The sequence below is a fragment of the Cydia strobilella genome, chromosome Z, assembly GCF_947568885.1.
Source record: "Cydia strobilella chromosome Z, ilCydStro3.1, whole genome shotgun sequence".
In the NCBI taxonomy this organism is placed as follows: domain Eukaryota; kingdom Metazoa; phylum Arthropoda; class Insecta; order Lepidoptera; family Tortricidae; genus Cydia; species Cydia strobilella.
The window spans coordinates 4,534,335-4,643,388 of NC_086068.1; the positions used below are offsets into that span (position 1 = coordinate 4,534,335).

General features: G+C 37.7%; 1 protein-coding gene across 1 annotated transcript; it reads right to left on the bottom strand.

Moving 5' to 3' along the window:
• Positions 1 to 922: 922 nt before the first annotated feature.
• On the bottom strand, positions 923 to 106,288 carry LOC134754461 (titin homolog). Its single transcript, XM_063690795.1, has 37 exons — positions 106,159 to 106,288; positions 88,423 to 88,537; positions 87,352 to 87,519; positions 83,048 to 83,228; positions 82,064 to 82,188; positions 80,736 to 80,905; positions 78,402 to 78,560; positions 77,996 to 78,138; positions 77,133 to 77,300; positions 76,478 to 76,690; positions 69,488 to 75,133; positions 66,440 to 67,315; positions 64,589 to 66,169; positions 63,442 to 64,089; positions 61,858 to 62,724; positions 55,044 to 61,016; positions 52,532 to 52,879; positions 51,981 to 52,316; positions 47,624 to 51,150; positions 42,813 to 45,678; positions 41,841 to 42,089; positions 37,223 to 37,696; positions 36,338 to 36,510; positions 31,324 to 31,417; positions 30,445 to 31,063; positions 29,267 to 29,433; positions 28,516 to 28,725; positions 27,898 to 28,118; positions 24,080 to 24,147; positions 22,467 to 22,599; positions 20,670 to 20,838; positions 19,429 to 19,468; positions 17,740 to 17,872; positions 13,874 to 14,030; positions 5,774 to 5,905; positions 4,379 to 4,804; positions 923 to 1,806 (listed from the first exon to the last, which is right to left on the bottom strand). The coding sequence occupies exons 1-36, from the start codon at positions 106,278 to 106,280 to the stop codon at positions 4,386 to 4,388; spliced, it is 27,690 nt and encodes a 9,229-aa protein (XP_063546865.1). The 5' UTR covers positions 106,281 to 106,288; the 3' UTR covers positions 923 to 1,806; positions 4,379 to 4,385.
• Between the last annotated feature and the right edge of the window lie 2,766 nt (positions 106,289 to 109,054).

The window sequence follows — 109,054 nt, forward strand, 5'->3', positions numbered from 1 at the left end:
TTTTTATACGTTTCTTTGTAAATATTACGCTAATTAATTAATTTACTTAATTTAAATATGATATTAATTAATTTAAAATACGTTAATTACATAATTAAATTTTTTGTTTACAATTACAACAAAATATTATTTAAGTTAGAAAAATTGTATGCACGTAATCGATTATAAAGAAATTGTAATCGATTATCTGCATACTAATTTCATATGTCTTTGTGTCAATATTTCATACTGGCAACAAAATGTCCTTGAACAGAAAAGTGCCACTTTGATCCCTCCTAGCAGGGAAGAAAAGTTCCCTTTTCGAATAGGTGATGTGAAAAAATTAATGGCGCTTACGCACCGTACTACGTAGGCGAACAATCCTTGATATGATACCGATAGAAGTGTCCTACGTGGGCGATCTCGTTGCGAACGCGAACGCCTTGGGACCGTCGCGCCGCTTCGCTTCGCGTTCGCGTTCAGCGTTACGCGTTTAGGTCGCGAGATTCACGCTCCGCTTCTATTGTTTGATGCAAAAACCTTGCCGGTTCTATAGGTATAAGTAGTAACAATAGTTAATTCTACTGGATCTGGATACTGGAGGCAAAAATAAAACAAGCATCAAACTCGTAATAAATTTATTCACAATACCCCGGGTTTCTGGTTCTATTTATCTTAGGCAACACTTTATAACCAACGGCATTGGGACAATTCCGAAAACTATATTTTTATTATACTACCCTTTGAATTCCATGCTTTTAAAGCACATTAATAATGAATTGATTTTAATTTATTTAGCGATAGTCGATATTTTATACTTTTTTGGAACATAATAATATTCAGAAATTGTCCCAAAGCCTCTAAAATGTCTGCCAATCCAAAGCACGAACAACAACACAACACATTGTTTTTGAAAATACTGTTGTTGATTTATACAATAGGTAAGTATAATGTCTAATTGGTATACTTACCCCAAAATAAATTATCTATTTTTTATGTAAATATTTACGTAAACATCGGTGTTTACGTGCGCATCGAACTTTGGATTGGCAAAACATGTATCTATTAAAAATAATAATAATAAGCTATAGTCAGGAACGTCACTTCACACAATACATCTAAGCCATACGTGTAGTCTAATCAAAACGGTACTTCGGTTTGTCAATTTTTCCTCCCGTTAAATTTTAATAATCTAATCTGAACCGATAATGACGAATAAGATTATCTATCATCATTTTATGATTATGTCCGATTGATGAATAATAGAATATACTTATTGAGGTTATCAAATCACCGCAAATTGATGCCTATATACTCTTTAATAAAATTGCTGTTTCAATATGTAGTAACTTTATTTCACAGTAATATTAATAATAGATTATACAAATTTTACGTTAGCTGAAATTATACGATAGGAAATTGACGAAAATGTGTGTAGCGATAAACACAACCTAACAAGTAAAACAAAAACTTAACATTTTTCCACTTCGTATGCGGCCAGTGACCAGAATTCATCAAAACTCAAGCAAAATCAATAAATAATAGTATAATAATAAACAATTCAGCCTATACACGTCCCACTGCTTGGCACAACCCAGCCCTCCCCTCATACACGAGAGGGAAAATAATAGTATAACGTAAATTAAATACAAACCAATAACAAACAAATAAAATAAAATAAACTTATTTTCGCCAGTAAACAGTTCACTGTCAAATAACATGCTTGAACTTCGAGGTCTTGACTGACTGACCGTACGAAAAGTCAATTAAAAGTAAAATGCACAGATAAATAATTGAAAAAAAAAACACTCGCAGCTCCGTTTCAATCTGAAAATAAGAAAAATTGTTGATGGTAAAAAGTAGGAATTCACGTCTTGCCACATTGGAGTATGCACCGCAAGTTGAAAATTTATTTGTATGCGTAAAACTTTTGATTTTCTACCTTGAACTTATGAACATAAAGTCTATTATATAAGCTTTAGCGCGTTTTTACTATCGATTTTATTGTTTGCGCTAAGGTAGTCAAATTTATAAAAAGCCACCCGTCAATTACAAATCTGAGGTTATTTTCGTGTAATGGTACATTCCACAAAAAAGTCTACTTTATCGGGGACGTGGCGCTTATGGTAGCTAACTTAATACATACACCAGCTTCATGCAGCTAAACCTTCAACTAGTAGCTGACCAAAATACTTAACAATACTGCCCCACTTAAACGGTATAAGTACGTACCTATTATTATATGGCACGAACTGCAAGGAAATGTCTTATACATTAAACCTCTCGCGCCGAATAATGGTCCCTTCCCTATCTATGAGAGTTGCTTCAAGTCTCTTTTGGTTTAGCTTAAATTAACAAATAATTGAATAATTACGTAAATGTACAAGTTAATGTACAAAATTTCCAAAAACATGTTTACATGAATTTTACGTGACAGAAAATGAATAATTAATAAATAATTTTATGAACTGTCTAAGGGCGATCATTCGACGCGAGAGGTAATAACAAAAGAGACTAACGCAGCGTACTACCACAGAATAAGTAATAGTATTACAGAACGGCCACGCACCGCCCCGCCCCGACTCGAATGACCTCGCCCCGCGACAGCAGATTGACGGCCGTCTGCCGGCCGCTCAGTACTGTTTTTAAGCAATTTACTCACACTATGACGCATGCCGCGTGTACAGACGTGCCGTTCACACAGAAACGCAAGTGATTTTTGATGTATAGCGTGTCCGCCCTGTGTTACTACGTAGGCGAACAACACGCGAACGCGAAGCGATGCGGCGCGGAGCGGCAGGTTACTATCAAATTTACCATATCGCTAAACGACAATTTCAGCTAGATGACATAAAAGTAAAATACAAAGTCAGCATAGTCAATTCAGCTGGACGACATGAAAGTAGAATACTTAACAAAGAGAATTTAGCTGGATGGCTAAAATTAGAATGAATAAGTAGCCAAACGTCTGGAAATATAAATAGTCCATATGATTAGAATACCTAATAAGCTGAAAGTGAAATTAGTTGATTGACATCAACACAGAACGAGTTAGTAGCAAAACGTCATGAAATTTAATTAGTCTGTATAATTAGAATACCTAATTCGTCGAAAGTAAAATTATTTGATTGACGTGAACAAAGAACTGTCTAATTTGAAGATAAAGAAGTTTTGCTGCTAGATCATTTTAAATTGTAACATTCTAAGATCCAGACGTTTTGCTAAAGATGCATTTAGCATTCATGTCTATGTCGTCACAAAGACATAACACAATCCAGTCATTTCAGCTATACTGCCCTTTAGCGATAAGGTGAATTTGATAGTAACCCCAATCCTTTGATACTTAAGAGGCCGGTGTCGATTTTGGAGCAAAAATGTAAAATTGATAGATTTACACGTTTTGTTACGTAATAACAACAACAATAACAAGTATTGGTTTCTATTAGCACGTCTTCTCATCTTGCCTTTTAATAATGAGGTCGCGAGCGTGCGTCACCGGTAATATATGAAGAGAAGGGGCAGTTTTTAAAAATTCATCAAAATATTATGGTGGTAAATTATACAAATTGATGTACCTATATAAGAATAGTTTCAGCAAATGTTGCAGATTGTTTAAGTACCAAAATTACGTTGAAATTAAGTCGATTTTCGGAGAAATTGTCACTTGTTTTCAAGTAATTTCTGGAGAAAATTGAATTCGTTTAACTTTCATTTCCTCGAACTCATATAACAAAAATGGAATCTGACAAAGGTCAAGTACAGAATATGTGTAACACAAATTTACCCTAGGCCGTGGAGCTGCGACACCCTTAACCTTTTCTACAAATTAAAAAAAAAAACTACTGGAGACCTCGGGTGACCCTAGGGCTGGCTCATTCCTAGGGCAAAGAATAGGCATAGCCATCCCATCCAGCTGGGTAATGTAACCAGCCTCATGGGCACCCTTCCGCAGGGGACAGACTTGGGGGACCTTTCATAGGTGGGTATTTTTATATATTACTTTAATTTTTAAGTAGTTTTATTTTAATGTTAGTTTAGTTTTAATTGGTAACAAATATGTATATGTAGTTTATCAGAAAATCAATTAATTATATGTTTGAAATATATTTTAAAGTAGAAATAAAATAAAGCAGTATACAAATTTACCATTTTAGCAGTCCAAACTTTACGAAATTTACAAATAAGAGCGACAAAGACGTCAACTGACGCGCGGCTACAGTCCAATTTCAACCTTCGTACATTGCGACAAGGTTCACAAACGATAGGAGTGACGTTCATACGGTTAAAAAACAGGCTTGCGTATATTCCAATGTGGCAAAAAAATCGCAGAGCAAATAAATAGCCATCGCACCGCACGACTAAAAATGGGTACCCAAAATTCGCATAGCACGAAACTCACTCCGAGCTCAGTCTTTCGATATAGATGTGCTCCTTTTCCTATATGGCGCCAAGCGTCGCGGCGACGCGCTGTACGCCCTGACGCCAGCGTGGAATTTCCCCTTCTGCGTTATAACTTCAAGCCTCGCTGTGCCTTCCGCTCTTCCGTAGTCATTCTCAATACTGATTCTGTATAAGCCTACGTCTTCAATTGTTACATGTTCGATTTCAAGCTTCCTTATCTCGTCTTTTTCTTTGATCGTGATGCGAGAGGAGGGGGTAACTATAACCCCGTCCTTGTCCCACGTGGCCCAGGGGGAGGGGAGGCCTCTTACGGCGCATTGGAAGACGACCGTTTCACCCTCCTCGACGACCTTGTTGAAGGGATATGTGTAGAAACTGGGCGCCGTTTGGCGCGTCGGGCTGGATAGCCGCTTCATGTCGGGTGCTGGTCAAAAAAAAGTGGTAAGATGGTATGTCTAAGGCTTGATTTCCTCCTACGCTGATATCGGTCGCTGACGTCGGTCGAGCGTACGAATTTTATTAACACAATGATCTATGGGCCCCCGCACAGCGACGCTGACGTCCGCGGCAGATTTTTCTTCCGACGGTACGCTCGACCGACGTCAGCGACCGACTTAACCCCTCGAACGCCCGTGTCAAGAATTTGCTACTGAATTAATAACCTTGAAATTGTGAATTAAAGTTCAAATTTTCTGTGACGTATACGGGTCAAGGCATTCGAAGGGAATTAGGAGGAAATCAGGCCTAAGAATATAGATGCCTACGAAATCCAGTTTCAAGCCAATAATAGTCACTTATATAATAGGTAACTAGCTACTATTTAATAAAGAGATGTTTACCATGTCACACTCGTACAAATTGCGGGTATAATTATGTTGTGATTAGTATACTTAATAGTGCACAAACCAATAGACTTCATAAGGTACAATAGTGTAAAACGCATTTCATTTCATTTACAGTAAGTGTGACATAAAAATGACAAATACCATGTTTTTAATTTGCAGTATTACCATATCGTCTGTGACCAAGCTAAAGATTAAATACCAAAATACAAAAAGTAAGATCATTAGTTTCCAAATCTATTCCAATCAAACGATTCGCGATCGCGACGGTGCGCTATCGACGGATTCTCTAGACCTACGGGCTTAGCACGGTAGCATTTTTATCGCCTGTCACCATACCTGTCACGTTCTAACAAGTATGTAAGTGCGAAAGTGACAGGCATAGTGATAGGTGATAAAAATGCAACCATGCTGACACCGCTAGACAGATTCAGACAAAAGTTTTGTCTTACCCAAAGGCCTGTTATAACTGAAGTTGAATTATAACAAATTAACATCACATTTAGATAGCAAAATGTACGTTTTGTTGGCCTACAAGTCGTTATACTCACCGGGGGTAGTCGTCCTGGAGAGCGACCGTGCGGGTGTGGAGCGGGGTGTGGAGCGGGGTGTGGAGCGGGGGGTGGAGGCGGCGGAGAGCGGCCGGCGCAGGCGCGCTGATAGCGTGTTCGGTTCGCCGGGCGCTGAAATAGTACATTTCGATGCTAGTGCGGAAAGTATGTCATTAAGAATGACATTTCCGCACGTGTATCGAACGACGTTTTTTAATACAGTTGCGAAAAAATAAGAAAAACAAGTAACGAATTCGAAACTTTTATATTATTAATTCTGTGACATCATTGCCATTATGAAGAGGTGTTTTTTTAGCTTTTATTCGACTAGAATGGATTTTGTTATTATTATTGAACCCACTTCAATGAAACAGAAACAATTGTAAATATAAAACATTGTACTATTATTACCTAAATATCGTTATTTACGATTATTTGTGTATCGTATATTTATAAAAATAATATCGAATGTTGCCTTTGGAAACTTAAAACATTCTTGCAGTAAGAAAAAACGCCTCTTCTTTGACAGGCGTTCCGTTCCATTCAGACAACTTATTAAGAACGGTTTTTCAACATTAAAAATAAACGTGTTAATGATGAAGAGGTAAGTAATAAAATATGAAATATGCATATTTTTCGTATTCTTACATTAACAGTAGGTTTTTATGTTGATTACGACGTTTAAAGGAAACTAATATTAACACTCATCAATAAATAGTCATGAATTGGAACAAGTATAAATTTAAAAAAAATTGGAAAAGTAAAAAGCACTAGTTCGCGAAAACCAACTTTCCGCACGCTAAACAGCCACGAAAAGTAGCACTTTTTGAGCAACTGTATTAAAAAATAGTATTTTCACCTCAGCAGCTCGAACAAGCCTACTTTCGTCACTCCCTGGAGTGAGGAAAGTGCGACTTTCCTCACTCCAGGGAGTGAAACAAAATAGCTTTTTAATTTAGTGAAGGCCATGAACTGCCGCTTCATACTTTTATTACAATTTTTTTTTTGTTTCTCTGTATTATTCTGTGTAAGTCGAAATACATTTTAACCTTTAATATGTTCTCACTACTGAGGTGAAAAATTATGTGTGCAACAGTTATTTTACATCTCGTGTTTTTGAGTCCCTCGCTACGCTCAAGACTCTAATTTAAAATTTTTCGCTTTCTCGGGACTCAAAATAAACACTCGCAAGAAAAATCAACTTTCCTCTCTTGTTGCACAATAACTAATTATACTTATTCATATGTGCTCTGAAAGTCAAGTGGCCCATTGTTTTTCTATAAAGCGGACTGAAAGTGATACGTTTTACTTTCAAAGTACGTTTTTTTTTCCTTTTTAGGGTTCCGTACCCAAAGGGTAAAAACGGGACCCTATTACTAAGACTTCGCTGTCTGTCTGTCTGTCTGTAAGTCAGTCTGTCTGTCCGTCTGTCTGTCTGTCTGTCCGTCTGTCACCAGGCTGTATCTCATGAACCGTGATAGCTAGACAGTTGAAATTTTCACAGATGGCACTCTTATACAACAAACGTGATTTTTTTGCCGTTTTTTGCGTAATTGTACGGAAACCTTGGTGCGCGAGTCCGACTCGCACTTAGCTGGTTTTTTTTACGATAAGCAATGTAAACTCTGTTCCAAATGCTATTGTTTGTAACGATCTTTTTACTTAAGGCGGTTCCCTGAGCCAGAAGGCGAAAAATCTCCTTATATGATCATGTTTTTCTAAGAGGCGTTGATATTCGTAGACGTGGAAAAAATATATGTAGTTCTTGACAATATTCTCTTTAACAACATAGCTTCTGATACACGAATTATGACACTTCGCTCGATACAATTAATTCCCAAAGTCACTTCTAACTCGGACTTTTAATCCTACTTTACTCGGTTATTTATTATGTGATACTATAAACAAAAAAAGAAGAAAAAACAATCTTAACATAAATAGTCATTTCATAGCTTTAGAATTTCGATATTGTAAGGTAACGTTTTTAAAATAAATAAAAACCGACAAAATTCGATCAAAATTGACACTTGGCACGTATGTGCTTTCCCGTTCTCTCTTGCGAAATGTGACAAAGACAGCGGCCAACCGATGGAACGGCCTTAAAATGTTAATCGAAAGTACTCTCAAAAATTTATACTGTTTCGTAAAATACACATGTATTTTACTTTCCACGTATTCAAAATGAAAAAGAGTGTTTTTGAAAAGCAGCCATTCCGAAATTCCGATTGCTGCCTGGCCTGCAAGGGAATGCCAATCGGTTCAACCGTAACCGAAATAATAGATTAAATATATGTAACCATACATTAAAGAAAAAGTGACGAAGCCCTCCAGTGGTGAAGGCCGGATTCGAACCGGCGTCTTTAGCTATCGCGGCTAACGCCATGAACCCCTAGGCCACCCCGCCACTTTCATACATTAAAGAAAAAGTGACGAAGCCCTCCAGTGGTGAAGGCCGGATTCGAACCGGCGTCTTTAGCTATCGCGGCTAACGCCCTGAACCCCTAGGCCACCCCGCCACTTTCATACATTAAAGAAAAAGTGACGAAGCCCTCCAGTGGTGAAGGCCGGATTCGAACCGGCGTCTTTAGCTATCGCGGCTAACGCCATGAACCCCTAGGCCACCCCGCGATAGATGTAACCAATTATTTTGACAAAATTTCATAACGATAACCAGTTATTGGAAACTCGAATAACCGGTTACGGTTATTTTCGGTTATTTATTTATGACTTAAATTCTATTATGCATTGATCTTCTAATGACTACGAAATCCTGTATTTTTTGGTTGTAACGCCTGTGACTATAATTTTTGTCATTCGTGTAGGTACAACGAAAATATACCAAATTTACTTCCTTTTTTATTTAATTTTTTATTTATTTAATAGCCATAAATTGTATGTGTACAATCGCCATCAGATATATCGAAGCGGTCAAGGTGCTCACAAATATCTGAGCACGCCTCTAATGTCAAGGCGTTAGAGTGCGTGTTCGGATATTGTGATCACCTTGGCGGCTCCGATATATCTAATGGCGAGTGTACATGTTGATGTTAGACAAGGACAGTGAGAATCAATACAATGTTACCCGGTGGGTGTAGCTACATATTTATATACTTAGTAACTAACAGTTTATATTATAGTATTCACTTAAGCTGTAGGGGCATAACTCAATGACATTTTTTTTAAGTTCAAAAACTTCAAGTCATTGAGTGACTTAATTTGTACGGGCAACGTATTAAACACTTTAGCAGCAACATAGATAGTGCTACGCTGGTAGATTGCTGCAACAGGAGCCCGAATGTCGTGAGAAAACATTGAGTTTAGTCTGTCGCTATTAAAGTTATATTTTGCAGGAAATTTATTTACATGCAGGCGAACTAGTTTGCAGAGTTCTATTATATATAGGTACAGTGCAGAGTGGGCAGACCTCATTTTTTAAAGGAGGCTCTGCACGACTCTCGGTTAGATTTGCTGCCAACTGAAATACGTACACATCTCTTATGTAGTACAAACAGACGATGGACATCGTTACAACTACCCAATACGGCTAATCCATAGAGGACGTGAGATTGGAAAAACGCATGATACGCCTGCAAAGCCGCTTTTTGTGTAGAAATATTTTTCAAGCCTTTCAGAGCAAAAGCGAAGCTATTAAGTTTGTTGCAGAAAAAGTTTTGCTTTTTCCAATTTAAGTTCTCATCCACATAGATACCCAGAAATTTAGTTTCCAGCACTTGCATTTGACTTAATATGACAATCTGTATTTTACTTTATATATATTTTGTATTTGTAATTTGTATACCTGTAACTAGTTTAATTATTCGGTGTATTGGCCTATGCTGTGATGCCGTGTAAATAATTTAAATAAATAATAATAATAAAATTTACAGCCAGAACAGACAAGTTATTTGATTTTGTGTCTAGCCTTATACTTTCATTTATTATGTTTCTAAAGTGCATACATTTAGTTTTTTTAATGTTTGTAGTTTGATTGAGCATACTTAACCAATTTACAACAGTAGACAAGTTATTTGTTATTAAATTGTTAAGGCCCTCAGTTTAATTTTTCTTGAATTTAAATAATATGGAAATGTTATCAGCAAACATAATTATTTTGTCAGATAATAGCGTTGGCAAGTAATTTACGTACATAAGGAACAGGATGGGCCCCAGTATGCTCCCTTGGGGTACACCAGATTCAATACATGAGTTATCAGATTTAATATTCAACATAGTACGAGTTTTATGATTCAAAGTTGATACCGAGACACATTGTTCCCTTTGCTTCAAGTAGGATTCAAACCATTTGTTTGAGATACCTCTAACACCGTAGCGATATAAGATATTTATGCTATATATATGAAATACTTCCTTTATATATGAAATACTTTGATTGAATATTGTATCACGTCCAAGGTAATATTTTCAATTTTACTGTATTTTGTATGTTTTCTTTAAAAAAAACGATTATCGGCTCATAAGTTCTGTCATATACATAGTATCAAATAAAATCAAAAGTTTAAGTTTATTCCGTATAATTTGTACAGCGTTTGAAAGCTTATAAACTAGAGAATCTAAATGTATAACATTTATTCAAAATGACCGCCATAATTATCTACACAGGCTTGAAGTCTTCGTGGCCAGTCGTCAATGGATTCACGCACCACTTTCATGTCGATATTGGCCACTGCCGTAGCAAGAGATTTTTTCAGCGAGTCTAGATTTGCATGAGGTTTGGAGCACACCTTTTCCTCTAAATACTGCCATATTTTATAGTCTAAAGGATTAAGATCTGGGCTAGAGGAGGGCCAATCTTCATGCCGTATAAAGTCGATTTTATTGGAGGCGAGCCAGGCTTGTGTAGAATTTGCCTTATGGGCTGGAGCAGAGTCCTGCTGGAAAACCCAATGCTGGTTTAGAAACATCGTATGGGATAGTGGTTTCACAATATTAGTCAACACCGTGTCTTGGTACACTTTGGCACTAGTTTTTACTCCTTTCTCACAAAAATGCATACTAGTGACGCCCGCATAAGAAACTCCCAGCCAAACCATCACAGATGAAGGGTGATGACCTCTTTGAATACGGGGAATGCTATTAGACGCTTCTTTACTATTGCGAGCGTACACTCTATCATTTTGTTTATTACAGTTTTCTTCTATGTCAAAAATTTTCTCATCCGAAAACAGTATACAACGGTGGTTATTTTTAGCGTACTTCTTCAATAAAGCTTTAGATCTTTTAAGCCTTAAAGCTTTAAGCCGACCATTGAGAAGATGGCCAGTTTTTCGTTTATAAGCACGAAGTCTCAGGTCTTGATTAAGCACTCTTTTCACCGTGTTTTTGCTCAAACCCATCTGGAGGGCCATAACTTTTTGTTTCCTAGCGGGATTTCTGGCAATGCGTGCCCTAATTGCTTGTACAACCGCTGGAGTCCTAGCTGTACGCGGACGACCGCTTCTTTTCTTGTCATTTAAACTAGAGACCTCACTGTATCTTTCTATGGTACGATACACAAATCTTAGAGAGAATTTTAAATTTTCAAGTAGCTTAAAAATTTTAGTCGGCGAGTGACCACAACGATATAGTGCAATTATTGCGGTACGGCTATCTTTAAGCGTCCACTCCATGTTGAAGAAAACAGAAAATTGCAAAATTATACTACTCAAATATTTAATAAAGATTCGAAATTCAAATGCAGAACGGTTTTTGTTTTAGGAGTTCCAAATTTAAATTTTAAAGGCCAGTGACAGAACTTATGAGCCGACTAGGTAGTCACATACCCTAATACTGTACAGTCGCCATCAGATATATCTGAGCGGTCAAGGGGCTCACAAATATCTGAACACGCCTCTATTGTCAAGGCGTTAGAGTGCATGTTCAGATATTGTGAACACTTTGGCCGCTCCGATATATCTGATGGCGACTGTACATATATCTTAGTTTTTTTTTTCAATTACATACATGATTGTAAATTTACCATTTATGGTCGTAAATAACCGGTTATTTTTCGGGCATAACCGTAACCAAAACCGGTTAGGCAGTTTGACCGGTTATTGCATTCCCTGCACCCTCGTCCCTCACTCATTAGTCTACAAAAAATCATCCATTAATTTATTACCAAAACAGCGCAATACAGAGAACGCATTCAGACGTTATGAAAACAGTCTGACGCGATTACACTAGTATTAAGTAAAAGTATCACTTGACCAACACTCGCGTATTTAATCTCTTTATCAATTTGTTTTACCAGCAGGGTTGTAATGTTTTTGTACTAAAATGTAGCAAACAAATAATATTTTAGACAATACATCCTTCTCCAGCTTAGAAATATTTAAACACTGTGTATTTGTATTTATGTATTTGTATATTATATATATCGTTGTCTAAGTACCCACAACACAAGCCTTCTTGAGCTTACTGTGGGACTTAGTCAATCTGTGTAAGAATGTCCTATAATATTTAATATTTATTTATTTATTTATTATTAATATTTACTGTATTCTTTTAATTTAATTATAATATCGCCAGTGTGTCGACAGATATACACAGTGTTTCATGACCCAATGAAAACCTAAAAACATTTTGTTCAGAATCGATAGGAGAATCACGATAGTTTAAGTGCGAACTAATATTTTTTTAAATATTTATCGGATTAAAGAATAAAGATTCAAGATGAGTTCAAAATAAATAAAAATTGTTGGGGTGTCTCGGGTTTTCAGTGGCTCAAGTAACACCGTGTATATAAACGTTTGGTGACAACCAAAATTCACGAACATCACAAGTTCATATAGCCATAGCGAACCATATTAGTACTAAAATAAGGTTCATTTTTCTTTAATATTTTTTTAGTAATTAGTGAGTTTTGGTTGTCAACTGACGATAAATAAAATCGTACCTACGCCTACCGGCAAAACATAGTGATCGCAATATAAAGGCTGTTCCAAAAAGGACGCAAGATTTGAAATTGATGAAAAACATTTTTTTTTCGTTATAATATATTTGTATATAAAATCTTGAAATAAATAAAACAGGGCTATTTGTGGAATACTTCAGGCGAATGTCCTCCTATGCTTTGCTGGCAGATACGCACTCTTTTGTCAAAACTATTTGACGATGCAATTACTGCATGAAACATTTCTAGTCGTGTGATCTCTCGATTCGGTGATCAGAATTGGCCCCCTAGATCTTGCGATTTAACGCCTTTACTTCTTTTTATGGGGTTATTTAGAGTCTAAAGTCAATAAGCCAATAAGCCCATAACCACTTATGGTTTAAAAGAGGAAATTCAACGCTGCATCGGAGAAATTCAGCCGCATCTATGCAAAATGGTCATAGAAAATTTTGACAACAGAGTGCGTATGTGCCAGCAAAGCCTAGGAGGACATTTCCCTGACGTGACGTATTATTCCACAAATTTTATATACAAATACCGAAATAACGAAAAAAAATATGTGTCTTTCATCCCTTTCAAATCTTGCGTCCTTTTTGGGACATCCTTTACTTTGTCGTTAAGACCAATACAATGTACCTAGTTAACTATATTAAACGAATAAATGCATTCTGATTCTGATTCTAGGCCTCACAAGTGTAAGTGCCTTCGTCGTCCGCTGTCTTGCTTGATCTGTCTCTCTTTTCAAACCTCTCTCTCTTTCTGTCTTCGTATAATAGATACTCACGGTACATCACTACGCAAGCGCTATAGTAGACGCCTTTCCAAGGTTATTATAGGATTTATAGGCCTCGCAAGTGTAAGTGCCTTCGTCATCGGCTTTAATTTACTTGATCTGTCTCTCTCTCTCTTTCGTTGTGTAATACATAGATACTCACGGTACACGACTAGGCAAGCGCTAGTAGTGGCCTTGCCAAGGTTGTTGTAGGACTTGAAGGCCTCACAATAAGTGACTTTCATCTGTCTCTCTTGTCTAACCTCTCTCTCTCTTTGTATAATAGATACTCACGGTACACGACTAGGCAAGCGCTAGTAGACGCCTTGCCAAAGTTATTATAGGCCTCGCAAGTGTAAGTGCCTTCGTCATCGGCCGTAACTTGCTTGATCTGTCTATCTATCTATCTTTCGTTGTGTAATACATAGATACTCACGGTACACGACTAGACAAGCGCTAGTAGACGCCTTGCCAAGGTTATTATAGGCCTCGCAAGTGTAAGTGCCTTCGTCATCGGCCGTAACTTGCTTGATCTTCAGCCTGGCGGCGCCGGAATCGAACGTGCACTCCAGGTAGGGGCAGTCGCGGATCAACTGCGCAAACATAGAATTTGATTAAAATTGTAATTCGGGTTAAAGAATTTTAATTTTCTCAAAAATAAATTGGCATTTCACTTATATGAGAAACATCTTTCTATAAAATTTATGTTTTTGGCAAAAAATAAATTTTTGGTACAACCTCTTACAGTTTCAGTTCCAGTCAGTCTGTACTTTTCTACTACAGGCAACTAATTCCCATCGAGTCAATATAGGGATGACAATGTTTTAGAACTGTCTTCATTTTATAGATAGACACGTAATTATTGCAAAAATAAATTTTAAATTTTTATTCATTAATTTTTAACAAGTTCAGTGTTAAAATTTCGCGCAAAAACGCTCCAAACTGTCAGGTCTTGGTGACGTAACGATGTGATTAACAAACTGCTGTCAGTGCCAGAGGACCACCAGGTTTGACAACTTGTCTGTGCGTGTTTCTCACACCGTGTTTCTGAACCGATTTAGATGACATCTACGTCTACATCTTTGATTTAGTTGATAATGATACTAAATTTAACTTAGAACTTAACCCCGCTTAACTTACGCTTAACCCCCCCACCTACATCAAAAATCTGGGTGGCTCGACTTCTTAAATACATCTTAGGAGCCAGTGTTACAATTAACGTTCGGCCAACACTGTTAGGAACACATAGATTAATTCTGCCAAAAGAAATCTTTTGTTCAGAGAACGCCGTATTTGACCTTTTTATGGCCTGAGCACACTCAACTTCTTCATCTAAATATCTTATTCTTCTTAGTCTTGCTTATTTAAATAGAATCTTGTCTGATTTTACTATAACCTCTTCACTTTCACAGGACCTCATAACAATAGTATCGAAGGTAGAGGACGTACTAATAAACAATAGCATTTTCTTTGCAAAATATCATTAGAAAATCCATTAGTCTAAAAGCCACGCCCACGTGTCGTCTAAGTCCCATAGAATAGTCCTAGAAATTCAGAATATAATGTAACGCTGTCACGAAATAAATAACGCAGTGATTTTACAAGTATAAACAATGGACTGGGATATTGACAGGGAGAGGTGAACATACTTAGGTGTTGCACGGTCTTGTGTTAATAATACCTAATGTAACAGGAGACTATAACGTCACGTACTCGTATAGATATTGTTTGCAAAAATATATTTTGTTTCTAATCAGTGTACTTAGTCGTAGGTGCGGGATACCTGGCAAATGTCTATCGCTTTTTGTGTTAAAATCAAAATAAAAGTTATATTTGTCTTTTATTCACATTAGTCATAAAGCTGCGTAAAATTAATTTCTGTTTGTTTTAAAATAAATGGCGCCATGACTCGAGAAAGTTTTATGTTGTACTTTTGATTAAACACGTTAAAAAAAGATGAATAAGGCATTCAACTTTTAACGCGCAAAGCGGTAGTCAAAGGACTGTCTCATTTCAAACATAGACAGAGAGAATCATACTATATTTGTCTTACACTAGTACTAGTAGAAAAGGATGAGTATAGTTTGGTTCTTATTTACTTTTGTACCTCATAGTTTGACCAACTATACTTCAAATTTTCTCTTACGGGTCTCCGGCAAGCTCGGTTCTCCATACAAACGTAGTTCCGCTCTCATTTTAAAACTACTAGCTAGATTTCTCTGAAACTTTGTACTTATAGGATAAGGTATATCTATGTCTGTAATTAGTTTATGTAGCTTCAGATACCGTAGTTAAATAAAATTTGTTTTTACTCTATTTTTATTTTATTATTTTTATTTTATTATTCAAATTAGTTACACAGCATTACAGTATTACTACCAAGGCACTGCGAACTACAAAACAAATAAAAATACAAAGATACAATGCCCTACGAGAAAACACAAAAATTTAAGTATTTAAGATTTGGGCGACGACATAACAGCGTGGCTCCGTTGCGTCGTCTGGCTTGGTGTAGAATTCGGCAAGTTGCCCCGGAACCGCCGAAACACCACACCCTTCGGCCAGAAGTCCGCGCTAGCGATGGTGTCCTGCAGCGGCCGCGGCACGCGCACCACAAATGAACTGAAGTGCACATAGTGACGCGACTGTAGCTGGTGCACCCTCAGCGTATAGCCAGTCTTCCGGCGGATGTACTCCACCACCTCGTCGGCTCCGGCGGAGTAATGCAGTCGAGACACGTAATTCGTTTGTTTTATAAACTGGAGATATTATAAACTATTTTCAGACCTACAGTACCGGCCAATAATATATCACCTCCATGTTTTTACGGTATAACTTTTTTTATTTATTTGTGTGTGACTTCCACCTCACTACTTTAGGTAGTCTAGTAGTACTCCTTTGTACGGGCGATGAGAAAAATTAGTCTCATATAATGGTTTTTAATAGAGGTTTTTTTTTATATATGCTGAGTATCCTATTGTAATTCACAGTATTTCATTGCAACATTCATCATATATTTGTATAAAATGACTAGTAAAATATGCAATCTACAAACTAACCTATATTGTTTACTCTATACAAGCTCATACAAAAACACTCAAAGGTGATATATTATTGGCCGGTACTGTAGATATACCTCATGTCATTGCATGTGCAAAGTTTCATTACAAACCAATACGTAGTTTTAAAATGAGAGCGGAACTACGTTTGTATGGGAAGGTGCAATTCGGCCGAGCTTGTCCCATGACTGGTGCCGTTACTGTAGGCGTTCTCCCCCCACGCAGAAAGAGGGGTGTTATATGTTTGACGCCAATATCTGTCTGTCTGTGGCATCGTAGCTCTCCAAAGGACGGGCCGATTATGATGCGGTTTTTTTACGTAAAAGAGTTTTATTGCGTTGGTTCTTTATTATATTTCATAGTAATCGATCCAGCAGCTTGAAGAGTATCAGCTCTTTTCCAAAATGAAAAAGGCATTTTTGGCATAAAATGAATTTTGTTAGCATAATATAGCGTAGTGGTTTTATTTTTTATTTTTCTATAATAGTTTTTTTAGTAAGGGAGCCCGATTATTTCAGATCCGCACCTACAATTACACTGATTACAAACAATATAAACATTTGCAAACAACAGATTATATCCAATTCGTATGTTAATTAGCTAAAATGAAAGATTAAGAGTCAATTACTGTTAATTGATACGGAGCAGACAAAACAATTGAATCGCAAAAAAAAAGCATGAGTAGAAAATCCTTTGAATGCTGAATACATATTGAAGCGATGCGGCGCGGGGTGAATCAATCCTTTGATACCTATAGAAGTGTCCTACGTGGGCGATCTCGTTGCGAACGCGAACGCCGTGGGCCAGCAGCGCCGCGCCGCGCCGCTTCGCTTCGCGATCGCGAGTTGTTCGCTTACGTAAGACGCTGCGGTAACTGCTATACGGAGCACATAAGACAATAGATGTCACCACACATAAGCGCTATTCAGATTTAAAGTATTTCATTTCCTGAGATTTCTTTTTCTGAGATATACTTATATTCAATATAAAATGTTTGGGTATTGTTTTCTCTCACTCTCTCACTCACCTCAGCGTAGTGGTACTTTCTGATATCAGCCTCTGGATGCCCACTGACTCAACACTCAAACTCAACAGCTATACTATCGTAGCTCGAAATATGTTGAGTATCTCACAATTCTCACCTCAGCGTAGTGGTATTATCAGAGCCTGCTCTGGCCCGCTAACTCGACACTCGAACTCAACAGCGTCACCACCATACCTCAACAGATGTTGAGTAACTCACCTCAGCGTAGTGGTACCACCTGATGTCAGGCTCGGGATGCCCGCTGACTCGACACTCGAACTCAACAGCGTCACCATCGTAGCTCAACAGATCGTTGAGGTTCCGCTCGAAGCGGGGTATGACGTCCACACGGCTGAAAAATAATTGCTATTAAATAAAGTATTAATTTAACCCTTTATGGTACACTTAGATATTACATGGCAAAAACCGGACAAGTGCGAGTCGGACTTGCTTACCGAGGGTTCCGTACAAATTTAACATTTCTTTTTTTTTTTTACAAATTTATAATTCTGAGATTTTTTACTGTACTTATAGTGTATGACGATATTACTTGTAAACTTTCATAGTCCTAGGTTAACGGGAAGTACCCTATAGATTTTGATTCCCTTGAGAGTATCGAAATACAGGGTGAAATCAACCTGTATATGTTTTTTGCAGCATAAACGGCCGTATCTTTTTTTACGTAAACTTACAAGTTCGATTTTTTCACAGCTTCAAGGGTCCGTAGACCTTAGTATAATTTGGTTTAAATTTCAACTCGATACGTCCACGCGTTCCCGAGTTAAAGGGTCTTGACAAACAGATGGACGGACGGACGGACAACAAAGTGATCCTATAAGGGTTCCGGTTTTTCCTATTGAGGTACGGAACCCTAAAAATAACCTCCATATAACATCATCTTTATGTATTTATTTCATATGCAGAATCATAAAGAGGTGATGAGGATTTAATTGTGTATTTTTTTAATCTTGACCCCAATTCGCAAAAATCTACCACGAAATAATATACGTGGTAAAAATATTATTTAAGTTCTGATTCAAGTGTAAAGTGTAAGTAAATATTCTTTAATGCACCAATAATTATATATTTTACATACATGTAAAACTACAAAGAAATTTTAAAGAAAAATAGACCCAGGTAACAACAGGCGGTCTTATCGCTAAAAAGCGATCTCTTCCAGACAACCTTTGGGTAGCAGGAAATATAGAACTCATACAAAAGCCAACAGGTAGTGCAAGGAGCTAAATATGGAGACTATCAAACACAAACACACATACTTACATACTACTTATACGGGGTGGCTAAAAAATAAGTGCATTAGTCCAGGGAGGTTTTGGTTAATAAACTGAGCAACTTTTACTATGGGACCAACCCCGAAATCGCGAAAATTTTTTTGCTCTCATACATTTTGGCTGGTCCTTTTTCTATGGGAGGGTAAAAAAATTTTCGCGATTTCGTGGTTGATCCCATAGTAAAAGTTGCTCAGTATAATCCCAAAACCTCCCTGGCAACGGGAAAGCACTCAATTTTTTTTTTTTTATAAACTGATCGGCGATTGGCCCTACTCACACCTGATAGAAAGTGAAGGCAGGGCCTAAGATGGAGCTCACCGGTTCAGTAACAGCCTATTCACTCTTGTTTTAAAGAGACCGAGGTCATATTGATCAGGGAATACAGATGGCGGGAGCGCATTCCATTGTGTAAGTATTAAAACAAAACCTAACACACAAATAAATAAGTGTTCAACTACTTATATTCTATAAACAGTTTGATTTTTTACACCGCAACGTAAAATAATACGTCTTGAAACATAATAATTATAATCCTCTAATAGGATTTCACACACAAATATACGTACATGGTAAAACATTATTAATTACATTTTATTTTAGTCTATGTTTTACTGACCCGTATGTGACATTGTGAGAATCATCCCCTGACGTGAGATCTGAAAACATAATGGCAATTAAAAACTTCATACTATGTTGTATGGCCAATATTGAATATTCATTTAAATCAAATTTAAGGCGGTTCCCTGAGCCAGAAGGCGAAAAATCTCCTTACATGATCATGTTTTTCTAAGAGGCGTTGATATTAGTAGACGTGGAAAAAATATATGTAGTTCTTGACTATATTATCTTTAACAACATAGCTTCCGATACACGAATTATGACACTTTGCTCGATACAATTAATTCCCAAAGTAACCTCTAACTCGGACTTTTAATCCAACTTTACTCGGTTATTTATTATGTGATACTATAAACAAAAAAAGAAGAAAACACAATCTTAACTTAAACAGTAATTTCATAGCTTTCGAATTTCGATATTGTAAGGTAACGTTTTTAAAATAAATAAAAATCGACAAAATTCGATCAAAATTGACAATTGGCGTGCATAATCTTTCCCGTTCTTTCTTGCGAAATGTAACAGGGACAGCGGCAAACCGATGGAACGGCCTTAAATGGAATATTCTTAAATCGTAGCTACCTGAATTATTTAACAACTACGTGGGTAACACATTATTGTGTTTAGAATCCAAGGTATATTTAGTCATATACCTTTAGTCGGATTTTTTAAGCTTAAGCCAAGAAATTTGGATTCAGATCAACCAGTAGTTTTAAAGCCAGAGAAGTGAGAATTTTGCCCTAGTAATATCATACCTGAACATATATTTTGACTATAAAACTCCCGTGAGACTCAAACATATTAGATTATTTTAAACCGGGTCACTCACGTACAACATATATTTAGTCAAGATTTGCATGTAAATAATACGAGTATCCTTAGCTTCAACCGTGAGCGGTTCTAGCTACGACTGAGTAGGCCCCTTCAGGCCCCTAAGCTTAGCGTGTGGTGTCTCGAATCTGTACTTATAATACATTTATCTGTAAACCAGTGGTAAACCACCCGGTACTAAGCCAGATAGGTGAGGTATTTCGGCCTCGCCAAATGTCCTTCCCTGGCGACACTTTTGCGGCTAAATAAACATACCTTTAGCCAAGATTTGCAGACAAGTGTCAGCCTTAGCTTGGACGTTTCTAGCAACGACAAAGTAGGCCCTCGGTACTACAAGCCAGATAGGTGAGGTATTTCGGCCTCGACGTATGTCCTGCCCTATAGATACCTTTGCGGCTAAATAATACATACCTTTAGCCAAGATTTGCAGAGAAATAATAGCTTTAGCTTCCCCATGGACGTTCCTAGCGACGACAGAATAGGCGCCAGTGTAGTCTAGTTTGGCGTGTGGGATCTCAAATCTGTACTCTGGGCCGGCGCCTACTCGTTTGAAGTGGCTCGCGTCGCGGTAGTAATCGGGCTGGAAAAGGCATGAGATATTAGTGAATGTTTAGTATGAAACAAAAGGTTATTGGAGGGGTAAAGTTGATGATAAAAACCTGCCCCCTAATTTGACAGCCGAACCAGATGGCGCTGTACTGCGCCATATGTTTTATCAACTCAACTTTTGACAACCAGAGATACCGCATAATGTACGAAGCCGTATAACGGCATCTAAATCACCTGTCAAATTGGAGACACGATATCATATACATTCCACATATTACACAATACAATGGATCTTTAGTATAAAATAAGTCTATACTGAGCAAAGATGTAGTTAGCGAAAAATCACCACCTTGGGCCAGATTTTGAGCTTGTGAACTTTCTTTGGACTGGTTTTCCAAAGATTGTGAGTTCGAATGTATGCCCAAGTCAAAGAATATTAAAGATTTTCTCGAGTTAAAAATAAGTTTAAATTCAAGATAAAGAATTAAAAACCCGATAAAATGTACGTATATTATAGGTACATCTAAAGTAAACGTCAAGTACAAATATGTAAACAACTTATTAAAGTTATATAATATCTGAAAAAAAAACATTATTTTATACGGGGACGTGTGATAAATATCATTCCTTAAAATGTGTGAAGAGTTCAATAATAACTAAACAAACAATAACATTTAAGGTCAATACGGTTAAGTGTGGCTATACAAGGTCAGCTGTGGCTTAGTGTTTATTGCGAGTTCGTACTTTTACTACTATAATATTATTTCGCTGTAATATTTTTAACTATAGTATCTGAAGCTACATACACTAATTATTACAGACATAGATATACCTTATCCAATAGGATAATAGTAAGTACAAAGTTTCAGATTAATCTAGCTAGTCGTTTTAAAATGAGAGCGGAACTACGTTTGTATGGAGAACCGAGCTTACCGGGGACCCTTAAGAGTCGGTAGCTTAAATACCATAGTCAAAAAAATACAACGAATGTAAGTTTTTCATACAAAGCTTGATTTTGCTCTATTTCGTTTGTTTTATAAACTGGAGCTATATAAACCAATTACAGACCTAGATATACCTCATGTATGTGCAAAGTTTCATTACAATCCAACACGTAGTTTTAAAATGAGAGCGGAACTACGTTTGTATGGGAAGGTGCAATTCGGCAGAGCTTGCCGTGGACTCTTAATATAATACTCATTAGCGGTGTACAGGTATTTAAATGTTTTCAAATTGTGATTTTAATTGCAGACCCATAAGTCAAAAAAAATAAAGACAGAACCGTTTAATGGTGATTTTAAGAACAATTTTTGCAATTATGTATTTTATATTGAGCCGATTTCGTTCAATAATGTATTGAGTACTGCCACGGTCTTTGAAATATAATGAATTTTTTTTTTACTTTGCAAAAACAAATAATTTTTCTTAAAAAACAGTAACATCAATATTAAGGATATTGGGTGTTGACAGCCCCTTAACCGTATTGACTAACAAAATACTTTGATTTGAATGAATCCCGTTCTGTTTCAACTTTCAAGTTATTATTAAAAGGTAACTAACTATGCTTATGACAAGGTCGAGTGGAGAAAACGATTTGAGGCTTTTGCCCAGCAGTGGGACACCAAAGTAGGCTAATAAAAAAATAAAAATAAACTGTACCTTGAGGAAGTCTCGCAACCAGTAGACATCAGGTTTGGGGTCTCCCGTGACCTCGCACTCTATGATGACGGTGTCGCCCTCGTAGGCCTCGCTAGACCGCGGCTTTCGGATGAACATGGGCTCTTTGGAATACCTGTAAAATGTGGAGGCCTAAGGTTTTGGTTTCTAGTGGCGCACCATATACAAAAAAATACAGTTTTTGAATCAGTGCTATTAGAAAATATAATAGGGTATACTACAATTTTGTATGAATGGTACCAGTCGATCAGGTTTGTATTTTTCATATATCTTTATTGCGATCATGTTCATTACAGAGGATGGTACAAAACATTTTGAAGTAGGTACATGATACCCCGTTAGGGCACTGCAACAATCTTAATACTAGGTACTGAACTATTTACAAATAATACATTATTGAACTAGGAAATTGCTAAATAAATTATGATAATAAACAAAAACTTTGGTTAAATGTCATTCATATTGCATTATTACTCATTTATAATTGTATATTTAATTCATCATAAAAGCCCAACATTATTAAATAATAACTAATAATTAATTAATAAAATTGAGGAGCCATTGTCTTAAATCAATACAAAAGTCACAAATGATGGTCAAAGTCTGGCACCCGCACTTTACTGATCAAACGCTCATACAAAATGACATTACATCGTGACGTTAGCATGTAACGTCGCTGTCGCTTAGAAGAGTTAGAAGCCGTCGAAAACAAGGAAATTGCGATTTTGTCGGTGAAATATTGCGTGTATGTATATTGTTGCCATACAATTTTATTTTTAATAAAATGTAAAGAATCGAATGGTACAATTATTTTTTTTCCTATTTGGAAGTTAAAAAAAAATTGTTTAACTTCGATGTATTTATTTATTAAACCCATATTTTTTTTAATTTTCCAATTTATTGTGATAAATTGCTCATTTTCTATCTATTTAACTAGTTTTAGTCATAAAATTCAACATGTGGAAAATACCCTATTGAATTTGTTTTTTTTTTCAAATCGAACGATAAAACAAAAGCTACTATGTTCCATTTTAAATATTAAAATTCCATTTGTACTAGTATCAGGACCGTGGGACGCTAGAGGTTAGAAATGTTGTTCTTGTTGTTTATTGTTAGTTTAATATTTCTGCTGATATTTCGGTCGTAATAAATCTGTAAAAATAAAAGGCAAAACAGACTAACCATACCTAAGTTATAAAGATGGGGTAAGATAAACATTGTTTATTTTCTCGGGGCAAGAGAAACCGTATGAGAAAAATCCTTCTACGTAAGTATTTTTCAGTTAATTTTATTTGTGCATTGGTTTTATTTTTAATATTATCATTTAATTTAGTTTTTAATATCATGAATTATTTCACATTTCCCTACACATAATCGTAGGTATGGCATATTAAAGACGCAAAATATTACGAATAAGATGCGTTGGGGTAAGATTGAACGGGTTTTTCATGAGAGGTAAAACAAAAAATCGTCCGTATGCCGAAGCATTACGGGCGACTTTTAATCTTATCCCGCATGAAAAACCCTTTCAATCTTACCCCAACGCACTTTACATCTTTTTTTCGCGAAAGTTATAATTAGTAAAATGTACTTACGGAACGTCTGGACCAACCAGTGTCGGCGGTGCCCTTTTCTCAACCACTGGTCCCTCTATAACCTCCACCTTTATGAAAGGAAACATATTTCAAGATATATTGTATAATCCTTTACCATCGTATTTTCACGGAAACGCACGAACGTTATGCTATTTCAGTCAGTCTTAATACAATAAAACCGGCCAAGTGCGAGTCGGACTCGCGCACCGAGGGTTCCGTCCTTTTTAGTAAGTATTTGTTGTTATAGCGGCAACAGAAATACATCATCTGTGAAAATTTCAACTGCCTAGCTATCACGGTTCATGAGATTACAGCCTGGTGACAGACAGACGGACAAATGATTTTTTCGCCTAAGACAGTAATCTGTTAAACAAAAGCATTTGTCTCTATTGTGACGGGCTCTAAGCTTCCAACTTGGGCACGTGGCAAAGCAACAATGCCGTTTAAAAAGCAACTGAATCGCTATAGTACTAAAGTTCAAAATAATACGAGCTCTGTGTATTCTCGCCTATATCGGGGTGGTCGACCGAACCACATTACCAAACCGTGTTATCTTGAATGAGCTGTCAGTATGATTTGAACTTTAGTACTATCACGATCCAGTTGCTTTTTAACCGACTTCAATTTCATAGAAGGAGGAGGTTCTGTATTCGGTTGTGGCTATATATTTTTTTTTTTTTTTTTATGTATGTTCACCGATTATTCCGAGACCCGTGGTCCGATTTGAGTAATTCTTTTTTTGTTCGAAAGGAGCTACTTCCAAGTTGGTCCCATATTAATCTGGTGCTGTTCTGATGATGGGATCCATGAGGAATTGAGGGAACTCCTCAATTTTTAAAGGCACATGTATGGTGATTTGGTCGTTTTCTTAAGCAACTTGATCATTTTTTCTAGAAAACCACCAATTTGATGAAGTGGAGCTGATGATGATGATTGTTTTGATGATAATGATTTTAGCGATTACTCCGGCACCCATGATCCGATTTGAGTTATACTTTTTCTGTTTGAAAGAAGTTACCTCTCCAAGGTGTTTTCGTAATATTTTTGATTTTGATCTGATGATGGAATCCGTGAGGAATTGAGGGAACTCCTCAATTTTTAAAGGCACGTGTATGGTAATTTCGGTGTTTTCTAAAGTAACTCAAGCATTTCCTCACCAATACCACCAATTTGATGTAGTGCAACTGTAGCCTAACCACGAGTTTGGCACTAAATATTCTTCGTAACTTACTTTGTACACTAATACGCCAGTACAAGCGACATGCATAAACAGTAAGTTACGCACACGATAGCGAATATATCAATGTCAAACTCGTGGTAAGGCTACTGATAACTTCCCTCGTATGTGTATTATGATTTTTGATGTAGGTAGTGTTGGAAACAACCAAAGAGACTGAGAGGTGAAGGTAGAGGGTAATAGTGTTTGGGGGGTTTGAGGTTGGGGGTTGAGGGGAGGTGAGTTGATGGGTCGGAGACAGGGGTTGGGAGTTAAGGGATTGGGAGTTAGGGTTAGGAGTTAAGGGGTCTGGGGTTAGGGGTCGGGGAATGGCGGTTGAAGGGTTGGTGGTTTAGGGTCGAGGGGTTCAGTGATCAGGGGTTGATGTGCTGTGAGGTTGAGTGATCGGGGGGTTTGAGGGATTGGGTCAGTGGCGGGGCGGAGAATGGATTTACTGACAGGAATGATTTCCCAGACGGACTCGACGAAAATTCTGATTATTTAATAAAGTTTACGAATTTACAGATAAACATGATTATGTTTTTCATTCATGCGTCACGCTCTTAACAATGTCTTAAAACTAAAAATGGAAAAATAAAAACTTTTATAAAAAAAAGATAAACCGACTTCAAAAAGGATGAAATAAAATATTATCCTTTTTAGGGTTCCGTGTTTAAGTATATGCGTTACCAACTGATATGTTTGAAGTCGGTGCCAAGCCAAGTACTCCAAGTAGTAACAATACCAGTCAAAAATAATCAACTTTATGTCTATAAATCCCATTACAACTGTACAAATGTTATAAACGTGAAAGCTTTTATGTCTGCCTCTTTGCTACCTTTTCATGGCTAAACAACTGAACCGCTTTAGCTGAAATTTTGCATGAAGGTTCCTTGAATTGTTTTATATTTTGAAATGTAGTCCTCTCCTTCCATCCCACACTTGCGTGCTATGACTGTTTAAGAATTAGTAAGAAATGCTCTTTAAAAAAATACGACGACAAAACGTATTAGATTTACACTAACGTGCCGACAAGCATGGTACGAACTGCGCCAAGAAGGTTCAACCGTGTGTTCTGTTCTGAGGTGTACAGGAAGTTCGTTTATTGTCGTCGTGTAACGCCGCGTCTTACATAGGCGAACACTCGCGAACACGAAGCGAAGCGACGCGGCACGGCGCGGCCGGCCCAATTCGTTCGCGTTCGCAACGAGATCGCCCACGTAGGACACTTCTATATAGGTATCAAAGGATTAATTAAGGCGCCGTGCCGCGCCGCTTCGCATTCGCGTGTTGTTCGCCTACGTAGTACGCTGCATTAGGTAATCCAACGTACATACTTATATAGCCGCATCTTTATCGAATTGCACCAAAATCCCTATGAATATATGGTTTAAAATTTGGCTTGGCACCGACTTCAAACATATCAGTTGGTAACGCATATACTTAAACACGGAACCCTAAAAAGGATAATATTTTATTTCATCCTTTTTGAAGTCGGTTTATCTTTTTTTTATAAAAGTTTTTATTAACCCTTAAATGCATGATTTTTTGTATAACTTTTTAATAAATTGAAATAGATGTGTCATGCTGTATAAAAGTAATAAATGTGATTTTGGATAGCTGCATATTGAGCCACGGACCATCAAATATACGATGCATATATACATCATTATGCATTTAAGGGTTAAACGGCATTGTTGATTTGCCACGTGCCAAAGTTGGAAGCTTAGAGCCCGTCACAATAGAGACAATGGCTTATGTTTAACAAATTACTGCCTTAAGCGAAAAAATCATTTGAGAAGATGAAGACTATACTGAGGTTAACTGAAGTAGGATGATAAATACGAACGTTTCCTAGAAAATACGATGGCTAAATTGTTTACTACATATGTAAGTTTTATACGTATATATACAGAGTGGTTTTGTTGTCTGACCATACTCTGAGGGCAGAATATGTAAGTTATACTGAACAACTTTTACTATGGGGCCAACCACGAAATCGCCCGGTCCGCCTTATACACTTACACGGTGGCTAAAAAATAAGTGCATTCCCGTTGCCAGGGGCCAGGAAGGTTTTCGGACTATACTGAGCAACTTTTACTATGGGACCAACCACGAAATCGCGAAAAAAAAATTACCTTCCCATAGAAAATGGACCAGCCGAAATGTATGAAACAGCCAAATTTTTTTTCTCAATATCGGGGTTGGTCCCATGGTAAAAGTTGCCCAGTATAATCCCAAAACCTCCCGTAGTGATTATATTCTCTTTGAACCTTCCTGGCAATGGGAATGCACTTATTTTTTAGCCACCCTGTATTTTTTTTACGAATATAAACACCTTGTTGTAGATGTAGGCGTCAAGACCGCTAAGTTTAAGTGGGACTGGGCTGGGCATGTCTGTCGCATGCACCCGGAAAGGTGGGCCAAAATGGTTACTGAGTGGGACCCACGGAACACCATAGACGGTGCAGGCCGGGGTTCAAGCAGACCGAAAAGATGCCGGGACGACTTGGACGCATTCTACCCCAAATGGTGGGAAAATGCCGATGACAGGGTCGAGTGGAAATAAACAGGGAGACCAAAGAAGGCTAAAAAAAAACACCTTTCCCGATGTAGACGCACTCCCAACTTCATTGGCCGCTGTGCACGTATAAACCCCCGCGTCCCGCGCCGTCACCGACGCCAGAGCCAGCTCTATCTGTCCGTCTCTGTCTAGTGTCATGACCGCCCGGCGGGAGGGACGGAGACGGATGCCGTCGCGGTACCAGGTCACACCGACTGATGGGTACGCTTCTACTACGGCTGTTATTCTGAGTTCATCACCTGAGAAGATAAAGAATTAAGTTGCAGTGAGTTCAGGTCCTTTTCCGAACTCAGCTTACTGAGCACTGAGCGGACGGCCGTGCGTGACCGGGTCGCGGATATTGAAATTGTTATAGAATTGTTATTTTTAGTTAGTTTTAACAAAAGAAAAGTTATTAAGTTTTTTTCTGCGCTATATACCCTCCTAATACCCTGCGTACATTTATACATATTCCACATTCTATTTTGAACTTTGTTGTGTACACAACTGAGGGTTTTAAATTCAAAAACAAAACAGTTTCTTCTTGGTCTCAGGAAATACAGCAGCAGCAGCAGTGGTTAGAATCCACGATTTTTGACAACCATACAGGTGTATGAGCGCGCCTTTATTAATCTTTTCTTTTTCTTTTTCATTTACCTTCCCGGAGCCTATAAAGCGGCTCCAAGCCGCAGCAAAGCTCGGGCGCCACGTACGCGCGGATCCCCTTATCGACCACGAGACTGCACCGGCACGACACCGCGCCGCTTGAGTTCCGTGCCGTGCACGAGTACACGCCGCCGTCCTCTAACGTGCACGGCGCGATCTCTAGTGTGTGGAATAGCTCATCTTTGAAGTGCGTATGGCGATCTGTGGAGAAAAGTGTGTTAACTGCTGTGACGCCCTTTATAGAACTAAGGGGGACTTAATACTTATAAATCCTTTGACAGCCACACCTATGGCACAGATTATATAAAAGTTCTTACAAACAGATATTTATCTCTCAAAGAAAACGTCAATAGAGTGACCTTCAACGCGCCGCTCCCCGCACCGCGCGCGCCGGCACAACGCTAGGGTTGCCAACGCTTCTTTCAAATACTTAGGTGTCTTAGGTAGATATCTAACTACATATAAATGTGTCGTAAAAACATTACCTACATATTTAAGGGAGGATGTACAAGTGCGACAGGGAGGTAACACGACGAACGTGGTTCGCTGTAGGCCCTGTGATACGTGAGATGGACGTGTACGAATCGTACCAGACCAGTCACGAACCCAATATTTACTGCCTTTATACACTTCCTCGCCGTCCTTATACCAGGTGACAATAGGCGTCGGACACCCGACGACCTGACACGTGAGTCGGTCTTGATATGAAGCGTACCTGACCATTCACAGAGCCAATACTTACTGTCTTTATACACCTCCTCGCCGTCCTTATACCAGGTGATGCTCGGCGTCGGACACCCGACGACCTGACATGTGAGTCGGACCGGATACGTCGCCTGCACGCGCCGGTCACGGAGCCGCATCGTGAACTGAGGAGGATAGTCGCCGGATACGTCGGAGGAGCGCTCTCTGAAATTATTACAATGTATTCAAACGGTACCTAAATACAAAATACAGTATGTAGCCTCCTTTTTTGAATATCTATCGTTCAATTTAATAATCACAATTATTTACCAGTAGCGCTAGTGAGCACGTTGATGGGCGAAATCTCAGGAATAAAGTTTTGAGAAGAGGATAATATTGTGGCCCCAGACAATGGGTTACAATAAGTGGTTGAAATATTATTAAACAATTAAAAGCTGCAAGCCTATTTCCAACAAAGTGACTCTGTAGTTACTGAACATAAAAGAGATAAAAAAATATTAAAACAAAAGACAGTCATCAATTTATAGGTAAATAACATTGGAACAATTTTAAGGGACAAACAACATTTACGGGTAGTGAGGGAAATCCAGATAAGCGTCACTTGCGCCATCCCACTAACCCGTTAACCCAGACGTGTCAAATTATACTGGTAACCATGGTAACTCCAGGTCCTCCCCTCCCTCTGAGTAACAGAGGGAATACGGGAGGAGCGGTTCCCACATACCACCCCATCCCCAACGGGCCTGCGCAGCCCGGGCGTGAGATACGTAAATGTATTTACCACTGCGATAAAAAAAAAGGTTTAACCGGTTAACCCCGGGTTAGTGGTATGGTGCAAGTGGCGCTAAGTCGACATAATCGTAAAAGTTCATACAATTATACACATTTATTGAGATTTATCTTCTGAGTTTAACTACTACGTTTTGTTTAATTCATTTAGATATTTACTTCTTTTCTTCATAAATATATTAACTAGTTTCACACAGAAATATATTAAAATAAATATGATAAAATCTGTCAAAAATGTGATTATTATGCTCGCCTTAATTTTATGATTTGTTGTACTTACTGACACTATATAGATCTAATGATTTGAAGTAAATAATTGAATTGAATTGAAGCACTGTATTCATCATATAAATTTCGAAACCAGTTTACTCTCTATCATGTTTGGCCGTTCACTATGAATTTAATCAGACTCAAATATCAACATACCTTTTCAGTTTCGCATCAGCTTCCCACAGCAGTTTGTCCGTAACGACTGACATCCGAGCGTACGTCGACGACCGGCCGTGCTCGTTGCCGGCCTCGCAGCTGTACCTGGCCTCATCCTCCTCCCTGACATCACTGATCACCAGACTACATTCGTACCCGTTGAACGAAGCCTTCATTCGCTCGTCTTCGATCTCCTGACCATTCCTCATCCAAACAACCTCGGGTACAGGCTTGCCTTTAACGCTACAACTTAAGTTCGCCGTCGTTCCAATGAGGACTTTCAATTGTCCTGGTAGTATGTCTACAAACTCGGGACGGTCGCCAGTCAAGCCAATTCCTATTGGCGTTGAAGTTTGTACGGATTCACCCCAGCCGTAGCGATTTCTTAAAGTCACTCTAAAGTGATAATGCTCTCCTTGCTTTAAGTTGAACACATCGAAGCAATTTCTTGGGGTTATTCCCAGCTCAAGCCATCGCGCGCCTCCTTCCTTGCCAAGCAACCAGCTCTCAACTTTATAAGCAAGGACAGGGGTGGTCGTGTCCGGTTTCGGCCAGGCTAGCGACACCCAGTTGTTTCCACCGTCCACGACACTGGGCTCGCTCGGTATACGAGGCACGGCTAGAACAAATATAATTTGACCTTATGATATAGTTGGTCATCTGCCAGCTATTTTTGTGCCAGTGTTATTGGTTTCCGATAGCGAATTAGGGGTTAGATGCCAATTTGGCGATGTGTTAGCTAGTTAAAAATCATAGTAGAGTATCAACAGTAATATTTTGAAAATCAATAATATCTAAAAATAAAACTAAACTAGAAGAACTTTATTTTGGATTTTGGAGCAAAGCAGGCACATTTAATGGCAGCCTATATTCACTTACTGTCATAATTCCGACTGCCGTAAGAAATGGCGGAGTCATCCAACGGATACGTCCAGTCTGAAATCAGGTTCTCTGACGACGCTCTCTGTCGGACCTGTAACAAATAAGCTTATAGTGCACTACCTTATGGGAATATAGTTCGTCAGATCCGGAAACCGCTTTCAACTTTTAGTATGTTGCTGGGCATGGTACTGGGTCTCCAAAACTGCCGGGAGACAGCGGCGCCGGCCATCTACTTCAGCGGAATGACGTCATCAAAATGACTCCCGCCTTGGTGCACCGAAACTATGCATTGCACATAGTTTACAAATTTTTAGATGCTCCTAACTGTTATAATAATAAAATTAAAAATACGAAAAAAATCAACTTAGGGGCATAGCTATGGTTGATATACGACAAATTGTATCAAAATATTTTCAAAATGTTAATATCCAGAGAGGAAAATGAGGACTATGTTTGTATGAAATTGAGGCTTTAGTTTAAATTGTTGATAACGGTGTTCTAACTCTTCTTTGAACGGAAAGTTTGTCTCCTAAACAGGAATGGGCACACTATGTCTTCTTAATTATCTTTGTTGATACTTATCAAGTTTTGTTATAATATCGTTTCGAGTTAAACTTCAGCTCATCCTCGTTATTGGATTGGTATAAACCAAAACTGGAGGCGCATTCGGATTGTAATAACAGTTTATGAATTTGATCTGAATATGATCTGTCAGTGTTCAAAGTGACTTCTTCAACCGTGAGATATTGTTATGTTATCCAGATGAGATTGATAACCTGTTAATACAAACAGAATGCGTCTTCAAATGATATACAGAACGTGAGCCGGCCGATAGTTTACATATGTCCTTACTCAGATGACCCAAACGGCAGTCACTTTTATACAGGACGCGTTGAAAGGTAACACAGTGATAACTTGATAAGAGTTACCATTGTTAAAGAGGGAGAGGGCTAATGCAACGTTGTAGTTTTTATGATTAGTTCTTACACAGTTAAATCAAGGGAAATACCATGAAAAAACTCAACGCAAACTAGACTATTTTTGCGAGGGCAGACACCAAGCAAAATTTACAAAAACCCTTAACGGTTTTTTATAAATTGGCTCGATAGAAAAAAACACGAAAACATGTCTAATTTTCATTATATATTATGCTTATATAAGTAGTTTTTTCAGTCTAATCAACCTTCGAAACGCAATACAATAGTTTTCTATATGATGCAGTTTTTTTTCAAGTTTCTAAATTAGCACAAAATAATTATTATTTTTGCCATGGAAAAAACAAACAATAAAACTTTTACTCCATAAAACATACGGTCGATGGCAAATATTATAATTTGGTACCTTTTTCAATAGTAAAACGAAAATCTTTGATTTTTCTCGGCTAAGACCAACATTTTGTGTCAAAAAATGCACAGAAGAGTTCCGCTCTCGGTGTATTTTACTATAAGGCAGCCGTTATCTATCTATTCCAATACTGATTAATTCATCCGCTCCACCCTGTACAGCGATGCAACGTTAACAGTGTTTAAATCGGTATCTGTGTTATGGACAACTCAAACTGATGAGTTCTCGCTTAACGCAGACAACAGTCTGTCTACCACCGACCATCGACCACCGACAGTCACCATCAAGGTAAATAATATCGCATAAAATTCCAACTTTGAACTAATTACAAGACTAAGAGGGAAGACAGTGGAGATGAAAACTAAAATACTTGTCACTCTCCTGATATTATATACCGTTTGCGAAGCCCGTCGCTACCCGACCAGAAAGAGCAGCCGTATCGTGCCTCCTTACAGCCATAATATTAAACCAGCTGTCTCAGAGAACCTGGCTAACGCTCCGGTACTGCAGCAGTTGGACCCTGATGCACAGAGACTACTACCTGCCTTCGGTGGTCCGCAGAAACAAAATACACACGCGATTCATCCTAGAGATCTGTCTTCAAAACTAAAAAATGAAAACTTCAGAGGTAAAACAGCGCAACTTAAGATTGAATGTTCGCTGAATAGCGACTATCCTTCATCAGATAATGAGACATTACACCCTTCGAACGATCAAGAAAGCCAAAAACCAAAATCACGACCTGTCAGACACGTGTTTTCACAAATTAACACCAGCTATCCCCCGACAGGTATGCCAGGTATCGTTGAACAACTAGAACATCCTACGTTTGAACAGGAGCGATACCGTGACGCTTCAATGTCCTCGTATCCCAGCTACGATCCTGGGAACTACGGAACGATCGACGAGCATCGACTGCACGGCACAACTTCTGCAACGTCAAGTAAACCAACAACTTCCAGTCAAGCTACAAATAATGTTCTCTTTATGCCTCAACCTCATGCACCTCAGGATAATATAGCGAATAGTACAGCATCAAAAGAAGTGTTGAGCGGTGGTGGAGTCGGTAAACTGTTATCAAGCTTAGCATTATGGAATACGCGTGCCGACCGGCAATATTATGACAACGGGAAACTGACCAATCCGATCCACGAAGATTTAGTTAATTGTACTTTGTCTGTAAACAATTCTAACCGAACTGTCACGGGTAGAATGCCGTGCTCTGTGGCCGTGTCTGTAATGCGTGCGATGACAATGAATGCGGAGACAAATTATTATGGTAAGGAAGAGGTGGAGTGCACTATTTTAGGAGTGTCTAAAACGCAAAATGAGTACATGACGACGGTTCCTTGCTCTATGCTTATTCAGGTGACGAAGGAACATGAGAAAAACTTATTTAAGAGTTTTTAAAGAGGTACAGAGTAACCAACTCCATTTAGGTAGACGTTGTTTTGCGATTTATCTTCCCGAATCGGTGGTAGTTTTTTTAAATTGATTATGTACGTACGTTTTGGTGATTCAACAGTGGCAGATTTGCAGTCTTAGGCCCGAGGCCTTGTAGTAAGGTGCGTTGGGGTAAGATTGAACGGGTTTTTCATGAGGGGTAAGACAAAAAAATCGTCTGTATGCCAAAGCATTACGGGCGATTTTTCATCTTATCCCGCATGAAAAACCCTTTCAATCTTACCCCAACGCACTTTAACTACTAGCCGCCCCTTTCTCATCACTCATCTTGCTTGCTGCCGCCCCTAACGTCTTGCCGCCCTAGGCCCGGGCCTACTTGGCCTTAGGGCAAATCCGCCACTGTGATCCAATAAAGAGTGTTTATTTAAAATGTTAGTAAGATTAGATAAATTAATACACTGTGGACAAATTAAGAGAAACGCAAAAAAAGTTAAATTACTAATTTTGTAATTACTGTTTGAATTACTGGTGCTGTAATCCAGTAATTCAACCTTTTTTTGCATTCCTCTAAATTTGTCCATAAGTAGGTATATATTGACGTATGTGTGATACAAATTAGGAGATTAAGCAATTTCAAGTTTGCATTTCTCAAATTCATAATTTAATCATGAATAAATCATAGCAATAGTGAATCTGTATATTCTACTTACCTACATACTAACTTAAGAAGGTAATTTGTCAGCTCTTTATTGCATACTATTAGTATTTTACTATCTACGCTTTAACATAAAACAGTAGGTTCATTATTACAATGCAATATTACATAAAACATAAATCACTGTATACTGGGCAGTATTTGTTTTTTTTTTTGTTTTTTTAACAGGACTGTTAGCCACAGAGGCATTTATAGCTTTTTTAATACAGTTGCTCAAAAAGTACTACTTTACGTAGCTGTTCAGCGTGCGGAAAGTTGGTTTTCGCGAACTAGTGCTTTTCACTTTTCCAATTTTTTAAAATTTATACTTGTTCCAATTCATGACTACTTATTGTGTTAATATTTTCCTTTAAACGTCGTAATCAACATAAAAACCTAATGTTAATAAGAATACGAAAAATATACATATTTAATATTTTATTACTTACCTCTTCATCATTATAAGTCGTTTATTTTTTAATATTGAATATTGTAAAGCCGTTCTTTATAAGTTCTTTGAATGGAACGGAATAGCTATGGAAGGTAGAGGTAGGAATAGCTGCCGAAACGCCTGTCAAAGAAGAGGCGTTTTTTCTTACTGCAAGCATGTTTTCAGTTTCCAAAGGCAACATTGAACATAAAGACACTGTACCCGGCTACTACTACGGCCGGTACTCCTTGACCCTACCGAAATTTTGCGACATTTTTTACAACTTTTTAACTATTAGAAAAAGAAGAATTTTTGCCTATTAGAATCGAAAGAGCTTGTTATTCTGGGTAGGAATGACGTAGAATTCCCATAAAAATAATGTAGTGTAAGGTCAATGTGTAGAAAGACCTTCATAAGGCAAGAATTGTCGTATTTGTATAAGTAAGATGCGTAAGTAAGGTAAAATTGAAAGCGTTTTTTCATGCGGGGCAAGATGAAAAGTCGCCCATAATGAGGACGATTTTTTGTCTTACCGCTGATGAAAAACCCGTTCAATCTTACCCCAACGCACCTTACTTCGATCAGGCAGAGAGGAAAAGCTTCACTCCTTCTGCTCTACCTACCTGTAGGTGGAGTACGTGTGCAAACGAAAGAGTTAGAAGCGACGAAAGAGCATTTAGGCGGTCGGTCTTAACTGATAGGTCTTCACTAGAGATGCAACGGATAGTTGTGTGGCCGGGTACCGGATGTTCGGCCTGACCATCGGCCGAATATTCGGTATCTGGCCGCCGAATATTCGGCCGGCGGAACTATACCTACATTTCGGGTTTTCAGGTGCGCATTGTGCAGGTTTTGACCTGTTTCGTGGTGGTTCACGCACTCATTTCTGGGTTCGAAATGAGTGCGGGTGCTGAGCGGAATGTTAAAATTGTTTTAAAATAATAAACAGGTACGATTATGACCGTGTCAATCCAATTTGTTTACTCCGAAATCATGCAGTTACTATCCGGTACGGCCGGATAGTAGGTCACTATCCGGTATCCGGCCGGATAGTAAGTCATTGCATCAGGTATCCGGCCCTTATTTTAATATCCGGCCGTAATAGTAACTAGTAAGATTCTTATTGCTAGTAAACTTACCACAACTGTGACAAACGCGCGATCACACCCGTACGCGTTCCTCGCGAATATGCAGTACGTGCCAGCATCGGACACCACGGACCTCTTGACGGTAAACTTGACGTAGTCATCGGACGTCATTTTGCAGACTCGTTGGCTGTTGGTGATGTCGCGGGTGCCTTTCATGAAGACAACTGCCAACAAGTACAGTTTAAATTTATTGGCACTAATAGGTTAAACAAAAGCCATTGTTTCTTTTATTTGAGCGGTCTGCCATTGTGTCTGAGCGCGTGCCAAAGCATCAATGTTTAAATAGCGGCTGTATCGTGGTGGTTTTAAAGTTCAAATCTACGTAATAATGTACTAATATGAACCACGATACAGCCGCTATTTAAACGACATTGTTGCTGTGGCACGCGCTTAGACACAATGGCCGACCGCTCACACAAAAGTAACAATGGCTTTTGTTTAACAGATTAGGGTCTTAGGCGTAAAAATCATTTGAGAGAATTCATACTATGCAAGCTTTTATCGCTGACTTCTTTCGACAGGCGACTAAAACTTATCGAGTAAAACAAACCCAAACACAATCCTGAGGTTGCGTTGTTTTACTTATCACAGAGTTCCTACAGCAACCTCATTTCTCCATCATCAGATCAGCACGATGGTACCATAATATTGCATTGTCACCCAACTAACATATGTGTGTGTGTGTGAAGTTTCAGATCGAATAATGGGAAGTGGGTCTAATTAATTTACGAGTACGAGTAGCTTGCCAGATTTGACCCGAACATACAATACAAAACATTGCAAGTTAAATAAAAATCTTGGTAAAAAAAATGACATTGCAAAAGAAGACAAGTGACAGCTAGAATCACACCAAAACTATAAATATCTTTGAATTACCTTTAGGCTTCGGTTCCCCTTGCACCCTAAAAGAAATATTCAAATCCTCTCCCACCGATATCAACACATCCTTTTCAGGTCTCCCAACAATGATAGCCGGTTTTCCATCTGATTCAGAATGCACCACTGTTATCGCTGCATTCATATCCACATTCCCATGCGTACTCCACGCTCTGCACGTATACAGACCCGTCTCCTTTTCGGTGACATCAGACAAAGCTAGCGTATATAATCCTTGCTCCACATAAGTCTTAGCGTGTCTGTACACATCTGTGACAGATTTCCCTTCTCTGAGCCATTCAACTCTTGTAGGGCATCCTCGGATTTCGACTTGGAGGCCTATCGTGCCCCCTCGAGAAACTTTGTAGTCGGTGAGTACGTTGGTGAAATGGGGACGGCGGGACTCCATGGCTTGGCGTGTGAAGCGGGAACGCTCGATTGTCTGGATGTTGGGGCTTAGACGAGTCTGTTTACCTGAAAAATAGTTTTTTGTTTTACAAGGGGAAAATGTTTAGTTCCTCGCCCTCGTGCTAACTTTGATACCCAAGCAAGCGAAAGATTCCAAAATTAAACCACGAGTGTAACGCTGATTCGAAAAGTGGAATCTTGAACGAGTGGTTCAAGGCACGAGGGTTAAACAAACTTTGCTACCGAGTGAAACACAACATTTTTCATCACACAAACGCGAGGAAAATGCTAACTGTAAACGATTATTATTAACGTAAACGTAAATTTATCATGAAATAAAACTATGAAAACGGATTATATCGCGTATATTGAATTTATAATACATCCCGACGTTTCGAACCCTTTACGACCCGGCCACGACTTCGCGCGGCGGCGGCAGTGGCGAGCGGCGGCCATAGGTTGGAGCGAGACACAGCGATCGGACCTTTCGTTCCCACCTATGGCCGCCGCTCGCCGCTGCCGCTGCCACGCGATGTCGTGGCCGGGCCGTTACAGCGTTCGTGGTCAACGGGTGACTAAGGAAAAACTACAAAGTGCAAAAATACCCACATACAAAAATAATGAACCATCATAGACTATAAACTTTAAGGCTGGTTGTACATGCAAAATCGGTTCATAAGGCTAGTTATACAATACAACTATTTTTCAAGTAAAGATATATATATACGCGATCAAGTAAAGATACGCGATAAAGCTACGCCGGATTCAAGCCTACACCTCTGACCCGAGATTTAATTCACTCCTAAATTGTAGGAGGGGAATCCAATATGGGACCGGAATACATACATACATCTTTTCAAAAAAAAATATACTCAAAATGCCCAACATCATCTAACACAAAGGTCTCACAGCCTATGTGTCGCTTGTTCCTTTATCAGATGGCCTACAGGATCCCAAGCTGGTGGTAGAGAAAAGCCATCTTCCCTATTAAAGTTTGGATATTTCTTAATCTCAATGGCCTCGTGCAGCATTCTGGGTATGTATCGCTTCTCCTTGGCAAGAACCAGAGGCTTATAAAACTTTATTAAGTGACTAGCTTTATCCATGACATGCTCACAGACTGCAGACCTAGGTCGACGGTGCTTGACATCAGTTATGTGTTCCTTCACCCGAGTGGAAATGCTCCGTTTCGTCTGCCCGACATATGATAGGCCACACTCACAGTCCAGCCTGTACACTCCTGCAATCTGTAGAGGGGTACTGCATTTTACAGGCCTCAGGCCTTTAGGCATGAAAAACTTAAATTCGCTGTATTTCTTTACTACGGTATCTGAAGCTACATAAACTAATTACAGACCTAGATATACCTTATACCATAGAGTAACTGATACTAGAGCGTTACTGTCATAGTAAATTTTGTAACCCCAGTAAATTCACTGCCATCTGTCGACACACTTTAAACTAAAAATGAAGATTTATAAAAATACGATAGAATGTATTTAAATATAGATAAATGATTTTTTTTATTTGCATTAATTATTTTTATGATTTTGACCCATGTTCTTTCACTTAAAATAACAAACGAAACCGTCAACGCCATCTATACGACTGTAGGCCAAAACTAGTAGCGCCCTCTGAACGAGAATCAAATTTTCTTGATTTTCGAGGCACGTTTTTTCCTTAGACTGTATCCATCTATTACGGAGTTATATCTATCTTTGCTTATACTACGTTTGTATGAAGAACCAAGCTTGCCGGGGACTCTTAATGATCGAAACACACTAGACAATAACACTAGACCCAACTCATAGTGTTGTGTTCCTGGCGGTGAGTAAGGTTGCCAGAGCTCAACAAGGGTGCGGAGTGTTAGGGTCGGCTACGCGCATGAATCATGATACTCCTCTGGAGTTGCAGATGTCATAGGCTATGGAGACTGCTTACCATCAGGGAGGCCGTATGCGTCTTCGCCAAAATAAACTTATTATTATTATTGTGGTGTTGTAGGCCTTTTTGAGTGCATTGACCAAGCAGAAATTAAAATGAAATGAAATCCGTAATCGAAACAAAGACACTGTATAAAACCGTCATCAAACCTCTCAGTAAACAAAGCCGTTAAGATATTCGCGTCCAAACTTTTTTATTTTAATTAGTAAATGCTTTCACATTTAAATAAGGGATCAATCGGAGAAAATAATTAAATCTGATTTTCTATAAATAACTCCTTGAATACGCAATGGAAGAATTGGAAGGTCTTTAAAGAATATATACAGTGTGTAAATCCAATACGGGCGATAAACCCGATATATATAATTTATACGTCTAATCATTTTCATTAATTCAGGAGTTTTTTTTAAGTTACAGTTAATTAAACTGAAATAAATGTCATATACGAAGGAAAAAATGACCAAAGCCTCCAGTGTCCAGAGCTGGAACTGAACCAGCGTCCCCCGTTTACCGGACAGGTGCCTGAACCGCTCGGCTATCCGGTCACGGTGGCATGGGTCGAAATTTCCAAGTATATGACAATTTCCCGAAGGCTTGTGGCGCCCCCTGGCCATCTCTAAGGTAGAACATGTATGGCTCGACCTTCTAACTGAATCAACTCGCTGAATCGCTCGCGCTGAATCAGCTCTGGACACTGGAGGCTTTGGTCATTTTTTCCTTCGTATATGACATTTATTTCAGTTTATAGTTTAAATAGTACTGTGTCTACTTGAAAAAACACAAATTAAAATATTTTCATAAAAAATAATTTAATTTGTTCTTAGAGTACATTTATGACCCCGTAATTAATTTTTGAAAATTTACCGAGCAGCAATGTACTGAAAACACAAATTAAAATATTTTCATAGAAAATAATTTAATTTGTTCTTAGAGTACATTTATGACCCCGTAATTAATTTTTGAAAATTTACCGAGCAGCAATGTACTGAAAACATTACAAGACATAAACTTGTGTGTTGCTTTACATTGCGGCCCGAATTATTTTGAATTAATCTCAATATACTTCTAAGGTCCTATGCTATAACCACCGTCTAAATATTCGCCCGTATTTAATTTACACACTGTTTATGGAGGAATAAAGTCTTACAAAATGTATTAATTATCCTTAATTAGTAGATACTTTTTATACAGACTTTTATCGGATAATATATTTTTCTGTGACTAACATTTATAAGTCTAAATGAGCTTAAATTTTATTATTTGTTTATTCTTGAAATGGAAATGTATTTCAATGATAATGACTTAATGCAGCATTTCCCAAACGAAGGGCCGTAGCAGGAAAAGGGAAGAAAAAATGCCCTTTATGATTAAGGGCTGGTTTTTTTTCTATAGTTACTTTGCATCTAGTAGTACAATTGTGCCAAGTTTAGTTGAAAAATTCCCAGTGGTTCCGCCGGAAAAAAACCGAATTCTAAAGTATACGACCTTTCTCTAAAACTATTAATCTTTATTTTGGTGCAATAAAGAATATTTAAGTTACTTACTTACTTTATCATACCATCTTTTTTTCGAATTTAAACTGTTGTGAGACATTATAACATTAAATCATTTTACGGTTTAGACTCACTTGTTTTAGTCACTCGCGCGATATGTTTCGGAGAGCCGAGGTCTCCTTTCTCAAGCACTAATAGTGCGAGCAGCGTTCACGACGACCGTGTATTGCCTAGGCTCTCCGAAACATGTCGCGCGAGTGACTAAAACAAGTGTCTAAACCATCTTTTTTTTTTCATTTTGTTTAATTGAATAGTATATAGTTGGCCAGGAATGTACAAAGATATTTCAAATTTTATCGCCAAATGCGAGACTTGCTTAGCTTGCAACACCAAACCTAACTAAAACTTGGCCTAATGGGTAAACCTAAGCAATGCTCTCGACCCTTTCAATGCATTTCTATAGATTTGGTCGGCTCTTGCTCACTACACTAACTCACAACAGATTTATCTTTGTCGGTACATGGTGTTTATCAAAATATTGCCTTCTCTTTGCGATTAAACGAGCTACTTATCACCATCAGTAATCGTTCATTTTCTAGAAAATGCTTCTATCCGGTCCGGTACCGGACGACTTATAGCTATCCGGCAGACTCCGTCGGCGAGCTAGTAGGCCTGGTAACGGTCGTCGGTGATTGGTCGGTCGTCTTTCAGCCAGGTTATGGTGGGGCATTCACGAAATAAATATACACACAGAGTAAAATGTAAAATCTTACCAGTGAAACTGACGACATGCGTGATCTGATCGCACCAGACTGAACTCTCCGCTTTACATGTATATTTCCCGCTATCCTCCGGTATCGGATGACTTATAGCTATCCGGCAGACTCCGTCGGCGAGGTAGTAGGCCTGGTAACGGTCGTCGGTGATTGGTCGGTCGTCTTTCAGCCAGGTTATGGTGGGGAGCGGCTGTCCGCGGATGCGGCATTCCAGGACCAGCTCGTTTTCGGCGAGGTGGTACGTGTCTGAGAAACAGATATGGAATAGTTAAAGATACACAATATTATTATAGGCACACAATTTTAGTTAAAAAATGTATGATATGGTTTGTAATTGATATGTACATATCTAAATATATCCCTATTATGTTAATCTTATAAGTATCTTAAATCAATAGTTAATTTACATATTACGAAGTACTCTGCCTTGGAACCAATGTATGATTTTATACCAGTTGCGGTGGAAACAGCGGGACCTTGGGGTGCGGAGGCTAAGAAGTTTGTGTGGGAATTGGGTCGGCGACTGAGAGATAGGGGTTGCGATCCTCGCTCCGGATCGTACCTGGTCCAACAGATCTCCTTAGCAATTCAACGGGGCAGCGCTGCCAGTGTCATGGGGACTTTTGGGCCGGCTACGGTCCGGGGTGGCACCATAGCCTAATTTAATTTAGTGGTTAAGGTTGACAAAGCCTGTTGCAGATTATGTATTATCATTTGTAAGTAAGATGACGAAGCCTGTAGCTGATTTGCTTTTGTGACCACTTGAAGAAGCCTGCATTGCTGATTACGAACTATGCATGGACTTTCTATTTACTATTTTATATTGCTTACCTATATTTATATTGTTATATCAATGAATGAATAAATATTTACATATTTACGTATTAATAACTTGTTAATAATTGCTTTCAAAGGTTTTCATTTGGTACTGATATATGTTAAAAATCGGGTTTTCATTATAACACTTACCTCTGATTGATCTTGTGAAAGTCGGCGGTATCGGCGACGCCTCGAAACTGGGATACACTTTCAAAGTAGCCGTACTACTGACGGATCCATTCTCGTTCTCCACCGTACAGTTATATTCTGCCGAATCCGCTGGTACTGCATTCAGAACTTCCAAAGTAACAAGACCATCTACAAACTTGGTTCTATACTTTAGTTTATTATCAATCATCACGCCATTTTTGTACCAAGTGATGGAAGGTTCGGCGGACGAAAGAACGCTACATGTTAATTTCACTCTAGAGCCTTCCACGGCAGTTCTGTCAGTCAAATAAGTAGAAAACACGGGCTTTCTTCTCACATCTCGAGGCATGCTTGAGCGTTTTTCTGATAAAACACTTCTTGCTTCACTAACTGCTTTCGTTTTGTGTTTCAAGTCTGTTCTTCTGTCTGTAGGTTCGCTTCTTCGAGAATCAAGACGGGGTACAGATGAACGCAAATCTGGAAGAGGTCCTGAACGTAGTTCTGCATCTAACACTAAATTTTGTGCTTTGTATATAGTCATCCCTTTACCAACTGTGTCGAGATGGAAATTATCAGGTTCATAAGTTTTTTCTCTGTAGCTAGATGGTCTTGCAAACTCGGAGGTGTAGTCTCTAGAACTATGATCGACGAATCTACGTTTCTCATCATCTCTGTGATATTGTAAGCGAGTTTCTGAGGTATAGTCTTTGGCGCTATAGTCTACAAATGTACGCTTTTCATCATGCCTTTGTTGATGTGAGTCTGATTTAAACCTACTGTCTACTTTCCTCTCTCTGTACGAGCTAATATCACCTCTCTGTGATTCTCTATACATATCCCCATTTTCACGACGAGTGTCTCTGGTTCTAGTCTCTCCCTTATCCTTGTCGATCGAAGTCCTTCTTTTCCTTTGAATATCGATTTCACTTTCACCTTTTTTCAACTTTTCATCCTTTGTCTTGTATGTGTCCGAGAGCATCGGTTTTTCGTCATCTTTGGAAGCACTCGCTTTTCTCTTGTTTATATCTTTTTCGATTTTAGATCTCTCATCGATCTCTTCTTGGGCAGTTTTAGTACCCATTTTAATAGTGTTCTCTTCTTCCATTTTTTCACGTTTCTTTTCCGTGCGTTTTTCGTTAAGTTTTTCTGTTTCGGATTTTTCTTTTTTGACTTTAGTTTCCTCCTTTTGTTCTTTTATTACTTTGTCTTCTTGTTCCTCTTTGTTTTTCTTAACCGTTGCTGTTTTCTCTTCTTGTTCCGGCTTTAATAAGGCTTCCTTTTCGTCTCGTTCTTTTTTAAGCTCAACCTCCCTCTCCTCTTGTTCTTGCTTAAGTTTAGCATCCTTTTCTTCTTGTTCCTTCTTGAGCTTTGCCTCTTTATCTTTTTGTATTTTTTCTAGCTTAGCTTTCTTCCGTTCTAGTTTTGCTTTCAGTTTCGCATCCTCTTCTTCTTGTTCTTTCTTAAGTTTTGCTTCTCTCAATTCTAGTTCTAATTTAAGACTAGCATCATTTTCCTCCTTTTCCTTTTTGAGCTGAGCCTCTTTCTGTGTTTGTTCTGCTTCCTTCTCTTCTTGTTCTTTCTTCAGAGCAGCGTCTTTCCTTTCTTCCTCTACTTTAATTTTGGCATCATTTTCCGCTTGTTCCTTTTTAAGCTTAGCATCCTTTACTTCTTTTTCTGCTTTAAGCTTAATTTCCTTCTCCTCTTGTTCTTTCTTACGAGAAGCTTCTTTCTTTTCATCCTCCGCTTTAAGTTTAGCATCCTTGTCCGCCTGTTCCTTTTTGAGCTTAGCATCCTTTTCTTCTTGTTCTGCTTTAAGCTTAGCTTCCTTCTCCTCTCGTTCATTCTTAAGAGTAGCTTCTTTCTTTTCCTCCTCCGCTTTAAGTTTAGCATCCTTGTCCGCCTGTTCCTTTTTGAGCTTAGCATCCTTTTCTTCTTGTTCTGCTTTAAGAGTAGCTTCTTTCTTTTCTTCCTCTAACTTAAGTTTAGCATCCTTTTCATGTTGTTCTTTCCTAAGCTTCGCCTCATTTTCTTCTTTTTCTGCTTTAAGCTTAGCTTCCTTCTCCTCTCGTTCTTTCTTAAGGGAAGCTTCTTTCTTTTCTTCCTCGAACTTAAGTTTAGCTTCTTTTTCCTCTTGTTCTTTCTTAATCTTAGCTTTTATTTGTTCTTGTTCTTTAATGACTGCTTCTTTCTCCTCTTGTTCAGCCTTAAGTTTAGCTTCCGCTTCTTTTTTGAGTTGCGCCTCTTTCTCTTCCTGTTCTTGTTTAAGTTTAGCATCTTTTTCTTCTTGTTCCTTTTTAATCTTAGCTATTTTGTCTTCTTGTATTTTTTTAAGCTTGGCGTCTTTCTTCTCTTGTTTTGCCTTAAGTTTAGCTTCTTTTTCTTCTTCTTGTTTCTTAAGTAAAGCCTCTTTAGCTTCTTGTATTTGTTTCAGTTTTATTTCTTGCTCTTCTTGTTCTTTCTTGAGTTGAGCTTCTCTTTCCTCTTGGTCTTTCTTGATCTGAACCTCTTTCTCTTCCTGTTCTTTCTTTAATTTTGAAACATATTCTTCTTGTTCTTTTCTAAGCCTAGCCTGTTTTTCTTCTTCTTCGGTCCTAAGATTGGCGTCATTTTCCTCCTGATCGTTCTTAAGCTGTGCCTCTCTTTCTTCTTGCTTCAGTATAGCATCTCTTTTCTCTTGATCCGTTTCAGACGTGATATCCTTCTCTTTTTCCTGTGTTTTAAGTTCAGCTTCTCCCTTTCTTGTTTCTGTTTTTTCTTGAAGCAATGTATCTTTATGTATTTGATCCTCAACCTTGGCTTCTGTGTTATCCTGAGCTGCTTCACGCTCAGAATCATCCTTCTTTTCGAGAATACACTCTTTCTCCTCCTGCAAAGCCAAAGTCAAAATGTTATTTATTCGATTGGTTCGAGTCTTACCATTAGGTGGGATCGTGGTCAAACGCCTGCCTATAGATCATAAAAAAAGAGTACGCTTAAGTAGCCTAGCAACAAGCACTTTCAAATCGTCATTTTATTTAATGTAAATTATAACCTTACAGTGCAATTTTTTGATGCAATACTCGTAACAATTCTGTTTAAAAACATTTTTATTTAAGTAGAATATAATAGAGATATCAAACTTAATAATAAAGGTCAGAAAAAAAACAAGTTTCTTCCCTTAATTCAGGTATTTCCATACTTAAAAAGAGGCAACTTGTATTTTGCATTGACTTTTAATAATGTTTGTAACTGAATAAATACTTTTTTTTTATTCTGTCTCGTCAGCCAGGGGAGAATATTAGCACAGCTAGAAGAACTGTGGCCTGGTTTGACTGATATGCTTACAGTAGATGGCCCATTGTGGGAAGGGTTTATAAAAGTAAATTATTGTTACAAAAATTAATGTAATACCATAAAACCTAGGTTTTAATTTAGGTGTGGCCCAGGGGAATGTAACCAAGGCAACGAGTGTCAAGAAATAGTTGATTCACCTTGTATGTTTTGATTCACCAGTGGATATAATATCCGTGTTTACTTTTCATTAGATTTACTATATATACTCTCTCCCGACCGGTTTCGACCACAGCAAATGCTTCAACTCCGCTGCTGAAGACGTTCATGTGATTTACTTATCTAAATTGGCTGAGACAGATTATTTTGCCTTGACAGTTAATGTAAAGTATTGGTTATGATTGGAACCAATTCCAAGGTTATGTAAACATTACTACATACGACGACAATAGTACATTACTGCAGGCGCCGGGAAAGGGCTTGCCGGCTGAGTAGGTATAGACGGCCGACCGTAGGGAGGCCGGATAGTGATACGAAGCCGGCAAGCCCTTTTCACGGCAAGGCATGTATAGTGCTTTTCTCAAACATATGCAATGAAATAAAGAAATACACCACTCAAAAAAAAAAAAATTTTTTCCTTCGACTTTGGCGGCAAACAAGTTATTAATTGCTAATTCTGCCTCCGCCCTCAATTGCGACGGAGTACAATTAATTTCTTCGTTGCTTTTATCATCGGAACTCACATTGAAATTTTATTTTTAAATATCAATCACAAATATAAAATCCAGCTACTCGACAAAAGTTTTTTAATTTTCCCTCCAATCCCTACATAATGTTTTTTTTTATGGAAGGTGTGCGTATTTCACGTGTGTAGTGTTCGAATAGACCTTATTAGGGTTATTATACACAACCTGATATAGTAGGTCAAACCAAATTGTCAGTAAATAAGAACAAAAAAAATTACTATACTGATCCTTTTCTTTTGGGTGCTAGTACTAGTGTAAGACAAAGATAGTATGATTCTCTCTGTCTATGTTTGAAATGAGACAGTCCTTTGACAAACTATAAATGCAGAGGATTTTAAATATTGTCCATGGGCTCTGGTGACTTAGGCCCCATTCGCACGAGCATTCGCTAATCAGCGAAATCGACTCCACACTCGCGTTCGCGGCTTCGCGCCGCGTAGTATGGAGCGGGCTATACAGATTAGTATACTTAATATCAGTTCGTGTGTAATAGGCGTTAACGCGGATATTTTTGGTCCGATAACCATTCAGCCACTAGAAAAAAATTTAAAAATATAGTTCAGCTGTTTAGCCTGTTCATGAACACAGACGCCATGTTTACATTAAAATTGAAAAAAAATTACTTCCCGGCCTAGGCCTTCAATTTCGTATGAAATTCCTTTACAGTTCTCTCGAGTTGCTCCACCCGAAACGTGATACTTTGAAGCCTGTTTTGACGCACATAAGGACGATGTTTCATTGCATGTTTGAGAAAAGCTATTTGTCGTTTGTAACAATTAACAAGGTACAACTTACCTTTATTACCTGATTCTGCTCATCTCTCGTCTTTTGCTCTTCTTTGAGGCCAGGCATTTTCTCCTGTGTATCTTTATTAAGTGATTCTTGTGCTTCGTTTACTTGTTTAAGCTGACTTTCCTTTTTCATCACTTCGTTCTTAAGAGAAGCTTCTTCCTTTTCTTGATCTTCTTTGGGTTTAGCATCATGTTCTTCTAATTCTTTTGTCAGCTTACCATCTTCTTCCGCTTTAACCATTGCATCTTTTTTCTTTTGTTCTTTTTTGAGGTTAGCCTCTTTCTTTTCTTCCTCTACTTTAAGCTTAGCTTCTTGCTCCTCCTTTTCTTTCCTGACAACAGCCTCATTCTTTTCTTGTTCAATTTTAGCTATCTCGTCCTGTTCTCTTTTGAGCTTAGCCTCTTTTTCTTCTTTCTCTTTTAGTTTTGGCTCGGTTTGTTTCTCCTTCATGTCTTTTTTGACAGCAGCTTCAATTGTTTCTTGTTCTGCTTTAACCACGGAATCTTTTTCCTCCTGTTCTTTCTTGAGTTTATCATCTCTTATCTCTTCTTCTATTTGGAGCTTTTCGTTTTGCTCCTTCATTTCTTTTTGAACAGAAGTTTCATCACTTTCTTGTTCAATTTTAATATTTTCTTCGTGTTCTTTCTTGAGCTTAGCCTCTTCTGATCCTTCGGACTTAAGGTCAGTTACATGCCCGTGCTGTCTCTGTTTCGGAGTAGCCTCATGATCCTCTTGTTTTTCCTTAAGTTTGTCTTCTCGTAATTCAGTCTTTTCATCTCTCTCTTGTTTCTGTTTGAGTGTAGCTTCTTTATTTTCTTGCTCTTTCCTAAGGCTCACTTCAGTGTTTCCATGCTCTTCTGTAGGCTGAGCGTCTTTTTCTTCTTGTTTAAGTTTAGCATCAATTTTCTCTTGTTCTTTCTTAATTGTGGCCTGCTTTTGTTCTTCTTCTTCTTCGGTCCTAAGCTTTGCTTCCTTTTCATCTTGCTCTCGTTTAAGTCGCGCTTCATTCTCTTTTTGTTCTTGTTTAACTTTAGCATCTTTTTGTTCCTGTTCTTTTTTAAGCTTAGCATCTTTGTCTTCTTGTATTTTTTTAAGCTTAGCTTCTTTCTTTTCTTGTTTTGCCTTAAGTTTAGCTTCTTCTTCTTCTTCTTGTTTCTTAAGCAGAGTCTCTTTTGCTTCTGCTATTTGTTTCAATTTTGCTTCTTTTTCATCTTGTTTGTCAAGGTCAGCCTTATCTACTTCTTGTTCCTCAGTTTGCATACCTTTCATTTCTTTAGGTTTAGCATGATCAACTTTATCTAATTCATCCTTAGCTTCTTTGTTTTCCTGTTCTATCTTAGTGTCCGTTTCTCTAAATTCTTCGTGCAAGGTTTTCCTTTCTTCTGCTTTTAAATCTTCTCTTGTTTCTTCTTTGGAAGTAGTTTCTTTAACTACCTGTGCTGGTTGAATCCTCTCTTCTATCTGCTCAAACTCTTTGCTTTGTTGGTCTTCTTTAAAATTAGGCTCTTTTTCTTCTTCTGAAGCTGAAGCTGAAGCTTTCTTTTCTAGTGATTCCTTAAGCTCACTATCTTTTACTTCTTTTTGAGCTACAATGTCAACTTTCTTCTGTGTTTCTTCCTTATCCTGTTGTGTTTCTCGTTCTTCCTGAGCTGAAATATTATCTTTCTGATTTTTCAATTGTTCTTCTTGTAATAATCCTACCTTATTGTCTTTTTCTTCTTGTTCGGACTTTTGCTTTACTACAACCTCCTCGTTTTCTGTGATTGGTTTATGTTCTTGAAGAAAACCTTTAATATCCTCTTGTTCGTTTTTAATAGAGACTTCTATATCTTTTAATTTGTCCAAGGTGCTCACCTGTAGCTCGGAATCAGGTGCTTCTTCAGACGAAGCTTTTTCGACATCTTGATCTGTTTTCGACTTTTGTATTTTTGTCTCTTGGGCTTTCTTGGTTAAATCTTTTATTACCTCTTCTTCATCATCTGTTTGCGTTTCTTCGTCTTTCTTTGGCTTTAAGCTTTTGATCTTTTTAGATATTACTGGTTCTTGTGTTTCTGCTTTTGGTTCTTCTTCTTTCTTGTCTAACACATCTGCCTTTTGTTCTATTTTGATTCCCTTATCTTCTGGTTTCAGAATCTCTTCCAAATGGTCTTTCTTTATGCTTTCGTCCACCTTAAGACTGGCTTGTTGAGTTTTATTTTCACTTGATTCAAAACTAGCAGCCGGTTCTTGTTTTACACTTGGTTCTTCTTTACCGATTGATAATACTGATTCCATGTCTTCCTGTTTTGATGTACTTGGCTGAGGCTCAACTGTCGGCGTCAACTCTTGTTTTACAGAAAGATCAGCTTTTTGAGGTTTTTCGCCTTTACTTGCCAGAGTTGCAGTATCTTCCTGTTCGCTGTCTTTTGAAACCTCTTTGAGGTTTTCATCGATACTTTCCTCCGTAGTAATTTTATCTGTTGTTGTGGTATCTGTCTTTGCTTCGGTGACTATTTCCGCAGTCATTTTTAACTCACTTGAGGAGTCAATTGTTTCACTTACTAGAGCTTCCGCTTCATTTCTAATTGCCGAATGATCTATTTGCTGATCTAAAACCTTTAATTCTTCTGTAGTACTTTCTAATAATTGCACAGTGTCAGCCAATTTATTATCTTCTAGGTCATTCGATTGTGTTACTTCAACTTTTTCGTGAGTTTCAACATCAGTTTTAACATCTGCGCTGTCTTCTAAAACAATATCTTCTTTCTCAGAAGATTTAGCAATTGCATCAGTCATTTTTAGTAGAAGTGTTGCTATTTCTTTAAAAATTGGTATTTTTTGTTTTACTTCTAAAGTAGTCAAGGACTCTATCTTATTAAGATTTGATTCTATGCGTTTAATAGCTGTTAAGACAGTTATAGCAACCTCTGGACTGGATATGGAATGTGGTTTAACAGTTTCATTAATAGTTAACTTTAATTCATTAAGAATAATTTTGGTAAATGCAGCGTCACTCGGTAATCTTGCAGTTTTATCCAAGTTAATATAAAACTTGATATCTTCAAAGTGATTCAGAACTTTTCGAAGGGACTTCGAAAAGTTTTTGTAGTCCTTATTTTGTACATTCTTTATTGCTTTCAAAATACTTTCAGATGGTTTGCCGTAGTTGTCATGCATGTATCTCTTCTGTATACTTTGAACAGTACTCCTCATGTTAGATATACTGCCATATACAGAATGTACCGCATTAAATATACTCTCTTTTACCGCTTCTGGTATATCAACTATATCTTTTTCTAAAGCAAACACTTTCTCTTCTACCTGATCTAAACTTTGTATGACTTCAACGCCTTTGTCAATTAAAGTGTCTGCGTCTTTTAGGAAATTGTTTCTGAGAAGTTGCATGATATCTCTAAGAATATTAAGGTTTTCCACTATTTTTCTCAAATCTTTATTTTCAATTGCAATGTTTAGTAACTTTACCGTTGCCTCAGTTTCATCAGAACATTTTTCTAGTAAACTATCTGTTTTCACTTCCTTTACTACGGTACCTGTTTAAAAAAATGAAGTATTTATTAATATTTAAATCAAACACCACATATTAAGATAAGCTAAAATATTTATAGGCAAGTCGGCTATATTATATCACTGTATAAGTAGTACATGTGTAGATTTCCTATTAAAAACCCAATTTAATTACACCTGACCTGAGGCACCAAACAATCCACTAGCAGTAATCTGAATCAGAAATGGCATAGTACGACTAAACACAAATGAAAGAAAGAAAATGTGTGTTTTACGTCGGATTTGATGTGATTTTGCATTACTTGTAGTGTACATAAGTTTAAAGTATGCAATCAACGGTATTTAGCTACAAATAAACAGGGTTTTAATTCGTCGGTTTCAAAAGGTGTCTAAGTTTATAACTGTTATGTATTTTTTTTAAACGTAGTCGTTTCATTCATCGTATTATAGACTCGTATTGACGTTCAAAACGACCAAGTATTTATGAATTGTAATTATATCAGTGCGATGGCAGTACCTATCTTGCAATTTGGTATTTAAACCTGAACTAAGCAATTATAATGTACAGAATGCTTCATTAATACAATTAGTTGATGGTACGATTTGACTAACTCGTCGGCTATAGTACTAATGATAGTCTCTTCGAAAAAGTACACCTTGGCTATGTTAATTTAATCCCAAAATACTCGTTTTCATATTATTTAAACATAATATCCACGTTCAAGTAAAAATTGGTGTGATATAACCGTCTCTCCCCTAGTACAAAACTATTTTTAACAGATATATTTGTAGTTCTGCACAAAAGATGTTTTGAAAGATTTTGGACGCTTTACTATTCATTTCAATAGAAAAATACCTGTAATATCCTCTGTAGCACTCATGTTATTAACCAACAATTGTAATGTTGCACAAGCTTCTTGCAACAGCTCCGGTGGGCTGTCCTCAGTGATCTGCAGTTGGACACTCCTCACACTGCACTCTAAATCCTCTAGAGTTTCATTGAGCGTGTCATTCGATGCACCATCATAATCTCTCTTCAGCTTAATGATAACGGTTTGGATCTCGTCGAGATTATCACGTAATGATTCTGTGTCGTCTGAAGATCGCTCCGTGGTTCCGATTTTGTCGGTGACCTCTTGGAGTAAGGTTTCGAGGTGGTGCATTGATTCTCCTGCCATTTCTGTCGTTGGTTCTGAAAAATCAAAAATATTTTCTTTCGATAAAATAGGGTTTTAATAGCTCAGCCTTGGTAGAAAGGAATCCGATTCGAACCACCCTCGAGGTGATAAGATGTCTTTCAATTTAAAGTTTAAAAGACGGTTTCGCTTATGAATTAAAATTATTTTATTTTCTGAAACGCATACTTGTCATCGGAACTTAAATTTAATAAAAATACTGAACACTAACCCGTAATAGTTGCTCTAGCCAAATCATCTTGTAAATGTGTTACAACTTCGCTTACTTTGGCCCATTCGTTTACATCCAAATTTTGAGCAATATTTTCAGTATTTTCTATAACAATAGTTTGAAAAGCTTCTAAAGCTCCTTGAAGTTTTTCAACCAATTTGGCTTGTTCTTTTGAAACTTCTTCTGCTTTGGCTTTCTCAACTTCAATAAAACTGTCCTTTAATTCATTCGCAACCGCTATTGACTCTTTGAGTTCACTGACATCAATGACTTTCGAGAGAACCTCGACGGTTTTAGCTATAGAAGCTGAAGTTAGCTCGTCTATGTGTTGAACAAGAGTGGCCGTTTCTGTAAAAAATAGGTAGGTATAAGTAACAGAATATTTTTGGAGAATATACATTAATCATGTGTAAGATTCGTAGTAGGTACTTTGTAGCAGCATGTTACGCAAATATAATCCGTCTACGATTGCACCAAACCGTCTGCATTCACTTTCAGTAAAACGGGCGCTAAATTTTATTGTATGGAAAATTTTATGGTTCACTGCTAAGTAACGTTGATCCATCCCTCAATTGTGGTTAGTGCAACTGGCCCTAATTTTCCAGTGATTTTTGTTGCGATACGACTCACCTTAAAAAAATATCCTAAAGCGTGTTAATAGTTATTTACGAAACAAGTGCGAAAAATATGAAATGCACAACGAATGGCGAATTTTAAAACACGACCGAAGGGAGTGTTTTAAATCGACACGAGTAGCGAATTACCTATTTGCACGTGCATCGTACAACGTTTTACAGTACGTATGGCCTTTTAAATTTTCGACGTAGTTACGTAATGTGCTTATTATAGCACCTGGTGTCATAATGTAGCACCAGATGTACTGTAAAATTATAAAATTATTCATTAATTGTATAAATATATTTAATAAATTTAGGGCTATTTCAACATTATTAAATAGGTATACCCAACTATAAAAAAATGGATATTTACACATGCAAGTATACAACTAAAATTAAATATGTTTGACATGATGCCAACGGCCGCTTTCTATCACCGCACCGCTCGCCATCGGCAGGGTGTTCATCCTCAAACCCTAGCACCTAAATGGTTGCGTACTGTGCGGTTTAAGAGGAATTTCCTCCCGCGTACGCTTCGGCTGTGGAATGAGCTCCCTGCCGAGGTTTTCCCGAGGGGCTACAGTATGGAGTTCTTCAAAAAAGGAGTGTACAGGTTTTTAAAGGGTCGGCAACGCGCGTGTAATATCTCCGGTGTTGCAGGCGTCCATAGGCTACGGTAACTGCTTACCATCAGACGGGCCGTATGCTTGATTGCCACCGACGTGGTATTAAAAAATAAATAAAAAAACACGATATATCACATTAATATTTTTCTTGTGAAACAATTTAATTTGTTTCTCTTTATATAATTTGTCTTCGTGTAAGTTCCCCGGACATAAAAGTGACTGTTTCTGTTACAAAATTGTTTAATGTAGTGGTGTACACATTATGTGAAATATGTTATGAGTGCGTATTACAATCTATATCATTAAATATATATATCTATATCATATGTGTATTTCAAAAATAATTATAGTCTTATATCTGTTATAGTCATGTGTGTACAGAAGATTTTTATTACCCGACTGTGCGACGCTAAGAAAGGGTAATGTGTTATAACAGTAACTGCCTAAACAACATATGTAAGTAAAATTGGTATTTTACGACAAGTAACATTTACAATAAATAAATAAAAATATATTTTTGACTGTCCCCAATATTCTGCCTCACAACTTTACTTAGATAATAATCATAATTCATTTAAATAGTTTTTCAATGTTTTATATTTTATAGTTAGGGTAGATGTAGTGCCTGATAACGGGCTGTCGATTGCTTATTGCATTCATTCAGCCCAATATATTTAATTAGGGTCCAATTAAGTTAATTAAAGTTAATGACGAGGTGAAATTGCGTATTGAAGAAAATATATTGTCATCGGCAACATTTAATTTATTTGGCTGCTACATGAATAAATCCTTAATATTACCTACGTTTTTGCACATACTTTGATGATGTATGTAAAGATATGCGTGTAATGATTCTTTGTTAACGCTACATATATTTCGTTATTATTGGTTAATATATTGTAAGCTAATGGCCAAATTACGACAATGCCAATGTTAAATTATATTTTTATGTGTTAATTTAGAATTTAGATACTACAGTGACACATACAATTTAAAAATATGATCATTTGGCTTTGGAAATGTTTGTTTGCTGATGCTGTTTATGATAAAATATTTAATTTAATTTGCATTAATATTGCATTGCTTATATATAAAAAGTATTTACAAAATTGTATTCTGACTGTAACTTGAGGTTTTTTTTTTAAATAACTGAATTAAAATATACTTCTTAATAAATATGTTTCCAAAGCCAAAATAAGTTGTTTGTTTTTACATAAAACATTGACCTTTTTGTTAAGTTTAGCAAAGCTGATTTTTGAAATTATTTACCAATTGGTTTTTGGATATCCTCTTCTGACCGGGTTTCACTGATTTCTTCCGGTACAGTTAATTCCTGTTGAAAATCAGCGGTTTTCAAAGTGTCTGTTGTTTGTTGTGAAATCGTAACTGATTCTAATGGTTCTTCAATAAGTTTCGCAGTTGCCGCGCTACTAGTATCTATACTCAAAGTATCATTAACAATAATTGTAGTCTCGCTGTCAGCTTGTTGTTTGTCAAGACTCTCTTCTGTTACTACTGCCGATTCCAAGATTGCTGCATCTAGCACTAATTGTTCCTCGATAGGTTCTAAGATGGATAGTGGTTCCATGATAGACACGTTTTCAAACATATCTGTTGACGTAATAGTGGCGTTAAATGCTTCTATATCATCTATTTTTACTAAATCAGTTGTGGATAGTAACACAGTCGGTGATTCCACTACAATTTGCTTTTCGTTTATTTTGCTAGCTGCAAGTGTCTGAGGTTCGACTTCAGTCACATTTTCTAACAGACTCGTGGTTGTTTCTAGGACATCTAGAGTTTCTGGTGCAACAACATGCTCCGATTCCATAGGAGATTTCAACACAGATGTGGAGTCTATCACAGCCGGTGTCTCTTCAGAAACTTTTTGTAGTACATCCGTTGTCGTTTTTGTTATATGACATGCTTGCTCAATAGCTTCTTGTATCAAATCAGTAACAGATTGTTTGATATCAGATATATTTTCATTTGTCAATTCATTGTCTAAGACAGAAGGAGTTTCATTGATAGAGACTTTGTGTATCAAATCAAGTGATGTTTCTACCACATTAGGTTGTGCTAACGTAGCTATTTCTTCCATATCAGGAACTGATTGTAAAATAATGGGTGATTCAACTATAATCTGCTCCATATTAATATTTCCATCAGTAATACTTTCGGATTCAACTGAAACTACATTTTCTAGCATAACAGAGGTTGCTTCCAAGACATCTGTAATATCCATAACAGCATCGTCGGTTACTATAGGAGATTGTAAAATTAGAACTGAGGTTGTAAATACTCGTTCTGCATCAGCAGGTATGTCCGTCAAAGTAGGTGTGTTGATTACTGAAACTTTTTCTTGAAAATCTGTTGCTGTTTCCGTAATTTCAAAGGTTTTTTTGACAGCTTCTTGAATTGAATCTTTAACAGTTCGTTTGACATTAGATAATTCGTAATCATTCATTATTTCTTCAACAACTGAATATACCATGGTCGGAGTTTCTGTAATAGTAGCCTGTGTCAAATCAGTGCTTGATTCAACAGCATCAGTAGTTTTAGTCACATCCAACGTTTCCAAATCACTTACAGATTCGAATGCAGTAGGTGTATCTACTATAATCTGTTCTGTAATTATACTGCTTTCCGTGATATTGTGTATCTCCATCAACGGCACGTTATCTACCAATTCATTTGTTGTTTCTAAAACAGCTGTTTCCATTACGATCCCTTTATCCGTATCCATAGTAGATTCTAATACTACATCTGAATGTACCATAGTTGGAGTTTCTGTAATAGTAGCCTGATTCAAATCAGAGCTTGCTTCAACAGCAACAGTTGTTTCAGTTACATCCAATTTTTCCAAATCCTTTATAGATTCTAATACGGTAGGTGTATCTACTGTTGTTGACTCTGTAATTATACTGCATTCCGTGGTATTGGGCGTCTCCGTCAACGACCCGTTATCCACCAATTCATTTGTTGTCTCTAAAACAGTTGTATCCATTACGATCACTTTATCTGTATCTATAGTAGATTCGGTAGTAGGTTCTACTACATCTGAATGTACCATAGTTGGGGTTTCTGTAATAGTAGCCTGTATCAAATCGGTGCTTGCTTCAACAGCATTAGTAGTTTCAGTCACATGTAACTTTTCCAAATCACTTACAGATTCTAATGCAGTAGGTGTATCTACTATAATCTGTTCTGTAATTATACTGCTTTCCATGGTATTGTGTATCTCCATCAACGGCACGTTATCCACCAATTCATTTGTTGTTTCTAAAACAGCTGTTTCCATTACGATCACTTTATCTGTATCCATAGTAGATTCGGTAGTAGGTTCTACTACATCTGAATGTCCCATGGTTGGGGTTTCTGTAATAGTAGCCTGTATCAAATCGGTGCTTGCTTCAACAGCATTAGTAGTTTCAGTCACATCTAACTTTTCCAAATCACTTACAGATTCTAATGCAGTAGGTGTATCTACTATAATCTGTTCTGTAATTATACTGCTTTCCATGGTATTGTGTATCTCCATCAACGGCACGTTATCCACCAATTCATTTGTTGTTTCTAAAACAGCTGTTTCCATTACGATCCCTTTATCCGTATCCATAGTAGATTCTACTACATCTGAATGTACCATAGTTGGAGTTTCTGTAATAGTAGCCTGATTCAAATCAGAGCTTGCTTCAACAACATTAGTTGTTTCAGTTACATCCATTTTTTCCAAATCACTTACAGATTCTAATACGGTAGGTGTATCTACTGTTGTTGACTCTGTAATTATACTGCATTCCGTGCTATTGGGCGTCTCCGTCAACGACCCGTTATCCACCAATTCATTTGTTGTCTCTAAAACAGTTGTTTCCATTACGATCACTTTATCTGTATCCATAGTAGATTCGGTAGTAGGTTCTACTACATCTGAATGCACCATAGTCGGGGTTTCTGTAATAGTGGCCTGTATTAAATGAGTGCTTACTTCAACAGCATCAGTAGTTTCAGTCTCATCCAACTTTTCCAAATCACTTACAGATTCTAATGCAGTAGGTGTATCTACTATAATCTGTTCTGTAATTATACTGCTTTCCATGGTATTGTGTATCTCCATCAACGGCACGTTATCTACCAATTCATTTGTTGTTTCTAAAACAGCTGTTTCCATTACGATCCCTTTATCCGTATCCATAGTAGATTCTAATACTACACCTGAATGAACCATAGTTGGAGTTTGTGTAATAGTAGCCTGATTCAAATCAGAGCTTGCTTCAACAGCAACAGTTGTTTCAGTTACATCAAATTTTTCCAAATCCCTTATAGATTCTAATACAGTAGGTGTATCTACTGTGGTTGGCTCTGTAATTATACTGCATTCCGTGGTATTGAGCATCTCTATCAACGACCCGTTATCCACCAATTCATTTGTTGTCTCTAAAACAGTTGTTTCCATTACGACCACTTTATCTGTATCCATAGTAGATTCGGTAGTAGGTTCTACTACATCTGAATATACCATAGTCGGGGTTTCTGTAATAGGAGCCTGTATCAAATCAGTGCTTGCTTCAACAGCATCAGTAGTTTCAGTCACATCCAACTTTTCCAAATCACTTACAGATTCTAATGCAGTAGGTGTATCTACCATAATCTGTTCTGTAATTATACTGTTTTCCATGGTATTGTGTATCTCCATCAACGGCACGTTATCCACCAATTCATTTGTTGTTTCTGAAACAGCTGTTTCCATTACGATCACTTTATCCGTATCCATAGTAGATTCCATAGCAAGTTCTAATACATCTGAGTGTACCATAGTTGGAGTTTCTGTAATAGTAGCCTGATTCAAATCAGAGCTTGCTTCAACAGCAACAGTTGTTTCAGTTACATTCAATTTTTCCAAATCCCTTACAGATTCTAATACGGTAGGTGTATCTACTGTGGTTGGCTCTGTAATTATACTGCATTCCGTGGTATTGGGCATCTCTATCAACGACCCGTTATCCACCAATTCATTTGTTGTCTCTAAAACAGTTGTTTCCATTACGATTACTTTATCTGTATCCATAGTAGATACCGTAGTAGGTTCTACTGTAACTTGTTCTGAATTAATGTCTGTTATAGCTAGTGTTTCTACTGCAATCAACGTGTCTAGTGGATCACTTAATTTTTCTGCAACCTCAAAGGTTGACACAATAGCTGACAACTCCATATCAGTTAAATTTTCTGCAGTATTTTGCAATTCCTCTGTACAAAGTTGTTTATCTAGAATTGGCTCCGTAAAGTTGTGTGTTTCATTTGTTAATGTTTTTTCTAATAAACTATTTGACGACTCTATAATAGCTTGCATTTTATCAGCTTCTATTTTGTCTAATTCTTGCGTGGATTGTAAGATAGTAACTAATTCTACTGAAATTGGTTCTGTTTCTATAGTATTTTCCATGATTATGGGTGTTTCTTGTGGACCTTCATTCTTAGGTACATCAGCAGTTGTTTCTAAAATATCTGGCGTTTCTATTACTAAAGCTTCAGAATGTTTAACTGATTGTTCTTGTTCTATTGTAATTGTAGGTTCTGTGGCAGACAAGCTTTCTGACCATTCTGTGGTTATTTCAGTCATTTCACATGTACTTATTTCTGCTTGTAGTTCCAAATTAGCAGCAGTTTGTATAACGTCAGGTAATTTTACCAACACTTCTTCATTATTAAACGAATTCTCTATAACAGTCGACTCTACCAAATGGTCTTTCTCGGGAATATCCTTAGTACTTTCTAAAATATCAGGAGTTTCCTCAATAGCTACGTGAACGATGTCTAAAGTAGCCAAATCCGCTGGTTTTTTCTCTTCTTTTACTTTAGCAGTTGTTTCTAAGATTTTTACAGATTCCGCTGCAACTTGCTCTGTAACAACTAGAACAGCAGGCTCTTCTAGTACTGTAGAAGATTTTATCTCAAGTTTGTCAATTGTAGTTTCTGTAGCTGTGGGTATTAATGCTGTAATTTCTTCTGAAATAGCGGTTGAAGTTTCCAATATTGTTGGACTTAACATGCAAGCATTTGTGTCAATGTAAGGCTCTGAAACTACTGTAGGTATATCAACATTTTCTTTTTTAGTGACAGATTCTAAAATTGTCGCTGTCTCAGTTACAAGTTGTTCCGTTTGATATGGAGTTTCTGACACATTTGATAACATATCTTTAGCAGCCATAAATTCTACCTCTGTAGCTGATTCCAAAATGGTTGGAGTTTCAATAATGACCTCATCTTTTTTGACTAAAGTTTCCAATACTGTTGGTGATTCTATAGAAATAGCATCTTCAAATAAATCTGAAGTAGTGTCCAATGCCACAGGCGTTTCAATAGTACCATCTTTTTTATCAACAATTGATTCTAATAGGGTAGGAGTTTCTATGACAGTAGCATCTTCGAATAAGTCTGCGGCAGAATCTAAATCAAGTGTAACCTTTGTAACTTCTTCTTCGCAATATTGATTATCTCCTATTGTTTTATTTTCAATGTTTTCATCAGCTTTAACACTAATGCATTTATGCACGTTCGCTTCAGATAAGGGTTTATCTTTTTTATCCAAAACAACGGAAAAATCAGTATCAGTATCTGTTTCCTTAACTTGGCTTATTTGACTTTTTTCTAATTTAATATTCACTTCTGACAACAATTCTGACGCTTTATTAATATTCTCCACTGTCATCGAAGTTTTAGCGTTTTTATCTATTTGTTCTTTTGTAATAGATGTAAGTTCAAGATTTTCTAAATCCAACTTTAAATTTGTTACGACAGCAGTTAATTTTTGCAAATTAGGCTTCCCTGCGATATTTTCTAGGACATATGTTTCGATGACACTCAAACCCGTTTGAAGTTTCGTAGCAAGTTTTATTATATCTGCAGTATTTTTGGCAACAATACTTTTAGTCTGTTCTAAAACGTCAGTTTGGTCTTTTTGTAGTTTTACTACTTCGACATTTGTAACAGTTACTTTATTTTCATTATCTCCATCCACATGTTCTGTTACAAAAGGGACTTGTTTATCTTGACCAGCTTTCATGTCAGTCAGTTCACAATATTTACCATGATCTTCTTCAACAGCATCGATATCCGAAATAATCATGATCAAATCATATGCCGAATGTAACGATTCATCGACGATTTCAGTATCAAGTGGTATAGATTGTAGTGTGTGTGTTATTTCGGTTGTGTATTCATTGAGGTGTTGCAAAAGTGTTTCTGAAATTAGCATCAAACAATATATTTTATATAAAATAATCATAATGTGAAAATTATCGCTAAAGTTTATTCGTAGGTATATTATCAATGCATTATTATGTAACATATGGTAACATATTAGAAATTCATATCCGATCTTAATAAAATTTGCAGTTCGCATAATTACGTATCATAAATGAGTCGCTAACAACAAGCTCGAATAAATCCATTCCACCCTCTTAGGAAATATCTACCCTATTACCTTTTCCTAATAATGCCAAAATCGCAAAATCTGACAGTTGGACTTATCCGAGTTTGAAGTTAAGCGACTAGAATGTAAAAACGAATGGAAACTTCAGCGAGGTTGTTTCTTTTACGGTAAAATTTACGGAGGATTATAACTACCTACTTCAGTTACAGTATTTATGCCACTCCACGAGCCGTGACAAAATAAAACACATACAAGTGAATGTATGGGTAAAAAAGAAAGATAGAGGTTATTAAAGAGAGATCGAGAAAGAGAGAGAGAGAGAAAATGGTAGTGGGCTGATAAAAAAGAGGATTACTCTTATTTATTACCACATAATGGTATATTGGAACTAAAGTGTGTTAGGGAAATAGAACCGTAGTGGCCAAGATACGAAAGGCGTCAGTGTCATATATAAAATAAATCTAGGTGTCGCGTCAAGTAGTAGAACAAACCTGTTGCAAGTAACTTAGTAAAAACGTGGTTTTGGTTTGTCAAAGCAATGATTTCATGAGTTTTGTAAGTCCATGTGATTTAAAGATGGTTCAGAAATAACTCGCACACTATGAATTCTTTAGTATGTTAAGAATGACGATGTCAAGAAAAACAATTTACCAATTGGCATTTTCACTTTAGTTTCAGTTGTTTCATCTTTCATATCCTCCGTCTTTACTGCAGTGGTTACATTTTCTTCCTGGATTTGATAGGTAATGGCACTAAGATTTGTATCATTCACGCATTCTATACTTTCAATTGGCTGGTTTACGTCTTGATCTTGGAGTTTTTGTACTTCTTCGTCCCTGATTGATTGTGTCAATATGGCCGCCAGTCTTTCTGTTGCTTCACCTACTGATGTTGTTAATAATTCTAGTGACGCTACTTGATCTAAGCTTTTAGCTTCACTTGCAGTTTCGTTTTCAGAAATGTTGGGGACTTCGAGTATGGGTTGATCAGATTTGGGCTGATCTTGAGAATTGAGTTGTTCCGATAAGTCTTTTTTATCTAACTTATCAGACTGATGAATATCTTTAGAAGTTTGTTTTTCAGTAGAATCTATTGATGTAGTTTCTCCTGAAAATTTGTCAACTACATGCGTTGGGGTAGAATTATCTGTATTTGTTTCAGATAAAACTAATTTGGCTTGAGATAGTACCGATTCTAAATCAGCGCTGAGGTGTGTTGCTAATTTAGCCAAATCAGATAAACCCTCTCCAAGATTCGATTTCAGATCTTCCGTGGCATCATTAGTGTAAACTTGTAAAACTACTAATGCATTTTGGAGTTTATGAAGAATTTCTATTTTTTCTACAGTTTTCCTATCTAAATCTTGAATATTTTCAATATTATGGAAATTTTCCTGCACTTCTTTAGCGATTGTTATGGATTGTGTCATCGCCTCGCTTTGTACAATATTGGATAATGTATGTAAAATGTCTGACACGTTTTCAGACACATACTCGTTAATGTGTTGCATAAACGTTTCTGAAAATAATCGTGCACAACTGTAAGCATATACAGGGTGGCTAAAAAATAAGTGCATTCCCGTTGCTAGGGAGGTTTTGGGATTATACTGAGCTATTACTATAGGACCGACCACGAAATCGCGAAAAAAAAATTTACCCTCCCATAGAAAATGGACTAGCCAGCCAAAATGTATGATTTTTTTTTTGGCCATTTCAGAGTTGGTCCCATAGTAGAAGTTGCTCAGTATAATCCCAAAACCTCCCTGGCAACGTGAATGCACTTATGTTTTAGCCGCAAGTATTTTACAGTGATTCAACTTAGTAACGCTCAGCGTGTGGGTTAAGATTGATGGTTTTTAAAACTACTCGAATGTAGTAAAAAAAGTTTATAATGTGAACATTTTTGTAGTAAATAAATATCGTATATGATTTTGCAGTATTTAAAAAATGGAAAATTAAATGGCTAAGCTGTTCCTAACAAAAAATACTACACACATTTCAAAGAACACTGCAATGCTCCACTCAAAATCTTGGCAAATAATTATTGAGGGTTAGATATTTATTAGTGTTTGATGGTAAAAGCTTTGCACTCATTTCTCTCTAATTTGGATTTTGTCGAGTTTTAACTGAGATACAAATTGGGTGTTATATTGTTCAGAGAGATATAATTGTGTTAGAATGCATGTATTTAAACTATTTCTAAAAGCGCGATGATTAAATATAGAACGTAATTTACCGAAATTAGGTATAGCTATTTCTTTGGTTTCGAAATCCTTTGCCATTTCTTTTTGTAATGCAGTTGTATGAATATCTGCCGATTTTTCTTCCCTTTGAGAATCTTTTGTCTTTTCAGGCGAATCTTCAGGTTTGATTTTGCTTTCACAAGCATCTACTACAGGTTCATCAGTGTCAACTGTCAGTTCTAGTACATTCACAACTGAATGTTCGGCAGATGCACTGTCAGCCACAAATTCTTTATGCATTTTACTTTCTTCTCCAGTATGAGGCACGGCTTGCTCATTTCCATTCGTCTCAGTATGTTGTATAGCTATTTGTGATACTTTAATAATACCGTCCAAATCAGATCTTAAAACGTCAGTAACTTCGGCTACTTTTTTAATTAATTCCTCTGTATTTACTACATCTCCAACATTCTCAAGTACAGCAATTTCTATTCGGTTCAGGGCCTCTTTTAGTTCAATGGATAACTTGATCTGTTGTTCGCCTATTTCTTTAAATACTTCCTTTTTGTTCTTATCTTTGAGATCATCTTCCAATGATTTTGCGAGTGATAAAGATTCTTCCAATTCTTTATTCATAACGAAGATATCGACAGTCTTACAACTTTCGGTTATGAATTCATCTAAGTGTGTTACTAGTGTCTCTGAAAGTCGTTAATGGAATAAGAATAGTATACCGCTGGGTGAAAGTAGGAAAATGTTTTGAGACTGTTATTAAGAGTACAACCAATTATAAACAACTTAAGAGTATGGCATTGCTATTTTTGTTTGAAGTAGTGTAACTAGCTTTTTTACAAATTGTTAAAAAAGTAATATATTACCAAGGGATGTAAATAAAGGGATTGCCTGTCGAGGTAGTGGGTCGCGGCTTGCGACTTGCAAAGGCCGAGCTCAGGCAATCCCTGTTTCCATCTGAGGTATTTATATAAGTATAGGGCCTTTCTCAAACATGTGAGGAAAGACAATAAAAAGCATCTTTGAATTATTTTATTAAGCGCATGTCGCAAACGTTATATTTAAAGATGGAAAGGTCATTTCCGAGCATGTTTTAGAAATAAATGATATTTACAAATTTGCCATAAGTGTACATAGTAAAAAGTAAAATTAGTCACGATACATTGAGATTAGTCACGATAATATTACCTATGGACGTTGCTAGCGCTTGATTATCTTCAACAGTAGATACATTCAGATCTTGTATGGTTTGTTCCGATGCTAGGTGTTTTTGCAAAATGCTTGTATCAACTTCACGGGCTTCTATTACATCAGGTTTCTCGAGGCCTACTTCAGTTACTTCTAGAGGCTCAATAGTTTGCGGCTTTTCAACTTGTCTAGTTTCCATATCATGTACTTCATCAGGAGCAACTTCTGAAATTTCTGCAACTTTAGAAGCTATTACTTTATCGTTTTCCACTTCTACAGGAGTTGAAATGGCTTCTTGCACTTCTGGAATAGGTTCACCTGTGGAAATAGCACCGAGTTCTTGGGAGTCGTCTTCGATTTGCTTGACTGAAGTTATTTCTTTCTGTTCTTTTTGGTTGCTCATCGATGTTTCTAGTTTCAGTGATTCTGCTAAAACCTGTTCTTTTTCCTCAATTATTTTAGGCGCAATTTCCTGTAATTCAATGAAGGAAGTACTTGTTTCAGAAGATTCCTCTGGCTGGATGACTTCCTTGTCATCTACAACAGTGATAACTTTTTCACCAGTGCTTTCAAATTTATTTTGTTCCGAATCAACAGTTACAGTCAATTGTTCTGATGCAAATTCTGGTGATACAAGCTCATGTGTTTCAATAGGCGGCTCCATTAAGCTTACTTCAGCTGCGTGAGATTCAGTAATTTGACCTTGTTCTGGTTTTACCATTTCCTCAACTTCTTTGATTTTATGTTCCTGATCGACTACAGTTACGTCGATTTTATGTTCATCAATGACCATTTGTTGGCTTTGGTCAATTTTTTCAATGCCCGATTTCTTACATAGCTCTTCTTCTTGGGCCGTATCTTTAGTTATTTCTTCTAGAATACTTTCTTCTACTTCCTTGCCAATTTCTTTACTTAAATCTTCTTCTTCCTTAGTTAAATCGGTTATTTCTTCTTCTTTTACAATATCTTGTTGACATAAATTTATTACACTAGCTAAAGTTTCACATAAACGTATTGTAGCATTAGATGATTGCTCACTGACGTCAGTTATTGACGCCAATACATGTTCAGTTTGTTTTATAACTAAATCATGTAGTTCTTTCATTAGTTCCAGTTGTTCACTGGATTCAGCAATATTTAGAGTTTCACGCAACTCGTTAGCTACGTTAACGATTTTAGTTTTTTCATTAATTTCACCGGCTAGATCGGTTTTTTCCAAATCTTGAGTGAGATATTCATCGATGCGTTGTACAAGGTCTGCAACGGGAATACTTTCTTCTTTTTCAATATCTTTTTGGAATGAATTTATTACACTAGCTAGAGTTTCACATAAACGTATTGTAGCATTACATGACTGCTCACTGACGTCAGTTATTGACGCCGATACATGTTCAGTTTGTTTGATAACTAAATCATGTAGTTCTTGCATAAGTACCACTTGCTCACTTGTTTTAGCCATACTTAGAGTTTTACGCAAATCGTTAGCTACGTTAACGATTTTAGTTTTTACATTAATGTCACCGACTAGATCAGTTTTTTCCAAATCTTGAGTAAGATATTCATCAATGCGTTGCACAAGGTCTGTAATGGGAATACTTTCTGTAGTTTTAGTTCCCATTTGCATGCAGTTACTAATGCTAATTGCAAAAGACAAACAGTTCCGTATTCGGACTATCGATTTCACTATCCCGTTATAAAAAATAAGAAAAGGGCAAAAGTGTTTACAAACCACAACAAAAATTTAAGGTTATGTTTTTTTGAAAATATTAGCAAATAAGTATAATACTTAAACTACTTACAAAATTAAACAAGGGACTAAATTAATATCATTATAATTGATTCGTAACTTACCAACTGCAGATACCACCGTTTTCTTTTCTTTTAAGGCAGCTGCTTCTTTTTCTTCCTCAACTAATTTAGCTTTCTCAGCCTCTGTAACAAGTGGGTCAGTTTTACCCTCAACAATAATTGAAACGCAAGTTTCAATTGTTGAAAGTTGTTCTATCGTTATAATGTCGAAAGTCTCACCAATCAATGGCACTGGTTTAATTTCTTTTGCAGCGTCCAATTTTTGAGATACCTCTAGTTCATCTGCCACTTGGGTCTTTTCCAGTACTTCGTTTGTATCTTCTTTAACTTGACGAGCTTTTTCAATGTGTACTTGTTCCCTAATAACTTCGTCAATTCCTTTAGCTTCATCTAATTGTTTTATTTCAGAAACCATAGCCGTCTCAGTTTTTAAATCTTCAGTAACTTTTGTTTGACTTTGTTCGACTGGAAGTTTACCTTCTCTTGTCTTTGTGTCAGTTTTCATTGATTCGACAGAAACTTCGATTTGTTTCGGTTCCTCGGCCTTAACTTCTGCTAGTGTGACTAAATTTTGTAACTGTTCAGCAGCTTGCTCGATTCGCAGTACAACCTGATTTTTAAGCTCAGGCTCTAACTCCTTTGTACTCTCTATAACTTGCAATTGAATAGATGTGAGTGCATCTTTTAATTGCATAGCTATACTAGCTTGTTGCATACTTATCTCTTTACTTTCTTCACTAAGCTCCTTCGTGGCATCCATTTGTTCAACTTGACTATTGACTACACTTTCACGTAATTCTTGAGCAAGTTTTGCAGATTCAGTAACATTATCAATTTTCATGATGGTTGATATTTCTTCAACAATTTCAATGAGTTCGATACAATTGTCGACACTTTGCACCAAGTCAGGAGTCTTATCTGTAAAATAAAATTTTAATATTTTATTGCAATGAGGGTAACTAAAATTAGGGTTTAGAATTTAATTTTGTACCCGCTCTTTCAAAAATGATAGGTAACGTTTTCATATTTTCAGTTCAGTGCTCATAAAAAACGCGAAAAATTACAAATATACAAAGCCAAATCTGTCAAAACGTTGTATTCAGTTTTCAACGTTATTAAAAGGCCGGTGTCGATTTTAGTCGCAAAAATGTAAAATTGATAGATTTTGTCCGTGAAATTTTACACCTTTTGTTACCTAATTGAAATAACAAGTACTGGTTTCTATTAGCACGTCTTCTTATCTTACCTTATAACAGAACAGTTTTTTGAAAACAGACTCACTAAATTAGTAATGTTTGCTTTTCTGATGGACGTTTAGGTAAACGCGCGTAAAGCACTGATTTTGTCGCTCTTATTTGTAAATTTCGTAAAGTTTGCACTGCTAAACATGGTAATTTTGTATTACACATATCTTGTACTTGACGTTTATCAGACTACATTTTTATTATTATGACTTTGAAGTAGTGTAAATGAAAGTTAGACGAAATCAAATTTCTCCAGAAATTACTTCAAAACAAGTGACAATTTCTTTCAAAATCGACTTAATTTTAACGTAATTTTGATACTTAAACAATCTACAACATTTGATGAAACTATTCTTATACATCAATTTGTATAATTTACCACCATGATTTTTTGATGATTTTTTAAAAACTGCCCCTTCTCTTCATGCATTACCGGTGACGCACGCTCGCGACCTCATTATTAATAGGCAAGATGAGAAATCGTGCTAATATAAACCAATACTTGTTATTTAGATATTACGTAACAAAACGTGTATAATTTCAACGACTAAATCTATCAATTTTACATTTTTGCTCCAAAATCGACTACGGCCTCTTAAGTCAGTCCAAAAAAGCTATTAGCATATGTGTAGAAGCCGATCTCATTTTGCAAAGCAAACACACTTATAATTTTACCTTTTTTAATGGCTTCGTATTTTTCATTATCAACTCGTAAGTATTTCAATAGTTGGTATATTGTCAAAAATACATCTTTCAGTCTATCATCGTTATTATTTGAAATTTCATTGAGCCAATCAAATTTTGATAGTATTGTTATCAATTTGGATATGATCACTGTTTTATTTTCAATCAATTTATTATCATCTTTTGATTCAATGTATTTAATTTTTTTTGCAATATCAACTAATTCTTTGAAGTCAAGCCCGATTATTGAAGTCAATGTGTCAGTAAGATCGTTATTAATGGTCACAAACCGATCTAAGGCGCGTTCCAATGAATCAATATTGGAATTTAAATCTACAAAGTAAGCCAGTTTTGGTAATTAGGACAAGTTGTTTTCAATGTAAATAACGCTCGACAAGGCAATCTTTGTATGGAGACCCCCGCACTATTTCCTCGGCGGATAACACTATAGGGGTATAGTATAGCTTCTTACCAACATAGATCAAAAATATCATAAAAACGTTGCTTAGCATATTAATATTATGGACTTAAATCTTACTCAGTCTTTTTATTGTTCGCCAGATGAATAATTTTGATTATTGAGAGATACTACAAAAGAAGTGTCAAACTAAATATCACTTTTTTCGAATATACATTTTTGTGGTAAGAATAAGTTGCAATTTTTTTTTTTTGTGGTCGTTATATCAAGTTTTAAACGTATACGTGTAAGTTATTACAAAACTATTTGACGTGGTACGCATATGTTTTTTGACAGAGGAAATAGTGCGTGAGTCAACCCTTAGCCTAGGCAATGCTATGGCAAGACGACACGACACGACGTATGAATTGGTATTTGATAGTTATGAATTGACCCTCATATATATATATATATGAAGATAAGACCTACTGTTAAACTGATAGCCTTAGCTTCATATAATAAGAATCAACTAATAACTGTCAAATAGCTATTTTTACGTTTCGCCGACTATACATAGATAAGAAAGTTTGAACACATTTAATATATGCATTAACGACCATTACAAAATCAGAAACCTAAATATAATTATATTTCTGTCCAACGTTATTAACATAGAATTCATCACAAGCTACAAAGGATAAATTGGAAGATAGTTCAAGAGGTTTGTAGTAGATTTACGAATGATAATCATAAAATAAAACCTACCTTTTGCCGCTGCCTTACTCTCCGTCTCCAGCAATGTTTTCAAAGATTTTTCTATTTCCGCCATCGGCTTGGAAACCTTTTCCTTGTCTTCACTTGTAACATTTTCAATGGACATTATACTGTCTTGTATTGTATGAATTTCTTTATCCAGTTCCAGTATCATTGTCTTTTCAGCGCTATCAACTACAGTGCCCTCTGATACGTGCTGTTCTAACTGTTTCATATCTTGTTGTATTTCACACATAGCTTGTGCAAATGATTCTGTTGAGGTCAGATCAACTGACACCACTTCATCTTCCATTACAGTTGATACTTGCTCTTGTATATTCAGGAGTTGATGATGCAATGCTTGAAGAGGAGCCAACATTTCTGCTAGCACATTTTTTAAAGCTGTATCTTCGAATTTGCGTTCTATTATTTCTAGTTTGGATTCCGACATATTTTCTTGCAAAATATCAGAACACTCAGCGAGACACTTAAGGAGTATGAGCGTTTTACCAGTGCCTGTGGCATCCTTATAATCGTGGTGTTTCTGAATGCAGTCTAAAACTTTTTGTAATATTTTTCTAGACTCTACTGTGAGCTCAGACTTGGTTAGTATTTGTTCTTCTATAAATGTTTCTGCATCGTCCATCGCCGCCAGTAAGGCCTTATCTTCAACAACTATTGCATTAAATTTAATTTCTTCATGGATGACAGTTTCGACTCTCTGCAGACACGGCTTTGCAATCTCTATGATATTGACAAACCGTTGGGCCACATCTTCTAAAGGTGTAAATTTACTGCTTGCAAGAATTTCACTCAGAACCTCTTTTGTAGCATCAAGCTTAGTAATAGGCGCCCTGAAAAGTAAATCAGATTGCGAATCAACAATCTTAATGAGTGAGTCTTGAACGCTGGTCAGGCATTCATTGCAATAGCCAAAAAATGTATTAAGAGATTTACTAATATCTTCAGCTAGGTGGAGTTCACTTTGCTTCACTTTGAAATCGTTGATAGTTTGTTTCAAAGCATTAAATTCCTGCAATAGCCGTATGATCCTCTTATGGCTCAGCTTTTTGGTCAATAAACACCGAAGCAGAGCAAACTCATTTTTACAGTTTTTGAAGAAGTCTTCTACCATCATCAAATCGGCTACGGGTGTTTCATTACTTGAATCTTGAATAATACCGACAGCACATTGCACTACATCATCCATTTGTATCAGAGCATCTGTTTCTATCTCAAGAGCTATCTGGGGAGAAGCGCACGACATATCGGAAGCTCTTGACAAATCAACAAAATCATATTCTTCTAAAACAGCTATGTTTCGTTCAACTTTATCTATAACTTGTATCAGGTTTGCTTCCTGGGCTAATTTTTCTGGCGCCTGAGGTGTAAACTGAATGAGTTCCTCTTGTACGTTAATCACATTTTCGTACAGTTCTTGAGTAACTGATTTGACTTGTTCTATCTTTATTCCCTTAGACACATCTGTCGCATCTAGTAAGTTGTTTACTGTCTCTCCAAGAGCAATAACCTCTTGTTTAACTGGTGCTTCAGTTGATATAGACTTGGTATTTTCAATTATATCCTTCAGATGCTCACATACAGCGCGTAAACTTTCTACCTTGTTTGATATTTCAATCGTTTTATCGGCAGTCTCCATTGCAGGGAATACAGCATGAATACATTTATCGAGATTTTCTTTGAATTCTGCGATACTTTGAAAAACGGAATGTATTTTGTCTGATGCCATTTCAAGAATGTGTTCGTATATTGGTATATTAGTAACATCTAGTACAGACAAACATTGCTGTAAGTCTTGCATAGGTTCTGCAATGGCCAATAACTTCGACGTATTTAAATGAGCCATTTCATCCGAAGTCTCCAAAATAAAGGGATGCAAGATCTCTTGTATGCCAGAATGAAGCTCTCCTAATCCTAACGCAACAGATTTTAAGCTTGAGTAATCGCTAACTTCAGATAATGTGTCTAAAGCATCAATAACATCAGGATTCTGTAAAACTGTGATGTGATCATTTAAAGACTGTAATGCTTGAGCTGTAGCAGATGGTGCAATGTCTTGGTGTAAAGAACTAACTACATGCTCAGCGGTTGTTTCTGCAGCTTCAGGTAATACTAACCGGTCTGAAGGTAAAGTATCAGCAGTTGTTTTTATGCCCGATATGTCTTCTAGAGTCGACATTTCGTCAGCAATTTCTATGCCACCTTGTTCGCGAATCATTACAATACAGCTGTGAAGATTTTGTACAGCATTTGCCATATTCACACTTACTTCATATGGCGTCACATCTTCTCCGTATTGTGATATAACAACTTGTTGTAATGTCTCAAGTGTTGTGTACAATTCGTGTAGTGGTTCTGCTACTGTTACAAAGACTTCACTGTTTTCTTTCAAGCTCTCAATATGTTCTACTATTGTTTGATTTATAACCATAATATTTTCATTTAGTTCACAAAGAGACGAGGCTATAGTCTGCGCTACTGACTGCACATCAGACATCTCAGAAACATTTTCATGCTGTTCAACTCGTCCTGAAACTATTGATGCTACACTTCGCTTAAGCTCTTCTAAAACTGGACATACATTTTCTAGAACTGGTGTAATGGCGTCTTTTAGTTCTTTTTCACATTCAAGAGATTTAACTTTATTTACAGCTGCTATGGTGTGTTCTATACGCTCTAAAGCAACAACGGCTTTACCAGTTTCGTATGACAAAATATCTTGTGTAATAATGTGCTCCGAGTCAATGTGTAAGCTGATTTCATCAGCTTGATTAATAGCTTCTTGTATATTTACCAATACATCGCTGATATTGCTCAATATAGCACAATTCAGCTCGGAATCAAATATATTATTAATAAAGTGATCTTGGACTATCCCCATCGTATTATTAAGACTTGCCAAAGACAATATGCTGTCCGAATCTATAGTTTTGATGGCTGCGTTTACTCTGTTAACAACATCACATATTTCTGTCAAGGCGAAATATTTCTTAGCTTCATTACTTTCAATCACATTTTCCAAAGCTTTCGTAAGGTTTTTATGGAATACGTCCAAATGTAGCTTGACATCTGGTAAAGATTCAAGACGAGGTAAATTATTTTCTAACGCTATAAGTATTTGAGCCATTTTTTGTAAGACTTCCAGTTTATTGTCGCTTTGTAGGATATCGAATCTTCCAACATTACTCTCTATTTTATCAATGTGTGTTGAAATCTCACTTAAATTCTGTGTTATAGATGTTAAAGCCTGTTTCAAAACTAGCTTATCGTCTTCACTTCTTGTTTCCGTTGACAATTGTTCAAATGACATCCTCAGTTTTAGAACGGAATCCATAACTGTTTCAATTATTTCCGTATTGTACTTGTTTAATGAGGTCGTTGATTCTTTTACTGACAGTGACTCTATCTGCTCTAAAGCTACTTGTAAGTCTTGTATCGAGGCAGACATGTCATTAAGTATTACTTCGCTATTTTTTATTTTCGTTACATCTATCATTTTTCCACTTTCTGCACTCTCAGCTATGCAAAGCAAGGAGTTAACGGGACTTCTTAACTCAAACACAGCTTTTTGAGTGTCCTTAAGGTGCTTTGCATCTATTGATGTTTCTTCCGTCTTTATTTCACTTGCTTCGCTCAACAGGTTTCTTGTTTTAATAGTATCTGATGAATACTTTATAACGTTTGTCATTTCTTTTGTTAAAGTTTGAATTTCTCTTATTACGCTTTCGTCTGCCTGTAGATAGTCTGTCAAGGTGACGGAGTTAATATCCGACATAACTTTCTGAATTTCGTTTCCACACGTCTCTATAAATGCCACACATGTTTTCTTTACAAGAGTCTTGTTTTCGCCTTCCATATCGATACATTTTTCAACTATTGTTAGGGATTGTTGTAAAGCTTTCATCGATTGAGGAAGATTGTTGAATATAGTAGTAACCTCTTTAGCTTGTAGAGATTCCTTGGCAGCCTCTGATATACTGTGTATTTCAGATAGGGGGGTGATCAGACTGCTTATGATTTCTAAACTTCTTGAAGCTGTAGCAGCAGATGACATTAACTCTGATTTCAATATTATATCTCGTTCAATGATTTGTACATCATTAATAACTTTAGATATTGTTGAACTAACTTCAGTTACTTGGCTCTTGAATTCTTCATCCGTCATTTTAGGTTTGGGCTCTACCTCTGTTCTTACTTGTAACAGCTCTTCTCTAGCCTTGCTATAAGACTTCTCACTACCTGAGCTAGAGCGTCGAGAACCCCGACTGCTTCGCCGTTCTCGCTTTGGCTTAATTACAGGGGTTTCCGTCTCAGCTCTTTTCTGTTCAGTTTCTTGTATTTCGGTCTTGATTTCTTTAATTTCAGATTTAACTTCCCTAACCTCTTCTACATCAACTTTATGAAGAATTGTCTTCGTTTCTGACGATTCTCTACCATCATCAATTGATCGTCGAGAAGATTTAGATTTATGTTTACCGTAACTTCGGGCGCTGGCAAAACTAGCCAAATCACTTTCAGACATAACTTGCGTATCGTCATCTCTTTTTTCTTCAGAGATTGATTGTTCTCGAGATAAACTAAAGAAATCTTCTCCACTTCTAAGAGAATCTGACTTCTTCCTAGCTACCTTTTTAGGCATATCAGACTTTTCATCCGATAATAGAGCCATAGTTTTTTCTAAATAGTCTTCGCCTAAATCTGTGTCTAATGATAGTTGAGGTACGCCATTTTCATCTGCTATTGAAATATCTTCTACATCGGCTTCCGTTCTTAAATCTTCTTCAGGCGATGCAAAATATTCTGGAGACACATCAATTATGATAGCTTCCATGAGCAGATTGCCTGAAGTTGATGTTTCTTTAACAAACCTAAGCGGTGGCAGCTCAACTACGTTATGTTCAGTAACATTCTCGGATAGCTGATCAGCATACATCTCGACTATTTGAAGTGCTTCTTCTTCGGTTAAATCCGGGGTCTCATACAACGATACAGAGACTTCTTTTCCATCAAAGGAAAATGAAATCTCTCCTTTATCGTCAAGAGTTATATCTCCCACCGGGGTATCGTACATCTGCGACGTTCGTTCTTCGTGTATCGTACTAAGCGACAAATTTCTTTGCAATGCTTGTTCGTCTGCTATTTTCTTCTTGGCCTTCATTGAGTCGTCAAAGCCGAGAAGCGAGGCGGAGCTGGCGGCGATTCCCATACAATTCTGCGCTTCACAAGTGTATGTTCCTAGGCAACAAGTACCATCCTGTCCAGATATGATTCTGTGTATATCCCCAGGCTTGAGCTCTTCACCGTCCTTATACCACTTGAGGACAGGTTGCGGTACACCAATAACCTTGCACTCTAAGTTCACAGCGCCTTCCTCAGAGAGAATAGCCTGAAGGTTCTCCAAGAACCTTGGTTTCTTAAAGTGTCTAGGGATGATCAGTTTAAGGAAGCAGGAGGTGACGCTGTGGCCGAATTCATTCATGGCGACGCACTTCCATTCGGCCTGGTCGAGGAACTCCAAGTTCTTGATGTCGAGGTTGAAGATGCCTCGGTCCTCCTTGGCGAGGTGGCAGCGGGGGGAGTCGTCCACTGGCTGGTCGTCTCGGTACCACAGGACCGTCGGCTCGGGTGGAATGGCAACTGCAACAATGGCGGTTTTTAAAGAATATTGTCTTCGGTTACCGCGATTAACTACTCATGACATAAAACTATGAAAACGGATTATATCGCGTATATTGTAGCTTTTCTTCAGTCACCCGTTGACCACGAACGCTGTAAAGGGTTCCAAACGTCGGGATGTATTACAAATTCAATATATATACGTGATATAATCCGTTTTCATACTTTTATTTCATTATATTGGAAGTGAAAATTTAAATTACAAGAACATAACTTACTTCAGAATTTATAGAAATAAGAGAGCTTAAGACAATCAAGATGGTTTAATTCTATAATGTTTTTTTTCACTTATGGAAAGCGAAAATAAGAGCAGATCTTTTTGTCATCATTTTACAAACTTTTCAAACATAAAATGCCATCCACTCTGGGCACTAGATTTAATGAAAAAATTGTCAGTAAATAAATACCAAAGACAACTGCCACTTTGTGAATCTGTGACCTCGCAAACTCCCAAACAGTTGTAACGCGTAACCGTTACTGTCCCTGTGGTTGTTTGACAAAACTCAAAAATAGTTATTTGTTATACAAGGGTGCAAAGTTGTATTTTACCCGCGAGTGTGGAATTGAAACACGAGAGCTAGCAAAAGGATTCTATAGTTGAACCACGAGCGAAGCGAGTGGTTCTAAAATAGAATCCTGAGCGTAGCGAGTGTTTCAATACACGAGAAGTAAAATACATTTGCACCCGTGTGTAACACAAAACTTTTCCCCTCACTATAGCGAGGAAAGTGCAAAATCGACAGGCGTTAGATAATCTTCATCACTGGAATCACTTATTTTTTTACGATATTATAACAGAAACCACTGGAAATTCTGATTTTTACGTGAGTTGGTAAGAAGTGTTTTTAAGTAAAAAATTTGTTGACAATGTTGACGTTTCTGTTCTGACGTATGAAATGTCAACGATGCGTTTTGAAATTGCATCGACTCAACTTGTGCGTTCAGAATTATATTTATGTAAATAAAAAATCTAACGTTTCTTATGGAAATTTAAGGTTTATGAGTTAAAATTATTAAATAAAGCTAAATTTGGTCTTTTTTATTAGATTCTCAAACCATTTATTTAATGATAATTAATATCGAACGAACCATTATTATGAGCGTTTTACGTTTTGTTATCTGTCAAGCTACATAAACACGCTCCATCCAAGGTCAAATTACTTTCCCCACTAGTGGATAAAATGCGTTTTTCCCCGCTTGTTTTAAAGGATAAAAGACGGCTTTCCGAGCTAGTGAGGGGAAAACAGTGTTATTATTTGTTGCAGATATTCCAGTGGTCGAGATAATCGAATAAGAGTCCCATACCTTTAATAGTAAAATGGAATGGCTCGTCAATCCGCGCCTCAGCACTCTGCAAGCCCTGGACGAACTTGGGCGCCTGGTGTTTCGTGAACAGCTGGAGTTTCTCCTCCTCGTTCAGCTGGTTTTGGATGTCTTCTACTGTCAGCTCGGCCGAGCTGCTGGCCTGACCCATGCAGTTGCGGGCGATGCAGCAGTACGAGCCTAGGGAGTTGGTGCCTGGAAAATTAAACTTCAGTTAGGGATTTGACGCCATATATTTGAATACGTGTGTGTCGGACCACGAATACTAAAGTGATGTAGCAAAATGTTTTAGGACATAAAATTATATCGATGATGAAATGTCACCCCACGACTGTAACTAACTCTAGGGTAAAGAGGACCCCCGCTCTGGATTCTACCTAGTTCGACAGGTCTTATGCTGCAGGCTGAAGTGGATAAAAATTATTAATATTTATAATCTATTCAAAAAAAACCTCGTAATTGTAGAACGGGCGCTCATCTAGCCAGTTTTTAGGCGATATATAAAGCTGGACAAACTAGGCGCTAATGGAAGCGGTATTTTGCGGTAATTTATTATGGATAGCAGGACTCATCACGTGAGTTACTTTGTTGGATTTTACTAATTTACGACGATACGATACAATGATAACGTGTATACCTGTCAGTTGGTAAACATCTCCTGGCTTTAACTCCTGGCCATCCTTGAACCAGCTCAGCACTGGGGTTGGGAATCCGACCACCTTGCACTCAAAGGAGACCAGACCCTCGTCCGTGAGCACCGCCTGAAGGTTCTCCATGAAACGTGGCTTTCGATAGTTCTTCGGGACTGTTGGTAAATAGTTAAATTATTACATAGGTATGAATTAAGACAAAGTAGCACACGTCAGATTAAATGAATGAGGGCTACCGCGTTTAATTTTTCCGCTAGGGGCGCTAGTATAGATGGAGGTCTTTCAAAATGTCAAATGCATAGCAGTTTGGGGGGTTACCAGCTTTTTTATCGGGAATTTTTCCTCCTTATTCATAATTGTGGTAAATCTTTGCCCATCTTTGATTTATCATGGTAAACAATAGATAGATAAACAATAGCTCAATAAATATTAGTAGTAAAAAAAAAGTGCCAACTAAAATATATTCAAAATCGAACAGGTTGAAAAAATTACACGTTTAGACGTTAAAATACCTTTGTGTATATTAGAACTTATTGATTTTATAAAAATAAGCACAAGAAGAATTTTGAGATCTGTTTTTCTGGACCTACATCTACAGTGGCGCCAGTGGTGATATTGGATCGCTGGCCAGCAGAGCAGCGTGCATAATCATAATCATTTATTTGCATATAATATTGAAGCGTATAGTAGGTACCAAGGGATTTTCATTTAGTGAATTTTTGTTTCGGAATTAGCGTAAAAGGTTGGAGGAGTGCGTACATAATATTGAAATTTAAGTTATACAAACTTAGAAATATTTTACAACAAACACAGAGTTAATTCAAAGACAGTCTTCAAATCAAACACTCACCTTCCATGACGACATGGCAGGTGGATATGCCGACCCTGCCCCCTGCCGAGGTGGCCACGCACTTCCACTCGCCCTCATCGGGCCACTCCGCTGACTGTACTTCTAGCAGGTAGCCGCCTACACCGTCCTCTGTTACATGGTACCTGAAAAAACAGATTAAGTATACATAGCGTCGAAGATGGTCACTATGACCAGGCCTTCAAATCTCTTTATAAACTGTCATAGGGAATATTATTGGACCCGAGAGGTATTAGCGTCCGTTTATCGTTTCTATATACGAAATACATAAGGAGGGCTGGAAATCGCGAAGATTCGGGAAAGGCGTCGTATTGTGAAATAGGCTATTAACTTACATGTATGATAAGACAAAGACAATTGTATACTTTGACAAAACTTTGTTACTTACCTATCTCCAGCCTCAATTTTGCCCTCTTTGTTATACCAGACGACGCTCCTCGGCCAAGGTGGTACGACGATGTGACAATTAAGTGTAAGGTGTTCGCAGATCTTGACGAACTGGTCTTCAAGCTCTTTGGTGAAGATCGGAGGCGGCTCGGGGGTCACGCTGTGAAAGACGAAAACATAATAAAATACGAAAACGACGAATTATTTTTTCATTTCTCATGCTCTGAAAGAGGGTCGTTGATGTTCTAAGAGGTGTTCAGAAAATGGTACTCGTTTGCACTAGAGCATTTTAAGTTCGAAATACGTTTTTTTTTTACGATAAGCTATTGAAATTTGAGTTTAAATGGATTTGTTATACAATTTCCAGTCTGATATTTGACTCTCCATTACATAAATAACGATACTTTTGCCTAAATTGTTAATTGAAAGAACCCTCAAGAAATACTATAAAAATGTATACTTATAGTCATGTTTTAAAAAAAAAACACATTCAATTTACTTTCCTCGTATTCGAAATGAAAAGTAGAGTGTTTAACTCGGGGGAAAGGCATCATTTCAGCCTGGGACTATTGGCGCTCTCACTGCGTTCGAGCACAAAAATACCTCGGCAGAAATGAGTGCCTTTTATCCCTTGGTTAACAATATACTATTTCCCAATGCTAAGTATTATGATTTTAAATAATATTTTGACATGGCACATGTAGCTTGAATATGTCATCACTAATCCTTGCACATTGCGGAGTCGGGGAAAATTTATGTTACATGGTATCACTTGACAAAACGCACACACTCAAATCGTCAGCCATTGCGCGGTGTCACAACTTGTTGTACGTGACATTCCCTCGGTCAATCTTTTAACCATGGAGACTGTATAAAGGAGCCAAATCTCTATGTATGAAACGTGTCTATCAAAAAACAGTAATTAGGCGGCGCCACCATACACCGAAATACTACCAAAAACAACCTACGTAATTTGGTCGGGTTATTTGTTGCCTTATATGGTTCATGTTATACTCATGTCCCAGAGCCTAACTAGCGCCACCGGAGAGATTAGGAACTATTATTTAAAGCTTAACGCGGTCACTTTTACAACAATTCTGCCATAAGAGATTGCGATCCTTTCTATACCATCCATACTTTTAACTTTATGGGTATGTATTTGCGATTACGAATTGTTCTATTTATAACTGATAAAGTGTTCCCCGAATATCACATTCTTGAAAGTAATATCCTTAATTTTACGAGTCCTGGTCACATTCAATAATATGATACGTAGGTATTTCAATAAAGCGTATTTTGTTTGCAAAATAATTCATTAAAAATAACTGCTGTGATGACCAATTTTGACTTTTTTTTTATACCACGTCGGTGGCAATCAAGCATACGGCCCGCCTGATGGTAAGCAGTTACCGTAGCCTATGGACGCCTGCAACACCGGAGATATTACACGCGCGTTGCCGACCCTAACACTCCTCTCCCTCGTTGAGCTCTGGCAACCTTACTCACCGGCAGGAACACAACACTATTAGTAGGGTCTAGTGTTATTTGGCTGCGGTTTTCTGTAAGGTGGAGGTACTTCCCCAGTTGGGCTCTAAAATGATATATGAGATTTCGATTAAAGCCAATCGAGATTTTCATATTCATCCTTTTGCGCAAATACGTATATACTATTCACGAAAATGATCAATATTAAAAATAATAAAATCATCCTCCTGGCGATGTCCAGGCATTTTGCCACAGTTCACTTGAGCAAATATTAAAATATTAAGAGGATAGCATAGCGGTCGCCCGCTTCTGACGCTTCTCTATACAACGTAGTCCCCATTTGCCTTCCTGGATCAATCAATCATAGATCAATATTTCTACACAATTTAGAGTTTATTGACCGTAGCTGTGCCCGTTCGTTTGACTTTTTTTCTATGATTATTTTAATTTAGGAGCGGAAACATTTTCCATACAATGTTTTTAATGCTATCGATCCGACTTCTAACCTTAGTACTTAGGCACATATTAAGTTCGATGAAATTTAAATCATGTTTTTTTTTATGATGAATAGGCAGGCGTTTGACCACGATCCCACCTGATGGTAAGTGATGATGTGGTCTACGGTGGAGCACGCTTACCTATGAGATACCTATTAACTCTTGCCTTGAAGAGTTAATAGGTATCTCATAGAGTTAATGTTCAATCGTAACAGTCTCTTTCTAGCAAACACAAGTGCCAAAACAACAGATAGGGACAAACGATTATCAACGGCTTGTTATAGTTGACAGACATCTATGAATAACGTCATAAGTCTCCAGTTGTTTGTGTTAGTCACAGAGAAAATACTCACGCTGAACTCGGTCTCGATTCATCGCGGCCTCTTGTGACGTGCACTTTGGATGAAGAGTAGGCTCTGCCCATGCAGTTGACGGCTTCGCAAGTGTATGTGCCGAGCGATGTGGGGTCTTCTGCGCTTGCTGTTAGCGCGAACACATCGCCCGCTTTGATTTCTCGGCTATCCTGTTGAAATAAATTAGTATCGATATGCTAAAACTGTGAGAAATAAGTAATTTTCAATTTACTTAAATAAATAAAAGAACTAATATTATGGGATAATCTTACACAAAATACGACCTAGTCCCACAGTAAGCTCAGTAAGGTTTGTTTTGTTGGTACTAGATGACGATGCATATAATAGATACACATAGATAAATATTTTTATAAATACATAGAAAACAATCCATAACTCAGGAAATATTTGTGATAAATACACCAATAAATTCCGTACCAGGATTCAAACCCTGGACCTCCTGCTTAGTAGGTAGGACTACCGACTAGACTAGGAGGCCGTTAATTTTGGTAGGCCTAAAAGCTATTTCTTCGCTTCGCACCGGTCCACGGGCCTCTAGTAGTGTAACGTAATGTTAACTGACCTTAAATAGCCTCAGCACCGGTGTAGGCACGCCGACACATTCCTCTGTTCAGTCAGGCCCGTAGCTCCACGGGCCCGTAGTAGGGAAACGTAATGTTAACTGACCTTAAACCATTAACACCGGTGTATGCACGCCGACCTTACACTCTAAAGACACAGTCCCCTGTTCAGTCAGGTCCGTAAATCCATGGACATCAGTAGGGTAACGTAATGTTAACCGGTGTATGCACGCCGACCTTACACTCTAAAGACACATTCCCCTGTTCAATCAGGCCCGTAGCTCCACCGACCTCTAGTAGTGTGTAACGTAATGTTAACTGACCTTAAACCACCTCAGCACCGGTGTAGGCACGCCCTTACACTCTTAAGACACAATTCCCTGTTCAGTCAGGGTCGTAGTTCAAAAGGCATCTGAGAATATGTCTACGGTTGCGTCTAATTGCCACGACTGTCATACATTTTGTATGAGTCGCGCCAATAAGATCGCAGACATATTTATTGAGAATGACCGCTAGTAGTGTAATGTTAACTGACCTTAAACTACCTCAGCACCGGTGTAGGCACGCCCTTACACTCTTAAGACACAATTCCCTGTTCAGTCAGGGTCGTAGCTCAAAAGGCATCTGAGAATATGTCTACGGTTGCGTTTAATTGCCACGACTGTCATACATTTTGTATGAGTCGCGCCAATAAGATCGCAGACATATTTTTTGAGAATGACCGCTAGTAGTGTAATGTTAACTGACCTTAAACCACCTCAGAACCGGTGTAGGCACGCCGACCACCTTACACTCTAATGACACAGTCCCTTGTTCAGTCAGGATGGCCCGTAGCTCCTCCACGAACTCCGGTCGCTTGTAGGCTTTGGGCACTGAAAAAAAAACTTAATTTAAAACTGTTTCTCAAAAAAAAAAACGGTGCGCTAGATCATTGATACAAATTTTAAAGAGTCCATATGATATGACAGTTTATTTTTATATGGAGTAGCTGTCACATAAACTAGAAATTTTATGAAAGTTTAAAACATTAATTTCATCATCATCATCATGTCAGCCGATAGACGTTCACTGCTGGACATAGGCCTCCCCCAAGGCTCGCCACTCCGACCGATCCTGTGCCGCTCGCATCCACCGAATTCCTGCGAGCTTCACCAGGTCGTCGCTCCATCTCGTTGGAGGCCTACCGGCAGTTCGACATCAACATTAATTTATTTACAACATATTTCTTCTATTATTCTTTATTAAGTCCAACTAAAAGAGACTTGAAGGAACTGTCATATCCATAATTTGACGCGAAGGTATAGTAGTTTACATTGAGATGCGCCGCGCAGCTCTCCCGCCCGCCTCTGTTCTCGCCAGCGCACGTCCAGCGACCAGCATCGTTCACGCTGACACAAGCGAAGTCGCAGCACCAAAAGTTGCCATCACGCAAGAGACGCTAGCCCCGCTTCTAGTAAACCGGGGTATGTTGTATATGTAGTTGTACCCAGTACATACATTAACGACTAGAATAAGATGAGTCACGTTCACGTACCCATCACATGGAGCAGCTCGCCCGCCCGCCTCTGTTCTCGATCGCGCACGTCCAAAGTCGTCCACGCTGTCGCAAGCGACGTCGCGGCATCAGAATTTTCCACGCAAAAGACACCCGTTCCGCTCCGAGTAAACCGGGATATGTACCTATATGTTGTACCCAGCACTTTAACGATTAGAATAATATGAGTCACGTACCCAGCACATTGAGATGCGCCGCGCAGCTCGCCCGCCCGCCTCTGTTCTCGGCCGCGCACGTCCAGCGTCCAGCATCGTCCACGCTGACACAAGCAACGTCGCAGCACCAAAAGTTTCCGTCGCGCACGAGAGATACCCGCTCCGCTTCGAGTAGGCGGCGTTCGTTGCGGTACCATGTTACCTGAAAAAGATGAGATAAGGTAACTTGAAGCGATTACTATTATATGGAAAAGCATCGATATTTGAGTTTATCGATAAAGGAACACCCTTCCGGTCATTAAATTTTGCCCCCAAAATTGGATGTCTGAACATAACCATAAATAAGTTTTTGACAAAAAATTAATTTTTGGTACGAGCTTTTATCGCTGACTACTTTTCTTTTCACAGGCAACTAATAGTCATCGAGACAATTCTAACAACTCCAAAGACAATTAGTTTGCGTTGTTAAAACAACAGCGTTCCCATGACCACCTCCTGTCTCCATCATCAGATCAGCTCGATGGTACCATAATAATATATTACATTAAATTAAAAGTGGAAAAATCAAACATCAAACATTTATTCAGCAAATAGGCCACAGGGGCACTTTTACATGTCAATTTTTACAACCAATAAAATTAACCCAAAATTACAAAAAAACTATTAGTTAAATATAAATGTTAAATTACACAAGAAAAAAAACTAATAAAAACTATACAAATAACAGAAGTACTAAAATTGTTTAAAGATGTAAAAGTCTCTAGGTGTCAGAGATTAAATGTATATAATAATAAAAAAGATCATCAAATTATCCAGAGATGTAAAGGGTCTCCGAGACTTGAATTGTTTTATAATTAATGACTAATATATGGTGGAAAGATTCGCTGCGTTTATTGAAAAAGATAACGAGTTGGCTGAATTATTTTCATCTAAATCTAAATTCTAAATTCTATTGGCTCGTATGTGGTCGATAAATCGAACTATGCCTGGCTGGAAAAGGATTAATGATATGGTTAGGTTTGACTTTTTCATGATGTGGCAATCATTTCATGAAGTGATACTTTAAAAGCGTATGTCTACCTACCTCCCCAGTTTTACCTTTGGTGACCAGACATCGGAATTTAGGTGGCAAAATTAAATGACAGGTAGGGATTTCCTATATCGATAAACTTAATTTGCTACCACGAACGAGGTTTTCCTCTTCCTCTCTATCACACTTACGTGCGAATTTCCAAGTGCGACAGAGAGGCAAGACTTCGTGGTTCGCGGTAGGCCCCCAGACCTTGGACTAAGGAAGGAATGTGCGATTCAGTCGAATGACATAATTCTATTTTCACACATCCGTTAAGACACATGAAAACAGAAGAACAAACATCACAATGCGCGCACGTGACCGTTATGTCATCGGCGTAGAGTTGTTTATTGTGTGATTCGAGCGTATTGTTTTTGTGGTATGCGCTTGTGAGTGTTTGTGTAGAGACAATGATGGGTGTACGCACGGTATAAAGAAAGCGCGCGTGGGTGTACGGAAATAAAAGTAGTGATTATTAGTTGATTACTATACTTTTATTTCCGCATTGTAATTAAAAGAAAATAAATCTCAGTCGTTACAATTTTTTGCAATTACACTTATGGTATGAATTATCTCAAATTATTTTTGCCCTAATATGTTAAACAAAAGCCTTTGTTTCTTTTAAGAGAGGTCTTCAGCAAGTGTCAAAGCAACTATGTCGTTTGAAAAGCAACTGAATGGTACAAGGAAAGAACATGTCTAGTCACTTTAGTAACATTTTGAGTAATCGCGGTTTTAAAATTTGGAACCATGTCAAAATGTATGGTAATTCCGTGACCAGGTCTTTTTTAACTAAAAACAATGTTGTGTTACATATATTGTACCAAAGAGGATATAATATAGAGCGGTACTGTCATAGTAAATTTTGTAACCACAGTAAATTCACTGCCATCTGTCGACACACCTTAAAACTAAAAATGAAGATTTATAAAAATACAATAAAATGTATTTATATGGATAAATGTTTTTTTTAAATTTGCATTAATTATTTTTATATTATTTTTATGATTTTGACCCATATTCTTTCACTGATATGCGGTAAAATTGTTAAATAACAAACGAAACCGTCAACGCCATATATACGACAGTAGGCCAAAGCTAGTAGCGCCCTCTGAACGAGAATCAAATTTTCTTGATTTTCGAGGCACGTTTTTTCCTTAGACTGTATCCATCTATTACGGAGTTATATCTATCTTTGATACGAGTATTTTACGAGTGCGAGTTGCGGGTTAATCTATTAAACGGTCGAGCCATAGTTTAGAACTAAGGTATAGGGTTTGTAAAGTCCGAGCTTAGGGGCTTGGCTGTTCCGAGCTTGACACGGACCTGACACTGACATTATTCGCTAACATCTGCGTAACTTACTTTCTGAACTAATATGCCAATACGAGCGAGATGCATAGAAGGTAAGTTACGCACACGCTAATGAATATGTCAGTGTCAGGACAGTAAGCTAGTGGTAAGTGAGCCTTGAGAATACAAACTATATACGAGCCTATATACAAAGGGTAAAAACGGGACCCTATTACTAAGACTCCGATGTCCGTCTGTCCGTCCGTCTGTCCGTCTGTCCGTCTGTCACCAGGCTGTATCTCATGAACCGTGATAGCTAGACAGTTGACATTTTCACAGATGACGTTTCTGTTGCCGCTATAACAACAAATACTAAAAACAGAATAATATAAATATTTAAATGGGGTTCCCATATAACAAACGTGATTTTTTTGCTGTTTTTTTTTTCGTAATGGTACGGAACCCTTCTTGCGCGAGTCCGACTCGCACTTGGCAGGTTTTTATGAGGTTCTCGCGTTTGTACAAAGATAATGTTTAAGTTTAAAAATCACTAACATAGTTTAATTTATATGGAAATATTCTCCAATAACTAAATCCAAATACAAGAAATACCGTTTGTACTAAAAGAAAAAAAATAACGATTTTTTTATTTTTATTTGACGGGTAGGAATATAACAGATGTGAAAAGGGCTATTACTAGGGAAAGCAACACGGCTCTACCAATGTACTGACAATTTTGTTTCGAGTCCATGCATGCAGCAGTGCTATAGGAGAGGACAATATGATTTGGAGAACTTTTTTGAAAAGTAAATTTTTTTAGCAATAAGAGTATCATGCAATTTTAATATACGATCAAAATAAACTAGATTAGACATTACTATTACGGTACCCATTACTGGGTCATTTTATCTTCATGTGTAAAATTTATTAGAATAAACAAAATTGTTGTGTGGAACTAGACGAACTAATTTGCATCGGGGCTCGTATGTATATAAGTGCAGCAGTATAATACAAACTGGAATACTGTGTTTAATGTATCTACATATGTATGTTGTTTATTCGTACTCTTTAAATAGGAGCCTCTTGAGTGTGTGAAGTGTTCTATATTAGGATGTGTAAAAATAACTATTATCAATTCAGTATTTGGTCTTCACGCATCCTTGGAAAGTCGATTTTGCTAAAAAAAAATTTAGGAACACTAGAGCACTTTTCCGCAGCGAATCATGTATAGGTACAGTCGCCATCAGATATATCGGAGCGGCCGAGGTGCTCAAAGATATCTGAACACGCACCTAACGCCTTGACAATAGAGGCGTGTTCAGATATTTGTGACCACCTTGGCCGCACCGATATATCTGATGGCGACTGTACCTATACATGATTCGCTGCGGAAGAGTGCTCTAGTGTTCCTCTGTGGCTTCGCCTTATAGCCCTGAGGCGGCCAAGAGGGGTTTTTAGTGGGTAAACCGTGGGTCTCATTAGCCTGTATGGGAGTCCCACATAACCATCCCAGGCCCGTCCCGGCACCTGGGTGGTATGCAAAACGCTTTTTCCCTCTATAAAAAAAAGTATACATGATTCAGAGGCCTCGACTTACTGTGCTGTCGTACGATCTCACCTCGGCGAACATGCCAGAAGCATTAGTGCTTTGGCAGGCTCAGTTGCATCCTGAGGACCTCCTGAGGATTACCCCCTCCTCATGAGGTTCGACTTACTTTGAGGATCTCGACAAGAAATCTCGTCCTGGTGCCAACTTTGACTGTGAGGTCCTGCAGCCTCCGCACGAACGAGGGCGGGTCGTCTCCGCTCGTCTCGTCGGACAGTTCGAGCCGCACGCGGGCTGTGTCCCTACCTGCTGCGTTGCTGGCCAAAATGGCAAAATAGAACTGTGGACAAAATTGCCCTGAGCCCAGCCAGCAGCACCACGAATGAGCTGAAGTGAACGTAAAGTAGGACTTACTTTGCAGTCAGTGGAGCTGAGGATCTCGACGAGGAATCTCGTCCTGGTGCCAACTTTCACTGTGAGGTCCTGCAGCCTCCGCACGAACGAGGGCGGGTCGTCTCCGCTCGTCTCGTTGGACACCTCGAGACGGACGCGGGCTGTGTCCCTGCCAGCTGCATTGCTGGCCTGTAGGAAAGTAATACGTCAATGTGTTTGTTTAAAAATGTACGCGGGTGATGCGTTGGTTAATCAAGTTTTACTAGTCTCGTTGCCATAGTTACGGTCTCCTGGGGTCACTTTTAACCTGGTTTTATCAAGCATACATTTTTATGACAGTTATAAATGATAAGTCGTAATCGTATTAGTCGTCGTCGTTTCTTTTTGTCTGTTACCTTCCGTGATTCTCACTTGATAGTCTTATCGGAAGATCAGCGCTGGAAGTCGCCAGCAGCATGCTGAGATGGGACCATTTCGTGCCACTTTATTTTCACTATGTTCTTTTGATGTATGTCTATTGTCTGTGTGTTTACGAATAAAAACTATTCTTTTCTATTCTAATAGGGTGACTGCTATAGTACCTACATAGTAATTGCCGTAATTGGCCTATGCTAACAAATCAGGCATGGATGGATGGCAAGCCCGGGCGAGGAAAAGCACCCACGAGATGGTCTGATGGTGTGAAGTGGGTGGTTGGCGGCAACATGCAGTGCGTGACTCATATGGCTTATGATCGCACACTATGGAGACGGAGCATACATGGTCGCGATCCTCAGCAATGAGGGACCGAGGAAGAAGAAGAACAAATCAGAAAGAAGCCAAATTAAGTCTTATTTTTAAGAGTGCCAATGCCACTACATAGTAATTGGACACTCTTAACAATTTACAACACAAGTTATTGAACTACAGTAGTCACTCTACACAGAAGAAAATTTAGACCTAACACAGTTTTTATTAAAGCTTAAAATGATTTTTACTTTTCTTAGCCCCACTTGCACCATGTCACTAACCCGTGGTTAACCGGTTAAACCGTTAACCCAGTGTCAAATTGTACTGGTAAACATGGTAACTCCTAGTTAGAAGGGGACTCACCTGCAGAGTGTAGATGCCACCGTCCTGCTCTCGCGCCGCGGTGACGGTCAGCCGCACGCCCCCCGCGCCCTCAGATACGGTGAAGCGTGAATCTAGGGACGCTCCCGCTCTGCTCCTGTAAATACAGTATGTGTTAGAGGGAGATAACATGATATTCAAGCTTGTTGCTTAGAATAGGTGATTGTGATTATAGGCACGCGACATATGAAGTCTGACCAGTAACAGGGGTGCGAAACTCCTCGCTTCGGGCAGACTCGGCTTCGTTCGGCTCAGCATTGCTCCGAGCAATTATTAGGGTTGGCACAACTTGACTTCCCTTTGAGTGCACGACCATAGATAAGATAATGACTTGAATTTTGACAACCATAAATAATCGAAAGGGATAGTGCCATATATTAAAAAGGGACAGCATGATTCGACCCTGAACCGCTGTCAAACTTCGGTTTTGTAGGAAGTTTCCTTTCTGTACGGTAGTACTATTATTTATTATGTGCCAGTAATATATGATCATTGTCAAGAGGGCGCTGTTATTCTCTGGTAACAGTTCAGTATAGTAGGAAAAAAAAATTCAGTGTTTCGCAACATGATTGAACGATTGTGAGATATTATTTTCACTTTGAAGATCTTTCTTTCATTTGTTTTTTAGGGTTCCGTACCCAAAGGGTCATAACGGAACCCTATTACTAAGACTTCGCTGTCTGTCTGTCCGTCTGTCACCAGGCTGTCTCAATTACCGTGATAGCTAGACAGTGGAAATTTTCAGTTGATGTATTTCTGTTGCCGCTATAACAACAAATACTAAAAACAGAATAAAATAAATATTTAAGTGGGGCTCCCATACAACACACGTGATTTTTGCCGTTTTTTGCGTAATGGTATTACGGAACCCTTCGTGCGAATCCGACTCGCACTTGGCCGGTTTTTGAATCATGTGAATCGTTCCTCCTAACGCCCACTTGCGCCATTCACTTACCCTGGGGTAACGGGTCAAACCTGGAGTTACCATGGTTACCAGTACAATTTGACACTGGGTTAACGGTTTAACCGCTTAACCCCGGGTTAGTGGGATGGTGGAAGTGGGCCGAAGTGAGTATTATATTATTTTATAAAATACTTGAATTTCAAATCGTTACCTTATGTAAAGGGTCCCACTGATTACCAGTCCGCCGACCGATATCGGCCTGTCAGTTGTTCGAAACTGTCAAATTTTTGTCCTAACTGACAGGCTGATATCGTCCGGCGGACTGATAATCAGTGGCGCCCTTAAGTTTGCAGAACTTCGCATTTTCTGTAAGTAGTTTTAAATAACCTAGGAGTATACACGCTTAAGTACTTTTCTCCTTTATGTTGAAGTTAAAGAAATGTTGATAATAAAGACTGCCAATACCATACAATATTTTTCGTAATTTGACGCATTTCTGTTTTGCCTTATGGTTATGGAGAATGCCTAGTGGCATTTAGTCCGCCTGTTGTACTCTTTTTTATGTGCAATAAAATTTAAATAAATAAATAGAAGCGGAAATAAATCGGCAAAATTAAATAGAATAGACTGACAATTATTATGTAATATTAGACAAACTCTATGTAACAGACAACATAATAAAAATATGGTATCTCGCATAACTGATTCTTTTTATTAGTGCTAGTGGTTCGCTAAAACGCTGCAAATGGTGTTAAAGCTATGAAAATGGACACGATTGATCTTTAGTCCATATTAATCAATTCTTAATTTTCTTCCGTGTGATTAATTCAACTGTTTGAAGGAACCTCGTCCTTCAAACAGTTGAATTAATCAATTTGACCCGAAGCACCAAAAAAACAGGAGAGGAGTTATGACGTCATATTTTTTTTATAGAAAAAAAAATGTTCTGACACCTATCGTGTGTGGTATTCAATGAAAGGGCATTTTAAGCCGTTTCTAAAAATATCACATCATTACATTTCAGTCACGTGTTTTGTATTAAAATAAAAATAATTTTCAAAACATACCAAGTTTGGGATCCTTCAGATACAGACTATATTTGTTAGTAGTTTCTGCCCGCAACATCGTCAGAGAGTATGATGATGATGATTTAGACAAAAACTATCCTATGTCCTTCTCCGGGCCTCACACTATCACCATATCAAATTGCCGAATTTCACGAAAACGGACTTTCGTTCTCATTTTAAAACTACGTGTTCGATTGCAATGAAATTTTGCACATACAATGACATATATGTATCTATTCCTGTAATTAGTTTATATAGCTCCAGTTTATAAAACAAACGAAATAGAGCAAAAACAAATTTTGTACGAAAAACTTAATTCGCTGTATTTTTTAACTATGGTATCTGAAGCTACATAAACTAATTACAGGACTAGATATACCTTATCCTATTGTAAGTACAAAGTTTCAGAGGAATCTAGCTAGTCGTTTTAAAATGAGAGCGGAACTACGTTTGTATGGAGAACCGAGCTTGCTGCGGACTTTTAAGCGTGAAGAGGTTTAACAGTCAGACAGACAGCCAGAGTTACTTTCGCATTTATAATTTTACTAGATTTTTCCCGCGACTTCGTCTGAGTGGAATTAGTAATTTTTGGGTAGCATATTTTTTATCCAATATGCTATTTAATAGCAAAGATAGATGTAACTTCGTTATAGATGGATACAGTCTAAGGAAAAAACGTGCCTCAAAAATCAAGAAAATTTGATTCTCGATCAGAAGGTGCCACTACCTTTGGCCTACTCTCGTATAGATGGCGTTGACGGTTTCGTTTGTTATTTAACAATTTTAACGCATATTAGTTTATATAGCTCCAGCTCAGTTTATAAAGAACATGGTCAAAATAAAATAAAAATAATTAATGCAAATATTGCAAATAAGAAAATAATTTATGTGTGGTGACCTCCATTGTCTTATGTACTTGACATGGTTAGTGGTTTAATACAATTGGCAGTGGCTATTTTTCACTAGTCTCTGAACTTAGCAAAGAGCCAGACAAGCGTGGGGCTGACAATAGTGTCGACTTACTGGCGACTTAGTAAACAGGTTTGTGTATATTTTTCTATTATTACAGGACTTAGGTGTTATGAGACTTGACAGGGACATATAAAAGGTTAAGTATATTTAACTAGCGACCCGCCAAGGCTTCGCACGGGTGCAATGCTGATCTTCTTCTTGTCCTAAGCCTTATCCCATCATCTGGGGTCGGCTGTCCTTGTCTGCATTTTCCACTGTTCCCGGTTTTGGGCTACGGTGTTGTCTATTCCTATCTCTTTTAGGTCCTTCTGGACCGTCGTCAACCAGGTGGCGGGCCGTCTTCCGGCGCCTCGCGCTGTCGTGGGTATGCTCAGGGCAGCTCGTACCATATGGTCTTCAGGGCGGCGGAGTACATGTCCATACCATCGTAGGCGGCGTTCTTTAACCTTGTCGATTATGGGCGCGATCTTATAACTCCCTCTGATGTGGATATTCCGTACTTTGTCCAGCAGTGTGACACCCGCTGACCAGCGTAACATGCGCATTTCTGTCGTGTGTAGCTTAGACAGCTGCTGTTTATTTGCAATGATTTGGGTGCAATGCTGATGTATTATACATAAAACATTCCACTTGAATCACTCTACGTATCTATAAAAAAACGCATCATAATCCGTTGCGTAGTTTTAAAAATCTAAGCATACATAAGGGACAGACAGCAGGAAACAACTTTGTTTCATACTATGTAGTGATAAACTAAGTACCTATAACATTTAAAACTTTCGCGTTTTGAACACATATTAAATCACATTTATATTCGCGAGTTATTTTGTTACCTATATTTGTTACCGACGTTTCGACATAGGTTTCACTGGTCGTGAATCGTCGGTAAATAAACGTAAGATAAATTCGCGTTAGACACGATTGTAAATGTGATTTAATAAACCAAGTATATTGTGTGAAGCATCCCTCACACAATATACTTGGTTTATTAAATCACATTTACAATCGTGTCTAATGCGAATTAAGACACGAGTTAAACGTTTTTAAAGTGCAATGCGTTTAGCTAGCGGAGTTTTTGAAGAATAGTAGCGCTTTTGGGCTTGTGTAGATAATACGGCATAATACGGTTATGTTCGAACATATTTTCTTCCATAAAATATAAGTTTCACCTGTCAGACGTATCGGTGAAGGTCGACCATATATAAAGGGGCCCACTGACTATCAGTCCGCCGGACGATATCGGCCTGTAAGTTAGAACAAAAATTTGACAGTTCCCAACAACTGACAGGCCGATATCGTCCGGCGGACTGATAGTCAGTGGGCCCCTTTAGGCTAATAGTAACTTCAACGGTTTGAAACCTGATTGATTACCTACTAGTAAACAACTAAGAAAGAAATCACAATCAAAACGCACCATTAAAAAATTGTATGGACAAATGAATAACGTTAAAATGAATAATGTTATTTTTGATCGAACTCATGTTTATTGATGTTAAATCATTGTTGTCTTTGTTATTTATATGATGATAACCTAAAACTATAAATGATTAATTAAACAATGTTTTTGTATATGCGTATCTAAATTACCAGTATTATAAGAGCCCGGAATTTTCGCGGCAAAACAAAAGCCTGTCGCAATCTTGCTAGAGTTAGATTATTTTTTTATCGATATCGATAGTTGGGTAATGGAAGAAAAAAATGGTCTCCAATAAAAAGAAAAATAATAAGTAAATTTAACTAGACTTATATTGACCGGGATATAGACCGTGATTACCTTATGTATTATTTGTGAGCTCCCGACACCCACCCGCTATCTTCAGTCACCCGTGAACATGATGCATGTAACTGCGTCGAAATATCGGGAGCTCACAAATAATACAAAAGGTAATCACGGTCTATATCCCGGTCAATATAAGTCTAGTGAAACTAACCGTGAATCATTCAAAACTCTAAGTAAATTTAAGTAAGGTTTTTATAGAATTATATAGAAACAGACGCAGTTTCTTCTTCAAAATCTACGTCAGTAGGTACACACGGCAGCACATGACATTCGCATTATATAAATAATATGAAGATAACCTAAAATTATAAATGATTAATTAGCAACGTTTTGTATTTGCGTATCTAAACGACCATTATTATCACTATTAATATTAGGTATTATATTTTATTATTAACCAATTCTTTTAATAGCTATGCAGTTTGGCCCTAAAATACATTGGCAAAACATTTTTAGGAATACGTTTTTACCCATCACGGAAGAATGGTGTTCCTGACATTTGGGAGGCGTGCGTGGAGTCGAAGCCAACACGTAGAGGCCCTTTTGATACTTAAATAAGATGTAAGGGATCGCCCTGACCGAGCGGACTCTGCCCTTGCCGGTGTTATGGGACGCACACAGAGGCAGCACCCGCCAGGGTGTAAGGACTATTGAGAGTTGATGAAATCTAAATTGAACTAGATTGCGTGGGTGTACATTGAATCGTGACTAAAATAAAGGATTCTAAAATAGAATCCATAGCGTAGTGAGGGATTCAAGTGTTAACGCCCAAGGTGTAAATAATTTTGCTACCATGTGACACATACTCTTCTTCCTCCTCGCGTTATTCCGGCATTTTGCCACGGCTCATGGGAGCCTGGGCTCCGCTTGACAACTAATCCCAAGAATTTAATTGACGTATTCATATTCATATTCTTTAGTGGAAACTAGGCCTTATTGGGATAAGTTTCCTCACGATGTTTTCCTTCACCGAAAAGCAACTGGTAAATGTCAAATGATATTTCGTACACAAGTTCCGAAAAACTCATTGGTATGAACCGGGGTTTGAACCCGCGACCTCCGGATTGAAAGTCGCACGCTCTTACCGCTAGGTCACCAGCGCTCCATGTGACACATACTATAGAAAATTATTATGTTTCAAATAATTATTAAAGCTAATTTTAGTAAAAAAATTGTACCCTAGACATTTAAAACAGAAAAGTGCCACTTTGATCGCTCCTAGCAGGGACAAAAAGTGCCACTGATATCCTAGCAGGGAAGAAAAAGCCCTTATCCGAATAGGCGACGATCTGACGATAAATGTGACGTTTTCAACTAAAATGTACCACATTGTCGCTTTTTGATAAGGTTGATTTCTAATTGAAGCTATATGGAAATAGCGCCTTACTGACAAGCGACAATAAGTACCCTTTTGGTTGAAAATGGCACAAATTATGTCGCAATAACACTGCCAGAGCTAAGAACAATCTAAACCCGCTTGGCGCGACGCTCGGCTATATTTACACGATGTTATATGACACAAGGTCATGGTGAACTTTACTAACGGACACTTTAATACTATTTTGCTGACATTGTTTTAAAAACCACACATTTATCATTTTAGTGAAATAAAATCAAGAGTAAATCCATTTTGTTTGTAGATCTTTGCCTAGAATTTAGCCTTAGAGCCTTAGTACAATTTTACTTCTTCCTCGCGTTATCCCGGCATTTTTGCCACGGCTCATTGGAGCCTGGGGTTCGCTTTGACAACTAATCCCAAGAATTGACGTAGGCACTACTTTTTACGAAACCGACTGCCATCTGACCTTCCAACCCAGAGGGGAAACTGGGCCTTATTGGGATTAGTCCGGTTTCCTCACAATGTTTTCCTTCACCGAAAAGCAACTGGTAAATATCAAATGATATTTCGTACATAAGTTCCGAAAAAACTCATTGGTACGAGCCGGCTCTTACAATAAACAAAACAAAAGATAAAATAAAATTTCAAACAAAAGTTATTTCCGAAAATCGACAACAAAAAGAAATCATTGGCAGAGCTTTTGACAATTTGTTCGAAAATATGCGGCAATGATGACATTTGCCAAAAGTCAGAATCTTATTAGTGTCATAAATAAAAAAGAAAGTCAAAAAGGTCGAAGAAGGTTTCATACTATTTATTACTTCGGGAGCTACTAACACATACAGGCTGCTCCAAAATAAAAAATCGTAATTTGTTAATTTCTTCGTAACCGCTACACCGGTTGTTATGATACTTTGTATACTGGTTCTAAATACCCTAATGCATTTGTACATTTCGGATTTGTTCAATGGCTAGGGACACCCTGTAACTTACTTATCTGACGAGACATTTTTCAAACCGAAATATATTTTCGGAGTAATTGAGATAAAAGGTAAAAACCCTCTCGACAGCCATATCTTCCGTCGCAAGTTTTGTTTCCTACTAATCTCCTGACTCTTGAAGGTTAATTTTAATTAAAATAAAGTTTCAATAGTTATAAGCAGAGATCAATAGAGCATATATTCGCATGCGTAATAAATTACGAAACATGCCAACTGAGTCCATTCATTGCTGTCACACATCACCACTATATATATATCTTGCTCGCTCTAATACCAGGCGTTACTTCACTCTACGGGTATGTTCGGTTGCTCTGAGCCTAACGGAAACTCGAAAAATCGAAATATCGTTATCTATTTCTCTATCGCTCGAATATACAAGTGATAGAGAGGCGGATAACGAAATTTCGATTTACGTGTTCCGCGGTAGGCCCTCAGTTTCACTCAAGTGCACAGTATATCTGGACAGCGTTACTCCTATCTCATTCTATACCTAATTGATCCTAGCGAAAAAGTAAACAATCTTTGTTGTAGAATATTTTATGTAGATTCCTTATGTATGTGACATTTTTGCTACGGGGCCACCGTTTACGAATTATTTAAAAACTTATAAAGGGAGATTTCCCAACCCTATGCAAAGTCTGTAGATATAGAGTTTATGATATAGATTCTTACGAAAGGAATTTAAAACAAAAAAAAAACCAAACATCTCAATCGCGTCAATATTCAAGCTATCGAGAAAAAGTAAACCAAATGTCTAAAAAAAACTCAATAGAAAAATGTATAGGTAGGTAGTAAAGTTCATCTCATCTAATGTAAAAATAAGTAATCAAAATCCCTAAAATGAAATCACGACCACTAAACCTACAATAACACATTAAAGGACTGTTCTCTCCTAATATAATAGCCAGATGTGTTGTGTGTTAATCCCAAATGTTTCCGCCTATAATTTATCTATAAAAATCCGGCCTAAATTCGGAAAGTTATTTTGAGAAAGTTCGGCAACCTTTTAATTTGTCTTTAGGTAACTATAGTAATGCTATTGGTTGACAGAGTCGAGTAGTTAGGTTAATTATTATACAATCTGTTATTACACACTTTTATTTAGCTTCACCGCGTCAGGCGTGGCTCACTCCGCGATTTCGCCGCGTCGCTACAAGTACATGCGGCCCACACCAATTTTGGTGTCTAGCCATAGTATTTGCCCCGCGCCGCTACGGAACTGACGCCTGCTCGCGCTTGCGTCATATCTGTCGTAATAGACGCGTTTTGTTAGAGAGTGAACCTTCTGTACCACTTGGTACAGAAGGTTCACTCTCTAACAAATAGTACTTACTATTATTTATTCTGTGACCACGTATATTTATTTGTACGTGCTGCAAATCTACTTTCCGGTGTCTGATTAAGCTGAAACATGGCATACTTCCGCATATCCGATGACAATGCAATAATATGCTAACATGGAGCAGATCTGATGATGGAGTCGGAAGGTAGCCAAAGGAACTCTTCGATGGAAAAACGTAAACACATTGAGTGTAGGCTCATTTGAAAGATCTTGTGAAGTACATAATAGACATGAAAAGGAGAGAAAGTACAATCGGCAATAAATGAGTGTATCAAAAAATATTATTGACTGTATCCGTCGCTAACTAGAATGGTGTAGTAAATATTAACTCATACATATGGTACTTACTTACTATTCATAGCTGCTTCCTGCCGTGAGTAGTTACAAGCTTTTATTTAACATTCAATGTATGTATGTTTGTTACGGTCAAATCTTGCAAGTTAGATTTGACCCACTTCCCGGTTTCCGATAAAGCTGAAAATTTGCATACATATGTAAATTGGATGACAATACAATATTATGGTACCATCGAGCTGATCTGGTGATGGAGATAGGAGGCGGCCACAGGAACTCTGTGATCTGGGCCTGCTTAGCTTAGGTTTTAAGCTTGTATCAAAAATGATTTTTTTTGTCAGTTTTTTTTAAACTAGCTCATTTGAGCGATCAACTCGGTAACGCTGAGCGGGCATTGGGAATAGCATTCCTGATTAGATTTATGCAATTGCATCTTCTATTTTAGTCTAGCATTTGCGGAATTTATAGTGGTTAAGCATTATCATTAACAGAGCCCGGAATTTTCGAGGCAAAACAAAAAAACTGTCGCAATCTTGCTAGAGTTAGAAATATTTTTGATCGATATCGATAGTTGTGTAATAGAAGAAAAGGCAGTCAACCAAATAAAAACAATTTTCAACAAAATTTCATTTCTGAGGTTTGTATAAAATTATATAGAAATAGATACAATTAGTATACATAATGTAATAGTATACAAAAATGGCTTTATAGTGATAAACGAAACTGTTTACTCCCAGACAAGTTTGAGAAATAAATGATCCTATCAATATCACAAACCAAATATAATGTCATGCGCTGCTGTGTGTACTCACGTAGATTTCGGAGAAGAAATTGCATCTGTTTCTATATAATGTATTTTTTTTAAAACCTTACGTAAATTTTCTTATTAAATATTTTTTTTATTTGGTGGACCGTTTTTTTCTTCCATTACCCATCTATCGATATCGAAAAAAAAAATGTTTCCAACTAGCAAGATTGCGACCGCCTTTTGTCTTGCCGCGAAAATTCCGGTCTCTGATCATTAAGTCCCATCAGATAGAAATTAATTTTAGATTTAGATTTGAATATTTGTAATGAATATATTGGCACAAAAATTTACAACTTAGTTGATGAGTTAATTAAAAACTTATTTATACTTTGTTTTTAGAAGATTAGAAAAATCGTTTAGTATTAGTAGCGCGAAACTATGAAAACAATTTTAATACTGGGTATTACGCCCTGTATTTAGCTTATACATAATAAAAATACGAAATTGCCTTAGAGTACTCATCTAGTACAATTAATGAGTCTTTGATAAAAAGTAAAGTAAAAGTACACATATTACTTTCTAGAGATGTAGGAGATGTAGTTTTCGAGGTGTCTTAAGTGGCGAGGGGGGGCAGAGGGGCAAGTGCCCCGGGCGCCATCCAAGGGGGGCACCAAAATGGGTAAAAGGCAGCAGCAGGGAAACTATTGTCAGTCGTCAGGGGGCGCAAATTTGTTGACTGCCCGGGCGCCATATCCTCTAGCTACGCCCCTGGGCGTCTTAGTGACCTAATTAAAAAATAATCTATAACTTTTTCCTAGAAGTCCACTGAATGAAATATTTGCATAACAGTAACAAAATAATAATAATACATTGTTACTGGGACTTGCGTTGGTTGCTGGGACTAAAATTAGGATTCGCGTTACACCGGCTGCTGCTCGGTTTTTGGCAGAAATTTTTGGGACCAGCTTTTATAGCTGACTGTACTTTTCTTTCCACATGAGTATTAGTTAAGTCATGACAATTCTAAAAACCCGAAACACAATGAGGTTGCGTTGTTTTATCACAGATTTCCCATGGCCACCTCCTGGGTCCATACATTTGCATACATACGTATGCAAAATTTCAGCTCAATCGGAAATCGGGAAGTGGGTTAAATTTAGCTTCCAAGATTTGACCCACACTAACAAAATAACTGCTTCTAAAAATCGAAGTAGATTAGGATATTGATCAAAATTAATAGGTTTTTTTTAGTGCCTCAATGAATTCGGCTAATTATTTCAATGTAATTTAGGTCATCTTCGCTATGTATATGCGAATAATGTAATAAAAACCCGTTTTCTCCGCGCATAAAAATTCAGCTATCCCCAAAACTCTTTGATGTGTCAGTAGGTCCGGAAAATCGGTCGGGGAAGTCGTCAGAACAGATAAATATCCGGGTCTAATAATAAGAGCAGCATATACTGGCTATTAATGGACCCTATGCCTTCGCAATAAGGATGACGGTCAGTTTACTGTGTATATGATGGTACATTGACGTATGTAATAACATGTTGGAAACCGTATCGTTGTGAACTTTATACAGTTGAGTTTCGTTTGGTTTTGATGGTGTTTGTGTTCTGGTTTTACAACTATTCTGCTTAGTACAGTCGCCATCAGATATATCGGAGCGGACGAGGTGCTCAAAAATATCTGAACACGCACCTAGCGCCTGTACTTAAGGCCGCTGACTTTATAGCCCGATCGTACGTTTGGTCGAGCGCAAATGTAGGCCTTGATTTGTCGCTCGCGGCACCGCGCGCCGCGTGTGTCCAATCCGCGGCTTTACTAGTCCTCAATCTCGTAGTAGGTTGGAATCCGAAAGCGATATGTGTATTATTTATAACATATATCATATCAAATATTGTCACACAAGATCCAGTTTTGCTCACCGTTCCTTAGCAAATTTGCTACTTTGAGTGGGACTTTTTTGCTATTGCGAACTTTTTTGAAATTTCTCTATAGGATGGCGTAACAATTCGGATCCCAAAGCGATTTGTGTATTATTTATTACATATACACTGTATACATTATTGGCACTACATATGGCTTGGGCGGCTGCCCAGCGTTCATCGAAAGTTGCGCAAACGCGCTAGATAGCGCGCGATGACGGGCTAAGAAAATAGGTCAATAACCAGACTATCAAACGTGACCATTCTGAATAAAAATGTGATTAATACCTTGTCTTCTTGTTCTAGGGTTCAGTACCCTCACCGTGAGTTTTACGCGACTGCGTCAACTCAAACGCAGTTAGTCACCAATTTCTGTACGAGGGGGACTCATTGTATTTTTACTCAACCGTAATTTGCCAGGACCTATTCATTGATTGTATAAAGAATACTGACTTATTCATTAAAGTTTAATGAATAAGTTAGTAAGTCATCTTTATACAATCAATGAATATGGTCCTGGCAAATACGGTTGAGTAAAAAGAAATCTTCACATGCCACCGTTCCAAAAAAATGATCTTAAAGTAAAACCGACTTCAAAAAAGATAAAAAATTATAAAATCCCGTTTAATATGCGCTAGCAAATGAAACGTTTGAAGTCGGTACCAAGCCAAATAGTTACAATACTGGTTATAATACTATAGTAATTCGCCCCGAACTGAGAACTCGCGGTTTGTCAAAAAGTTAGATCAATTGAATGCACCTACCTAGTCGGCAAAAGATCGAAAACCGCGTGCGGTTTATTGCAAGGTCTGTGGTGCCCTTAACTTATAGATTTAAGTGTGATTTAAGTCCCTATAGAAATTGAAATAAACTGTATCTCTGTGGTAACCCGTAATCTTCTTGTCAAATTAAATGTCAAATGCCTACCCATATTTTGTTTATTTTATTTTATAAATCTTGCCAATTATTTTAATATCGTAATTAAATATATATATATATATAAATGTGTAAACCGACTACTTTTATTTGATACCAAACTCGACCATACTTTTTTGCCAATAAGATGATCAGAATAGCAAGACTCCTCACACATAGCTTTTTTGCCTTCTACGCTCTTCTAGCTCCATAACCCCATGATGACGACTAACGCCTTGATAATAAAGGCGTGTTCAAATATTTGTGAGCACCTTGGCCGCTCCATATGTACCCATCTGATTCGCAAAACTACACCTAAAGTCGCGTTGGCATTCCTCGCAATTCTTATTTCTGGATAAAAACATCGAATGATTTAATGTTTGTGCTCGAGCCTTGGGCGAGCATTTATAAAAACCGGCGACCTATATTTATCGGTTTCAAGGCCATTGGGCCAGTGAGCCAAAGATTTTTTCACGTTGGTGGTAAGGCGTATAGCTTACGCAGCGTTCTTAATACGTAAGCGGACAACTCGTAAACGCGAGGCGAAGCGGCGCGGCGCGGCGGGCCCACGGCGTTCGCGTTCGCAACGAGATCGCCCACGTAGGACACTTCTATTGGTATCAACGGATTGATCCACCGCGCCGCATCGCATTCGCGTGTTGTTCGCCTACGTAGTACGCTGCGTTAGATGTCATGTTAGTCAATGAAAGTTGGAATTGTATGGGCGTGCAATCTGCAACACGCAACATCCAAATTTAAGAGTCGTAGAGCCGAAATTAGAAGGGAAAAAGATATAGGTACCGCGCAAATCTTGCGACGAAAGAAATGGTTTTTACGGGGGTTTTTACCTTTTATCTCAATTTGAAAACGTGCCTAGGATAGTTTTTATCCCGAAAATCATCCCTTAAGAGGGTGAAAAGCGGGGTGGAATCATGGAATTGAGATAATAAATGAGTTGCCTACTAAATATATAATAGGCCTTTTCATCTGTGCCAGATGTTTTAAGCAGCATCCCGGTAACGACACTTGCGTTCGTGGCTGTGTAGCCCTATGCGGGAGAGGATCCCTCGTCCACACACGCGGCAGGTGTATGCTCCCCCAGGTGGGCGGGGGTTGGAGGCCTGCTCGTGGCGCCCCAAGCGTTTTTCTTTCAAATAGATAAAATGCCTAATATTTGTGTGCATATTATGCTCAAATTGAATGATTGCTATAAGACTTTCTCCAGGCGCTATTCTAGCTGGGGTTACTAAGTCCACGCAGACGAAGTCGCGGGCAAAAGCTAGTAATATATAAATACTTAAATACATAGAAAACACCCATGACTCAGGAACAAATATCTGTGCTCATCAAACAAATAAATGCCCTTACCGGGATTCGAACCCAGGACCAGCAGGGTCACTACCCACTAGGCGTAGGCCACGGTCGTCAAAAACCCCAAACCCAATTAAATAAATAAATAAATATTATAGCACATTCTTACACAGATTGACTAAGTCCCACGGTAAGCCTAAGGAGGCTTGTGTTATGGGTACTCAGACAACGATATAATATAATATATAAATACTTAAATACATAGAAAACACCCATGACTCAGGAACAAATATCTGTGCTCATCACACAAATAAATGCCCTTACCGGGATTCGAACCCAGGACCATCGGCTTCACAGGCAGGGTCACTACCCACTAGGCCAAACCGGTCGTCAAGAATTAGGTTTAGTTAAATTGGTTTATCACAGAGTTGTTCCTATGGCCACCTCCTGTCTCTATCATCAAATCAGCTCGATGGTATTATAATATTGCATTGTCACCCGACTTACATATGTATGCAACTTTTCACGACATACATACATAGGTAGTACCTCCTCCTCCTTGCATCGGTTTCCTCATCACTGAGGGTCGTGGTCACTTCTAGGGAGCAGCTTCTCATGGACAATTTGCCGCCACCTCTTTCTGTCTGTCGCCGAGTGTAGGGCACCGTGGAGCGTTACATCAAGGGCTGAGCGGATTTGGTCTGTCCACCGCATTGGGCTCCATACAACAATACATAGGTAGTACCAAAGATAGATAGAACTCCGTAATAGATGGATACAGTCTAAGGAAAAAACGTGCCTCGAAAATTAAGAAAATTTGATTCTCGATCAGAGGGCGCTACTAGCTTTGGCCTACTGTCGTATAGATGGCGTTGACAGTTTCGTTTGTTATAAAGAAAATGGGTCAGAATCATCTATAGGTTAGCGAATCGCTTGAGAGAAACCGGCATAAGAAGTACAGTCGGGGACTTTCCCTGTGAACTACTTCAGAATTATTTTACCTCGATCCTTACGAGCGAGCTAAACTCCGCCTCCCATAGAGATAACCAATTACGATGCATTTAAAATAAAATAAAAATAAAATAAAAAGTCAGTTATTGTCGCGTTAAAAAAAAAACAAAAAAAAATATGTTAGGAATCCTAACATAATTAGGATTCTTTATTTTAACCTAAAACTGTTTGAACCATAGTTTAAATTTTTCGATTATCATAAAATATCTGGGAGACCGATCTTTGCTCGGAAAACATATAAAAACTCAAAAACGCGCGTTTTCCCAGACATAAGACCTAGCTAGATCGATTTTTCGCTCCCGAAAACCCCCATATAACAATTTTCATCGAAATCGTTAGAGACCGAAATCCCCGAAATATATAAATATGTATTATATACAAGAATTGCTTGTTTGAAGGTATAATAATAATAAGATGTTAGGAGCAAAAACCTTTCCATAAAAGTTTTAAAATTGTATCTTATAATTTTTTGTTTATTAATGTAATTTTTAATGTTATTTATTGTTTGTATAAATTGACATGTAAAAGTGCCCCTGTGGCCTATTTGCTGAATAAATGTTCGATGTTTGATGTTGATGTTTGTTTTTCCAGTGATGAAGATGATCTAACGCCTGTGGATGTTGCACTTTCCTCGCTATAGTGAGGGGAAAAGTTTTGTGTTACACACGGGTGCAAGTGTATTTTACTTCTCGTGTGTTAAAACACTCGCTACGCTCAGGATTCTATTTTAGAACCACTCGCTTCGCTCGTGGTTCAACTATAGAATCCTTTCGCTTACTCGTGTTTCAATTCCACACTCGCAGGTAAAATACAACTTTGCACCCTTGTATAACAAATAACTATTGTTTGTCTTTTCGCGACTGCTGCAAAATAATTTAATTAGTGTTCCGTACAAAACATTGTTCTCGGCGGAACACTTATTTTCATTTTGTAAACCAAATAGCCTACTGTTAATTTTGTAGCATGTTAGTGAAAACATAGTTGATATAAAGGATTAAGTAAAGCCGATTTCTTTGGAATTTTTTCATTTAAAAAATGAGGTGGTAACTTTGTACTAAAAAAATTTTTTTTTTTTATGAAATAGGAGGCAAACGAGCAGACGGATCACCTGATGGTAAGCGATTACCGCCGCCCATGGACACCCGCAACACCAGAGGGGTTGTAAGTGCGTTGCCGGCCTTTAAGATGGGAATACGCTCTTTTCTTGAAGGTTTGAAGGTCATATTGGTCCGGAAATACCACAGGCGACAGTTCATTCCACAGTTTAGCTGTGCGAGGCATTATCTTTAACTAGCGACCCGCCCCGGCTTCGCACGGGTGCAATGCTGATTATACATATAAACCTTCCTCTTGAATCACTCTATCTATTTAAAAAAACGAATCAAAATCCGTTGCGTAGTTTTAAAGATCTAGGCATACATAGGGACAGACAGACAGCAGGAAGCGACTTTGTTTTATATTATATAGTGATATCGAATTTTGTATATTGTGGTAGCTATATTGTTATACCATTAAACGAGCAATTTTTGTATACATATTTCGGGTATCTCGGAAACGGCTCTAACGATTTCGATGAAATTTGCTATATGGGAGTTTTCGGGGGCGAAAGATCGATCTAGCTAGGTCTTATCTCTGGGAAAACGCGCATTTTTGAGTTTTTGGACTCCCAGATATTTGATATATATTAGAGATGGGCCGAATGTTCGGTTGGGTTAAAACTGACTAAAATGCACCATACAAGTTTATACAGATCCGCGGTCTGCACTTTTGAAGTAATCCACATAACATGTAAATGTAGACCCTCAAATATTTGTCAACACCTGGAAATAATATTAAATCACATTTAAAATCGGGTTTATCGCGAATTTATTTTGTTACCTTTATTTACCGATCAGTTAGCCGCGACCACGACCAGTGAAACCTGTGTCGAAACGTCGGTAAATAAAGGTACCAAAATAAATTTGCGATAGACCCGATTTTAAATGTGATTTAATGTGTTCAAAACGCAAAAGTTTTAAATGTTATACCTGGAGATAATGACTCCAACTCTTCTATTACGAAGAAAAAGATACAAACTTAATTAAAAAAGCGATTTGATAGTGTTCAAGAGTCACAAACTTACAATTTAACTGCTTTAATTTAATGTTACAGGAATATAGGATATATCCTATAAATTACCAAAAAGATCGCTCCAGTTACTTGAAAAAAAAAACTGATTTGCAAGACCGAAGTGATCTCATAAGTGTTCCGTTTGTCAAAAGTTTTGCACGGAACACTAAAAATTGTTTATTCGGTAAATACCTATTCGGTAATTCGAACCAAACTATTCGACCGAATACGAACATTGAAAAATATGCCGAATAATTATCAAATAATCGGCCCATCTCTAATATATATGTCGATTTAATTTGGACCATCACTACTATCATGTTTGTTACAATGAGGGCTACCGCGTTTAATTTCGCCGCTAGGGGCGCTAGTGTAGATGAAGGTCTTTCAAAATGTCAAATGCATACAAGTTTTGGGGGTTTAAAGCTTTTTGAATTTTCACTCCTTATTCATAATTGTGGTAAATCTTTGTTTATCTTTGATTAATCATGGTAAACAATAGATATAGCTCAATAAATATTAGTGGTTTAAAAAAGTGCCAACTAAAATATATGCAAAATTAAACAGGTTCAAAAAATGGCACATTTAGACGTTAAAATACCTTTGTGTAGGTATATTAGAACGTATTGATTTTATAAAAATAAGCATAGACGAATTTTGAGATCTGTTTTTCTGGACAGTGGCGCCAACTGGTGAGCACAAAAACGGTAGCCCTCATTAAATAAGTTTATGATATAGTTTTCATATATAAAAACTGTTGGAGCACAATTACCCAGTGGGGAGTAAAGAAGGCACATTTTGGCACATTTTACGGTACCCTTCCTCAGGAATATTGTAAATCAAGATACGCTACGCCACCAAAATGCTATACTAAACATAAAATACACATGATGTAACAGGCATTCGCATCTAAAATCTAAAACCATTAATAATGATATGACTCCACATCTCCGTTAGTTACTACCTGCACAACACTTTAACACTTCACTGCACGTACGATATTCTGAGCACCCAAACCACCCCGAACAACTCTTGTAGTATTAGTACCAGATACCTGGTGTATATCGACGAGCCCCGTACAACTCGACCGGAGTCCGCCTTACAGCAGTTGCTACCCATGGTAACGCATCGCGCGCTTCTGCTGCCTCGGACTGACTAGTTTATTTTTGAAGATGTCTCGGGCTTGCGCGGACGCAGCTCGGGCTCTCGGAGGAAAAAACGTCGTACGTCAACGCTTTCGGTGGACGCTTAGGACGTTTTCCTCGTGAACACGCGTAGGGAACTGGCGTGAAATGAAAAAGTTGGACTTGCCAGTGTAGTGCATACTTGGGCTGTTTATTAGACGATGAGGCTTAGAAAAAAAAAGTACAACTGGTCAAAGTGTTCGTTGGACGCTTAGATAGGTCCTTTTTCTCGCGAACATTTAAACGGAACTAGAGTAAAATGGAAAAAATTAAAATGCTGTAAATTTTTAGGGTTCCGTACCACAAAAGGATAAAACGGAACCCTTATAGGATCACTCGTGCGTCTGTCTGTCTGTCCGTCTGTCACAGCCTATTTTCTTTAAAACTACTGGACCAATTAAGTTGAAATTTGGTACACATACGTAAGTTTGTGACCCAAAGGCGGACATGTAACGTAAACAAATAAATTTTAAACATGGGGGCCATTTTTGGTAAATGAGAAAATTTAAAAACAAAGTTTTACAACTATATAGTGTTACATATCAAATGAGAGAGCTCGTTATGAGAATACCAAATATATATTTTTTGTAATTTTAAAATAAATAGTTTAGAAGTTATTTAAGAAAATAGCCAAAAATGACAATTCCGCCCCTTTATCTCCGAAACACGCACTCTAACGCCTTAAAAATAGAGGCGTGTTCAGATATCTGTGAGCACCTCGGCCGGAAAGTTAAGGGCGATTAAGCCTTAAGGCATTCTCTACCAGTCAACCTATAAGCTTAACCAACGGTAGGTACTGTCATAGTAAATTTTGTAGCACCAGTAAATTCACTGCCATCTATCGACACACGATTAAAACTAAAAATGAAGATGTATTTAAAATACCATAAAACGATATATGGATATTTATTTTATTTTATTTGCATTAATTTATTTTTATATGATTTTGACCCATGTTTTTTCACTGATATGCGTTAAAATTGTTAAATAACAACCGCAACCTTCAACGCCATCTATTCGAGAGTAGGCCAAAGGTAATGGCGCCATCTGTTCGAGAAACAAATGTCTTGGTTTTTAGAGGCACGTTTTTTCCTTAGACTGTATCCATCTATTACGGAGTTATATCTATCAAAGAGGATATATCACGAATTAATGTGGGATATATCAAAGAGTTATATCTTTGTATCTATTTTTGACTTAACATAAACCAAAGAGGATATAATAAGATAGAGCGGTACTGTCATAGTAGATTTTGTAACCACAGTAAATTCACTGCCATCTATCGACACACCTTAAATAAATGCTAAATGATTTTTTTATTTGCATTAATTATTTTTATGATTCTGACCCATGTTCTTTCACTGATATGCGTTTAAATTGTTAAATAACAAACGAAACCGTCAACGCCATCTATACGACAGTAGGCCAAAGCTAGTAGCGCCCTCTGATCGAGAATCAAATTTTCTTGATTTTCGAGGCACGTTTTTCCTTAGACTGTATCCATCTATTACGGAGTTATATCTATCTTTGACATAAACACATAAACAGTTGGGTGTTTACACGATTTTTTACAGATGGCGCTGTTTCGGTATTACCAGCGCATGAAACTAGATGGCGCTGTCTACTAGAGATTACATTTTATTTTTGGTCAAACGAGAACCTTGGATGATGTCATAGTTGTGGCAAAGACTATGTAACTCCGTATTAGATGGATACAGTCTAAGGAAAAAACGTGCCTCGAAAATCAAGAAAATTTGATTCTCGAACAGATGGCGCCACTACGTTTTACCACCTTTGGCCTACTCTCGAATAGATGGCGTTGACGGTTTCAACAGCACTGTCAAGTGTCAACTGTCAACAGCACGCTCCTTTACGTAGGAAATACCTACTGTGACTTCGTATGATCAAGGAGAATATATAGGGTAGAGCGGTACTGTCATAGTAAATTTTGTAGCTACAGTAAATTTACTGCCATCTATCGACACACGATTAAAATGTACATAATATGGATAAAAAAATAATATTTGCATTAATTATTTTTATATGATTATGACCTATGTTCTTTCACTCAACAAACGAAACCGTCAACGCCATCCAGCCGAGAATAGGCCAAAGGTTGGTATTGGTGGTAGCGACATCTGTGCGAGTATCAAATTTTCTTGATTTCCGAGGCACGCTTGTTCCTTAGACCAAAGACCTATTTATATAACTCCGTATAAGATGAATAAAGTCTAAGGAAAAAACGTGCCTCGGAAATTCATTTTTTGCTAAGGGCCACCGTTTACCAGTAATTTACGAAAAACTATAAAAATGGACCCTAACCGTTAGCTTCACCCCCACCAAAGAGGATATAATAGGATAGAGCGGTACTGTCATAGTAAATTTTGTAGCCACAGTAAATTCACTGCCATCTATCGACACACGATTAAAACTAAAAATAAAAATATCAAATAAATTATTTATTTATGGATAAATGGTTTTATTTGCAATATTTGCATTAATTATTTTTATTTTATTTTTACCACTCACTCCTAGGGATGAAAATTCCGGAAAAAATCAATTTTTTTTGGGAAGTTAATAAAATTTCATTATTTTCGGTTTTTTTCCAGTTCTGTTCAGAAAATTAAATACGTCACACACAATGCCACTGATGAGTGATGACAGTGTCAATGCCATAAACAAACACATTAGACATGCAACCTTAACCTA

What these genes read in the sequence shown, in the direction of transcription:
- LOC134754461 (XM_063690795.1), bottom strand. Translation starts at nt 106,280, where the DNA reads ATGGGTAGCAACTGCTGTAAGGCGGACTCCGGTCGAGTTGTACGGGGC. An exon ending in GTTTGGGTGCTCAGAATATC is followed by an intron (nt 88,538 to 106,158) that starts GTACGTGCAGTG and finishes CTGTATTTACAG; the next exon opens with GAGCAGAGCGGGAGCGTCCC. An exon ending in GGCTAGAGCAACTATTACGG is followed by an intron (nt 52,317 to 52,531) that starts GTTAGTGTTCAG and finishes TTGATTTTTCAG; the next exon opens with AACCAACGACAGAAATGGCA.